General features: G+C 44.5%; 1 protein-coding gene and 1 non-coding gene across 2 annotated transcripts; one reads left to right on the plus strand and one right to left on the minus strand.

Moving 5' to 3' along the window:
* Nucleotides 1-265: 265 nt before the first annotated feature.
* Nucleotides 266-71,535, minus strand: MTMR8 (myotubularin related protein 8). Its single transcript, XM_090265222.1, has 13 exons — nucleotides 71,512-71,535; nucleotides 47,415-47,537; nucleotides 43,977-44,139; nucleotides 39,979-40,136; nucleotides 35,768-35,902; nucleotides 32,651-32,783; nucleotides 30,838-30,947; nucleotides 24,611-24,736; nucleotides 23,692-23,741; nucleotides 20,280-20,480; nucleotides 18,185-18,313; nucleotides 3,554-3,680; nucleotides 266-628 (listed from the first exon to the last, which is right to left on the minus strand). Exons 1-13 carry the CDS (start codon nucleotides 71,533-71,535, stop codon nucleotides 266-268), a joined length of 1,842 nt encoding a protein of 613 aa, XP_090121348.1.
* Nucleotides 71,536-77,342: 5,807 nt separating this feature from the next.
* Nucleotides 77,343-77,449, plus strand: LOC149990435 (U6 spliceosomal RNA). The gene has a single exon (XR_016508844.1). It is a non-coding gene; the product is annotated as a U6 spliceosomal RNA (small nuclear RNA).
* Nucleotides 77,450-144,179: the final 66,730 nt, after the last annotated feature.

Genomic DNA, 144,179 nt, shown 5'->3' on the forward strand with positions numbered 1-144,179 from the left:
GAAAATGGAATAATGGAACCAGTCTAGTATCTTAGCTCAAACACTACATTTCTAAAGTGAATCCTATTAGAACAATAACACATTCTCTCTTGTCTACATTCCAGGCTGCATATACTGGTTGCTCACTTAATAAATGTCCTAAATCTTCTTCAAGATTCTTAAGTGGGAAGAGGGGTGCCCTGGCCCTGCCCATGTAAACCAATTGGAAAAGCAGCATAGCCTTCTTTGGGGCAAGGTGCACCTAGCACGGAAGCAGGTAAGTAGCTTACTGCTGCTCGGAGCAGCCTGCCTTCTGGGTGCTAGCCTCGGAGACGCCTGTAATCCCAGAGCTGCCTGTTGCCCTAGACACATGGATCCACTCAGAGAAGTCTATGACCCCAGAGATGTCCATGGCCCCAGAGGCACCCTCATTCTCAGCAGTGCTGTCTGTGGGCCTAGGGCTGCACATAATCGGAGAACAGCGAAGGTGGTTGTCTCCGCACTGGCTTTGTACTTGATCCATCTGAGCTTCACCACCCATAACATCATCAGGATTGGTCAAATGATTTTCCGGATGCTGAGGTAATATACACCCAAATTCAGAGCAGGCAGAGGCTTCTTTTGGCGGCTCTCTGTGAACGGTAAATTTCTGTAATGGGAGCAAGGAATGGTTGAAAAGAGTTATAAACAGGAAAAAAAACTAGGAAAATACCACATAGACCTATAGGGATTCTACCTACTGTCACTTATATGGTAGCAGATGACCTCCTGTCACACCCCCGCCCAACATTACCCCCAATCATTTTTTCTTCATCATTTTACATAGTGCTTTAAAAGCCCAACCACTAAAGATCCTCAAGGGACTTGTGTCTATAAAAGTCTTTTTATCTAATAAATGCAATTTTATTACTGGGAACAGGAGGGCAAGGAGGAGGCTCACTAACATTCATTGAATACCTCTATGTGCCAGAAACTTTACATATAGTATTTCCTTTTATACTCATATAAGAATCCTACTAATTAGGTATTAGCTATATTTTACAGATGAGGAAACTGAGGCTCATAAAATTTAAGGTAGTCACCCAAATCCACACATTTAGGAAATGATGGAGCTAGGATCTGACCCTGCCTCTTTTTAATGCCAAAGTCTATAACCTGTCAACTACTTCATGCTACCTCCCATGGGTATTTTCACTTTCAGGGCTAACACAATGATTCAATGACATTTAACTTTCTGGTGGTCATAGACACTTTTGAAAATCTGAAGAAAATAATGGACCTACCTTCTTCTCAGAAAACTGCATGTATGCACATATGTGAGCATGAGACAGCATATACACAGTTTTAGGTATAATTTCAGGGGCTTCACAGATGCCCCAAAGGGCATTTGTGGACACCTATGGGTTCGTGGACTCCAGTTAAGAGCTCCTGCCTTAGAGAACAGGCATATCATTTTTATTTTTCCAGATATGACAAAACACAAACTCTCAAACTCTGTGTGTATGTGTGTGTGTGTGTGTGTGTGCATGTGTGTGTGATAACCCCTGGAGGTTATCACTGGGGAAGCTGGGGAAGTCTTTTAAACATTTCTTCATTTCCTATGCTTTTGTATTCTGCACAGTCTACCTTTGCACATGAACTGCCTTTTAAAAATTTGAACAGGGTTTCCCTGACCAGTGTGGCTCAGTTGGTTGGGTGTCATCCTACAAAGTGAAAGGTCGCTGGTTTTATTCCCAAGTCAGAGCACATGCCTGGGTTGCAGGTTCAATCCCCAGTCGGGGCACCTTCAAAAGGCAATTGATTGACATTTCTCTCTCACATTGATGTTTCTCTCCCTCTGTTTCTCCCTCCCTTCCTTTCTATCTACAAATGAGAAAATAAAATCTTAAAAAATAAATAAAATTTCAACAGGGTTACTTGGGTAATAATATTATGGGCCACTTCCATTTTACTTCTGTAAATTAAAAATGGTGTTAAAACTATGTATATATTTTTTAAAGCCTTAATTTTTTATTTATAATCAGAGAATGATCTGATTCTATCTTGAATGAATCTGATTCTCTCTCAGGAGTCAGGCAGGAATAAGTTAAAGGGCTGAATCTAGAATAAGTGAACTGCTCTGGGGGACTTGTTGCTAATAGCTAAAAGAGAAGTCAGGAGACCCTAGGAAAGATTTTCTACTTCTCAGTTCTGCCTAGGGCTTTGCCTTCCTTCCCAGGACTGCTTGCTTCCCTTGTTTCCCATAATTTTAAGTCATGCTTCAGATTTCCAGTTTTCCTTATCTTCAGTTTTATTTTTAATTTATTGATTTTAGAGAATAGGGAGGGAAGGAGGGAGGGAGGAAAGGATAAAGGGAGGGAAGAAGGGAGGGAGGAAGAGAGAGATCAATTGGTTGTTCCACTTAGTTATGCATTCATTGATTGATTCTTGTATGTGCCCTGACCGGGGATTGAACCTACAACCTTGGCATATTGGGACCATGCTCTAATTAACTGAGCTACCTGGCCAGTGCCTCCTCTTCTTTTAAAAAAAATCCTCACCCAACGATATATTTATTGATTTGAGTGTGAAAGAAAGAGAGAGAGAGGGGGGAGAGGGAGGAGAGTGAAACATCAATCAGTTGTCTCCCATATGTGCCCCGACTGGGGATAGAACCTAGAATCTAGATATGTGCCCTGACCGGGGAGCAAATCTGCAACCATTTGGTGTACAGGATGAAACTCTAACCAACTGACCCACCCAGTCAGGGTATCTCTTCTTTAAAAGAAAAAATGGAACAAAGTAACTGACTATTGCTTCCCAAGAGGACATTCAAAAGTTTGAGATCTGATGTAATCACAATACATTTATTTTCACAATAAAAGGTATTTGTTTACTTATAGGGGGAAGGAAAGCTATGCCTTATCTCGCCTAAAGTGGGTTCACACCCAGTTCCTAAATAGCACACCCATTCCAAGGATTCCTTTCTGAAATGTACCTCTCCCTCTCCTTCAAACACACTCTTAAGGACCACTAGATTCTAGAAGCAACTCAGCATTTTTCATATTTTGAAAGAAAACCTTTGTTGACTTATTTAACCTGTAATTAAAACGAAGTGTCTGGTTTGGTTTTGCTGGTATTATAAATCAAAATCAACACACATAGCATGAGCATTCAATGAACAGTTTGCAATCTACATGGAGAGAAAATAAGAACTTTTATGAGTTTCCTTATTTAAAATATAACAATTTCATTGTTCTTATCAGTATACCCAAGATGTTATATTTACTCTCTTGATGGATAACAAATGCCAGTGTGACTTCCCTCTTGTTTCCTCTTGTTTCTCCTAATAATTACATCCAAATCAAAAAGGGAACCAATTCACTTGTTTAACTAGCTAAGTGTGATATTTACTACATTATATGGGAAGTAAGAAAAAGAGTGTGCCTCAGACTCTGTATACAAAGGACATCTGGAAGCCAGAAAGTATAACAAGTCAGCCAGGCAGCTTCTTACAAGTACCAATTCAACACCAAGTGGGCTGGGCCTACACAGAAGGGGGAAGAGGAGCTCATTTTGAGACTTTTCTCAGTACCTTTTCTAGTCTGCGCACATATGCTTCCAACATTGCTTTCTGCTCCTTAATTTCCAGTATGCTCCTCAGCATACTCTCCTTAGGATTTAGCTCTTTGCCAAAGCGACTATACATTCCACGCCAGAACCTTGAATAAACAAACAAACAAAAAAGTGCATTAGTTGAGTTGGAGGAAAAGATTGCTATTTTTTCCTTATGTCAAGAAAATATTACCCTAGTAGGTGGGCAGATCTCAAAAGGAAGGTAATTTTAATGACATTAAAAAGACTCTGGAAAATTTAGATTAAAGATGGTGGAGGACTGAGAGCTATGCTGACCTCCTCCCAGGACCAGTCTGGAATTGCAGCTGAATTAAAAAGGTCATCCAGAATGAACAACTAAGTGGTGGCTGGAGGGAGGCCTTATAACCATGGACAGACAAAAGAAGCCACTTCACCACAGTGAGACCAGTACACAGTGTGAAGGAGATGGGAGAAGTCTGGCTGGACTTCCATGGGTGGCAGCCGAGGCGCCTGAGGGATATTTCAGTGGCTGGGGGTTCCCCTTGAGAAGCGTGGTGTCTAAACCCCGGGCCAGGCTCTGAAACTACAGCAACAGAGCCAGAAAGGCACCCAGATAACATCCAGCTTTGAAAAGGGACAGGGTATCTGTCTGCCAGGTAGAGATGGCTAAAGATATGGAAAGCCTTTTAAAGCTCCAAAACACAAAATTTCATTTGCGGCTACTTACCCTGGGCTCTAGCAAAGAGGGTAAGAGTGGACTAGAGTTGCAGGAGGAGAATTTGAGGACAGAGGCTTTGGGGAGAGAACTGAGGGAGCAGCCAGGATCCCTGTGCTGAGTCATTCCCCATACTGCATGAGCCATCTTGCTCAGGCATTGCACTCCCCTCCAAGTGGCATCAGCCTTCGGGAAAGCAATAGGCCTGCCAGCAGGAATTACTATGCTCCACCCTGTGGTGCTTAAGCCTCACTGCTGATTACAGATTACTAGATTAACGATTGAAGGAGACAGCCACAGACTGTGAATCTCTGGTAATCTTGGACAGGCTGCCTACTGCCAGACTGGGACACCATCTGACATCACCAGGGGTGGATCCAGAAAAAGAAGACAGTGGTAAAACTAGATTATGCTGAGACAAATTCTACAACAGTCTTCTTAAAGATTTGCATTATTGTCTCTCCTGCACAGCTTTTTAACATCCATTTCTCGTCTTTCAAGTCTGTGCCTATTAGGTCACTAGTTGTTATTTTATAGTTTATTTCAAATCTCATATTTTTCTCTTCCCTTCCCTTAATCCATTTTACCTTCTTTCCTCTTCTTATTTTCGATTTAAATTTTTACTATCTTGCTACAACCTGTTTCTACTCCACACTCTTAGCAATTCTCCCCTCTCCAGCCTCTCCAAACCACTTTTCTTGTCATTAGTCATCTCACACTTTTTCCCCATTCTTAAAATATCCTTATTCTCTCCCCACCTTTATCAATCTTTGCTTGTTGCTTATGTATATGGTAATTGTTCTTGCATTTCATTAACTTTATTTCCAGATCTTCACTATTTTTGTATTTCAAATCTCAAATTTTACTGTTCCCCTTTCCTACTCCATTTTGCCTTCCTCCTGCCTTTTCTTTTTCTCGTTTTAAATTTAAATGTTTCCCTGCCTTAGCTTGGTTTTCATTCCTCACTCTTAGCATTCCTTCTCCCTTTATCCTCTCAAAATCACTTCTCTTTCCTCTAGACATTTCTTAAACTGTTCTTTCTCTTTTCCCTCTTATTCCCATCCCACATATATTAATCTTTGATCTGTTGTTGATATTGCTGTGCTCGATCTTTCCCCTCAATTTGGTTACTATTGTTTTTTATATTTTTTCCTTTTTTATCTCTCACTTCATATATATAAACACACACATATATATACATATATGTACATCTATAGAGAAAAATTTATATATATGTATATATAAATTTCTCTTTAAACCTAATACTATGTGCATCCCTCCTCTTACTCCATTCCACCTTCTTCCCACCTTTTTTTATTTATGATGTAAATTTTATTTTCTTTCTCTCTTCGCCTTGCCTCAGTTCCTTACTCTTAGTATTGTTCCTCCCTCTACTCTCTCATATTCATTTTTCTTTCTTATAATAGTCTTAATCCCTTCACACATTTATTAATATTGGCTCATTTGCTGTTGATAGTGTGGTTGTGGGTAGGGGTTATTTTTTTGGGTGTGGGTTTGTTTCCTGGGCTGTTTGGTTTTGTTCTGGCAGCACCTGAACAATAGCATACAAGACGTGGTGGGGGGAGTAACTCTCAGTCATCTCGCCAGAGGGAAGGACTCACCAAAGATGACTGAACAACAACTAAAACCTAGTTACAACCCGAGAGCCCACATAAATGGCATCAAGCTGAGGGGATCAAGGAGACTAAACCACTGAGTATCACAGATCTCCTACCACAGAGGTCACACCACGAAAACAGGGAGTCAAAGCAGATCAATCTAAGATGCAGAAATAAACAAGAACAGTCTCCAAAAATGAGGAGATGAAGAACCCCCAATCCAAAGGAAAGGAGGAATCCCAAGAAAGAGTGCTAAATGTAACAGAGGCATGCACTCTATCAGACACTGAGTTCAAAACAATGGTTATAAGGATCCTCAAGGAGCTCAGTGGGAACTACAAAGAAGTCCAGGGAAACTACAAAGAACTTACTGAGAACTACACCAACATGAAAAAGGACATAGAAACTATCAATAAGAGCCAGGAGGAAATGAAGAATATAATATCTGAAATGAAGAACACAGAAGAAGGAATTAAAAGCAGGCCAGATGAAGCAGAAGATCGAATCAGCCAGCTGGAGGACAAGGTAGAAAAAAAATTCCCAGGCAGAGCAACAAAATGAAAAAATGACTCAAAAAGAACAAAGAGAATTTAAGGGAGCTGCAGGAAAACATGAAATGGAACAATATCTGTATCATATGGATACCAAGAGAAAAACAGAAGCAAGGGATAGAAAAAATGTTTGAAAAAGTAATGACAGAAAAAAAAACACATAAACAAAATGAAAGACAAAAATCACATGATCATATCAATACATGCTGAAAAAGCATTTTATAAAGTACAGCACACATTTAATAAAAATGCTCAGTAAACTGGGAATAGAGGGAGCATACCTTAACATAATAAAGGCTATATACGAGAAACCTACAGCCAACATCATACTCAATGGGCAAAAACTAAAAGCTTTCCCCCAAAGATCAGGAACAAGACAAGGGTGGCCACTTTCACCAGTTTTATTCAACACAGTATTGGAAATTCTAGCCACAGCAATCAGACAAGAAAAAGAAATGAAAGGCATCCAAATTGGAAAGGAGTAAGTAAAACTGTCATTATTTGCAAATGACATGATAGCGTATATAGAAAACCCTATAGACTCCATTAAAAAACTACTTGATCTAATAAATGAATTTGGCAAAATAGTGGAATACAAAGTCAATAATCAGAACTCAAAGGCATTTTTGTACATGAACAATGAAATATCAGGAACAGAACGTAGGTAAAAAGTCCCATTTACTATAGCAATGAGAAAAATAAAGTACCTAGGAATAAACTTAACCAAGGAGGTAAAAGACTGGTCATCAGAAAACTACAGGACAATGAAGAAATAAATTAAGGAAGATACAAATAAATGGAAGCATATACCATGCTCACGGGCTGGAAGATTTAATAAAATTAAAATATCCATACTACCCAAAGCAATCTATAGATTCAATGCAATCCCTATTAAAATAGCAATGACATATTTCACAGACTTAGAATGAATATTTGAAAAATTTATATTCAAACAAAAAACCCTGAATAGTCTCAGCAATCCTGGAAAAGAAAAACAAAGTAGGAGAGATCACAATAGCTGATATCAAACTATATTACAAGGCCACTGTAATCAAAACAGTCTGGTACTGGTATAAGAACAGACACATAGATCCATGGAACAGAATAGAGAGCCCAGAAATAAACCCATGTCTCTATGGTCAATTAATATTTGACAAAGAGGGCAGGAGCATACAATGGAGTAAAAATAGCTTCTTCAACAAATGGTGTTGGGAGAATTGGAATGGTACATGCAACTAGACCATCAGCTTAGACCATATACCAGAATACATGCAAAATGGATAAAAGATTTAAACATAAGCTATGACACCACAGAAGTCCCAGAGGAAAAAACATAGGCAGTAAAATTTCAAATATCCCATGCAGCAATATTTTTGCTGGTACATCCTCTAGGGCAAGGGAAATAAAGGAAAGAATCAACAAATGGGACTACATCAAATTAAAAAGCTTCTGCATAGCTAAAGAAAACATCAGCAAAATGAAAAGGGAACCAACTGTATGGGAAAACATGTTTGCCAATGATACCTCAGACAAGGGTTTGATCTCCAAAATATATAAAGAACTCATATGACTCAACACTAGGAAGACAAACAACCCAATTAAAAAATGGGCAAAGGACCTGAATACACACTTCTCCAAGGTGGACATACGGATGGCCCATAGACATAGGAAAGGATGCTCAACATCACTAGCCATCAGAGAAATGCAAATTAAAACCACAATGAGATATCACCTCATACCAGTTAGAATGGTCATCATTAACATCAACAAACCACAAAGGCTGGTGAGCATGTGGAGAAAGGGAAGCCCTACTGTACTGTTGGTAGGAATGCAGACTGGTACAGCCACTGTGGGAAACAGTATGGAATTTCCTCAAAAACTAAAAATGGAACTGCCTTTTGATCCATTGATTCCACTGCTGAGACTGTACCCTAAGAATCCTGACATACCAATTCAAAAGAACCTATGCACCCCTACGTTTATAGCAGCATTATTTATAATAGGCAAGGGCTGGAAACAGCCTAAGTGTCCATCAGTAAATGAGTGGATAAAAAAACTGTGGTACATTTACATAATGTAAATGTAAGCGGCAGAAAGAAAGAAGGAACTCCTACCTTTCATGACGGCATGGAGGCAACTGGAGACTATTATGCTTAGTGAGATAAGCCAGCAGTGAAAGATAAATATCATATGATCTCACTTATAAGTGGAATCTAATGAACAAAACAAATAAATGAGCAAAACAGAACCAGAGGCATGGAAACAAGGAACAGACTGACAGTGAATAGAGGGGATGGGGGAGGAGGAAAAGATGGAGAAGAAGGGGAGGGGTCTAGTCAAGGAACAGAGAGTATCAATGTCCCATGGACATGGACAATAGGGTGGGAATTGACTGTGGGAGAGGAGGGTGGCAGGGCAGGGAAGAGCAATGGTGGAAAATGGGGACAACTGTATTAGAACAACAATAAAAAAGGCAAATAATGTAAAAATAAATAAAATTGAGAAAAGACCATTAAAAAAAGAAGAAAAAAAGACTGGACATGTTCATAACTGAAGAGTAAAGTTCCAAGCAGAAGAAACTCTGCTGAATGAGACACTCTGGATGTGAGCGAATTTGAGCTTCTTTTAAAAACTTAAATGAAAGTTTTTATTTTGAAAAAATATCAATTCGCATGCTGTTTTAACAAATAAGGAGTGATATCAGCAAGATGACAAATTTTGAAGCTCCAGATCCTGGTCCTCCCATGGAAACAATAAATAAATAAATAATAAAATAGATGGACCGAAGTGACTTAGTGAAAACTCTAGAAACAAGGTAAGAAGCTAGAGCAATCAAGTGAACGTCTCTCCAAAACAGACTGTACCCAAAACTTTAGAAAAATTCATAGTGCTTTTATCCATCCTTGCCCACCATCTCCCCAGTGCAGTACAGTGCAAATGGGAGGACTGTATTCAATTCCCAGTTCCTCCATCAGGACAGAAGGAAAATAGTGAAAGTTACTTGCAATGTTCTGCTTGTCTATGGGCAGCCTGAAGGATTAATTTTTGTCTCACCTGCTGTGAAGCACTAATTGAAATGGTCAAAGCAGTGGCAGGTTAGAGATGCAGGGGGTCTGCAGACATGTGGTGCCTTAGGGCAAGAGATTATGGACAGAGGAATACAAGAGAACTTCCAAGGCTTATGAGAAGCAGCGGTAAAGCTCTTTGGAAAACCAGTACATTTAATAGCACCTGAGTATATGGGGAATGGGAATAAAAGCAGTTGCACAGGCTCAGGAAGATACATATCCAGAAAAGGTTTGAATGGACCCTGAGCCTTTAATGTGGGTTGTTTCCTGAATGGAGACAAATCCTCAAAGACTAGGAAAGTTACCTAATTTTTAAATGCTCCAATTTCAACAACAGACGATGAGTCATAAGAGAAACAAAGACACACAGTCCATTCAAAGGAACAAAATAAATATCTAGAAACCCTAAAAGATCACAGGCATTTGGCTTACTTGACAAAACATTTAAAACTGCTTTAAATATGCTCAATGAGCTCAAAGAGGATGAGGACAAACAAGAAAAGGAAAATGACTTAGAAAACCAGAATATGATTAAAGAAGTAAAAATGTTTAAAAAAGAACCAAACAGGAATTCGGGAGTTAAAAAACACAAACACTAAACTGAAATATTCACTAGACAGGCCCAACACATAGTTAATTAGACAGAAGGAAGAATCAGCAAACTTGAAGACAGGTCATTTGAAATTAATGAGTCTGAGGAACTAAAAGAAAAAAAAAATGAAGAAAAGTAAACAGAGCCTAAGGGACTCATGGGACAACATAAACAATGCCAATACAGGTATAATGGGAGTTTCAGAAGGGGAAGAGACAGAGGAAAGAGTGCAGAGGTTATTTGAAGAAACAATGGCTGAAAACTTCCCAAATTTGAAGACAGAAATGAATATAGAGTATAAGAAGCTCAGCACTTTGTAAGTAAGATTAATCCAAATAGATCCACACCAAAACACATTAAAATAAAACAAAGAGAGTTTCTCAAAGGCAAGGAGAGAACCTTGACAGTGGCAAAAGAAAAGTGACTCCTTAAATACAAGAGAGCCATTACAAGATTAACAGTGAGACTTTCGGTCAAGATGGCAGCATAGGTAAATACAGCTTGCCTCCTCACACAACCACATCAAAATTACAACCAAATTATAAAACAACCATCACTCAGAACTGGCAGACAGCAAAGTGAATGGAAGTCTGACAATTATGGAATTAAAGAAACAACATCTATCCAGACTGGTAAGAGGGGTGCAGACATGGAACAAGTTGGTCCCACACCCACATGTGATAGATAAAAAGTTGAGAGGGATATCTCAGGAGTGAGGAGTCCAAGCCCCACACCAGGCCCCCCAGCCAAGCGTTCCAGTACCAGAATGATAAGTCACCATAACTTCTGGCTGCAAAAACCAGCAGAGATTGAGTCAGTGGAAGAAACTTTTGGAGTCACAAGCAGTTCCTCTTAAAGAAGTCACACACAGATTCACCTACTCAGACTCACTCCCTCTGAGCTCCAGCACCAGGGTCGCAGCTCAGTTTAAAAGGCACTAGTGGCATACGGGGAGAAACTGAAGTGTCTGGCATCAAGGCAAGAGCTGACGGACAGCTTTCTCCCAGACAAAAAGGTAGGCAGAGGCCATTGTTCATTTTCTGAACCCTTCCCCCAACCGAACCACAGAGCTGGTAGGTAGGTACCATATCTGAGACTCCATCAACCTGGATAACACTGTTTACCCCACCCTGAAGATCCCCTGAGGCTCTGCCCCACCCAACTTACAGGCCCACTCAAGCTGTTAACAGTTGCTTTTCCATAGGAATGGCAGGTCTTGGCTCATATTTCACAACTTCCTAAATGCTCTCAAACAAGCAACAGCTAGCCTCAGTGGGCTCCCAGTGCCCATACCTCTTGCTAAGTGGCCTCAGGCTCAGCACTAGCAGCAGCCAGGAATCTCCAAGCCCAGCACAAGTAGCAGCCATCTGCATATTGCCTTATAGCTCAGGCAGGGTGGCCCTGGACAGAACACAGGTGGCCTGTACCCCAGAGCTCGCGCACCCAGTGGACAGCTACAGATCACATTGGAACACCACCACTCTGCTCATGTACAGATGATCCTCCATGGACAATGGAGGTTGGTGGTCAGTGGTCACAGCCAGTTCTTGCAGCTGACTGGCCTGCGTAAATCCCTCCCATTGACCTGCCAACAGTAATCAAGGCTCACCTACAAGAGGAGGGTGTACTCAGCTCACACAAAGGGCGCACATCAAGTACCCAGCTGGGGTGATAGGGGAGGCTGTGCCATTGGACCCTACAGGACACCTACTACATTAGGCCACAATACCAACGCAGGGAGTCATAGCAGCTCTACCTGATACATAGAAACAAACACAGGGAGGCTGCCAAAATGAGGAGACAAAGAAACATGCCCAAATGAAAGAACAAATCAAACTCCAGAAAAAGAACTAAACAAAATGGAGATAAGCAATCTACTAGCTGTAGAGTTCAAAACACTGGTTATAAGGATGCTCAAGGAAATTAGCTAGGATCTGAACAGCATAAAAAAATCCAGTCAGAAATGATGGATATACTAATTGAAATAAAGAACAATTTACAGGGAAACAGCAGTAGAGTGGATGAAGCTGAGAATCAAATCAATTATTTGGAGCATAAAGAAGAAGAAAACCAACCAATCAGAACAAGAAGAAGAAAAAAGAATTAAAAAAAAAAAAAAAAGATAGTATACGCAGACTCTGGGACACCTTCAAAAAGTCCAACATTTGCCTCATAGGGGTGCCAGAAGGAGAAGAGAAAGAGCAAGAAATTGGAAATCTATTTGAAAAAATTATGAAAGAAAACTTCCCTAATTTGGTGAAGGAAATAGACGTACGAGTCCAGGAAGCACAGCGAGTCCCAAACAAGATGGACACAAAGAGGCTCGCTCCAACACACATCATTATTAAAATGCTAAAGGTTAAGAGTAAAGAGAGAATTTTAAAAGCAGCAGAAGAAAATAAGAGAGTTCCCTACCAAGGAGTTCCCATAAGACTGTCAGGTGATGTTTCAGAAGAAACTTTGCAGGCAAGAAGGGACTGGCAAGAAGTATTTAAAGCGATGAAAAGCAAGAACCTACAACCTAGATTACTCTATCCAGCAAAGCTATCATTTAGAATGGAAGGGCTGAGAAAGTGCTTCCCAGACAAGGTAAAGCTAAAGGAGTTCATCATCACCAAACCATTATTATATGAAATGTTAAAGGGACTTATTTAAGAAAAAGGTCAAAACTACGAACAATAAAATGGCAAAAAATACAAATCTATCAACAATTGAATAGAAAAAAACAAACTAAGCAGAAAAGAAAAAGAGAGAGAGGATCATGGATAGAGTGTTTTGATGGTTGCCAGATGGGAGGTGGGTATGGGGGTACAGATGAAGAGGTGAGGGGATTAAGAAGTACAAGTTGGTAGTTACAGAACAGCCATGGGGATGTAAAGTACAGCATAGGAAATGGAGTAGCCGAATGACTTATACACATGACCAATGGACATGAACAAAGGTGTGGAAAATGTCTGAGGGAGTGCAGGGTGCTGGTTGGAGGGGAGCAACAGGGGAAAATCAGGACAACTGTAACAGCATAATCAATAAAATATAAGTTTTTTAAATAAATAAATAAATAAGAGAAATAAAGACTATATACTATATCCTACTGGGATTTATTCTTAGAATGCAAGAATGATTTAACATATGCAAAATCAATCAATGTTATATACCACATTAATATAATGATTGGGAAAAAACACATGATAATCAGAAAAAACATATGACAAAATTCAACACCCTTTCATGATAAAAAATAGTCTACATACTAGAATAGAAGGATAGTATCTCAACATAATAAAGGTCAATATATGAAGATAAAAGACTGAAAGCATTTTTCTTTAAGATCAGGAACAAGACAAGGGTGCTTACTCTTGCCACTTTGTTTTAAATAGGACTGGAGGTCCTATCCAAGGCACTTAGGTAAGAAAAAGAAATAAAAGGCTTCCAAATTGGAAAGGGATAACTAAAAATCATCTTTGTTTGCATACAACATGATCTTATATGTAGAAAACCCTAAAGTCCAACACAAAAAAATTTTAATCCAGCAAAGTCCCAGTATTCAAAACAACACAAAAATCTACTGTGTTTCTCTGCATTAACAAATATTCATTCAAAAATGAATTTAAGAAAATGATTCTATTTATAATACTATCAAAAAGAATAAAATACTTAGGAGTAAACTTAACCAAGGAGGCAAAAGACTTTTACACAGAAAACTATAAAATGTTATTGAAAGCAATTAAAGTAGATACAAATAAATGGAGATATTTACTGTTCATAAATTGAAAGACTTGATATTGTTAAGTTGTCAATACTACCCCAGCGATTTTCAGATATAATGTAATCTCTGTAATAGCCCACTAGGGATTTTTACAGAAACAGAAAAAAACCCATGCTAAAATTCATATGGAATCTTAAGGGACTCCAAATAGCTAAAACAATCTTGAAACACATGAACAAAGTTGGAAGCCTTATACTTCTTGACTTCAAAACTTACTACAAAACCAAAATAATCAAAACAGTATGGACGCTAACATAAAGACAGACAAACTGACCAATGAAACATAACAGAGAGCTGAGAGGTAAATAGTCACATACATGGTCAAATAATTCTTGATAAAGGTACAAAGATTATTCAAAGGGGTAGGGACAGTCTTTTTAATAAATGGTGCTGAAAAATGAGATATACATATACAAAAGAATGAAGTTGAACACTTACCTTACACCATATACAAAAATTAACTCTGAATGTACCAAGACCTAAAAGTAAGAGCTAAAATGGTAATAATCAAAACCTTTTTGAAAGTTCAGAATTTAATTAAAAACTTTTAACAACCAGGGGAATGCCTAATGAAAAATAAAGCTGATACATTTTGATAAGAGTGTGCTACATTTTGACTTACCTGCCTGCCAGCCTTCACTCCCCGTCTCAGCAGTGGCTTTGGTGGTGGCAGTTTACATTAACAATGTGGCTTTCTGGTGCCAGAGGAGATAATACAGCCTTTTTATCAAAATATTGTCATTGTGTATTTTGACTTCTCTAGTATCCCCTGATGGATGGGTTCAGCGGTTTGTTTTGCCCTACTCAGAATTTTATCAGGGTTGTGGTGGCCTTCCAGACAAGGTAAAAAGAATTTAAAGACAAATCTACTAAATACAGCCAGCTGACACAAGGGATAATAGAGGGAGTAAGCAGCAGACATACTGAAAAGTCTAAGAAAGAGATTTGGGAAGACAATACCTGTATGTGAGAAAATAAGGGCACTGAAATACTCCTGTATATAGCAAGGTAGGTAGATAGCCAGGTATATGCCTAGGGCTAAAAATATACTCAGAAAAGGCTGGAAAAGACCCTAAGCTTTCACCAGTCACTGACTTTTAAGCTCTGCACAGCAGGAAATGTAGGCAAAGAAAGAGTTATAAACAGCCTGGCTAAGTATTGAAGGTGTACACCAACACAGAGCCAATCTGCAAAGACTGAAAATTATTTTTATTTCATGGCATTTAAGGAAATCTCTGTCAAATCAGTAGCTGACCACTTAGCTAATGGAAGGAGAATTCAGTCACCACGCATATCAAAGAATACAGTCTTGACAAAAATAATTTTGAAGTCACTAATCAAACAACTATTGCACAACCCACAACAGGTAGCAACAACAAACCTTAATGGGGGGGATCTTAGTTCCAGAATTATCATATTATAATATTCAAACTGTCCAGTTTTCAACAGAAAAAAAAGAGAGAGGCATGGAGAAAAACAAGAAAATACGACCCATTCACAGGAAAAAAATGAATAGAAATTGTTAATGAGTAAGCCCAGACATTAGTCTTATTAAGCAAATACTTTAAACCTATTCTCTTAAATATGATCACAGAACTAAAGAAAACCAGGAAAATAAAATCTCACCAAATGACAAGTATCAATAAAGAGAGAAATTATTAAAAGAAACCAAACAGAAATTGTGGAGATAAGAAGTACAGTAAGTAAAATAAAAAATTAACTAAAGGGATTCAAACTGATTTGAGCAGGCAGAAGAATGAATTAACTGGAAGATAGGTCTATTCAGATTGCCCACTCTAAGGGGTAGAAAGAAAAAGCAATGATGAAAAGTGAACAGTCTGATGGACCTGTGGGAAACTATTAAGTATACCAACACACAAATAATGGTAGTCCCAGAAGTATGGAAGGGATAGAAAGGGACAGAAAGAATATTCAAAGACATAATGGTCTTTGAATATTTGATGAAAGATATGACTCTAAACATCTAAAAAGCTTAAGAAACTCCAAGTAGGATGAATCAAACATTAAAAGACAGAATCTTGAAAGCAACAAGAGAGAATCTACTCACCACATACAAGGGATCCTCAATAAAATTAATAGTTGATTTCTCATTGGAAATGACCATAGCCAGAAGGCAGTGAGATCACATACTTAAAGGGCTAAAAGAACAAAAAACCTGTCAACCAAGAATTACATGTCTGGCAGAACCATCCTTTAAAAATGAAGGAGAAAAGTAAGGTATGCCCAAATAAACCAGGGCCGGAGGAGCTAATCATTAGTCCACATGCTCTACAAGAAAAAAACTAGAAAGTGATCTTTAGGCTGAAATTAAAAGACACTATACAGTAATTCTAAGCTATACAAAGAAAAAAAGAATACCAATAAAGATAGCTCATTAGATAAAGATAAATATACAACCCAGCAATACAGTATTTTTGATTTGTAATTCCTCTTTTCCTCCTTAAAAACTTCAAAACCCATAATTATAGGTCTATGTTAATGAGCACACAATGTATATGATGTAATTTCTGAAAATAATATAAAAAGGAATGGAGCTGTAAGGGAATATAAGATTTTTTATACAATTAAAGCAGAACTGGCATGAATAGAAACGAGATAGTTATGAATTTAAGATGCTACTTGTAATCACCATGGTGACAAATAAGAAAATAAAATAAATATACAGAAAAGGAAAGAGAAGGGAATTAAAATGATACAATTAAAATATTAATTTAATGCAAAAGAAAATAGTAATGGAAAGATTAAGGAACAAAAAGATACAAGATACATGCTCTGGTTCGTGTGGCTCAGATGGTTGGGCATTGTCCCACAAAGTGAAAGGTGTGTGAGAGGCAACCAATCGATGTTTCTCCCTCATATCTATGTTTCTCTCCCTTTCTCCCTTCCTTCCCCTCTCTAAAAATAAATAAATGAACTCATTCAAGGGCAAAGTTTATTAAATGGGTTAACAAAAACATGATCTAACTACATGCTGTCTTTAAGAGACTCACTTTAGATTCAAAGTGAAAAAGGTTAAAGGATATTCCATGTAACAGTAACCAAAAGATAGCTGGTGTGGCTATATTAATGAAGATAAAATAGATTTTAAACCAAAAATTGTTATAAGAGACAAATAAAGACATTATGTATTCATAAAAGGGTCAATGAATTAAGAATATGTAATTATAAACATATATGTACCTAACAATAAATCCCAAAATATATATGAAGCAAAAACTGATGGAATCAAAGGAAGAAATAGACACTTTATGGAACTGAAGGGAAAAATATACAGTTTTACAGTAAGAGCTGGAGACTTCCATATTCTACTTTCTATAATGAATAGAAAAGTGAGGTGGAAGGTCAATAAGAAAATAGAGGACTTGGACATTATGTACCAATTCAAACTAACAGACATAATAAAATATTACACCTAACAACAGCAGAATACACATTCTTCTCAAATAATACACATCATTTTAAAAATAGATATCATTCTCCAGGATACAACTTATGTTAGGTCTTAAAACAAGTCTGAATAAATCAAAAAAAGATTGAAATCATGCAAAGTATATTCTCTGATGACAGTAGAATAAAATTAGAAATCAATTACAATTACAAAAGGAAAGGAAGAAAATTCACAAATATGTGGAAATTAAGCAATACACTCTTAACCAATTCCTCAAATAAGTCATAATAGAAATTTAAAAAAAAACCACTCCAAGAAGTTCTAATGAGGGCAATTTGGCAAGAAAATGAAAAGCATCCATATTAGAAAGGAAGAAGTAAAACAATATCTATTCAGAAATGACATAATCTTATATATACAAAATCCTAATGAATACACAAAATAAACTATTAGAGATAATAAACACATATTCAGAAATGTTTTATACTCCATTCAGTTGTGATCAGTGAGCACAATATCCTGTATTTATACTTTTTTGTAAAAGTATAGAAACAATACCAACACTTTCTATTTCTCTGTTCTTCCTTTTCTATGTTGGGGGAAAGGATGGGAAAGAAGAAGATACAAGGAAACACTAAGAGGATTGAAGCAAGCTACATCCTGACTAGCTGTATTACTACAAATCAACTATTATTTCTTATTTATTTCCTTATGCAAGTAACAGCAAGACCCTGAAAACAAAAAGGAGGGTGATTTTGTTTTCAGAGACAGCAAGGGATGGGTGATGTGGGGAGAGTATCCTATTCCATAGCCAGACTTATGGAATGACAGCAGCTATACAAGGAAAAACAAAGCAGCTGAGGCCCTGGGGCCTGCTGTAAGAAATGAGGGGACAGCTTAGGTACTTACTGAATGTTGTAGGGCACAGTACCGGGGTTGAGCACCTCAACCCCATGGAAGCGTCGATAGAAAGGGTTCTTGAAGTCTGGTTTCTTCTGAAACAAGTAAGGCCACAGGGAATGGGTTTTTTCATAGATTCTGTCAAAAAAAAAAAAAAAAAAAAAAAAAAAAAGCACAAATTAAAAGCAGCAAGCAAGTAATCCCAACAGTCCTGTTGAACATGACAATCAGCCAAATTTTACTAATAAGTAACCCAACTCAAGAGAGAGGGATAGGATATGATAGAAGGAAAATGATAAGGGGCTAATGAGCACTGATTGAATAATGAACTTTCTGGACTTCAATTTATCCATTTTAAAATGAGTAAGAGGTTAGAGAGTTCCACACTGGGGAGCCTCTGCTATGGAGTAGTTACGTGATCTTAGGAACAACCCTAGCTTTCTCTGGGCCTGTCATCTCATTCATGTAATGTGACCTCTAAGGTCTCTTTCAAATCTAGCAGTCTATGAATTGATCATCTTTCCAACTTTAAAAAATATGGAAGTGTTTTTTAAATTCTGGTAAGTTAACAAATAGCCTAGAGGGTGAATTTCTGGTTCTTTTATATTTCATTTTATTTCAAGTGAGCTTCTCTTCCTCTCAAAAGGTATAAAACAGTGGAAGACAATTGGTAATTTATATTAGTAAATATTTGTGAGTTATCCTATGTGAGCACCTAAAGACTGTGATATTTATATTCTAAGACTAACTCTTACACCTCAGTTGAGACCATGGGACCTTGCTCATCAAGCAAGGAAGCCCCTTAGTTAACACCTGAGAAAGCATGGGATCCATTGGTCCCCAATGAGAGATGCTGTGTGACCATGCATGGGAAGGTCATTTGCACACATCATCTCAAGGAAGAGAACGAAGAGGAGTGCTATGGGTGGTAGGACCTAAAACTGTAGTCTTGTAATTTTTCAAGACCATCCCCATGAGGCCAAAGGACCTGTATACCTTTCCTTCTCATTTGTTGTTGGTTAAAAACAGAAAAAAAATCTTGCAGAGGTAAGGTAACTAATATTTATTATTTACCATATGTCAAATACTGTTCCAGACTGTATGGAGAATACCTCATTAATTTTTGTGATATTTTATCCCTGAATTAGTAATGAGAAAATGAGACCAAAAGTTAATTTGTTAAAAGTAACATAGCTAGAGGATAACGGAGCCAAAATTTGAACCCAGGTCTCTCTGATTCTAGAGCCCATGCTCTTTCTTTTATGAATGAATGATACTTCTGTTTTAAGTCATCACTATTTTAATATATGTTAAAATGTTCAACTACTGTAGTTTTACATGGAGATTCAGATTTGTGTGAGGAATGGGTCTAGGATATGTTAGCCTCATTTTAAGAGGGTAGAAAAAAAGAATATGGAATAGATCTTGAGGTTTTTTTAAATAATTTATTTGTTTGTTTGTTTATTTATTTATTTTTAGAGAAGAGGGGAAAGGAGAAAGAGAGGGAGAGAAACATCGCTGTGTGGTTGGTTGCCTCTCACTTGCGCCCCCAACTAGGGACCTGACATGCAACCTAGTCATGTGCCCTGACTGGGAATCGAACCAGTGACACTTGGCTGATCTTGAGTTTTAATGCCTGGACAGAATGAATGTGTCTAAAAGCATTTGGGGAGATGGTAAGAAACGTCTGGTTGCAGAAGAATATCTTGGCACAGTGGCTTTTATATTTAAGACAAAAATCTTAAAATAACTGGATTTTTTATGTGAAATATCCTGATATTTAAATGCTGCCAACTCCTTCATAGTTCAAAAAGTCCTCCACAGACTAAACAAAACATGCCTATTGAGTTAGATTTGGCTCATGAGCTGCCATTTCATGATCTCTGATACAAGTGATTTCTCTGAAAAGTAGGTATTATTATCCCTATTTTACAGAGGAGGCATCTGAGGTTCTCAGGAGTCCCCACGGAAACACTGAGTGCTTTGTTTCAAAAGTTCTTTTTATCACTGCCATCTCCCCTTTCCAAATTCAGGGTGGTGGGCATTTTCCTTTTCTGCTGACCCTGTCTCCCTAGTCAGTATTTTCTCACAAAACTGAATTTACCTCAGATCTACCCGATCCTTCTGGCAGTTTCCGAGGAAGTTCCCAAACTGGCAGGAAAACACATGGTCATGGATCTCCAGCAGGAAGATTTCATTAAACTCAAAGGCAAAAGGAAACTGTTCCATTAACTGCCAAGTACAGTCTAGGAACTGGGTAAAGATAGGGGACACTTCTGCAATGTCATTGTTCAGATGGCCACACCTGAGAGATGCAAAAAGGGTAAAAAAGACAGTGGTTAACATCAGGTATTACTGTTGGAATAAGCTATAACGAGGTCACCTTTTGTCACTGGTGGCATTGGCAATGAAGCATCTGAGGCCAAATGCCACCCAGAACCTCAAAGCTCGTTAAAGCCAATGGGCTTCTTAACTACCAGCATTCCTTCATTGTCATCCATATTGTAGGCCCTTTGGTCATCTATTTCACTTCCCCTTACACTATCTTTAAAACAGGACTTCCTGCAATGATAGAAATGTCCCATATCTGTGCCGTCCAATAAGGTAGTCACTAACTCATTAAGGACTTGAAATGTGGCTGGTGTGATGGAGAAACTGAATTTTTAATTGTAGTATGTACTTTTAATTAACTTAAATTTAAACAGCCACATTTAATTCTATGTGGTTTACTGTACAGTTCTTTTTTTAAAAGATTTTGTTTATTTATTTTTAGAGAGAGGGGAAGGGAGGGAGATAGAGAGGGAGAGAAACATCACTGTGCCTCACACGATCCCAACTGGGGACCTGGCCCGCAACTCAGGCATGTGCCCTGACCAGGAATCGAACCTGTCACCTTTTGGTTCACAGGTTGGAACTCAAGCCACTGGACCACACCAGCCAGGGCTTACTGTACAGTTCTTGACACAAAATAGGTATTTACTAAACACTTATTATATAAATGAACAAACCCCATCCTAGAACTGCTTAACGTTTCCTCTCCCATGGTTCCCTCTTTACCAACTCTACTATCCACTGGAAACAAACATGTCATCCTCATATTGTACACTGTACGTTCTACCTTCTTACTTAACTGAAATATGCCTCACCAAGGACACCATCTCTTCCTGGGGCCCAAATCAAATGGAGAATGCTCATCATTCCACTCTCAGATACCCAATCCTAAAACAGCAGAGGTGGAATCAACTGTCACCTTGCTTCTACCCCTGCTTTCTACACTGTTCTTTTCACTCTCTGAAAAACACTTCCACTATGGGTCATGGTGTTTAGCTTACACTATTTTCCCCTTCCTCACTGTTGTCTTATACCAATCTTTGTGTCACTCCCCATGTTTTCTGAAGAATCTGACTCCTGTCTTAAGTCTTATCTTTGGGGGTCCATGAAGATGACCTACATTGACTGAGCAGGTTCCTTAGCTAACTCACATCCAATTATCTTCACTGAAGTTTTCCTCTACTCCACTCTCAACCTCCCATAACCATGGCCATAGGCTGGTTCTTAAAGTTACCAAGAAGGTTGTATTTCACTTTGAAATTTTCATCTCAGTATCCTGCTCTGACCACCATATAGTGTATTTCCAAAGGCTGGTCCTATTACCTCCTCCAGTCCTCGTCTCTGGACCTCTCAACCTGCCAGATTCCTACTGGCTTCCCTTTCTTCCTTATCCAGCCTATGCTCTATGGTCTGCTCCATCAACTATTCTCTCCCCATTTTCTTCAACCTTCTGGTCTTTCTTGTCATTATTCTCATTCAAAATCACACTATAGATGAGCCTAAAAAGCTGTGTTCTCTGCTTCCAAATCCTGACTGATGAATGTTGCTTGAGAATATTATAAAATGGATGCAAATGGATGCCATTTAAAATAAAGTCTCCATACTTGGCTAAAATTTAATTGCTCCCCAATACTTTTTATGTAGGTTAACACTGTTTTCCCACCAACCTTACAGCTCTTGCAAATGTTAAGCTATCTTATCAAACCTCTAACCTATTTCACACTGGTGTCTACAGTGCCACTGAAAAAAATCAAGCCCATCAAGAAAAAATACCTAACTTGTCTCTGACACTCACAGTTAGCTCCTTCGCTGCCTGTCCTTCCATCCAGTTTCCATAGAGGAGGTGTTCTTTGTTATAGCTTTAACTATTCTTTTGTTTGTTTGTTTTTTATCCTCACCGGAGGACATGCTTATTGATTTTACAGAGAGAGAGGAAGGGAGGGAGAAAAAAAGGGAAACGTCGATGTGAGAAATGTCAATTGGCTGCCTTTCATACATGGCCTGACCAGGGACTAAACCTGCAATCCTGGGATGTGCCCTGACCGGAAATCAAACCTACAACCTTTTAGTTTGCAGGACAATGCCCAACCAACTGGTCAGGGCTCACTAATCTTTGCATTGGAAGGAAAGCTTTCACTCTCTCTTGTGTCCTCGGTAATCTTATTCTACCAAACACCCACTGTCTCTTTCAAATCCTCAAACCTTATATTCTTGAATGTTCTAAAATGCCACCAATTCTAGGCAGCCTTCTTTGCCCCAGAATGGGTTAGGTTCTTTTGTTTATGTTTTTCCCTAGCATTTATCAAACTATACTATCATCACTGATTTTCTTTTCTGTAAAAGAAGAGATAGAGACCATATCTGATCCAACACAGTCTCCTTAAAAAACCTGGCATATTTCCTGGTCCAATGTTTGCTGATGAAGAAGGAAGAGTGGATGGATTCAAATGACTAAGACTGGCAATCAAATGAAATTAAATGAATACACACTAATGGAGGAGAATACAACCTGACTTTTAATTTCCTTGAGGGTAAAAGAATGCATGTGCCTTTGAAACAAGCTCAGTGTTTGATATAGTATACAGCACATTGTTAGGTATTTGGTAAGTATTTGTTGATTGCTCTGATAACATAGGTAGAGCTTCAGTGAGGCTATCTTCCTTATAGCAGACACTACATAAATGCAAGCCCTTGCAACACTCCTTACTAAAGAACAGAAATCTGCACCTTTCTTTGTTCTTATTAAACGTTAAGAGGTGCACTGTCTTATATATTATTCCCTCTGCCTGGATCCCCTCCTCAGTTCACTGTTTTGTCTAGCAAACTCCTATTAATTTCTCCAAATTCATCTTCAAATGCCGCCTATTCCTGGGTGCCTATCCTGCCTTCTTCAAGCAGAGTTAAGCACTTTCTCCTCTGCAGCCTGTGATGCCTTGTTCTTCCGTAATATGTTTAACAATTTGATATAATTACTTGCACACTTTGAAGGCAGAGATAATGTTCTAATCACCTTTGTAGCCCTAGTCCCCTAGCACAGTGCCTGAAATACTTATTTCTTGATGAAAAGAGATTTATGCCGTGTTTCACTTACTACTCCTTCATAGACAAGAACATATTGGGTTTTGATAAACCTTACCCTAATGACCTCTCCTTAGCCTTCTCCTTTAAAATGCAGATCTTTTTACCTTTGGGAGAACTTGTGGCCCATGGATATCCATTCCTTCTCAATCAGGACCTTCATTGTTATACAAAAAGAAAAGTTTGCATTAGGAATATCATAAAATGAATTAACCATAGTTGTAAAAATATCATAACGCTTTGCTGAAATGGACTTTGTACAAGTTTGGATTGAACTGATAATAAATAAAGTTAATGTCCCAAATGATAACTAAGTAACTTGTATTTCCTTTAAAGACCTATACAGGCTTCCTTCAAATTTCAAATGCTCTCAGGAGAAATTATTCTGGATTTGTATCCAGTGTCACATTTTTTTTGGTTTTTACATGATGTGTGACAAGCCATTTGAGACATAACTAAATGCAATCCTGACAAACATAATCTTAAATTCAGCCTATGTAAAAACAGGACTCCAAAGCCAGTACTTGGGTTTGTAACAATAACAAGTCTTGAGACAAACCAATTTTCATACTTCTTTTTAAAAGCATTTCTAGAAAATGAGGATAAACTCCTATGTGAGTTCTGTTTCTTAGGTCAACTAAGAAACCTTAGATTCAGTGCCAGAAAACAATCATACGTGTGATATCCAAACAGCTGGCATGTTGAAGATGATGAAATCATATGATAGCCTATTGCATTGTGATCCACTTCAGCTTTGCAGACTTTTGAGTTTTTCCTACCCCTTACAGCAGTCTATTACATACAACTTACCCTCTGATAGGTAAGAAACTATGCTGAATGTGCAACAGAAAGTATATGTGAACTGTAAATGCTTAATGTAGTAGAAAGAAGCTAACTTGAAAAACAGAAATATTTTTATAGATTTGGAACTCTTTCTTGCACAAAACAAGTTGGTTGAGCGTTCTTTTTGATTTATCTATAATCTTTCACTCATGCAAAGTAAAATAGAATTGTTTTCTCTCTTACCATGAAACCTCTGAATGTCCTATAAAACGGATCGAGGAGGATGCTGGCCAAAGCACAGACTTGTGCTGTGCGGTCCCACCCATCAGAACAGTGGACTAAGACACTGGCATTTTCTGCCTTCACTGCCTGTGAAGATAAGAGATAAAAAGTAACATCAACAACTTTTACATAGCATGCTTGGTTAATAGATAGGCTTGCCAAATACCATCTCTACAGCACAGAAAACCTGGTATTACTGAGTTACATTCATTTCTTCTCATAATATTGGCATACTCTATGGGGAATGAAAAAAAAGAAGGAGAACTCACCTAACAGGAAAGAAGAATTCAAACCAATACATGATTCAGGATTTAAAAACATAAGGGAGTTTTAAAATCACAAAACTTCTGAAAAAGGCAAGAATCAACTATGAGAGAGAGGCATGGGTAAGAAGAATAATTCATGCCCTAAAACACAGATAGAACGGTTCTGCGTTCCAGTCCTAGATCTGACAATAATTTCCTTTGGAGTCTTCAGACATTTAGTCTTACTAACACAAATTCTTCCAACTTAATATGGAGAGGTTTACCTCTCTTAGGTCAGTTTCCATACAACCAGAATGATGTAAACATCTGGGTAGTTACCCAATGTGGGTAATTTTGGCAACGATATTGAGCATTCACTTTTTCATTATAACAGTTATTTATCTCTCTGTGCCTGTTATGTGCTAGATATTAGAGATAACAAAGATGAGACATGGTTCTACCTTCAAGGAGCTCACAAACTAAGGTGACCAAAGATAGAAATACATACCAGGCACAAAATAACTAAAGAAGACGAGACAGTTTAAGTGGGCTTGTCAGATGAGTAGGCATTTGCCAGACTGATGAGAAAAAAAACATTCCAGGCAGGGGGCACAACATGACAGCATGTACAAAGACAAGGAGCTATGACATAGGTGAGGAACTCCAAGTACCTCGATTGAAGGTAGGCTTGGAATGAGAGAACGAAGAGAGAAAGGCCTGCCCAAAAGGGCAAGGGGCAGACCTACAAGTGTGCATTTCATCTGGTGATAACAGAGAGCCACTGAGGGGTTAAAAAGAGGAGTGGAATGATTACATGTGCTCACTGTGGTGACAGGAAAGAGAAAGGATTGGGTGGACACAAGTTTGGATTTAAGACCAGTTCCAGAGCTACTAAAATTGTGAAAGACAAAGAAGGCCTGAACTAAGGTAGTAGTATTGGGACTGAAAAGGAGAAGAGGGGTGGTCAGAATGAAAACGGCTATGGGATGAAGGAGAAGAGTCCAGGATGATTCTGAATGTATGAATATTCATGAACACAGAAGAGACAAGTTTAAGTTGCTGTGGAGAATAAGTAAGAAGATTTCAGTCTGGGCCACGGTGAGTCTGAAGTAGTTAAGGGACATTCAATGGTGAGTCCAGTGAATAACTAGATGTGTGTGTCTGAAGTCCAAGAGGGGGCTGGAAACTGGGCCAGAGTGTGGATCTGACTGCTATATAAATAGAGATGGTAGTGGAAACTGTGGGCATGCCTGCCACTCTCCAGGCAGAGACCAAAGCAAGAAAAGGAAAGAGCTGAAAAAGCAGTGACTTTTAAAGGGAAAGTAAAGGAAAGGGGATATTACAGGAACTACCCTGTGAAAACAGCAGCCTGAAAGGTAGAAACAGAACCATGAAGGAGTAGTTGGATTAAAACCAGGACTATAAAAATGGTTCGAAGAGAAAGGGATTAACAGTGCCAAATGTAGCAAAGATGTCAAAATACAGCAAAGAAAAAAAAAATGACCCTTAGAAATGTCAGGTCAAGGGTCACTGGAGACCTCAGCAAGAGCAGTAGTAATGGTAAGGGAATAGGATAACCCTGAAATGAAGGATGGAGGGAGTCGTGAGGAAGTGCTAAAAGGGAAGGTCAACTACTTTCAAGAAAGCTCTAACCAAGAAGAAAGAGGACAATAGCTAGAAGAGGATAATAAAAATGCTTTTCATTTAGAAATGAAAAAAGCATTTGGGTATATGAACCAGTTGAACTAGGGATGAACCAGTTTAAATAAAGAAGCTGAAATGTAGAAGAAAGTTTCTTTGAAGAAGGAGGGATGGGATTTAGAATACAGGTAGAGGGATTAGTTTTACACAGAAGATGTGGCACCAGAGATAGCAAGGAAGAAGACACCAAAAAGTTGGTAAGGATAGTTGTGGAAGATGAGAGTTCTCCTTGCTATTTCCACGAAGAGGCAGGCTTAAATATGTGCTTAATTGGATGGGGGCCAGGAGGAGTGCAACAGTGGTGTCACCAGCATGAAAGAAAGGTACAAATTAGAAATAGCTGCCTGGTGGACAGCACCCAAACAGGGACACATAACAAGACTGCTAAGTAGCCCTAAGACTACAGAACTAGAGCTGAGATTATGGACTGTAAACCCGTGACAGTACTAACTAACATAGCTATGGGATTTATTTCTTTGTAGCAATGTTTAGACATTAGGGTGTAAGAGCAGCTAATGTAGAAAATGGCTGGGGGTTAGCAGCACAGGTAGAGTAGAAGGATAAGGGGCAAGATGGAATGGATGAGGTTCTATGCCACCAGGTTTGGCTAGATAGGGGACACTGTGGAAAAAGAGAATTTTAAAGTGAGTAGGTCTCCATAGGGCAGAAGAACCAGCTAAAGTAAGAGTGTGAGGACTGGAGTATAAAAGCTCAGAGAACCATCAGTGCAGTGTTCAATAGATTGTATAAGGACATTCAAATCTGCCGGGATGAGAGGAAGAATCAGGATGGAGAGGAAGGTAGTGAGGCCATCCACAAAGTCCTTAATGGAGAAGGGGGAGTCTCTAGGAGAGGTACAGAGTGATGCAGCTAAGTGAAACAGAACTGAAAGAATGGAGCTGTGTAAGGAGCAAGGGCCATGGGCCCTGCAGTTCATGGGATGTGGGAAAATGAATAACTTTTATGGTAGAAGGTACAAAAGAAATGCTATTCCTAGAAGGATAGTTAGGTTGCAGGTAAGACAAGAGTTAGTGAGCTCTGGGAAAAAGTTCCTCAACCATTTTAACTTCCCAGTTAACCAGACACCTCAGGATAATATGAGAGGCCTGAGAATAGCAACTACACTTTCCCCAGGGCTCCAAATGGAGTGACAAGTCAATAGTGTACAGGAAAAGATGCTCAATTTCACGAATGATGGAAAATGTAAATTAAAACATGACTAAAATGCATCACCTGTGTACTGGCAAAGATTGAAAAAACTGATAACCATTACTGGCAATGTGGAGAAATAGGCACCGTTGTTGGGAATAGAAATTGGTGTGACCTATTTGGAGAGCAATTTGACCATGTCTAGTTAAAGTCTGAAGTATTCATACTCTATAAAATCCACTTCTAAGAATGGTCAAAGATATAAAGATATATGTTCGAGGGCATTGGAGCAATGTCTGCATTTGTGAAAAACTGGAAATAACTGAATTGTCCATTAACAGGGGACTAGGGTAAATTCACATAAGGAAATATGGTATAGTCACTGAAAAGAATGAAGTAGCAGTGGCTGAACTGACCTGGAAAACGTCATTATATGTAAAGTATAAAATGTCAGATGCAAAACAATATGCATAGTATAAACCCATTTTTACAAAGTAGTAAACAGCCACATGTGGCTGTTTAAATTCAAATTCATCAAGATTAAATAAAAGTTAAAATTCAGTTTCTCAGTTTCACTAGCCACATTCCAAGCATAAAATTTCTTTCTACACGTGGCTAGTGGCTATTGTATTAGTACAGATTTAGAACATGTCCATCATCACAGAAAGTTCAAATGGTCCTGATCTAGAGGTATACACATTGAACTATTTACAATGATGTATATGTTGTGGGGCAAATTACAATGAACATTCACATTTGATGTTATGTATTTCTGAAATGTTTACTTCTTTGGTAATTTACATGAACAACTTTTGTAATGGGAAAAAAATGAAGATAATGAAAGAGAAAGAGAGAGAGGGAGGAGAACTATATGTTTTTGAGAACCATAAAAGTTCATTATTACCAGGGTCTTATAAGCAATGGAGAACCATAGGAGGATTTGAGGTTAAAGTGACATTATCAGATGTGCTCAAGAAAATGACTTTAGACCAAACTGGGGAGTAACTAAGAAAAATGCAAATCAGGAGACAAAATAGTTATGGGGATGTAAAGCACAGCACAGGAAATATAGTCAGTAATGTTGCAATAATTATGTATGATGCCAGTTGGGTACTGGAAATATGAAGGGGGGAACACTATATAAAGTGAATGATTGTCTAACCACAATGTTATACACCGGAAACTAATGCAAAATAATATTGAATGGAAAGTGGAATTGAAAATAATTTTTTTTTAATTTAAAAAATAATCAAAAAATAAATTGGCAAATAATAAAAAAGTAAACAAGTTAGGTAGTTACTATTGTACTTTAAGCAAGGGATGGTGAATGTCTTACCTAGGAAAATAGCAGTTGAGGCTGGGGAGAATGAATGGGTGTGAGAAACACTTGTGAGGGAGCAGTAATAGGAGTAGGCAATTGCCAGATGGAGGGGAAGAGAGAGACTTCAAGGCTGACTGAGTTTTCAAGCTTGGGATAAGGGACAGGAATTGCTGGTGATGGGGAGCACAATATAACTGTGCACTTCCAAGCCTATCTTTTTCGCCCATTCACTTTAACTCAACCAATATTTATAAGGTCGCACTGTCTATCAAATTGATCCCTCTTTTCCATCCTCACTCTCTTTGGCCTAACGAAGTCTGCTTCATAAAGGGAATACGGATGTATGGGTATAGGGGATGTGAAGAAGGAACGGTATGAAGAATGGCTGGAACAGTGGGCTTGAAACAATCAAGAGGGTCACATAGGAAACATTAATAACATATTATAATAAAAAGTGTAGACAACAGGACTCGGGAAGCAAAAAGCTTTAGCGCTGGATATTTAAGGCAGTTCATTACATATACTCTTCAAACATTTTAAGCCAGAGGCTATATATCTCATTAGCTTCAACTGGGAAAATGACAGCAGAGGGGTGAAAAGTCATTCTCTCCTTTTCCCTACTTCTACAAATAATGGGGGTAGGGGTGCTGTCAAGAGGGAGAGTTCTCACGTAGGAATACAGCAGTCCCTCTCTATATCGCGGTTCACTTGTCGTGGCCTCACTGTATCACAGGATTTTTAAAAATATTATATTTAATTATTTATCACAGATTTTTTGCTCTATCGCGGGATTTTGCGGTACTATATACGTATGTTGTTAAAGTTACGTAAGTTTAAGAGTATAGAATATGTTTAAGAACATTAGTAGTGTATATAAGTGTGGAAAAGTTTAATAAGAGAGTGGGAAAGATTAATAAGGGACTGGGAACAGTTTATAAGTGTTTGGGAAGGGTTTCTAAAGCCTTAAAATATATATAAATACTAAAATAAATGTAAGGTTCCTACTTCGTGGATTTTCACCTATCGCGGGGGCGTCTAGAACATAATACCCATGATAAGTGAGGAAATACTGTACATACAAACAAAACTTCAGAATGAGAAAATGGACACTTCCAATTTCTTATTTTTTTTTTTTTACATCACCTAACTAATGACATAGAGGCCAGGGTTCTGGAGGTCAGAAAATAAGTCAGCATGAATGACAGATGAAGCCTGCCTGGACTGCATTCAGAGGCAGACCGATAGAAAGAGGTCGTACAAGGTCTGCTTTATACAGAACTCTGAATACCCACAGATACACAAGCTCTACCTTTATTTAACATCCGCTCTTACTTCCACTTGATACCTTCAAATCAACACAAAAATACAACAAAGAGTATCTGAACTGGCGGTACCAATAGAAATCATCTAAGAGTTTTTAATGTGAGGTCAGGAGTCTGTGAAGCTACTGAAGTTAAGGCCCATTTTCTGTATGCATAGCCATATGTATATTTTTTTTCCAGAAGGAGAGGATTAATACTATTCCCAGAGGGTTCTGTGGACCTCGCAAACATTATATCATTAGATTCTAGCCCAACCACTTTGTTTCACAGATGAAGAAACTGACACCCAGAAAAGGGATAAGATTTGCCAAGGGCACACAGTGAATTAGTAGCAGAAGTGAATCTAGAAACTAACTTTTTTTTCAATATTCTTTCCACCATGATGCACCGCTACTTCAAGACATTCCATAATTAAAGTGAGTACAAGCTCTTAAAAGTCCTAATTATTACCTGTGCAATGAAAATTCCAGCATCCAAAATAGCTTTAATGTGTGTCAACCATCCTGAGCTCTCCAGGCCGATAAGATATTCACTCATTGTTGCATTTTTCAATTCAGAAACTAAGGTTGAAAATGAAGCAGATATTAAAATTCACAATAACCTCAGTGTACTCACCAAGAAAGGGGAGAAAGTGGATCCTAATTTTGTAAATGAGAATGCTGAGGCACAGAAGGCTTAAATGATTAGTTAGAAACCACACAGTGAGTCAGGGACGGGATTTGGGCTAGAGCCTACCATATCTTCGAGCTCTGGTCTCTGCTTTTTTGAGTTGTAGAACCCACCCCAAGCCCACAGAAGTCTCTTAAGAGAAGAGCTGGAAGAATGAGTCAGTAACCACAGGAAAACACCCACATGTCCTCTGATTACAAAACACATTTGCCCTGGCTGGTGTGGCTCAGTGGATTGAGCACCAGCCTGTGAACTGAAAGGTCACTGATTTGATTCTTGGTCAGGGCACATGCCTGGGTTGCTGGTCAGTTCCCCAGTTAGCGATGTGCGAGAGGGAGTCAACTGATGTTTCTCACATCAAAGTTTCTCTCCCTCTCTTTCTCCCTCCCTTCCTCTCTCTCTTTAAAAGTAAATAAAAACAAAATCTTTAAAATTTTTCTTTAAAAAAAAAAAGAAAACACATTTAATCCTAATTCCACCCCATCATCCTAACTCTTCAGGCCCTTAATATCTGGCTGTACTCCTACAACCTCACCTACTCCCTGCAGTCCTGTGCAGTCTCAATGGATGGGGAAAAAGTTAATTTCCATGTACTTTGCACTGGTTATCCAGCAGAGGGCAATGTTTTGTCTCAAAAGTCTGTAAAAAGTCCTGATTTCCTCTACACTTACAGAATATTCCGGGACAAAAAAGAAAGAAAGAAAAGATCCAAGGAAGAGGAGCACTAATATCCTAACAAGGATGCAGACTGAGGAAACAGGACTTAATAAGGGCCATATAAGCGAGAGGTCTTGCCCCTATACAGCCTAAGGACAAAATTGAAGACAAGAGAGGAAGAACAGGAGGAGTTCACTAAGAGCGCAGGTTTCCACCATCTCTTCCTCTGGTGTCATATCACATCATGGAATCCTGGGTGGTGGCTCTGAGAGAAATGTTCGAGAATCAGGGTCCTTCCTCCTAGGCCCCAATCTCACCTTGCCCCCACTCTGACCCCAATTATTTTGCAGTGATGACAGATAACTGATAATGTCTGACATCAGCTTCATTCCTTTGAAGTCTAAATTCACCCCCTTCATCAGCACAGTTATGAAATCCGATGAACCCCTTACAGTGGATTAAATGAGGTGATTCCTTACCTTGAGGATGATGCAATGAATTCCAAATTCATTTATACTTAAGTTGATCTGTCTACCCCTAAACACCAGCCTCTGTAATTCTACAGAGAGAAAGATTTCCACAGCAACTAAACCCAGATGGACTTAACCAAGTTATGAAACTGAACACCTTAGTTTGTCTGCCAGATCAAGACTGCTATAATTCACTACTATGCAAGCTGGATTCATACTTCAGTTAAAAACCTTATCACCTATTGATCCTGCTCACCTGGTTGCTTTGATGGTCTACTCCAAATCATGCATGCTTTTTGTGTGTGTGTATATATATATATATATATATATATACACACACACACACATATGCATGTTACATATATATATATATATATATATATATACACATATATATACATATATATGTATATATAAATACAAAGCTATGGATGGCCTCTGGCCTATCCAAGGTGAAATCCTTCTACCTTCCAAGAGTCTCCGCAGGCTGCTCCGCATCACATGGATGTTCTCGATGCCCATGAACCTGAAGCGAATGTTGGCATAGTAGTCTTCACTTTCATACCCCTTCCCAGCTAGTCGGTTGGCCATGGCATTCAACTGCAATAGTTGAGGAATAACAGAGCAGATTGGGCAGGTGATAAAATAACAGGACTCACCAATATCAATGCCTTATTCTAAACAGTTTTAAATCTTACCTATTGAAAAAGAAGTTAAATCATGGCATGTTCTGGAATGGAGAGAATTTCAATGGTTTTTGGGTAAGGTTATCTTAAGTAACAGAGTAGTATAGAGGGAGATTTAGTGCTTTCGTTTTATTACTAAAACTCTGCTTAAGAGACTGAAGGATACGGCAACTATGAGGATAGCTGGACTGCAGAACTGAAATAATTTTGAGCTTTATCACAAACAAATGTTTTCTCAGCTGAAATGGCTTTATACTGGGACATGTGAAAATTCAAAATTCTTTATAACTGAGAAATTCTAGAAAGAAGTCTGAGAACTTCAGGGTAAATAGCTATTCTAGAAAAATGTCTAAAACATGCATGAGATAAATGACTTTCACTCTCTTATAAAATGAAATGGAGATATCCAGACCTGTTTTAACACCATGTTCAGCTTGTGGTAATCAGAATATTTTTAGGTCATAAGAAGAATGTTGAGCAGAATATGAGTAAATGAAATGTAATCAGGGGATATTAATACAATAACTAGGAAAAAAGCCAAAATAACTTCTATGATAACCATCTTACTAATCAAATAGTTTTCTGTTATCTGGGCCTGTTTTCTCACCTCCCAGTATTGTGCATTTTAAAAGACAGGAGGGGCACATATGTAGACAGGGTAGTTTTTGTATTAATAGAAAAGAATACCATTAAATCCTCAAAAGCACAAATTACTCATGTTAACACATTCAGGGAAAATAGTCTATGTGTCAACATATTCTGTTTAAAATGCCAGATTTTTTTTTTTTTTTTTGGTTTTTCAATTACAGTTGTCCCATTTTTCCCCCATTGCTCCAGATATTTTTAAAGGGAGAAATGTGATGCTAATTTTGATTACTTATGACACAGACAATGCCACTGAAATTTCATGACATTAATGACAAATGTCAAAGGAACACCAGTGGAGGTACAAGCAATAGCCACCAAGTAGCAAGGAAATTTGCTATGACTGATGAATGTTTCAGCAAACAAAACAATAATTATACCAACCCCTAGCCAGGTCAGGGCAGCACTAGAAAGGCCAGCTACTGAAGATAACTAGCTAGCTACGTGGTATTACTATAAAATCTTGGGGAGTATGTCCAGCAGATTTGAGTAACAGCTACATATTAGCAGCCTAATGTTCAAGGAGGGAAGAAATATAATATTTATTGAGCTTCTAGTATGTAGCAGACACTGTACTATATTATTTCATTTAATCTTTACTACAACCCTTCAAGCTACCATAAAAAAAAAATCTCAGAGAGGTGAACCAATTTCAACCAGAATCATATGGATAAGTGCTGAGGGGAAGGTCTGACCCCAGGTTTGTATGACTCTTAAAAATGTAATTTTTACAACTACCATACAGTTTCTACTAAAAGTATAGATCTAGCCAACCAGAAGAGGGAGGCTGACAGATATTTCTAGGACTTCTGAGAGAGGAAAAAGGGACTTCTTAAAGAGGCTTTTTGGTCTTGGGTTTGGACAAAAGGCACTAATCCTTTAGTTTTTCAAAAGTGTGGTATATTCCCTTTTACCATTTTAAGATTATTTATCTTGAAAGATACAGATTTGATTAAACTCTTTCCAATCTGGAATGGCATATGCAGTTATGGTTGAAGCGAGACAGCAAACTTAGGAGAACTTCAAAGACAGTGCCTGAGCAGAAAGGGAAAATATTTTCTCTCCTAAGCTCAGTCAGCCTTAGGTAGCTCTGGAGGATAGCCAGTGAGCGGGCCCCCAAATGGGGCAGGCAGCTGTTTAAGGCCACTGTCTGATTTTATGCACAGCCAGTTGTTCAACTGTGATGCTACAACCACCTGGCTTGGGCTTTATATCTAAATCACTGACTTAGCAACCACTAGTGAACAGTGAAGCCTCCTAGTCAGCCACACGCCACACATCAAATTACAAGCAAACGTATTTCTTTCTGGGGCTGTCTGTATAAAGGACATCCTTGAAGAAGAGGAAATCTGTCCTTTACTTGCCTCATGGGGCACAATTAATTCTTCAACAATCCCTCACAGAGCTAGACAAAATGTGGAAGGGCAAAGAATTAACGAAGAAGAGTTTAAGCTGATACTTAGGTTGATCTAAGGAGTCTTCTTTCTGTCACATTCACATTTGAAAGGGACAGAGCCTGGGAAAACACACTGTAAGAAACCCCACAGTATCTGGCTCTTGGAAAGATCAAACAATTTCACTGGGCCCATGTCTACTGCCAAAATCCATGGCAAACTTATGTTCCTGCTCTTTTCTTTTTTTCTGGGACCAAGATTTAAACTTCACTTGATAGGATTGCGAAACAATCAGTGAATAGTGCTTGATGCCAAAATAATTACTGCCACATAAGCTAAAGAGTTTCTGTTAATCATATAGTGGTCACATTTGTGAGCCCAGCTCCTTTAGGAGACATCAAAATATCATTAACCCACTGTGGTTTAATACATTACTTACAAAAAGATATGTTGGTATTAAATGTTGCCAATGTTAAGTTGAAGTGCTTTACCTGGTAATAAATTTATCCACAGAAGGAAAATACTAAAAATTCTAATTGATGAATAGATATAGTGAAAAAGATGAGGGAATATCAAAGAGCCTCCAGGCATTCAATTCAGATGTCACAAATTCAGGAGATGGCAAAGCCAGGTTGTTCAAAGTACCTTTGAAAGAATCAAGGACATCTCGCAGTCTTGTTTGAAAGTGAGTGACAGGCCACAAAAACAGGGGCTCCAAATGGCTTGTGGACATGATTTTGCACAATAAGCCCATATATACAAATGTAACTTAACCAATAACACTGCAAAGCTCAACATGTAGGGATGGGGATTACAAAAGGAGAGGGGTAAGAATATCAAAGAGGTCACGGGTAAATACCTTTGGTCTTGTGTCTATAACATACACAAACTGGCTTCCTGGGTTTGTTTTGCCAATAGCCTCTATCAAGAGCTCATCATCTTGGCTGCGAGTGTAAAATCCACCCAGAGGCTGGCTACAGCGGCAAATGGAAGCCTATAAGAAGAAAACGTGTGAGTTGAGGAATTGTATGCCCAGGTGGTCAAAAATCCTCCTTGATCCCAGGTTTGGTGAGCAGAGAAAGAAGGTGAACCAACTCAGAATAGTGAAGAAAAGAGAGATATAGCTTTGAAGTCCAGCTATTGCACTGACATTGGGCTCAGTCTCCTACCTCCCCCAGGCATGTGAGTTGTGTTACCACAAATTGCTGCTCAGAATAGTCCGTTTTCCCCTTCTACATGGTGAGGATTCTTGACCTAGTCTAGGCAAATCCCGACTATAGGAAAATCAAATGTTGAGTGCTTCCTTAATAAATTTCTATTCTCAATATGTCGTCGTCGGCAGCCGTCCGTCTCGAGAGACGATGGTGTAGCTTCTTAAGAGTCTATCTGCACCGCCGAGAATGGCTGTGCAGTCCGACTCGGGAGTGACACGGTATCTGTCTCCTCCCGTGTTGAATCGACATCTTGCGATGACGCTGGAGTGTCCTCTCCAGTGGAGCTGAAGCTACAGAGCCTGGGCAGGGTGATATGGAGGGTCTGCTGTTGCCCATGCAGCAGACCCCCCCTCTCTTCGCAGCTGAAGGGTCCAAGGGAAAGACGGAGTCAATACAGCTTGGCTTCAGGTGCGCCGCAGGAGTTGCCGGTGTTGACTACAACGTCAAACCGCCTTAGGGACTCCGGCTCCGGATTTTCTGTCGGGGTTTACTCCCTTAGCCTTTCCCCTGAAGAGGTATGCCGCAAGGCAGCGGAGGTTTTTTGGAATCAGAGTTTTCCTTCTCTGATTCTCAATATGTATTAGGCTAGTATTTTTCTGAAACTTCCCTGCTTTTTAGAGTCCCAGTAATATCACCCATATAGACCAGGGGCTTGCAGTGGCAACAGATTTCAAGATGGAGCAGAGATTTCGTCTTAGGAGAGCAGAGTTCACTCATTAATGTCAAGTCAGAGGGGCTGGTTTGTTTAAAGCCATTTCAATATAAAAATAACATAGCTATTTAGCGGGTATGTTTGATAACGATTAGTTAATGGACTCCACTGGACTGCAGTGTGGTTTTTAAGGAGCCTGCTCACTTTGATAGTGTGACACAAAACACCCACTTGTGAGCCACTTAAAAATCCTCAGAAGTACTGCCCTGGCTGGTGTGGCTAAGTGGACTGAGAACCAGCCTGCAAACCAAAGGGTCACAGGTTTGATTCCCAGTCAGGGCACGTGCCTGGGTTGCAGGTCAGGTCCCCAGTTAGGGGCTCACAAGAGGCAATCACACATTGATGTTTCTCTCCCCCTCTCTCTCTCCCTTCCCCTCTATCTAAAAAGTAAGTAAATAAAATTAAAGGAAAAACCCTCAGAAGTACTAAAGTTCAGAGGAGTAACTTGTTTGAGGCCACACAGCCAGTAAACGGCAGTGATGGGACAAAAACCCAGTTTTCTAGACCCAAGTTTAATTTTCATGAAAGAAGTTTGCTCAACTCACATTATTCTCTTTGTAGAGGTAGCAGAGTACAGGTAACCGTTCCTTACTTCTGAACTTCGAACTTCCAATCATAGTTTCCATGTCTACAGACTTAGGAACCACTAATTCAGGAGGGTAGGTACTGCATAGCTAAAAGAAAACTCAAAGTTTTAAACTCAATATATTTTTTTACATTTTTCACTTGCTATCAGCAGGCTGGAATAGCAGTCACTCAAATAGTAGCTGTCTTCTATTTATCATCTAGAATCCTCTATTCCTTAGAAATAGGAACATAAATATCCTTGGTATAATAGCTTTAACAAGTATGCCATTATTTTTTAGAAAGGAAGGTATTGAGCCACATAAGAACAAATGTACTAACATTATAGGTAGAAATGCATGTTACAGGTAGAAACACACATATAACCATATCCTGGAATTCCTACACTTGACTATCAAAGCAAACAATGTATATTGTAAATAAGTAAATTAAAACAGATATACTTGAATATAAAGAGACAGGTGTAAAAGGAGAAAACATGATTTACTCTTTCTTAAAATGCATCCTGGGCATCTAGTGTAAACATCTTGAGGGCCTTTAAAACATTAGTCTGGGGGTGGAAGTGTTGACATTTTAAGTGTGACATTTACAAAAAGACTGATACATTTCTCAAATTCATCAGCTTTTAGTGGTTACCAAATATATAGCACAGATCTGACATTGCCAAGTTAATTCTAATCACTCCTCTAAAGTAAAGAACACCCTTAAATATTTGGCAATAGATGAAATAAAAATATAAATAAGCAAAAAAGTCTGAGGTAGATCAGATTGAATGCTCTACATAACTAATTAAAGTCAATGTCCTCAGAATGCAGAATTTTGACAGAGAAAAAGTTCTATACCCATCCTCTTACCTGGACTTAATCTTTGGAGGAGTGAGTTATACACAAAGAAATAAATGAAGCTTCCTTTTCAACTCATCAGGCCGCATGCATCCAACGTGCCAACACAGATATTGCAGAGCTCATTTGGGGGACTTAGACACATAATGGAACTGAAAAGAATTCACCCCACCTCTATTCATTCCTGTCAAGTATGACCTTAATAATCCACCTCACAAATGGCCCTGCTAAGTGACAGCTCATCAGTCTTCCTGTCTAGCAGATATTCCAAACTGTTATCAGAAAGCCATTCCAATTACTGCCTTTTAATGACAGTAAAAAGCTATAAATAAGGATCCAACAATTCAGAGATACCACTTAAACACCAATGACTCCCTGTGCAGAAATCACAGCAAGTCTGACTGCTATCCTTAGAAAGGCCTGCTTGCAAGTCTGGCCCTTGGCTGGTGCCCAGGAACTTGAATTTTGGAAGGCTTCCTGCCATCCCTTAACTGATAAGAGTGACTAATTATGCATAAAATGTTTGTAAAACAATGTGGTTTGTTCCAAGCACTGTTTTTCCTTCTGGGCATCCTAAACTTTGGTATACACTAGGCAGAGAGTGCCTACGTGACCAGCTGCCAAAAAAAAGTAAAGAGAAAAATCCTGGGTGCTGATTATCCAATAAGCTTCCTTATAGACAACATTTTCCACATGTTGTCACAATTGGTTACTAGAGAAATTAAGCATGTCCTATGTGACTCCACTGGAAGAGAACTCTGACACTTGTGCCTGGTTTTCTCTGGATTTTACCCCTTTTCTTTTTGCTAATTTTGTCTATATCTTTTTGCTTTAATAAATCACAGCCACAACTATGACTACATGCCGAGTCCCGTGAGTCCTCCTAGTGAATCACTAAACCTGAGGGATGGTCTTGGGAACCACAAACACATCCCCAGACTTCTTTCTTAAGATCCAGACTTAAGTATATACTTGCTATCTTTTGAGTCACCTTGAACTCAGTCTAAAACTGAAGATACTGCCCTATTCTCATGCTCCTTATCTTAGTTAACATATGCATCACCCACTTGGTCACCTAAGCCAGAAGCCAGGAAATCTGGGATGCATACTAAAACTCTCCCTCCTCCCAGCCCCATTACTCTGTCACCTGGTTCTTTCAATTGTACCACTTGAATATCTCTTAAAATCATCTCCTCCTCTCCATCCATACTCATTGCCTTACTTCAGGTTCTCATACCATTCTTCTGCATTCTTAGCAAATCAACTGTCCACACAACTACCAAAGCTATCTTCCTAAAATACAAATATATTCACATTACTTTCCAGCTTAAAATACTCTAGTGACTTCTAACTGCCTTCAAGATAATGTTCATGATCTCACTTCGCCTTCTGGCCTCTCTCCTTCTCTCCCTGTATAAATTAAGACAGATTTCCTTCTCCATGCTACTCCCCAAAGCATCAAGCTGTTCCTGGCTTCCTGGTCAGAATTCCATATCCTTCCTCTATGCTTCCACAGCACTCTGCTTTAGTCTATGGGAACTCCTATTCAGTGTCTTGAGTGCAATAGGTACTTGATAAATGCTTGTTGCATGACTAAATGTTGAATGTAAAGGAGAGATTATGAGTGATTTTTTTTTCTTTTTTCAAAGCCTTGTTTGCTAACATCCTTCTGTTTTAATTAAATGGACCTAAAGGAAAATGACAATAACAAAATTACCTCATAGTTTCTGTTGGCATCTGTTATGGTCCAGTACCTGTTGGGTATTCCCATGCGCCTAAAATCTGATATTGGGTTAATCAGTTTCCATCCTTTTTCCCTTGTCTCTTTTGAGGGCTTGGGATTATAAACAAAAGCATACAGATCTTCAGGTGATGCTGGATAACGGAGATGAACACAAAAACAAGAAATAATGAGTGAAACTTAACACCAAACAATGCTAAAAAAATAAAAGGGGCCATGTTTGTCAAACAGCCCCAGAAAAGGACAATGATCTGTGTACAAGAACTGGAGTTTCTTCACATAAGGAATAAGAACTAGAACATTGCTTTTAGATCTTCTTCTTTTTAAAAAAATTATAATAGTTTTTTTAAAGATTTTATTTATTTATTTTTAGAGGGAGGAGAAGGGAGGGAAAAAGAGAGGGAGAGAAACATCACTGTGTGGTTGTGTCTCTGGCGCTCCCAGGTGGGGACCCAGCCCACAACCCAGGCATGTGCCCTGACTGGGAATCAAACTGGCGACCTTTCTGTTTGTGGGCTGGCACTCAATCCAATGAGCCACACCAGCCAGGGATGAGTCTTCTCTTAAAAATGATTAATTTTTTTCTGATACCAACACAAAGCAGGAACATTCTGTCTGGCTTTCTGTGAATTGCTGGATAATGGACTGAGAGGAAGCTTGAGGGATTCACATGTTAGGAAAGTGGTCCTTACAAAAGGTTTTTTTTTTGTTGTTGTTTGTTTTTTTTAACTGAGCTCCAATATCCTAAGAGTACTTTTTGTTGTAATGTGTTGCAAAATATTAACACTTTTTCCAATCGACTTATCAAGCCAACACCTACTTCTGGCGGATAAATGGCCATTTCTTGTCTTTTTCCTGTCAATCTCCCTTCTCCCTTCACAATATGCAACATGCAACCAATAACTCATTTATGTGGCAACAACTTTTCCAGAGCTGAATAGAATCTGCCAGAGCCTTATAAAGTGTTGGGCCAGCTGACAGGTAACCTCTATCAAAAAAACAAATACAACAAAAACAAACAAACAACAACAACAAAAAAAAAAAACACCAGCAAATTCTCTTAAACTATTCTGGGTAAAGGGTGAAAGAAAATTGGAGAGAACATTAAGAGCATAAAAGTTCCACAGATTAAAATCAGATGAAACTGATGGATTGGCCAACTAGAGGTAGGGCTGCAGGATGAGAGGGTGAACTGGAGTAAGCAGAGATAAAGGTCCTTGCTTTTCATCACTTTGAATATTTCATGTCAAACTCTTCTGGCCCGAAATGTTTTGTTGAGAAATCAGCTGACAGTCTTATGGGAGCTCCATTGTAGATAAGAGTCTTCCTCTTGCTGCATTTAGGATTCTCTTTTTGTCTTTAACCTTTTCCATTTTAATTATGTGTCTTGGTGTGGGTGTCTTTGCTTTCATCTTGTTTGGGAATCTCTGTGCTTCCTAGACTTGTGTTATTTTTTTCCTTCACCAGGTTAGGAAAGTTTTTGGTCATTATTTCTTCAAATAGTTTCTTGATCTCTTTTTCTCTTTCTTCTCCTTCTGTTACCCCAATCCTGTCAACGTTGTTATGCTTGATGTTGTCCCATAGGTCCCTTAAACTATCCTAATTTTTTTAATTCTTTTTTCTGCTCTGATTGGGTGTTTTTTCTACCTTGTCTTTCAAATCACTGATTCATCCCTCTGCTTCATCCAACCTACTGTTTATTTCTTCCACTGTATTCTTCATTTTAGATATTGTATTCTACATTTTTAACTAGTCCTTTTTATGATTTCCATGTCTGTTTCCATGCTGTAGTGCATTTTTATAACTGTTACAGAGTGGGGGCCACAAAATTCCCCAGAGCCTGTATTTGGGGGGTGGGAGGAAGGGACAGCTTTCAAGATGCCTTTGTATATCTATGGCTGGTATCTAGTGTCTTATTTATGCAAATGGCTTTGGTTCTTCCAAGGCCCCAAGGAGACAGGAGGGGTTTTGACCATAGAACGGTGAGGAAAAAGCAAAAGGGCCTGCACAAGGTTCTGTGGATGGTCAAAACTGGTTATCATGCCCACTGTGTCACAGGCCATGGTCAGGGATTTAAGAATAAGGTGGCAGCCATTTTCAGAGAGAGCATCATGAGGTTTTAGAAGGAAAGAGAGATCCATACAGTCTTGAAAGGGAAAAGGGAGAACCATGTGGTTTTGAAAGAGAAAAAAGAAAGAACCATGCGTGATCCAGTGCAACATGGCACATGTTTTGCGGAACCGCTATACGGAGGCTGGTGACATTGTATCCCAGATCCTGAAGGAGACATCTGACAGATAAAGCATGGGGAACTATTGGGCTTGGTTTTTGTTTGTAGCCTTTTGGGGAGCAAGGGAAGTGCTGGGTCTCATGGGAGAACAGGGCTCTGAGCAGGCGTGCTCACAGCCTTCCCCAGGTTGGAATATTGTAAATAAAGACCTGTTTTCCTCAATACTAGTTGTTGGGTTTTACACCAAAATACCACGTGGAAGAATCCCCTTTATCTCAGTAACATAACCACTACTTTGAATTCAATATCTGATAAATAGCTTGCCTCCATTTCATTTACCTCTTTTTCTGGGGATTTCTCCTGTTCTTTCATTTGGGGCCTGTTTATCTCCCCACTTTGGCTGCTTTTTTGTGTTTGTTTCTATGTCTTGGATATATCTGCTATGACTCCCAGTCTCCCTGGGGCGGTCTTATGTAGTAGGTATCCTGTGGGGTCCAGTGGTGCAGCCTCCTGACCAACTAACCTGGGTGCTCCAGGAATGTCCCTTGTATGAATCTTGATTTCTATTGGCCCATTTCTGCATGGGATCAACCCACTGACTGGCTGGCTGTTAGGCTCAACCCAGACCACGGCATGTGAGCTGCTGTGCAGTTGCTGACCACACAAAGCGGAATTCGCCTCAGCAGGGTTTGGTGCCTGCTGAGATCTCCCTTTGGATATACTGCCTGTGAAGCTTATTAAATACTGCTCTGATGTTGTCTGAAGCTGGCAACTCAGTGTGTTGCTTCTGGGTCTCTTGTGAGGTGCTCTGGTGCAGGCCAATATAAGATGCTGCCTGTGATTGTCCCTCAGCAACCTTTTTGGACTAGTCTCAATACGGCTTCTTCTATAAATCTTTGGTTATAAGACTTCTCTTCAGCTAGTGTTCAGTTGGTTATTCAGGATGATTGTTCTATAATTTAGTTGTAGTTCCAGTTTGGTCCTGGGAGGAGGTGAGTGTAGCATCCACCTACTCCGTCATCATCTTGCATCTCAAGACCCTACAGCTAGGTTTGCTAACTTCTCCTAGGCCCAGACTTCCAAGCTCTAAAATGGGAACCACCTTCCTTCAGAGGATTGCCCAGCTGACTTGTCCACATCAGGACAGCCCTTCCCTCATCAAGTGGCTCTAAGAGAGTAGACCCATGAACAAAAATGTTCACACCTGTCACAAGTTAGAGCACCATAACGGGAACTGGTGACTTATGGGAGGCCTGATGTTGTTGTGGAGCCCACCTACAGGGAACCATGTGAAGCTCTCTCTCTTTAGATAAACCAGAGGGTGCCCACGGGCCAGTTGGTAGGACACCAGGCTGGGGTCAGGGGTGGATACAAGGTGATCCAGGTGGTGGCAGCGAAGCCTGGGGTGATTGAGGCCCACAAGTAAATAATATACTTAAAAGGAGGGAGGGAAAGAGAAGAGGATAACATCTATTACGTATCTACTATATAAAAGAAAGTACAGAGTAAAATGCACAAAAGCATTTAAACCTCAAAACAACCCCAGTGGGGAGCTTATGCTATCACTGCTTTTAAAGGTGAGGAAGCTGTGGTCAGGGGTTATATAACTTGTCCAAACACCATGGAGCAGAACCCAGATCTGAACTCTGCCCTGTTTAACTTCATAGCCTATGATCTTTCCAGTATGCAGTGCTTGGGGAAAAAAATCTAAAATGGTTTTAGATAAAAATACTATCATACCTACCTATCTGAGAAAGCTGGAGCAGTGAATGATAAAGGTCATTGCACACCATTTCAGAATCTAAAACAAAGTGGACCACCCGGAAGTTCTTGCAGCGGAGAATCAGGGAACTGCCATGGCTCCTTGTGACTAACTTCTCCAGAGTGGCAATGTGATGTATTGCAATCTACCAAACAGAAAAAAAAACAAAATAAATTCACAGTCATTAATATGTTCTATCATTATCAGTGGGCCTGACTTTGTAAGGCACAACTGGGTGTCTCTCAGACAGAAGTAAATAGTGGTAAAGCAATGAGAAGAAAATTGCAGTTATAAAACTTCTCCTTTCTTTGGGATATAAGGTTACCAGGTTTGGGGCAATTGTGGTAAACTGGCTCAGTACAGATGGCTTCTAGCATGCTGTGGTGAAGTTTACAATCATGTAGACTAATTGTCACATAGGAAAACAGGACTTTCTTTTGTTTTCCCAAATTACTAATTAAAATTAATAACTGGTATTGCGCTTTATTTCTCACAAAGTTATCCATGACCTGTAATAACCCTTTGAGGTATAATTATCCCATTTCAGGAATGAAGAAACCAAAGCTCTGGGAAGTGAATTCCTCAGCAAAGGTCACACAAACAAGAAGTGCACAAACAGGTCTTGAACCATGGCAGTCTAACTCCAAATCCAGTGCTCTTTCTCTAAAAATTCTAAAAACTCTAGTCCTGGAATTAGGGTTTAACTAGAAATATTAAGGAGAAAATTTCTCCCACATTTTAGATTCTAGTGACAGTGAAGCAAAAATGAAATGGGGTCAAAGCTTACCTATGTAACTTAGGAAATGAGTAGAGACTATAAGACTAATTACTAAAGGAACTATACATAAGCACTGTACTGTAATTAATAAAGTTGTGTCCCATGGGAGTACAGGTTAATGAATCTGATTTTGTAAAGGATGATTAAATCTTTTGTCGCAGCATTCCTGTCCATGCTGATGCCAGCAAAAGAGAAATGTGTGAAAAGTAAATTGGTAAAAAGGAATTGTATCCAAATAATACAATTTTTCTGCATAGAGTCAAATAATGTGGAATCATAGTTTTACATCTTAGTCTTTAATGTTCTCCTCCTATCTGTGTTTTTAATGTTTCTGGCAACTAGAACATGGATGTAATCTTTTCATTCTTTGCATTCACTGCCCCTGTGTCTGGAATGGCCTTCTGATCATCATTTTATTTTATTTTCTTCCATTCTGCACATGCCATGCCCCAGCCCTAATTTATTTGGAAAAGCTATCTCTTCCAGGAACTCTGAATCACACCCACCATCTAAGAATGGGGAAGATGTGCAGACCACTCACATATTCTTAGCAGGGATTTTCCATCTTAATTTCTGTTTAATTCCTTTGTAAAACTCAGTTCCTACCATGGCAATTGTAGAGGGGTCAAAAAAAACCTACTGATAATGTAATAGGGATTAATACATCAAATTTCAGGAAAATCAAAGCCTTGTTGATCAACATGTGAGATGTATGTTTGGGTAGTAAAATACTGATCATCAAGCTTGGACACCAGGCAAAAAAAAAGTGGTGAATTGGGAAGTGGGGAAAGTGAAGCAGATGAAGGTTGAGGACAACTTCTTTAATAGTACTAATTGGGTAAATAAGCTTCCTTTGATATATAGAAATGATTAACGGTAAGTTCTCCCATCCAGATCTAGCTCCATGGGTTTGAAATCATACCCAATAGGAACATATCTAGGGAAATGTGTGCTGTCCATAAATGCAGGTAGACGGGAGAAAGGCTCATGGCACAGTACTAAAAAACTATTTCCTGAACTGTTAGAAATGGAAGAATCCCTACTAATTATACAATCTAACCACCTCATTTTACAGATGAGAAAACTGGAGCCCAGGGAGCAAGAGTCACCTACCTGAGGTCCTAGAGCCAGTTAGAGCATAGCTGAGGCTAGTTAGAACCAGGTCTCCTGATTCCTCTTTTGGCATTCCCTTCATCACACCAAAGGGAGCAAGTACAATATCAAATGGAGAAAGCTCATGTTATTTTTAAAAGGAAGCATTAAAATACAGTTGAGCCTTGAACAATGGGTTTGAACTGTGTAGGGTCCTCCTGCATGTGGATTGTTTTTTTCAATAAACAAACAGTTGGCCCTGTGTTTCCACAGGTTTCGCATCCACAGATTCAACCAACTGCGTATCATGAACACAACAGTATTTTCAATCCATTGCTGGAAACCACAAATGTAGAGAGCCAACTGTATGCTTAAGTTCTTTATATATACTAACATGCATCAATAGATTTTGGTATCTGTAGAGGATTCTGGAACCAATCACCCCCAAATACAAAGGGATGACTGTAGTTAAGTTTTGGGGGAGTCAAAAATTGCATGAATATTTTCAACTGCATAGGGGTTGGTGCACCCTAACATTGTTCAAGTATCAACTGTACAGATTTTATACACACACACACACACACACACACACACACACACATATATATATATATATATATATATATATTCAATTTAATTTATTTTATACTTATTCAATAGTATTTATCATGTGCCAGGCACTGTTTTAAGCAATTGAAACATTAACATTTTTATTCTCATAACAAGGTCATTATCAGTATCCCTATGTTATAGATGAGGGAAGTGAGCCACCGAGGAACTTAAATTTGCCCAAGGTTATGAAGGTAGTAAATGTTAATTGGGGGATTGCACACTGAACAGACTGGCTCTAGAGCCTGTGATCTTAATCACTATGCTATGCTGTATACTAGAAGCATGTTGTACTTCTTATGAAAACTTTTAAGCATAAATCTGGCTACTGATAGTTAAGATTAAATGATGCTACTGTAGGAGGGGGAAGGCATAAAGTAATGTTAGGGGTGCGAAGCTAATTAGAAAACATCGTTTCAAATTGTAACAGAAAAAACACACACAACACACACCCTGTCTTAGGTTAGAGAGATGGTCTAAATTTTTGATACCCAAAGTGTAGTCCATGGGCCATCAGCATTACCTGAGAGCTTTTTAGAAATTTACAATCTTAGGCCTGAGATTCTTCATTTTTACAAGCTCCCAGGTGAAACAGATACTGCTAGTTATTGTACCATATTTGATGGGTAGCAAGGCTTTAAATTACTTCTAGTTGATAAGGATGCTTATCAACCAAACTCAGAAAACAAGCAGAGACTTCTCTATCTAAAAGTATTGAGGAAAAGGCCCAAGCAGTTTAAAATGACTAAGACAACTATAGTTAATAACTTGACGGGTGAAAAGTCATATGATTCAAGCCATTAAAAGACGCCTAGAATAGGTTCTTTGAACAAAAGGTTTTACAGCAATTTAACTATTATTTGAAACTTTAAGAAACTACCATATTAGAAAGCATATACACCCAACTCTTCAAGACCCTTTGAAACTTCTAATGAACATACCCATGTTTCTTTCCGGATTGCATCAACAAATGACACGTAGATCAGGTGAGTTGCAGTAAGATATAGGACCCCATTAGGTGGTGCATCATCCGAAAAATCACCCAATAATATCACGTTTCTTACCTGTTATTTGGGGGAAAAAACTGATTAATCACATGTGTTGAGTTGATGGTTTAAAGTGAAATAATTCAAAGCCAGATAAATACTGTTAATTTGCTATAGAACTTCTTTAAGGCTTTTTAGTTTCTACCAAGGTGTCAAACTAATATGATCTAGGTTTATTTTTTCTAAATCATCCCTCGAGAAACTACAAAACTGAGAAGGGAAGATGGATTCTAGGAAGAAGTAACCTTTTACACGATGTTACCATGATGGGGTAGGTGTGAATGGAAGATAAACAGGACCTAAAGCCTGTTCAGATACTTAACTTGTTGGAGAGAAGTAGCAGTTACTGTATATGTAAAATATCAATGGGGTAAATAGCAGCAGTTTAGATCTTAAGTTAAAGGCAAGAAAATATAATATATAACTTTGTGTAAAGCAGGAGAAAAATTGATCTATCCAATGGAAAGTGGGAAAGGAAAAAAAAAAGAGTGCCATAAATGGAAAGTATAAAATGAAATGCCAGAAATAAGTCCCAATGTAAGATAATTACAACAAATGCACATGAATTAACTAACCCATTAAAAGAAAGACTTACAGAATGGATTAAAAAAGAAGACTCAACAATATTCAGTCTAGAAGACATACATTTAAAATAAGGAGACACAACAAGGTTAAAATAAATGATGGAAAAGATATATTAGGCAAATAGGAACCAAAACAAAGCTGGTGTAGCATTCTTAATATCTGACAAAATGCAATTAAATGACAAAGAAAAACAGAACAAGAACATATATGCATATTACAATATATTTTCAAAATCTATCTTGCTTGATGTGCTTGCTTGTAACAGAACTGCACAGAGAAAATCGCTGATTCCATCCTCTGCTTCATCCAACCTACTGATTATTCCTTCCAGTGTATTCTTCATTTCAGATCTGTTACTCTTCATTCCTGACTGGTTCTTTTTCATGGTTCCTATGTCTTATTTTATGCTTAGTGTTTCTGTTTAAGTTCTCACTGCGTTCATCCATTCTTCCCCTAAGTTCCTTGAGCATCCTTTCAACCACTGTTTTGAACTCTCTATCTGATAGATTGCCTGCCTCCATTTCATTTAGTTCATTTTCTGGGGAATTCTCTTCTTTCCTTTAAGGAATGTTTCTTTGCCTCCCTATTTTGGCTGCCTCTCTGTATTTATTTCTGTATATTAAGTTGATCTACTGTACCTCCCATTCTTGGTAAGTTGGCCTTATGTACCAGGTATCTTGTGGGACTCAGAGGTGCAGTCTCCCTGATTACCTGAGCTTGGTGCTCTAGGAATATCCCTTGTGTGTGTTATGTGAACTCTCCTGTATAGTTGAGTCTTGATTGCTCTGGCCTTTCTGGAGGTGGGATTGTAGTTCTGACTAGATGACTATGAAAATCAGCCCCAACATCAATGTATAAGTTGTTCTATGGAGGTTGGCCCCACAAAGTGGGTTTTGCCCCAGCAAGATCTGGCATCTGCTGATTTCTCCCTTTGATGCCATTTGTGGAGTTAATTGGGTTGTGTTCTGATGTGGTCTGATTCCAGCCACTTGGTATGTTGGTTCTGGGGTCACTGGGGAATAACTCCAGTGCAGATTAATGTCAGGTGCTGTCTGTGAGCAGCCCTTGGTTACCTGTTTGGAGCTACAAAGCAGTCCAGTTTGTGGCTGCCTCTGCTAGGCCTGGGTATGCTTGGGAGGGACAAAAATTGGCACCAAGGCCATTTTTACCAGCACAGAGCCCATGAGTGGGTCATTCAAGGCACCCCAAGATTTGCCTCCCCCTTCAAACTGTTAGGCTCAGTCACTGAAAGTGACTGAGTATGGAGAGCTTCATGAGGTCAATTTCTCAGTTAGCAGATAAGGGTGAGTAGTGTTTACCAGACTGACACAGATTTGAACTTGGCACCAGTTCTGGGTCTGAGGCCACTCAGCAACAGTCTCAGGGGACACCAAGGCAAGCCACCACTTGCCAGTTGCCCACAGAAGACTGTGGTGGGGTGGGGTCTCAGGAAGTCATAAGATGAAGCCAGCAGAGTTCATCAGGCCCAAATTGACCAAGATTTGGTTGTGTGAAAGGAGGTCTCTGCACAGGAATTGTGGTGCCATCAGATGTGGGAGGAAAAAATGGCCCCCACCCAAGAGTCACAGAACTTAGTCTCTCCCAGAGTCTGCCTAAACCTTCTCCAGAGTCTTTGAAAAGATTTTGCATCTGGTGTCCAGGCTGGCCACAGCCAAGTAACAATATTGCAATGCACAAGCTCAGCAGGGCAGGGCCCCTGGGAATTGGGAGCTCAAGCCAATGAATCTCCCTTGGTGGGGCTAGAGGATCTTCCAGGGGGAATCCAGGGGGTTGCCACCACTCTGGTGCATGGGGCACCGCTGCTCTGGTGCAAAGGGCACTGCACATCTGGCACTGGAGGGGCAGGGGGTGGCTGCACGACTGCTCTAGTGCATGGGAGGCAGACATGCTGCTATAGTGCACAAGCGTTGGGAGGGGAGTGGGCAGGGCACCTCTGCTCTTCAAGAGTGTGGGTATATATACATATATATATATATATATATATGTGTGTGTGTGTGCAGAGAAGGAAAACTCTGACTCCAAAAAACCTCCGCTGCCTTGCGGCATACCTCTTCAGGGGAAAGGCTAAGGGAGTAAACCCCGACAGAAAATCCGGAGCCGGAGTCCCTAAGGCGGTTTGACGTTGTAGTCAACACCGGCAACTCCTGCGGCGCACCTGAACCCAAGCTGTATCGACTCCGTCTTTCCCTTGGACCCTTCAGCTGCGAAGAGAGGGGGGGTCTGCTGCATGGGCAACAGCAGACCCTCCATATCACCCTGCCCAGGCTCTGTAGCTTCAGCTTCACTGGAGAGGACACTCCAGCGTCATCGCAAGATGTCGATTCAACACGGGAGGAGACAGATACCGTGTCACTCCCGAGTCGGACTGCACAGCCATTCTCGGTGGTGCAGATAGACTCTTAAGAAGCTACATCATCGTCTCTCGAGACGGACGGCTGCCGACGATTGTTATACTTGTGTGTGTACATAAAGCTTATTTATTTGTTTTTAGAGAGAGGGGAAGGGAGGGAGAAAGAGAGGGAAAGAAACAGCAATGTGGGAGAGATACATCAATCAGTTGCCTCTGGACCAAACATGCAGCCCAGGCATGTGCCCCAACCAGGAATCTCCAACTCCTAACCTTTTGCTTTGCAGGACGATGCCTAACCAACCAAGCCACACCAGTCAGGGCAAGAGTATATTTTAAAAAATACATTTGATCAACTACATTTTATCTCAAGAATGCAATGATAGTTCAACATTCAAAAATTTTAACGTAATGCATCACATGAATACAGAAGTAAATCAAATGCTTTATTTCATTTGATACAGAAGAACACTTAACTGAGTTCAGTTTTATTTACGCTGGTTAACTGTAAGTGAATTAGGAAGAGAAGTAAACATCCATAACTGTTAAATATTATATACTGACCTGGCTGATGTGGCTCAGTGAATTGAGTGGCGGCCTGCAAACCAAAGGGTCACTGGTTCGATTCCCAGTCAGGGCTCATGCCTGGGTTGTGGGCCAGGTGCCCAGCTGGGGGAACGCAAGAAGCAACCACACATTGATGTTTCTTTTCCTCTCTTTCTCCCTCCCTCCCCCTCTCTCTAAAAATAAATAAATAAAATCTTTGAAAAAGGATTATATACTAAAAACCTACAAAGAATGGCATGCATACTGGACAAACTAAATGCACTAATTTGAAACCACAAACAAGGTAGAGGGAGCGGGTCCGTAGCGGCAGTGACTCTTTGCATTGCACGGTGCCCGGGGACACGGTCCCATGAGGCTGACACCACGTGCGCTGTGCAGCACTGCTCAGGCTGCCCGGCGGGAGAGTTTCCCCTTGGGCAGTCGCAATGCGGTGTGCTGGTTCCCGGGCCAAATGGCCAAAGGGCTGAAGAAGATGCAGAGCAGCCTAAAGCTGGTGGGCCTGTATCATCAAGGTCCACGATGCCCAGATAGACTTTGCTGGTTGTGATATTGTGATTTATAATAAGAAATACATATTTGGCCTTTGGGGGAAAAAACACAAACAAGATAAACAGGATGCCAAGTATCACTACTACTGTTTTAGATATCCTAGCCAGTACGATGAGGAAAAAGAGGGAGGGAATTAAGAAAACCAAAGATTGGATGTGAAGTGCTATATCTGGCATCATTTACAAGGAAGACAATCATCTACCAATTTTTCAAAAAGTAAAAGAATCACCAAGCTCTTAGAACTAATTTGAGAGGAATTCAGCAAGTTTGCCAGATAAGGTATCTACCTACAAAAATCAACAGAATTGTTCTGTAACACCAATAAACAGTAAGAAAATACCATTCACAATGGTAACAAACATAATATAGAATCTAGAAATTAGCTTAATCAAGCATATAGAACAACTTCACAGAGACAACTTTAAAACTCTACTAAAGAACATAGAAGATAATTTAAAGAAATGAAGAGACATCCATGCCCTTAGATGGAACAACTTAATATAATAAAGATGGCAATTATATAACAAATAATCTATAAATTCAATGTAATTTCAAAGTGGATTTTCCACAAACTTATTCGTAATTTAAACAGAAAAATATAACTCCACAAATAGCAAAATCTATCTGTATTATAAGAGTATGGTAGTTAATAAAACACTATTTTTTCTTTTGAATAAAAGAGTGAAAAGGGAAGATCTACTCTATTAGATATTAAAACATACTCAAAGCCATGCGAAAAAAAAAACCTGTACACTACTGCAAGAAGAGACATATACACCATCAGAAAAGGACCACAGTTCAAAGGCAGATTCATGTATAAATTGAAGCCTAACATAGCACAAATATGGCACTACAATTTGACAAACTAAAGATAAAGCGTATTTCCTAAATGTGTTGGGAAAGCTGTATTCAGTACATGGAGGAAAATAAAGCTAGATCCCTACCTAATACCATATACAAAAGTGGAATCTAATTATATGTATATATAAAAGGTAAAACTATAAAGTAACAAGAAAAAATGTAAAATACCCTGAATCTTGAGACAAGGCAAAACTTTAAAAGTTAATCAATAACAGAATGGGAAAAACACAGGAGACTTTTGGCCAAGATGGAGGCCTAGACTGTTACGCTCCGTCTCCCTCCACGACTAAGAAGGAATACAACTACCTCAAAACTAGAGATAACCAGAAGTTCCAGAAAATAAATGGAAGTCCAACGTATAAAGTTATAAAGAAGTGGTGCCCGTCTGGATGGGTAGGAGGGGCGAAGCCAGGGAGGAGAGGTCAAGCTGTGCTGGCAGCAGCGGCAGCGACAGAGGTAGGACAGCAGTAAGCACAGACGCCTGTATTTAGGGGGAGGCGAGAAGCGTTTGGGGAGCACCCCTGGCTGCAGACCACACCCATCGGCTCGCGATTACAAAGCTGGGGAAGGCAGACCTCCATTGCCTTGGACTGTGAGGCCCAGAGGGGATGGGGACAGAGGAGGAGTCTCCCAGTCTCTCAGCAGAGAGTGAATGGCAGGAACCCATCTTGGGCCCCACCCCCGCAGAAAACACCACAGCATGGTGAGACGGGTCACCTGGCTGTGACGAGTGCACAGGGCTCTGCCTGCTATAGCGTAGGAGGTGTGACAGCCCTGTCCAGGAAGCAAAGGTAAACACAAAATGGTCAGGATGGCACAGATCATGGTAGAGATCCCAGTGACGCAGCTGACCAGACAGCAAATATCTATCTAACAAAGCAGCAGATAGGAAATCTTTCTGAGGCACAGTTCAGAGCTTTGGTTATAAAAATTCTTACTGACCTAACAGCAGGTCTTAAACAAGACAGGGAAGGAATGAAGGCTAGTCCTGCTGAAATGAACAAAAACACATAGGAAACTAGTGGTGAAGGAAAGAAAACCAGGGATCAAATCAACAAATCGGAACATAGGGAAGGAACAAACAGTCAACCAGTGCAGAAAGAGGAAACGAAAAGTGAAAGTGAGGACAATGAGGAGAGGCTCAGAAACTTGTCGGACAGCTATAAGAGGGCCAACATACAAATCACAGGGCTACCAGAATGTGAAGAAGAACTAGAAATTGAAAAATTATGTGAAAAAATAATGAAGCAGAACTTCCCAGACTTGGGGAAGGAAATAGACTTACAGGTCCAGGAAGTACAGAGAGTTCCAAAAAAAACTGGACCCAGGGAGAACCACACCAAGACACATTATCATCAAAATGTCAAAAATTAAGGATAAAGAGAGAATCTTAAAAGCAGCAAGAGAGAAGAAGAGAATTACATACAAAGGGGTCCCAATTAGACTATCAGCTGACTTCTCAAGGGAGACCCTGCAGGCAAGAAGGGACTGGCAAGAAATATTCAAAGTAATGAAAATCCAAAACCTACAACCACGAATACTCTATCCAGCGAAATTGTCATTCAGAATAGAAGGGCAGAGAAAGTGTTTCCAGGACAAAATAAAACTGAAAGAGTTCATTAGATCCAAACCACTGTTATATGAGATGTTAAAGGGACTGGTTTAGAAAAAGGAGGATCAAAACTATGAAATCTAAAATGAAAACTGCATCACAAGAAACAACAGAAGCTAGGGAATTGAAACAAAGGCGAACTAAACAGGCAATGAGAGTGGAAAAAGAACTATAGGTACGGGGAACATATTGGGGGGAGGTCAACAGGGAGGGGGAACGGGGAGAGGGAGGGAGATGATATAGGCATTAAGGATCATGGTAGGAGGGAATGGAATAGACAGAGAGAGGTTGAGAAGAACTATATGCACAACTAATGGACATGATCTAAAAGGGGGGGACAACTGGAGGGAAGGGGACCACAAGGTGGAGGGGAGCAGAGGGAAGGGAAATTGGGACAAATGTAATATTATAATCAATAAAACACATTAAAAAAAGAAATTAAAATTAAAATGACTGGCAAAAACTGGAAGGCTAGAAAATGCCAAGTGTTGGTAGGGTTGTGGGGATATAGGAACTGGGTAGGGGATGATATAGACAAGTAAGGCCATTCAGGAGAGCAATACATCATTTATCCCCCTTTACTCTCTTCTACCTCCCCCTACCCCCTTCCCCTCTAGCAATCACTGTACTGTTGTCTGTTTCTATGAGGTTTCTTTTTTTTTCTTAATCCCTTCCCCTTCTTCACCCAGCCCCCCCCCCCAGGTGTCAGTCTGTATTCTATCCATGAGTCTGTTTCTGTTTGTTAACTTATTTAACAAATATTTCTTGATCATCTACCGTATGTCAGGCACTGTAACAAATAATAATAAAATTAAAGAGCATGACTAAGCATGCTTTTTACCCTCAGTGTTCAATCTTAATAGGAAAAGCAGACAGGTAAAACCAGAATCATAGAAAATGAGAGGTAAAACAAGAGAAGGCAATGAAAAAAAATAGAAAACAAGAAAGAAGCACAAAGAAAACAATAAATAAAAAACTAATATGATAGATATTAATCCACCTATATCAATAATCACTTTAAATGCAATGATACTGTCTATAAGAACCCACTTTATTCTTCTGTATGGTGTAAGTTGGTGGTCTAGTTTCGTTTCCTTCCTTCCTTCCTCCCTCCCTTCCTTTCTTCCTTCCTTCCTTCCTTCCTTCCTTCCTTCCTTCCTTCCTTTTCTTTCTTTCTTTCTTTCTTTTTTTGCATGTACCTGTTTAATTTCCCAAACACCATTTCTTGAAGAGACTGTTTTTACTCCATTGTATGCTCTTGCCTCCTTTGTCAAATATTAATTGACCATAAAGGTGTGGGTTTATTTCTGGGCTCTCTGTTCTGTTCCATTGATCTATATGCCTGTTCTTATGCCAGTACCAGGCTGTTTTGATTACACCATATACAAGAATGAACTCAAAAGAGATAAAAGACTTAAATGAAAGCTGCAAAACCATCAAAAACCTAGAAGAAAATACAGGCAGTAAAATCTCAGACATCTCTCGTAGCAATATTTTTGCCAATATATTTCCTAGGGCAAGGGAAACAAAGGAAAAAAAAAAACAAATGGGATTACATCAAATTTAAAAACTTCTGCACAGAAAAAGAAACCATCAACAAAATGAAAAGGGAGCCCACTGTATGGGAGCACATATTTGCCAATGATGCATCTGATAAGGAGTTAATAACCAAAATTTATAAAGAACTCAACACCAGCAAGACAAACAATACAACTCGTCAGCAGCCGTCCATCTCGAGAGACGATGGTGTAGCTTCTTAAGAGTCTATCTGCACCGCCGAGAATGGCTGTGCAGTCCGACTCGGGAGTGACACGGTATCTGTCTCCTCCCGTGTTGAATCGACATCTTGCGATGACGCTGGAGTGTCCTCTCCAGTGAAGCTGAAGCTACAGAGCCTGGGCAGGGTAATATGGAGGGTCTGCTGTTGCCCATGCAGCAGACCCCCCCCTCTCTTCGCAGCTGAAGGGTCCAAGGGAAAGACGGAGTCAATACAGCTTGGCTTCAGGTGCGCCACAGGAGTTGCCGGTGTTGACTACAACGTCGAACCGCCTTAGGGACTCCGGCTCCAAACAATACAACTAAAATATGAGTAAAGGACCTGAATAGACACTTCTCCAAAGAGGACATACAGAAGGCCCATAGACATATGCAATGATGCTCAACGTCACTAGCCATCAGCGGGATGCAAATAAAAACCACAATGAGATACCACCTTACACCAGTCAGAATGGCCATCATCAACAAATCAACAAGCAACAAGTGCTGGCGAGGACGTGGAGAAACAGGAACCCTACTGCACTGTTGGTGGGAATGCAGACTGGTACAGCACTGTAGAAAGCAGTATGCAAATCCTCAAAAATTTAAAAATGGAACTGACTTTTGACCCAGTAATCCCACTTCTGGGAACATATCCTAAGAATCCTGAAACACCAACTCAGAAGTATATATGCACCCCTATGTTCATAGCAGCATTATTTACAATAGCCAAGATTTGGAAGCAGCCCAAGTGTCCATCAGTAGATGGTAGATAAAATAACTATGGGACATTTATACAGTGGGATACTTCTCGGGCATAAAAAAGAAGGAAATCTTACCCTTTGCAACAGTGTGGATGGACCTGGAGAACATTATGTGAAGTGAAATAAGCCAGTCAGAGAAAGATAAAAATATATGATTTCACACATATGTGGAATTTAATGAACAAACTGAACTAGCAAGGAAAATGGGGACAGATTCACAGGTGGAGAGCAGGATTACAGCTAGTGGAGTGCTGTAATGTGGTAGAGGGGTTGAGCAAAAAGAAAAAAAAGAAGTCATGAACATGGACAACACTGTGGTGATTGCTTGGAGGAGGGGGGTAGAAGGGGACTAAATAGTAATGGAAAAAATACAATAAAGATTAAATTTAAAAAACACACTACAAAGCAACAGTAATCAAAAGGATGTGGTACTAGCATAAATATTGATATAAAGAAGAATGCAACAGAATGGAAAGTCCAGAGATAAACCCTTGAATACATATATGGCCAAATAATTTTTGACAAGGTTCCCAAGAATACACAATGGGGAAAGGACAGACTCTTCAACAAATAGTGTTGGGGAAACTAGATATTCACATGCAAAAAAAAAAAAAAAAAATGGAGTTGGATCTTTACCTGATATAATGTACACAAATTAACTCAAAATGGATTAAAGACCTAAAAGGAAGACCAAAAGCTATGTAATTCCTGCAATAAAGCTCAGGGAAATAGACTGAAGACATTGGATTTTGTCATTTCTTAGATATGACACAAAAGAATAAGCAATAAAAATAAATGAAACTAAAGCAATGGTGGGAATGAAAAATGGTGCATCCATTATGAAAAATGGTATGGAAATTTCTCAAAAAATTGTTTAAAAAAATTGCCAAATACACCAAGCATTCCACTTATGGATTTATATCCAGACAATTCAAAACAGGATCTTGAAGAGATATTTGCACACCCATGTTCACTGCATCATCATTCACAGCAGCCAAGAGGTGGAAGCAACTGAAATGTCCCTGCACAAATGAATGGATGAAGAAAATGTGGTATTTATACACAATGGAATAGTTTTCAGCCTTTAAAAAGGACATCCTGCCACATGGATGATATTATGCTAAATGAAATAAGCCAGCCATAGAAGGACAAATACTTTATCATTCCACTCATATGAAGTGTCTAAAGTAGTCAAAATTATAGAACAAATGGAAAGATGGTTGTAAGAATCGGGGGGAAGGGTGCTGGAAGAGGAAATTCATGTTAAGTATAGTTTCACTGTTGTAAGATGAAAAAGTTCTAGAGATATGTTGCACAATAATGTGAATATATTTAACACTACTGAACAGTATACTTCAAAATGATTAAGATGGTAAATTTAATGTTATTTTTTTAACCACAATAAAAAACATTGTTTTCCAATGCCCCCCCCCAAAAAAAAAACAAAAAACAAAAAACTACACTTTATTCCTGTACAGGCTAGGAAGACATATATTTCCGGCACAGGGTCACTTTTGCTAGAAGGACAGGTACAGAAGGCTACACGATGACTGGAGAAAAAGGAGGAAGGGAGCAAGAAGTATGCAATTGCAGAAGGGAGGGAGATAAGGTGGTAGGATAAGGCCAGAGTAGGAGTGGAGTTAATGAAAAGCCAGACTCAGTAGGTCCAATATAAGATAAAGGGGGGGAAAAAACTACTAAAACCCAGGAGATGTTTTAAGGTCAAAACTCCAAATGAAGCCCTGGCTGGTGTGGCTCAGTGGACTGAGTGCTGGCCTGTAAACCAAAGAATTGCTGGTTCGATTCCCAGTCAGAGCATATGCCTGGGTTGCAGGCCAGTCCCCAGTTGGGGACATGTGAGAAGCAACACCACATTGATGTTTCTCTCCCTCTCTTTCTCTCTCCCTTCCCCTTTCTCTTAAATAAATAAACCAAAGCTTTTTTAAAAAAAGAAAGAAAATACTTTATTTAAAAAAAAAAAACCCAAATGGAGAAGGAAGATGCTATGGTCTGAATGTTTATGTCCCTCAAAAAGTCATAGGTTAAAATCCTAATGCCGAGTATTACTGTATTTGGAGACATGGCCTTTGGGAGGGGATTACGTTATGAGGGCAGAGCCCTCATATAGAATTAGTAGAATTAGTGCCCTTATAAAACAGGCTCCAGTTTTTTTTGGCGGCCAAGATGGAGGCTTAGACGGACACACTAGGTCTCCCTCTACAACTAGAGAGGAATACAACTACTTCAAAACAAAGGATAACTAGAAATTCCAGAAAATAAAACTACACGGAAGCCCAACATATGAAGTTATAAACCAGCGGTGCCATTTGGGCAGGTAAGAGTTAAAGAGAGCAAAGCTATTTGCGGAGCGTCGGGGCGGGGTGGCGAAAAATCCCGGCGGCAGTCAAGCCCCTGGCAGTGCGCTACCCCAGCGCTGGGGAGAGCGGCCACCGCATCGCCTTGAACATTGAGGCCCAGGGGGGCAGGAGGACGGATCCCGGTCTCCTAGCTGAATAACTGTGTGAATCCATCTTGGACCCCCGCCCCCAAAGAAAGAAAGCACCACAGGGCTGCGAAATAGGTCGCAGACAGGCGCCGGTCGCTGACTTGTGACGCGTACACAGGCACTGCCCCCGACAGCCGGCCCAAGAAAACAAAACGCATCTGTCAAAATGTGGCAGACAACTATAGAAATCCCGGTGACACAACTCACCAGGCAACAGATAGAGAACCTGACAGATGAACAGATAAGAAACCTGTCAGAGGCTCAGTTCTGGGCCATTGTTATCAGGTGGCTTACAGAATTCACAAAAGAGCAGGAAAAAGATAAGAAAGAAGCGAAAAACTTTCATAACGAAAGGAACAAAACCGCATACGAGACAGATGGTGAGGAAAAAAAATCCAGAGTTCATTTCAACAAACTGGAATATGGAGAAGGAACAAGCAGTCAACCAATGCAGCGAGAGGAAATGGGAAGCAACGATGAGAGGATCAGAAACCTCGGGGACAGCTATAAAAGGCCCAACATAAGAATCATTGGTTTGCCAGAGAATGAGGAAGAAGAACTAGAACTTGAAAAATTGAGTGAAAATATAATAAAGGAGAACTTCCCAGACTTGGGGAAGGGAATAGACTTGCAGGTCCAGGAAGCAAGGAGAGTTCCCAAGAGACTGGACCCAGGGAGAACCACTCCAAGACACATTATAATCAAAATGTCAAAAATTAAAGATAAAGAGAGAATCTTAAAAGCAGCAAGAGAGAAGAAAAGAATTATGTACAAAGGGGTCCCAATTAGACTATCAGCTGACTTCTCAAGGGAAACCCTACAGGCAAGAAGGGACTGGCAAGAAATATTCAAAGTAATGAAAATCCAAAACCTACAACCACGAATACTCTATCCAGCGAAATTGTCATTCAGAATAGAAGGACAGAGAAAGTGTTTCCAGGACAAAATAAAACTGAAAGAGTTCATTAGATCCAAACCACTGTTATATGAGATGTTAAAGGGACTGGTTTAAAAAACAGAAGCTAGGGAGATGAAACAAAGGCAAACTAAACAGGGAATGAGAGTGGAAAAGGAACTGTGGGTACGGGAAGCATATTGGGGGGAGGTCAACAGGGAGGGGGAATGGGGAAAGGGAGGGAGAAGATATAGGAATTGGGGATCAAGGTAGGAGGGAATGGAATAGACGGAGAGAGGTTGGGAGGAACTGTATGCACAACTAATGGACATAATCTAAAAGGGGGGGACAACTGGAGGGAGGGGGGCCACCGGGTGGAGGGGAGCAGAGGGAAAGGAAATTGGCACAAATGTAATATTTTAATCAATAAAACACATTAAATCTGAAAAAAATAAATAAATAAATTTTAAGTGGGTAGTCTGCAGGTGTTGAAGGTGGGCAGGAGAAGAAATAGTTCACTTTCTAATTTGTACTCTTCTGCATTATTTAATTTTTTTACAATGAATGTGTATTATTTTTTATTAAAAATAAAATTATTGCAGAAGAATAGTTATTGATTAGGGAAATGTTCATAATATTTACCAGGTACACTGTGATTACATTTTGTTTTTTTAATAAAAGCTTTATTGATATATAAAAAAAAAAAAAAAAAAAAAAAAAAACAGGCTCCAGAGAGATTCCTCGTCTCCTTCCATCATGTGATGGCACAGTGAGAAGTTGACAGTGTGCAACCCGGAAAGGGATTTTACCGGAATCCACCCTAACCTTGGACTTCCAGCCTCTAGAACTGTGAGAAATAAATCTGTTTATAAGCTACCCAGTCTGCAGTATTTTATTAAAGCATGCTAAATGGATTAAGAAAAAGGAAGGGAAAAAACAGTCCTCAGCAATGTTTAGCCAGTGAATAAGTAGAAGAGTAGGAGCTGGGGTGGGGCATAGAAAATGCATGTGGGAAAAGTTACATATAATGCTGCAAGAGAAACAAGAGTGCATACAACTTCCTTTCCTGGTGGGGGACCTGCAGGTAGGCACTTGCTAATGTGGATGCAGAAGACTATAAACTTGATGAGAATAGTGTGATAAAAGTATGTGATCTCATCAGCGAATCAAAAGTTAAAAGAAAGTACTCTTGCTACTGCTAGAGGAACTGTGATTAAGTCACTAGGAGAAGTCAGCGCCGGTTGGAATAGAGGGTCACAAAGAGGGGACTGACTGGGAGAGGAGTGGGGTAGGCGGGGCAGGGGAAAGCAATGGGGTGGGGGGATGAAATAGAAGTGGCTGTGCAAGTCATTTAAATTTTGAGTAGAGACTCATTTGTAATTTGGTAATAATAACAATAAATTCAGGTGACGGGTCTAGTCAAGGAACAAGTATAAAGGACTCATGGACGTGGACAGCAGGGTGGGCCCTGACTGTGGGAGAGGGGGTGGTCATGACAGGGGAGAGCCACAGAGGGGTGAAAACTGGGACAACTATAATTGAGCAACAATAAAATAAAATAATTTTAAAGGAAAAGTCACACTTCAGAAAAAGAATGGGCAAGAGGTGAGAAGGAAAAATGTAAACCATAAAACATCTCTAGCTCTCTCCTGCCTATCTCAAAACAGGCAGCCTTGAATGGCAGGAGATGCTCAACAACAAGGAACATTGGCCACTCGGAGGGAGCTCTTGCTAACAGCCAGGGCACTATGCAACGAAAAGGCTGCAATGTCCATGTATGAAGGGTGCCATGTTGGTCTTGGAGGGTCATACTAGAGCAAGTCTTGGAGGGGGGGGACTGTTGATAGGTACTTCCTTAGTGCTCCACACTGCAGGGAACAGGTGAGGCCTTGCAGGAGACCTGCTTTTAAGTCACAGAAGCCTGAGTCCCATTGAATATGTATGTGTGTGCATGTGTGTAGAGTGGGGGTGGGGGGAGAGGAAGATGAAGAGAGACAGATGAGGGTAGAGACATAAGAGGAATGAGGGGAGGAATGGAGAGGGGAGGGAAGGTGGAAGAGAAAGGGAGAAAAAGAGGACAGAAGAGGAGGGAGGGAAGGGAAGAAGGAAAAAGGAAGAACATGAAGAAAAAAAAGGTAGAGAGGAAAGATGAGGGAGAAAGGGGGGAAGGAAAAGAAAAGGAAAGGATGGGGAAGGGAAGAGAGGGGAGGGGAAGGAAGGAAGGAAGAAAGAAAGAGAGGAGGAAGGAAGGAAGGAAGGGGGGAGAGACTGACCACCACTAGGTACTACATAGAATCTAATTCCCAGGCAGGACACCCAATTGTTTTGTTAGTTTTATACTTCCTGGCTGTAGACAGAGCAATGACATTTATAAGATCCTAGCTCTAGGACAGTGATTTTCAACATTTTTCACCTCATGGCACACAAAAACTAATTACTAAAATTCTGCAGCACATCAAAAAATATATTTTTTGCCAATCTGACAAAAAATATGTATAATTTTTATTCATTCACACCCTACGGCTATTGTTGTGTTGGCTGTTGTCATTTTTTATTTGATAATCTAAGGGAAAAGAGGTCAGTGCCCCTGACTAAACAGTCAGGTTATGCATGTTTTACAACTTCTTGCAGCTCACAGGTGCACCATGGCACACCAGTTGAAAATCACTGCTCTAGGAGAAGTGAGATTTTTTGTTTTTTTTCATTTCCCTTCTAGGAAGGGAGGAAAGGAAGAAACCAGGTGCACTTCAGAACTCTCAGAATCCATTTACTATCCTGATTTTCCAGTTATTGGTAGTAACTTGGATATACTGCAAAAGTAAATAAAAAATGAGACCTCTGGCTTCAGGAAGGCCCACATTGTGATGAGATCCATCAGGAGTATCTATGTCCAACATAAACCCTGTCCTGTGCGGCATCACCTCTGACAGCAGAGAACATTCACCATGAACACAAGTGCTGCCCTGCACATATTAAAAAGGTTGTCACCTACTTTCACAACAAGCATCTCTGATTTAGGTCCCTTCTTTAAAGTAATAACAGAACATTTGTAATGGGGCGGGAGGGAAGGAAGGAAAAGGCAGAGGGCAGATGAAGTCTTTTGTGTCAATATGTACAAGGTAATTTGAAGCAAGTGTTAAAGTGGTAAAAATGCAACCTACACTTACCTTGAAGTTATGCTTCCTCACTCTATTTTTCAGCACCCCTCCAAATAAGGCAAATATGAAACTAGGTTCTATGAATCCTAGTTCCACAAGATGTTAACTGGTGTATACACACACACACACACACACACACACACACACACACACACACACACACACACACAGTGTGGCCAGGTTAGGGAAACACCGGGTTAAACAAATATAAGCAGGATTTTTTATTGCAGGTTTCCTCAGAGATTTTAATGGTGAAAAGTCATTATGGATCTCCACAGTGTTTATGGCATCAACATATTTTACCTTAGAATCCTTTTTATTTTTTTAAACAACTTATATTGTGGGACTAGTAATCATCAGAAGCAAGGTTTAGGAAATTTTAGTATAATTCAATATCTCATTTTATTAAAGCAGTGCAGCCCAGGCTTTTCAGTCACAGACTGCTTCATATTCTGGCTCTCAGCAACCTGCTCAAGGTTTCTGGGTACTAAGCTCTATATATTTAAAATGAGGATAATAATAGTATTGTTGTGAGTATTAAATGAGTATATAAATATGTAATGCTTACATAAAGCACTTAGCATAGTGCCTGGCACATTGTAATTGCTCAATAAAGTGTAGAGATTATTTTTACTCATGAGGAAAATGAAACCTAAGGTCACACAGCATGTCAGTATCAGAGTTGGGACCAGAACCCAGGTCTCCTGACTCCCTCTCCAGCCACAATGGATTTCTCAAATACAGAAAATATCTTTGGGACTTCTGACCAAGATGGAGGCATAGGTAGACATACTGCGTCTCCCTAACAACTAAGAAGGAATTTACAACCACTTCAAAACTTAAAAAACCCAGAAGATCCAGAAAATCAAACTGCATGGAAGTTCAACAAACAAAGAAATAAAGAAGGAATAATGAGCCAGACAGGTAGGAGGGGCAGAGCCAGGACAGAAAGGACGAGGTGCAGTGCTGTGGCAGCAGCTGCAGGGCATGGTGGGCAGTGGTTTGTGGCGACAGTGGTGCCTGGCAGCAGAGTCAGCGGCACAGGGGCTGTAGCTGTGGTGAAAAGCACAGTCATACATTTTAAACCTGGCAAGCAATCCCAGCCCCAAACCAGACCTTGCAGCTTGAGGTTCCAGCACCTGGGAAAATAGAGCCACATTGCTTTTGACTCTAAAAACCAGTGGGGGTTGGGGCGGAGGAAGAAACTGCTGGTCTCTCAATGGAGGCAGCTTGTTTAGTACGGGAAGGGGGAGAAGTGCCTGGAAAAGGGGCAGGTGTGGGGCACTTCCAGACCCCTCCCCTACACACAGTGCCACAACATGGTGAAATGGGTCACCGGCATTGACAAATACCTAAGGCTCTGCCCCTTACAACATAACAGGTGCTACAGTTTTGCCTAAGACACAGAGGCAAGACAAAAACATGTCAAGATGAGGAGACAGAGAAGTATGGCCCAAAGGGGGAGGGGCAGATCAAGGTTCCAGTGGGAGAACTCAGCGACAAGGAGATACCCAACCTAAGAGATGCAGAGTTCAAAACTGGTGATTAAGATGCTCACGGACTTGACAGACAAGATTAAGCATGGCAGGGAATAAATGAAAGCTATACTAAGTGAAATAAAGAAAAATCCACACAAAACTAGTGGTGAAGGAAAGGAAACCAGGGTTCAAATAAATGAATTGGAACATAAGGAAGAAATAAACAGTCACCCAATACAGGAGGAAACAAGAATTGAAAAACATGAGGAGAGTTTTAGAAACCTCTGGGACAACTTTAAATGTGCCAACATCCAAATCATACAGGTGCCACAAGGAGAAGAGGAAGAGCAAGAAATGGAAAAATTATGTGAAAAAAATGAGGGAAAACTTCCCTAATTTGGCAATGGAAATAGACATACAAGTCCAGGAAGCACAGAGAGTCCCAAACAAGCTAGACCCAGGGAGAACCACACCAAGACACATCATAATTAAAATGCCAAAGGTCAAGGGTAAAGAGAGAATCTTAAAAGCAGCAAGAGAAAAGCAGAGAGTTACCTACAAAGGGGTGCCTATAAGATTGTCGGCTGGTTTCGCAAAAGAAACTTTGCAGGCAAGAAGGGACTGGCAAGAAGTATTCAATGTGATGAAAAGCAAGGACCTACAACCAAGACCACTCTATCCAGCAAAGCTATCATTTGGAATGGGAGGGCAGATGAAGTGCTTCCCAGATAAGGTGAAGCTAAAGGAGTTCATCATCACCAAGCCATTATTACATGAAATGTTAAAGGGACTTACTTAAGAAAAAGAGGATCAAAACTATGAACGTTAAAATGACAACAAAATCACAACTATCAACAGCAGAATCTAAAATACAAAAACAAAATCCAACTAACCAGACAACCAGAGTGGAAACAGAATCATAGGTATGGGGAGCATGTGGAGGGGTGTCAGCTGGGAGGGGGAAAGGGGAGAAATGGGGAAATGGTGCAGGGATTACAAAGCATAGTAGGAGGGTGAAGAATAGACAGGAGGAAGTTAAGAATAATATAAGGAAGAGCAAAGTCAAAGAACTTATATGCACAACTCATGGACATGAACTAAGGTGGGGTGGGACTGCTGGAGGGAGGCGGGTACTGGGTGGAGGGGAGCAAAGGGAAAAGAAATTGGGACAATTGTAACAGCATAATCAATAAAACATACAAACAGAAATAAAGAAATAAAAATAAAAAAGGTCGTTAGAGCTCATCAAAAAAACTTTCTAAAGCATTTAAGTATTGTACCACGAAACCACAAAATAATGTCTAAAAACACACAATCCTAAAACAAATCCCGGTGATTTCTAGGAGTAATGGCAACATACAAAGTGAGATTGAAAAAAGTTTTGATTTTGAGAAAAATGATTCCAAAGCGTATAAAATAGTGTCCAAAATGCCAGACCACTGCCACCAGGGCTTCCAGGGTAACCTCTCTCTTTGCACTGTAGTACCAGGAGCCATTCTGGATGATCATGAAAATCTCCCTCTTTGAGACAGACAGATCTTTGAGACTTCCCAGGACCAGTGTATACTAAAGCCTCTACCACTGTTAGGATCAAATGAAAACAGAAAGCGACATACAATTATGGAGCACTTAGTATGTGCCAGCCCCTTATCATACTTTATCTTAATTTTCATCATAGTCCCAAGTGGTAAAAGTTATCCCCATTTCACAAATGAGGAAAATGATATCTGGAGCATTTGAATGATGTGGCCAAGAACTCAGAGCTAAGAAATTATACATTTGGAATTCAAACCCAGCTCTGTCTGTTCATTCCACACCCCTCAGTGTGTTACACTATTTTCTTGACTGAAAGAATCAAAGGGGAGCCAAGTGAATTTGGACTTTTGAGAACTAGAAGGGGACTACTATCCTCACCTCTGGAAATCACATTTCCTTGATAATAGAAAACACTTTACCCAGTTTTACCTTGATTTATTCTGACCCTGCCTCTTTCCTAAATTAATTTGAGGTGGTTTACAATAAAAGACAGATTTACAATTAGGTTATAAGAACGGAAAATCAAAGCCATGAAAAGGAAGAGGAAGCAATTATGCTAAGTACAAGGACTAATGTAGTTAATATAATTGAACGCTAAATTTGTTTCTTAGTTTCCTGGAAGTCAAGCCAAAAATTACCTGCTTTTAGGAAAGCTTCACATAAATAGTAATCTTGAGAGCAGGTAGGGTGGCTTGAAAAGCACTTTGTAAAGTATTATAAAGTGTTATTACTTATTATTACTTTTATCCAGAATAACATTCTATACCCATCTGGCACTTTGAATTATTTTGGCTCTTGTTTCAATAATTCCACACAAGTTATCATAGTGTGAACCAATCATTCATACTATACAACAAAAAGACAATGCTGGCTCTGCCACTTGCTAAATGTCTGGCTTTGAGCAAAAAACTTTAGCCACCTGGGCCTCAGTTTTTACATCAGTTTTCACATCTGGGCTATGACCAAATAATCTGATTTATTTATTTACTCATTCATTCATTCAGTGGCAGATTTACTGAAGTTACAATACCATAAAATTCACTTGTTTTTATTTTAATTTTTTTTATTTTTATTTTTTTTTAACTGTGTGGTTGCCTCTCACTTGCATCCACAACTGGGGACCTGACGTGCAACCTAGTCATGTGCCCTGACTGGGAATCGAACCAGCGACACTTGGCTCACAGGCTGACGCTCAATCCACTGAGCCACAGCAGCAAGGGCTTAAATTCACTTGTTTTGAGTGCCCAGCCCAATGGTTTTTTAAAGCAGATTTACAGAGTTGTACAGCCACCATCACAATATAATTTTAGAACATTTCTATCATGCAAAAGAAACTGCATTCCCAACTTTCATTTAAATAATCTTTTTAAATGTCCTTCCTAACTTGCATACCCCATATTTGTAGACTTACAAAGCTTTAGCAGTTCTGCTACCTATAGAACCAAATTGAAATTCCTTGAGGTAACATTCAAGGTCCTCTGCAACCTACACAAAATGTATTTCTCCAACTTAATTCCTTGAAGCATTCCTCTCACTGCCTTGCTCTAACAGGTTACCTCCCACTGAGCTTATGCTCTTGCAGTTCTCTTAGTAAGGAGTGTCTCTCACCTCCTCAATCGCTGAAGGGTAAAGTCCTATTTATTATTCAGACTCATCTTAAATGCCACTCCTTCCACCAGGCTTTCTTCATTTCATACTCCCGATACTCTCCCAGAAATGGGCTTCATTTGCCTTTAAACTCCAACAGTATTTCATTTGTCCCTCTCACAAAAGTTCTCACTCTCATTCCTGGACCTTATGCTTGGCATCTCATCACTTTACTTGATTAAGAGATCCTAGAGGGCAGTTATATCTAAGAGAGCTATGTATCCTAACAACTACCAATGTGGGGTTTTGTAAATAATAACTAACAATTATGATGATAGTAATTGATAGCTAATTAAGCATCTATGATATGCACCATGCGATGGTCTAAGCATCTTTACAAATATTAAGGCATTTAATTCTTATAACAGCCCTGTGCAATGGGTACTATTATTATCACCACCATTTTACAGATGAAGAAACTCAGGCACAGAGAAAAGTTACAGACTTGCCAATATCAACACATTTAGTAAGTAGAAGAGTTGAGATTTGAATTCAGACAGTCTGGCTCCAAAGCATACACTCTTAATCACTAAAATACATTTCTAAACCAGCTGAAACTCAATTAATGTTAACCAAAAATCCTAATTAATAAGGTTCCATTATGAAACAGAAAGGTGATTAAGAATTCTGGGTGCTAACTGACACACAGAAGTCTTGTTAAGAAAGGATAGTCACTGAATTTCTGGGTAGCTCTGATGTAAGAAAAGAAAAATCATTGTTAAATTCCAAGGTTATAAGTTAAAAAGACAGTTCTCCTCTCACACATAGGTGGTGATAATTAAAAACTGGTAGTATCTACTCTATCTGAATGTATGCATATCTTATCCAGAAATTCTATTTGTATGAATATTCTAACAAAGATGTGTATATATATCCATCAAGAGAATGTTCTACTTACAACAGCCAGAACTGGAAATTCCCCATCAGCAGGAGACTGTATAAATCGGGATAAACACAAGTGGTATGTTAACAAAATGGAATACTATATCGCCGTGAGAATTATCTATAACTTTAAGGAATAATATGGAGGAATCTTTCAAACATAATGTCGAGCAAAATAAGCCAGACATAAAGAAGTATATACAAAGCCATTTATATTAAGTACAAAAAAAGGGCAAACTAATCTATTCTGTTAGAAGTCATAATAGTGGTTACCCCTGAGAGGGGTATTGACTAGAAGAGGAATGAGAAGACTCCTGGTAAGGTTCTATTTCTTGATCTGGGTGCTGGTCATATTGGTATGTGCAGTTTGTGAACATTCACAGAGTATAAACTTTTAATCTATAAATTTTTATATGGATGTTACACTTCAATACAGTTTTATTGAAAGTCTTCTCAAGAATAGAAAAAAAAAACTCAAGCAAAAAACAAAATTAAAAGTCACTTTTGCATTTGACAGACAGAACTAATAACTGACAAGCTCATGACTTTATTTTTGACCTGAGCTGGAGAAAACAGAAGTCTCTCCCTTTTGTGGAAGCAGCAATTTAACAAGAGAGGCTATTTTCATCCTTAGCTATTACTGCAAGTCTAATCCTTCCCAGCAAGTTATACCAATAACAAAAGAAGAAAAAAAACTTGGGACTGTATACCACCTGTAGGCACTCACAACTTTTCGAGGCACCAAAAATAATGCCAATTTTATTTAAAGGACTAAGTTTTCATCTGAAGTTTTAATTTGTATTCCAAGACTGGCAATACCATCCATGCAGTCAAAATGGAGTCTGGCCATGATGCCAATTAAAATTTTCTTGAGCGCTACCTTTGTCTACACACCAGTCTGAAACTAAGCACTTTTATCTTTGCCAGTCAAGTCGCTTCACTTCCATGGGTCTCAGCTTCCTCGTGTGTAACACGGGAATAACAGCAGTACTTCCCTTATAGGTTGTTTTAAGGATTGAGACCTATTTCATGTAAAGCTATTAGCACAGTTCCTACCGCACTACTGAATGATCAATGTGTTAGCTCCTATTATTATTTCGATACGGGCAGAAAAATGGCATCTTCTCCCTTACAATACAGCTAGCCAGTTTATAGCTTTAATCCCCCAAGAGCGACATTTTAATATTTTAAATACTTTAAATAGTTTAATACTATAACATTCAAGCCCAAAGACGCTTTTGCCTCCCCCACTTTTCCAGGTTGAAAGGAAACCAAAGGGAGCATTTCAAATGAGCTTATTTTGAATTGGTTCGCGCGGTCCAGGGTTAGGTGGACGGGGAGGAGTGGACGGATAGGGGAAACCCCTTTTCTTGGATGGCGCCACCTCCCTGCACCGTGCCAGGGAAAGGGGTACAAATGACATGAGCTGGCGAGAAAGGGACGAAGAAAACGTTAAGGATGGGGGCTACAGGGGGTGTGGTTGTCTTCATCAGGGAAGGGGCCTGAAGGTTGGGGTTTCTGCTTTGCCCCATCAAGCAACCTCTTGCTCTGGAGTCAACACGCGGACAGGACGCTTTTCTAGTTACAACCAAAAAAAAAAGTTCACATGCAGGTCATTTTATTTAGTCCTCACAACCGCCGTCTGAAGTGAGCAAAGCGCATTTCACGCGCCGCATTTGGTCGAGGACAAAAGGTTCAAAGAGGTTAAATAATTTGTCCAAAGTCAACACCTAGGAGTTGGGGGGAAGCAGTATCGTAATTCAGGTCGCCTGGCCCCCAAATCCGTGCCCGTGCCGTTACAACATACGGGACTTTCACGCGGACTTCTGTCCGCCTGGGCAACGTTTCTCAAACTCGAGGGAGACGGAAAACTAAGCTAAGCAGAGGCTAGCTGCGACCTCTTCCGCGGTCCTGAGCCTCGGAGGGCAGACAGAAAACGGACAGGAGGGAGGCGGACTGAGAAAGCGGCTGAGGTCGGGCAGGGAAAAAGCAGGGTCCGGGAAAAAAAAGAAAAGCGGCAGAAGCGGCTCTAAGTGGTAGCGGGCCGTAAACAGGTGCCAAGCGGCCTGGCGATGCTGCTTTTGGGGGTTTTCCTCCCGCCTGAGCAGGGCTACGTCCACTCGGGTCGAACCCCCTTCTCACGCAGCCCCGCTTGGCCTGCGGAGATGCTGTCGCCCTCCTTCCCCCGCTAAAACCCACCCAGGGACGCCGGGGAGACACGGTGGGTCCTCCCCCTTCCCCCGCACCGGTGGTCTGGGCAGCCCTTCAGGCAGGTTTTAGGGGCCCGGGGAGCCAAGAGAAGGGTCGGAAAACGCTGGCTAAAGTCACTTTCGGAAGGGGATGCCATGTCTGGTACCCGAGAACGGCGCCTTACGAGTGCGGCAGATGTGTGAAAAGGGGGTATACGAAGGAATGGCTGGAGTGAGCCGGGGGGAGCTAGGGTCTGAGGCGCCGGGCAGTGCCAGTTCGGTCAGGCGCTCATGGGGCACGGGGACAGCGGCGCGTGAGGGCGAAAATCACCTCAGCGCTCCGCCGCCGCCGCCCCATGAGCATCCTGAGGGAAGAACTCAAATTTGGTTAAAAACCGGGTTTGAAGCAAGAAGAGAACGTGGGTCCCAGACCGGGAACGGGGCATCGAAGGGCACCCTGAGAAAACTTAAGGGGGTGTGCCTGCGCTCCCGGCTAAGTACCGACAGGTAACTCCGGGCTCCCCGCGGAGTTCTGACAGATAACTCCCAGCTCCCAGCTCCCGGCACCCGGCTCCCAGCTCCCCGCTGAGCACCCGCAGGGAATTTCGGACTCCCAGGCTCCCCTAACTCTTCTCCTTACCACTGGCGTTGTGAAGCAGTCCATGACCGAGGTCCGGTTGCTCTCGAAGTCTTCCACGCTCTTCACGCTTCCACCTCAAACCGGCTTGAGCTTTGCCTTTGCCGCTTCGCTGGCTCGTCCAATCAGAGCTCGGGAACCGCCCTCCAATTGTGGGGAGGACTCTCGTCTCCGGATCCACACGGAGTTCCCTATCGCGATATTTTGTCTGTAGCCGCTCCCGCCATTTTGGTGTCTGGCAAATGCCCTTTTCTTTGGAGGAGCTGAGTTCTAATTCAACCCCACGTTTGGTCCAGGACTTCTGAAGTCTCAAACCCGAGTGCAGCCACCTTCTCACACCTCTTGATACTGTAAAGATTCTGAGCACCAATATCATCCTACTATTGTCTAATGTTAACAGTGATGACAGCCTTCAGAGATACTAGACTGTACTTTTGTGGCAACAGGCTTTCGGAAGAGTTTTTTAGCTGTGATACGGTGGGAACATCAGCATATAACGGTTTTTGAAATGGTTTATAAGCATATCCTCCTCTTACTCCTTTCCTTTCCAAGTCTACTGCCATTAACCTAGTTAAGACTCAGACAATTGCAGGACAGTCCTAACTTCTGTCATCACATATATGGTAAAAGTGTTACTGGGAAGACCCGAGGCAGGGTGGGGGGCTGTGGGGGGCGGCTTCCTCACCTCCTCAGTTCTTGCCTTCGGTGCAAGAGAAGAATTCAATCGAGAGACCACACATAGAGTGGACATGAAATAGCAAGTTTATTTATACACTTGAGCAAAAAGACCACAGCTAAGCTGAGTGCCCCCACTATTTGCGCTTCAGGGGTTCTATACTTTACCTAGTCTCTAGGTACCCCTCCTTCCCCCTTCTAGACCTTGGGATCAATATACAGTTACGAAGGCTTTCTTTCTCAGCTAATAGAGGCTTTCTGTCTTAGTGAAATTGCTAGAGGCTCCCTTTCCCAGCACAGTCTCAACGACTCCTGCGCTATCCCTGCTTGTGACGTTCTGAATGCCCCACAATCCTATCTGACTGTGTTCAGGACTGCAGAGAATTGAGTGAGACATGTCTCTCTACCCCTTCCTGCCTTAGTTTACTATCTATCCTGCCTAACGAAAGGACCAATGGCCCGCTGGACCACATCTCAGATGAGGTGCAGATAGGTGCAGTCACTCAGTGGTATTCTCTAAATCAGATTTGTAATGGAAAAAGGAACAGTCTAGGCATTGGAAAACCTGAGTTGTACTCCTAGGACAGCTCTTCTCTGTGCTCATTTTCCAATTGTTTTGTGGCATTTAACACTGTTGATCCCCTTTTAACACTTAGGCTTTGTTATAAAGTAGATTCACTGCCTGCATCCTTAACTGCTCCTTTCTGCTTCCCTCCAAGCTCTTTGTCCTTGTTTTAGCCATTTCCCTGACTTCTGTCCTCATTCCTCTTCTGTTTTCTTTCCCTTGGTAATCTTGATGTCTTCTTCAAGTTCAATTCTTACCCTCTGGTAGGGAACTCCCAAATGTATATCTCAAGTTCTGTGACCTTTTTCTGAGTCCAAATTTCAAACTTCCAATTATCCCCTGTGAGTTCCACTTGGGTGTTCCTGCTAAGTATATTAAGGGCATAGTGGCCAAAAACAAACTCGTCTTTCACACCTTTCTCCTGACGCCTGAACTCTCCCACTTCTGCTGCCTACTATTTCTCAGGTTTTCCCTGTCCCTAATTAATGCCATCACCATACACCCAGTTTCTCAGAAAAACAAACCCCCTCGTTTCCATGCTGTTCGGAATAGTAAAAAGGGGTGTAGACTCCAAGTTCAAATTTTGGCTCTGCTATTTATTAATGGTACGTGACCCTGAGCAGGTTACACAGCCTCTCTGCATCTAAGTTTTCTCATCTGTAAACGCATTCTAATAAGGTGCTTCTGAGGATTCAAAGAGGTAACATATACAATATAAGGTGACAGGAACATCATAAGGGTACAGTGAATACCGATGGTTACCATCCCTTCCTCAACTCAATTATTTAAAATGTCCGTTCCTGCCCTTACCGGTATGACTCAGTTGATTGGGCATTGTTCTGCAGAGCTGAAGGTCGTTGGTCCGATTCCTGGTCAGGGCACATGCCTGGGTTGCAGGTTCAATCCCAATGGGGTGCAAGTGAGAGGCAACTGATCGATGTTTCTCTCCCTGTCTTTCTCTCTCACTTCCCCTCTCTCTAAAAATAAGTAAAATAAAAATTTTAATGTCCATTCCTCTCTCTCAGATGATTACCTTGCTTCCTAGTTTGCTGATAAATTAAAAAGAAGCCATCAGAAAGGAACTTTCACACCTTTTCACAACCAAATATGCATGTGGACCCATATAATCTGCCTTCAATGAATCAACTGTTTTTAAGCCTTCCTAAGGCAACTCCTCACTTGTCCACTCAATTTCATCCTCCTTCACCTACTCAGTTGTCCCTTCTTTCCTTTATCACCTAACTTTCCCAGTTACCAGGTCATTTCCATCAGCACAAATCCTGCTATAATATATATTTCCAATTCAAAAGGAAAACCTCTTCTTGACCCACATTACTCTACCTTGCACCCTCCCCCATTCCTCTGTTGCAGTTTATAGCAAAACCCCTCTAAAGATTTTTCTAAATTCACTCCTTCCTCCCATTTCTTTTCCTCTCGTCCATTCTCTCTTGAAACAACTCTAATCACATTTTGCCCCTACCACTCCACCAAACTGCCATTGTCAAGGTTAGAAGGAATTTCCATATTGCAAAGTCTACTAGCCAATTCTCTCCTCTTCTGGTCCTCTCAGTAGTCTCCCATCACTCCCTTCCCCTTGATACATTTCTTTTGCGCTTGACTTCAGGGACAATGCTCTCCTACTTCTCTGAGCTCTGTTTCCCAATCTCCTTTGCTGTTTATCCTTCATCTTACCTATCTCTACATGTTGCGGTGCTGCCAGGGCTCAGACCTTAGTTCTCTTCTCTATTTACTCTTATCCTCTGAGTGCTGTCATCCAGTCCCATGCCTTTAAATACTGTTTATTTCTAGGCAACTTTCAAAATTTTATCCTTAGTCCTGATCTGTCCTCAGCTCTTTCGCTTACATAATATCCAACAGCCTAGTGTACATGTCGATTTGAATGTCTTACAGGCATCTCAAACTTACTACGTATATCCAAAACTGAACTTTTGATGTTTTACCTACCTCCTTAAATCTGCTCTTCTGTAGTATTTATTTCAGGAAATGTTAACTCCATCCTTCTGGTTGCTCAAGCCAAAAGCCTCGGAGGCATCCTCTTTCTCTCACATCCCAAGCCTAACATAGAATCAAATCTTATCAGCTCATCTTTCAAAACATTGCCCACATCCAACTTCTTCTCACCCCTGTACCTTCACCCAAGTCTTTATTTATCTTGCCTGAATTGTTGTTGCAGTTCGGTCTCCGTGTTTTGTCCCTGTCCTCCCTAGAGTTTATTCTCTACATAGCAACTTCCAGACCCTAGAATCTATAGTGATGTCACTTCTTTGCTCAAAAAATTTCAGGACAACAGCCAAACTCTTCATCACAGCCTATGAAGCCTTACATACAATCTAAGGCCAGTACCTTTGTGACTACATCTTCTATCACCCAATTCTTTCTCTGCTTATGTGATATTGATCTCCTTGCTGTTTTTCAAATATGCCAGACATGCTCTTGCCTCAGGGATTTTACACTTGCTGTTCTTTCTGCCTAGAATGCCCTATCTCCAGATATCCACATGTTCACTCCCTCATCTCTGTCAGGTCTCTGATCAAATTTCAGCATATCAGAGAATCCTTTCTTGAGCACCTTATATAATGCAAAACCACCACCACTCCTTCCCCAGCATTCTCTACCCTCTTAACTCTTTCTTCGTGGTTATTAACACCACTTGATATACTAAAAATGTCTTTGCCATTTATTATTTGTCTCCCCCTCTAGGATGTCAGCTCCATGAGGGCAGGGAATTTTGGTTTATTGTTTCATCTCCAAATTCTACAATACATCTGGCACACAGTAAGTTCTGAATACATATTTGTTGAATAAAAAGGTTTTCAAAGCTACCCTAGATTTTCTCCACCATTAACCTCAGCCATGCCTCTTAACAGTCCCTCTTTAAGGCAAGATGGTGTTATTTGAGAGGAAATGAGGCACAGGCAACAATTTTCTAGAGGCTGCAGAAGAGCCAGAAGTCAGGTTGGACCCATGGGAGGAAAGAAAGCCTGGAAAAATCCGGAAGAAGAAAATGTTAGAGGCATAAAATATTTTCAGTGAGAGAGATACTACTGCTTTCTATTTATTATCTATTTACCTCCTTCCATTACGATGTCAGCTCCAAGAGGTTTTTCTTTTCACCGCTGCAACCCAGTGCCTAGAAAAGTCTTCAGCACATAGTGAATGTGTGATAAATACTTGCTGAGGGACTAGATGAGGATGAGTGACTAGATTCACAGCTGGTGTTGGGCCAGAAGATAAACTAGAGGGAAAGGATCTGGAGACAGGGAAGCCACTTAGAGGCTGTTTTGGGCATCCCAAAAGAAGTTGTGAGCCACTGAGCCTGTGGGGTTTTTGGCTTTGTACCTAGAGCTCAGGTCTCAGCAAGATTAGCCAACATTTGAGATATTTGTTGCTGCAGTAAATCTCACTTGTCCTGCTCTGTATCCAAACTTCCAACTCATTTATTGCTCACTCATGTTCTACTTCAAGGGCTTTTTCACTATTGGGGATTGGTATTCTTCCCATGGTATCCTAGGAAAGTAAGTAGGTGTATCCATCAGCCTACCACCACCACCAATCTTATTAGCTAGAGATACAGCCTCAGAAAGCTACTGCCAAAGGTCCCCATGATATGGTGGATGATTACTATTTAAAAAGCCACAGAGAATTTGTGACCTCACTCCTGCTCTAGAGGTAGCTTGATAAATCACAGCAGAGGGCAGCTGAGGCATATCTTTATACAAGTCACCAAGATCTCTCTCCACCAGAACTCTCCAATAACAGAATGTATTTTTAGCTTATATCAGTCCCTGCTTATCAGTCATCTTGAGCCAAATGTCGACAAATATCTTCTGAAGACCAGCTTGCTAGAAGGCACTTTATTCATCGTTATGAGACAGCTTACTTGAATCACGCAGTGCTTAAAGGATATCAGCCAAGAGGTCTGCCAAGACTGTATCGCCCTCTTCCTGGAGGCTGGAATGCGCTGTGTTGCAGCAATCATCACCAATTCTCCACCCTGGTTATTAGCTTCTTATCCTGAAGACAACTTGTTCCGGTTGACGCGGGAAGAAATTCAGATGTTGCTGGCGAGAGAGGGAGAGAGAAGTTGTTTCTTCGGGAAACTACCCTTGTGGGGACTAAATGCTTGTTGATCTGGGACGATCTGGACACTGAAGACAACCACACCATGGACCTCCGCAACAAAGGCCAGAGTTGGGGCAGCCGGTAACTCAGATCGAGTCTGTATAGCTTGTGCTGATGGGACAAAAGGGAACAGAAGGAGGACTTCTCAACCTCAATGCTTTTGAGAGGGCAGGTTACATCAGAGAGGCCATTCATCAACACGTGGCCCATTTCTAACTGAATAAAAAGGTGATGTTTGACCTGAAATTTGAGTTCCGTTTTATCTGTTTCACCTGCTAAGTTAACATGGTATTGAAAAAAGAAAAGGAGGTCTTATCATGCTGAGAGGTATGTGTGTAAGTATATTTGTGTGTGTGTTGGGGGGTGGATAGGGAATTTGGGGTTCTTGGCTTTTTTTATACCTAGAATACCATCTTACCCTTCTCAGCACCTGGAGAAAAGAATTGTGAGAGTGCTAGCTTCGGCAGCACATATACTAAAATTGGAACGATACAGAGAAGATTAGCATGGCCCCTGCACAAGGATGACACGCAAATTCATGAAGCATTCCATATTTTTCAATGTCAGAAAATAGATTAAAATGCAGTTTAATAAATAAAAAAAAAAAAAAGAATTGTGAGAGTAGTGGATAGGGGACTAGAAAATCTTGGTTCTAACACCAACTTTTTCCTGACTTGCTATGAGATCTTTCTTTCTCAGAGTCTCCGTTTCATTTTTTGTTCAATGAGGGGTACACTTTATCCCCAAGGGCTGTTCAAGCTCTGGAAATCTAGAATTTTGTAACCTCGCCATATTCTTCAAGGTCCAACTCAAGTACTACCTCCTCGAGGAATCTTTCTCTGCCTGCCTCAATATTTAGCACTGATTTGAACTCTGAGAGTACTAATTTTCTGGGTCATTTGTTGGGCCCTTAATCAAACTCTGACCAACATTTCTTGGATGAATGTTCTATGTTCTTGTTTAATTTCACACACATTAGTTACTTTTGTTTCCTAACTTGATTATAATCTTCTAAAGCACAGTATAGAGGGTGATAGAGAATGATGAAAGAGACTATTTTAAATAGGTCAGGGCAGCCTCTCTGGAAAGCGGATATCTGTGCAGAGACCTAATGAGGTAAGGGAGTGAGCCATGTCAAGAATTGTGGGATGAGGACTTCCAGCCAAGATGGAGGCCTAGGCAGACATGCTCTGTCTCCTTCCACAACTAAGAAGGAATAAAACTACCTCAAAACTAGAGACAACCAGAAGTTCCAGAAAATTGAGCTGCATGGAAGTCCAAAAGACAAATATGTAAAGAAGAAATACTCATCCAGACAGGTAGGCGGGGTGGAGCCAGGGTGGAGAGGATGTGGTGTGGTGGCGGCAGCAGCAGCAGCGGCGGCAGCAGCGGATTGATGGAAAGCAGGGTCACACGTTTTGAAAACTAGGGAGGGTTACCTGGGGAGCGCTCCAAGCACCAGACCAGACCACACAACTCATGGTCCCAGCGCCGGGGAAAAGAAATCCTCATTGCTTCTGACTGTGCAAACCAGTGGGGGTTGGGGTGGAGGAAGAAACCACTGGTCTCTCAGCAGAGTCTGCTTGTTTAAAGGGCTCCCATAGTCATAGAACGTCCACAGATGCACCCACTCTGGGAATGACGGCCAGGGCAACAGCTGGAGGGGCGCCAGTCCCATACAGAAGTGGGAGAAGTGCCTGGAAAAGGGGAGAGTGCTGAGCAAGCAGCATTGTTCCCTCTCAGACCCCTCCCCCACATATAGGGCCACAATGTGGTGAAACAGGTCCCCCTGTAATGACTAACCCTAAGGCTCCGCCCCTTAAATGTATCAGGTGATACAACTCTATCTAAGACACAGAGGCAAACAAACACAGGTTTCTGTCAAGATGAGGAGACAGAGAGGTATGGCCCAAAGGAGGGAACGAATCAAGGTTCCAGTGGGAGAACTAAGTGATGAGGAGATAGCCAACCTAACAAATGAGATAGCCAAAAGGCTGGTGATAAAGATGCTCACAGGCTTGACGGATATGCTTGAGTATGGCAAACACATAAGGGAAGCAGTGAAGGCTATCCTAAGTGAAACGAAGGAAAATCCACAATAAACAAATGGTGAAGGGAAGGAAACTGGGATTCAAATCAATGATTTGGAACATAAGGAAGAAAAAAACAGACAACCAGTACAGAACGAGGCAATAAGAATTGAAAAAAATGAGGAGAGCCTTAGGAACCTCTGCGACAACTTTAAACGTGCCAACATTCGAACCATAGGGATGCCAGAAGGAGAAGAGGAAGAGCAAGAAATTGAAAACTTATGTGAAAAAAATAATGAAGGAAAACTTCCCAAACTTGTCGAAGGGAAAAAACACACAAGTCCAGGAAGCACAGAAAGTCCCAAACAAGCTAGACCCAAAGAGGGCCACAATAAGACACATCATAATTAAAATGCCAAAGGTACAAGATAAAGAGAGAATCTTAAAAGCAACAAGAGAAAAGCAGAGAGTTACCTACAAAGGGGTACCTACAAGACTATCAGCTGAATTTCGGCCAAGATGGAGGCCTAGACTGACATGCTCCATCTCCCTCCACAACTAAGAAGGAATACAACTACCGCAAAACTAGAGATAACCAGAATTTTCAGAAAATAAAGCTACATGGAAGTCCAGTGTATGACGTTATAAAGAAGTGGTGCTCGTCCAGATGGGTAGGAGGGGTGAAGCCGGGCCAAGAGGTCAAGCTGTGCTGGCAGCAGCAGCTGTGGTGATGGTGGCGAGAAAGCAGTAAGCACAGACACCCATGTTTAAGGGGAGGCAAGAAGCGCCTGGGGAGCACCCCCGGCTGCAGACCAAACTTGTCAGCTCGTGATTCCAACACTGGGGAAGGCAGACTCCCATTGCCTCGGACTGTTAAGGCCAGAGGGGGTGGGGACGGAGGAAGAAGCTCCCGGTCTCTCTGCAGAGAGTAAACAGCAAGAATCCATCTTGGACCCCTGCCCCCACGCAAAATGCCACAGCATAGTGAGTAGGGTCGCTGGTAGTGACGAGTGCACAGGGCTCCACCCCTATAGCATAGGAAGTGTGACAGCCCTGCCCAGGAAGCAAAGGTAAACACAAAATGGTCAGGATGGCACAGATCATGATAGAGATCCAAGTGGCACAGCTGACCAGACAGCAAATATCTGATTTAACAGATTGGCAGATAGGAAATCTTTCTGAGGCATAGTTCAAAGCTTTGGTTCTAAAAATTCTTACAGACCTAACAGTAGATCTTAAACAAGACGGGGAAGGAATGAAGGCTTATCCTGCTGAAATGAATGAAAACACATACGAAACTAGTGGTGAGGGAAAGAAAACCAGGGATCAAATCAGCAAATCGGAACATAGGGAAGGAAAAAACAGTCAACCAGTGCAGAAAGGAGAAACGAAAAGTGAGGACAATGAGGAGAGGCTCAGAAACCTATGAGACAGTTATAAGTGGGCAACATCCGAATCATAGGGTTGCCAGAAGATGAAGAAGAACTAGAAATTGAAAAATTATGTGAAAAAATGAAGCAGAACTTCCCTAACTTGGGGAAGGAAAAAGACTTAAAGGTCCAGGAAACATAGAGAGTTCCAAAAAAACAGGACCCAGGGAGAACCACACCAAGACACATTATCATCAAAATGTCAAAAATTAAGGATAAAGAGAGAATCTCAAAAGCAGCAAGAGAGAAGAGAATTACATACAAAGGAGTCCCAATAAGACTGTCAGCCGATTTCTCAAAAGAAACTCTACAGGCAAGAAAGGACTGGCTAGAAATATTCAAAGTAATGAAAAGCAAAAACCTACAACCACGATTACTATCCAGCGAAACTGTCATTCAGAACAGAAGGGCAGAGAAAGTGCTTCCAGGACAAAGTAAACCAGAAGGAGTTCATCAGATCCAAATCACTGTTATATGAAATGTTAAAGGGACTTGTTTAGGAGAAAGAGGATCAAAACTATGAACATTAAAATGAAAACTATATCACAACAACCAATAACAGAAGCTAGGGAATCGAAACAAAGGCAAACTAAGTAGGCAACGAGAGTGGGAAAAGAATTATAGGTATGGGGAACATTTTAGGGGAAGGTCAGCGGGGGGGGCAGGGCGGAAAATGGTACAGGAATTAATAAGCATAGTAGGAGGAAGTGAAGCTACAGATCATGGAACCCGTGATCGAGGCTAAGAGGAAGGCCCTACTGGCTTACAAGGTCACGCCCACTCCCAGTACACTTCAAGCTCTACGGGCTGCCAGGAACAAAGTCCAGAAGACCGCCCGCCACTGTGCCAACACCTATTGGCTAAACCTGTGCAGAAGCATCCGGGAAGCCGCCGATATAGGCAACGCACGAGGAATGTATGAGGGTATCAAGAAGGCAACAGGCCCAATCCCCTCCAAGATCGCCCCCCTTAAGTCCAAGACAGGTGAGGTCATCACTGACCAGGAACAGCAAATGCGGCGGTGGACCGAGCACTACCTCGAGCTGTACGCAACGAAGAACACCGTAACAGACACTGCTCTTAACGCCATCCCAGACCTACCAGTCATGGAGGAGCTAGACACCCCACCTACTGCGGCAGAGCTCGGCAAAGCCATGGACCGCCTCGCTTGCGGGAAAGCACCAGGAAGCGATGGAATCCCTCCAGAAATCCTAAAGAGCGGGAAACCAGTCCTGCTACAGCCGCTGCACCATCTACTCTGTCGCTGCTGGAAGGAGGGTTACATCCCCCAGGATATGAGAGATGCCAACATTATCACCATGTACAAGAACAAAGGAGACCGCAGCGACTGCAACAACTACCGGGGCATCTCTCTCCTCAGCGTCGTCGGCAAAGTATTCGCCCGGGTCGCTCTTGCCCGCCTGCAGACCCTTGCTTCCCGTGTCTACCCAGAGTCCCAGTGTGGCTTCAGAGCTGGCCGTTCAACAGTGGACATGATCTTCTCCCTACGCCAGCTGCAGGAGAAGTGTCACGAGCAGCATAAACCACTCTACCTCGCCTTTATCGACCTTACGAAGGCGTTTGATCTGGTCAGTCGAAGCGGACTCTTCAGCTTGCTACGGAAGATTGGCTGTCCACCACATCTGCTTGCTGTGGTCATGTCCTTTCACGACAACATGCACAGCACGGTGTCCTACAACGGCGCAACCTCTGAGGCCTTCCCAGTCAGCAGCGGAGTAAAGCAGGGCTGCGTCCTCGCGCCTACGCTGTTCGGAATCTTCTTCTCCATGCTCCTCCAATACGCCTTTAAGGACTGCAGCGAGGGTGTCTTCATTCATACCAGATCCGATGACAAGCTCTACAACCTGGCCCGTCTACGAGCCAAGACCAAAGTCAAAGAGGTGCTCATCCGTGAGATGCTCTTCGCCGACGACGCAGCTTTGACATCACACTCCGAAGAGGGACTCCAGCAGCTAGTCACTTGCCTTTCCCACGCATGCAAGGAGTTCGGACTAGCCATCAGCCTGACGAAGACGAATGTTATGGCTCAAGGCACGGGGACTCCCCCATGCATCACCATTGACGGATACACCCTGGAGGTTGTCAACGACTTCACTTTCCTCGGGTCCACCATCTCGAGCTCTCTGTCAGTCGACTTGGAGGTCAACCGGAGAATCGCCAGGGCAGCCACAGTTATGGCCAGACTGAACCGGCGAGCGTGGAACAATTCCAGCCTCACTGAGAAAACCAGACTGCGCATCTACCAAGCCTGCGTACTCAGCACTCTCCTCTATGGCAGCGAGACGTGGACCACCTACGCAAGGCACGAAAGGAAACTCAACAGCTTCCACATGAGGTGCCTGCGACGCGTCCTGCATGTCGCCTGGCAGGATAAGGTCCCCAACACCGAGGTGCTGAAGCGAGCCAATATGAGCAGTTTGCATGCAGTTCTTAGCGAGAGACGCCTCAGGCGGCTCGGCCATGTCAAAAGAATGGATGCAGGCCGTATCCCCAAAGACCTCCTCTACGGCGAGCTAGCAGAAGGCCAGAGGATGACAGGGCGCCCAAAACTGCGGTTCAAAGACATCTGCAAAAAGGACATGACACAATGCTCCATCAATCTCAACACATGGGAAGTTCAAGCAGACGACCGCCTAGCCTGGAGGCTCGCGGTCAGGCAAGGTACGTCACGTGCAGAGGCTGCGCGCAACGAGGAGGCAGTCCAGAAAAGATCGAGGCGGAAGCAGCGTCAACAGCAGCAACAACGGCCATCTGCCTTCACCTGTAACAAGTGTGGCAGGGATTGTCACTCCCGAGTTGGACTGTACAGCCATTCTCGGCGGTGCAGATAGACTCTCAAGAAGCTACGCCATCGTCTCTCGAGACGGACGGCTGCCGACGACGACGACGAGTGGGAGGAAGTAGAGCAGATAGGAAGATGTTGAGAAGAACTATATGCACAACCAATGGGCATGGACTAAGGGGGGGGACAACTGCAGGGAGGGCAGTCACCAGGAGGAGGGGAACAAAGGGAAATTAAATTGGGACAACTGTAACTGCATAATCAGTAAAGCATATTTAAAAAAAAAGACTATCAGCTGATTTCTCAAAAGAAACTTTGCAGGCAAGAAGGGACTGGCAAGAAGTATTTAATGTGATGAAAAGCAAGGACCCACAACCAAGATTACTCTATCCAGCAAAGCCATTATTTAGAATGAAAGGGCAGATAAAGTGCTTCCCAGACAAGGTAAAGTTAAAGGAGTTCATCATCGCCAAGCCATTATTTTTTTTTAATTTTCATTTTTAAGTATATTTTATTGATTATGTTGTTACAGTAGTTCCAATTTTTTTCCCTTTGCTCCCTTCTTCCAGTGCCCCCATTCCCTCCAGCACCCCCACACCCCTTAGTTCATGTCCATAGATGCTGAATATAAGTTCTTTGGCTTCACCCTTTCCTATATAATTCTTAACTTCCCTCTGTCTATTTTGTACCAACCGATTATGTTTCTTAGTCCCTGCACCATTTCCCCATTTCTTCCCTCCCCGCTCCCAGCTGATAACCCTCCAAATGATCCCCATACCTATGACTCTGCTTCTATTCTGGTTTGCTTAGTTGGATTTTGTTTCTATATTTTAGATTCAGTTGTTGATAGTTGTGAGTTTGTTGTCATGTTAGTGTTCATAGTTTTGATCTTCTTTTTCTTAACTAAGTCCCTTTGACATTTCATATAATAATGGCTTGGTGATGATGAACTCCTTTAGCTTCACCTTGTCTGGGAAGCACTTCAGCTGCCCTTCCATTCCAAATGATAGCCTTGCTAGATAGAGTAACCCTGGTTGTCAGTTGCTTTTCATCACATTGAATACTGCTTGCCAGTCCCTTCCTGCCTGAAAAGTGTCCTCTGAGAAATCAGCTGATAGTCTTATAGGCAGCCCCCTGTAGGCAACTCTCTACCTCTCTCTTGCTGCCCCCAGGGCTCTCTCTTTATCTTTCACCTTTCGCATTTCAATCGTGATGCGTCCTGGTGTGGTCCCCTCTGGGTCCAGCTCACCCGGGACCCTCCGTGCTTCCTGGACCTGTATGTCCATCTCTTTCGCAAAATCTGGGAAGTTTTCCTCATTTTTAAAAATTCTTTCTTCCTCATTCTGCACTGCTTGACTGTTTTTTTTTTTTCCTTATGTTCCAAATCATTTATTTGAACCCCAGTTTCCTTCCCTTCACCATTGGTTCTGTGTGGATTTTCCTTTGTTTCACTTAGCATAGCCTTCACTTCTTCCTTTATGCATTTGCCAACTCAAGCATATCTGTCAAGCCTGTGAGCATCTTTATCACCAGTGTTTTGAATTCTGCATCTGTTACGTTGTCTATCTCCTCACCTGTTAGGTTGGCTATCTCATCGTCCCTTAGTTCTCCCACTGGAACCTTGATCCGTTCCTCTTTTGGGCCATACTTCTCTGTCTCCTCATTCCGACAGGCTCCTGTGTTTGTTTGCCTCCGCATCCCAGGTAGAGCTGTCACACCTGTTACGTTGTAAGAGGCGGAGCCTTCGGAATTCGTCAGTACAGGGCCACCTGTTCCACCACGTTGTGGCGCTGTATGTGGGGAGGGGTCTGAGAGGGAACAATGCTGCCTGCCCTGCACTCACCCCTTTTCCAGGCGTCTCTCCCACTTCCGCACCAGACTGGCGCCCCTCTAGCTGCTGCCCTGGCCGTCATTCCCAGAGTGGGTGGGTCTGCGGACGTTCTAGGACCTTTTGGGCCCTTTAAACAAGCGGACTCTGCTGAGACTGGCAGTTTCTGCCTCCACCCCAACCCCCACTGGTCTGCACAGTCAGAAGCAATGAGGCTTCATTTCCCCTGATGCTGTGACCGTGAGCTGCAAGGTGCGGTGAGGAGCTGGGAACGATCCCCAGGTGTCCCTCCTGACTTTTTAAAAGTGCTTTCCCCTGGCCTGCCACTGTTGCCGCTGCTGCCACCACCACACTGTGTCCTTTCTGTCCCGGCTCTGCCCCTCCTACCTGTCTGGATGAGTATTTCTTCTTTATATCTTTGCTTGCTGGATTTCCATGCACTTTGATTTTCTGGAACTTCTGGTTGTTTCTAGTTTTGAGGTAGTTGTATTCCTTCTTAGTTGTGGAGGTAGACACAGCGTGTCTGTCTATGCTTCCATCTTGGCTGGAAGTCCCACCAAGCCATTATTATACGAAATGTCAAAGGGACTTACTTAAGAAAAAGAAGGTCAAAACTATGAACACTAACATGACAACAAACAACTATCAACAACTGAATCTAAAACATAAAAACAGAATCCAACTAAGCAAATCAGAATAAGAACAGAATCATAGGTATTGGGATCATTTGGAGGGTTATCAGCTGGGAGGGGGGAGGGGGATAAATGGGGCAATTGTGCAGGGATTAAGAAACATAATTGGTTGGTTCAAAATAGACAGGCAGAAGTTAAGAATAATATAGGAAAGGGTGAAGCCAAAGAATTTATATGCAGAACCCATGGACATGAACTAAGGAGGGGTGGAATTGCTGGAGGGAAGGGGGGTACTGGGAAGATGGGAGCAAAGGGAAAAAAATTGGAACTACTGTAACAACATATTCAATAAAACATACTTTAAAAAAGAATTGGGGGATGAGCCCTGGCTAGTGTGATTCAGTGGATTGAGCGCTGGCCTGCGAACCAAAGCATTGCTGGTTCGAGTCTCAGTCGGGGCACATGCCTGGATTGCGGTCCAGGTCCCCAACTGGGGGCATGTGAGAGGCAACCACACATTGATGTTTCTCTCCCTCTCTTTCTCCTTTCCTTCCCTTCTCTCTAAAAATAAATGAATGAAATAAAAATTTAAAAAATCATTGGGGGATGTGTTCCATCCAGGTAGAAGAGCCATTCAAAGGCACTGAGGCAGAATCATCTGATCTGTGGAAGAACTATCAAGAGACCAATGTGGTTGTAGCCTCCAAGGTCAATGCTCCCTTTTCCTCCTCACTTGCAGCATCCTCAGCATGAAGCATCTTCAGGCATGGCAGTGATGCTTCTCCCAGGGTGGAGCAGCAAAGCAGAGCAAGAGTTGTCTCATTGCCCCCCTTCCAGGCCTTCTCTAATGAAATTGCCTTAACTACTTTGTTGGCAGGCACATCATATTTCTAAATCATATTGAGCTCCTGGTTAACTAAACCTCCTAAGGCCTTTTCACTCTGGCTACTGTTAAGAAAAGAGTTTGAGATAGTGGCAGGGCAATAAGCCAGGAAAAAAGTACATGTGGAACGGGCTTCACTAGAGCCTTCATCTTGTACAGAGCCTCAGTGTGGCATGATACATATCCCTAAAGGGAAAGAGAGGGAGGTGAGATGAAGGATGTTGAAGGCAAATCCTTAAGAAAATTGAGCCTTCTACATAATTCTTTCCAGCTTAGATCTCCCAAGCAAAGAGACATGTTCAGAAAACAAGGCTATTGAGGTAAAAATGGCCTTGTCTGTCAGAGGCGCCCAGGCAAATTCTTCATTTGAAGATAAGCTAAAGTACCCATATGCCCCAGTGAACAAAACACTCCACTGGGCCTATGGCTGAATGAGGCCCTTGGCGCTAAACTGGGAATGAGAAGTGAGCTCAGGTTGTAGCCATCCAGCAGAGATTCTTGCCCTTGATCTAGCCGAAGAGAAATGCTGGACCTGGCCGTGGCCCTAGCTGTTACTATGGTGAAGTCTTTCCCTAGAGACTGAACGTGCTTCTCATAAAAAGAAGCTGGAACTGAATGTGGAGAGAAACTCATCTGGGCTCTTTTATTGCCAGAAGGCATTATGGGGTGCTCAGGGAAGCTGACTTGAGCCTTACTAGGAAGTCCCATTTCTTCTCCACCCATCCTGGGCACCAGTGGTGTTTTGGGTGCCCACAGTGGGATTCAGAAGCTAGCCTTATCTTGCCTCTGCAGCCTTGTTGCCCACATTTCCTCTCTTGCACCTTGCAGTTAAGCCACGCTGAAAAACTCGTTTTCCGGGCACGCTTCACAATGTCCCCCCGTGGTATTCCAGAATTCACCACCACCTACCTTCCCCCTCCCATTCCCTAACACTTTGATGAAATGGAGAAGACAGCAGAAGAAAGTTTGTGGTGAGGAGGGTGTGTGGGGTTCGTAGAGGTGGAGCTTATTTTTGATCATGATTTAGGCAGATGCTTGGCAGTCATCTTCAACGCATCCTTCTCCTGTAAGCACACCCTTACACATAGTCAGTCAGCAAGTCATGTTAATTATACGTCCTGAATACTTCTCGCCTGCTCACTTTCTCTCCCTTGCCACTGAAACAGGCTAATTTAAGCTACGTACATCTCTTACCTATAATTTAGCCTCCTAGCTACTTGTCCTTCCTTTAGGCTACCCACCTCACAAGGCAGCTACAATAATGGTTTGAAAACACACATCTGATGGCACTCTCCTGCTTAAAACACTACTGTGCCTTCCAGTCGTGTGTACCCTATTATTAGACTAAAGATGGAAAAGCCCTCCATAGCTTGCCAAGCCTGGCAAGATCAGGCCCTAACTACATCCTGAACTTCACTTTATACTATACTCTTTCACTCTACACTACAGCTATAACCAAATGTTTTAAGCTATTTCTTATCTAAGGAATCTTGCTGTGTTTCCCTCTGCCTGGACCTCTCCTTGTTTCTCTCCTTCATTTCTCTCCCTGAGTGTCTCCTAATAATACCTTCTTAACCTTCAGATCTCACTTGAAAAATTGCTTTCTCTAGTAAGCCCTCCAAGAATACACATAACTGAGTTCGATCCACCGAGTATAAGCTTCTAAGGACCCTGCACTTGCTCTTCAGAAATTCAGAGAACTTTTTCATGGTCTGCCTTCCCTATCAAGCTGTTAGCATCAGAAGAATTAAAATTAGTTTGCTTTGTTTCACTCTTCCTATATCACATAATAGATGATCAATAAATATATTTTAAAAATGTTTTACTTATTTATTTTCAGGGAAAGGGAAAGGGAGGGAGAAAGAAAGGGAGAGAAACATCAATTGGTTGCCTCTCGCACGCTCCCAACTGGGGACCTGGCCTACCACCTAGGCCTGTGCCCTGACTGGAATTGAGCCAGTGACCTTTTGGTTCACAGGCTGGCACTCAATTCACTGAGCCACACCAGCCAGGACTCAATAAATATTTTTAAATGAATCAATGAATTACTATCTTACATGACCCTTAAATTCATTATATCCAAGCTCAAATGATTATCTCTACTTCTGCCATCATACCTGTTTTCTGTTGTAGGACTTCACATATTAATTTACAGCATCACTAGCTTCCATAGGTTCTCTCAAAAACAGAGCCTGAGACAGGTGTTTAAAAACAGTAACTTATTTAGGAGATGATCCTACAAATCATGCGTGAGGGAGCAGACAGAGACATTGAAGGAGGAAGTTTAACATAAAGATGCATTATTGAGGTCATTGCTCTAGACAACAGAAGTGTGAGTGGCACTAGGATCTCTGAGAAGCATACAAAATGCCTCCCAGAATTGTCTACCTTACCGTTTTTCAGAGGCTTGAAGATGTAGCTAATCCCATTTCCCTTTCTCCACTGATCGAAGGTTGCCCGTGGGGAACATTAATTTCCCCTGCACTTCTGGGTTCTTCTGAAAAAGCTGTCCAGAATCAGAAAAAGCACTAGGGCAGAATTCAGAAAGATGTTCAGTGTGCCCTTGAGGTAGGAGACTAGCGGCTAGGGGTGAGTCAGAACTGCCCTTTACAGCTGTAGCTAAAAATCAGAGGCAGTCTATGGGGATGTGGTATGGGAGCCAAAGGGTTCTGCTCCGCCGGTGTATTCTTTTCTGTAGCTGTGTAACAAATTACCGAACCTTGTCAGTTTCAATCAAAACTCGTTTCTTAACTCACAGTTCCTTGTTAGAAGTCTGGCTGGGGGTAGCACGGTTCACCGCTTGCAAGTCATACGAGACAGGAAGTCTTGGGTCTCACAAGGCTGAAACGAAGATGTTGGCCAGTCTGAGGTCTTACCTGTAGGCCTGGTGTTGAAGACAGCAGTTCCACCATTAGCCTGGGTCCTCGATTGTGTTATAGAGCAAGCCCTCATCCAACCACCACCAGCCAGTTTGGAGCTTCTGCACCGAGCTGTTACGTGAAAGAGAAAAAAACTGTTATTCTTAGACAGGCTGAGCCTCTTTTAAGTGGCTAGGTATGCTCTTCAATTATTTTGAAGGCTCTCTTAGATACATTTACAACTTCTCTTCAGGCACTCCCCAGAGAGCTCTGCTCTGTGCATGCACTGGTGATAGCTGCTTGCAGAAGCAATGCACTCCTGCAAAGCAAAGAGCTCTGCTCTGTGCATGCACTGGTGATACCTGCTTGCAGAAGCAATGCACTCCTGCAAAGCAAAGAGCTCTGCTCTGCACCTGGGCCGGTAGAAACCAGCTCAGCTCGGGAACCTGGAAAGCAAAGAAATCTACTTTATGCCTGCTTGAAGAACCAAGCCCTATATAAGCCTGACCAAGGCAGCAGTTCAGGGAGCCATATTCTTCATTAGTGTGTGCTCTCTTCAAGCCTCAAGCTCCCTGCCTTTCTTCTTGCCCTCTACTTTACTTTCAGCAAACCCCTTCTTTTGAATCCGATGTCCATCTTGGGAGGAGGGGTGACAAGACCCCTTTTGCTGGCGACATTCTAATGAGTAAACTTTAGTTCTATTTGTTACAGCTGTTTGCACATATGGCAAGCATGCAAAAAGCTACTGAGGGTGACATCACACCCCCTGAAGATGGGCCTGGAATTGACTTCCACAGCCTCATTTTTCCCGGAGCACACTAATTCCCAGGCTGTTTCGTCTGAAGTCGTTTTTAGCCTCCTCTGAGAGATTCATTTCGATGCCTTCTCAGGCTTAAAGACTGAGGCTCCCCCTTGACCCTCAGTTCAGCTTGCCCATCTTTCAGCTTCACCTGCCACTGTGGATAAGTGACATCCATAACAAACCCCTCGTGTCCCTCAGAAGCCTCAGAGAAAGGGAGGGTGTGGTTCAAATGTTTAAAGCTTTGCAAATGTCATTATCCTGGTAGGACTTCTAATCCTCCTTTTTCCATTCCTCCTCCTCATCTTCTTCCTTTTCTTCAAAATATTATTCAAAACCCTTCTATGGGAATAAAATCCCTATAAATTCATACAACCTCTTAGATTATTCTCTTACTTTTGCATCTTGAACTACCATAACAGCTTGTTTTGGCGGGGGGCGGGGGAGCTTAGATAGTATGGCTACTACCTCTCCTACTTTCTTCCACTGTCCAGTTTGCACTTACTGATATTGGAAGGAGACAGAGGAATTTGTTTTGTGATTGAGAAAAGGAGGGGTAACATGCATCTCAGGAGAGATGGGGAGCCAGATTCATGGGAAAGGGTGTACCTCAGACAGCTTTGAGCCTCAGATGTTTTTGGAGGGTGGGGCACAATCGTTTTGTTAGGATGGGAACTAGCAATGCTCTTTTGGAGTCTGGGTGACAAAGACTGGCATGACATTGGGTTAAGGTCTTTCTATCCTGTTCCATATGGAACCTCACACTACTCTGGCAGCCCAGGGAATGGTGGCTGGTAAGAAGTGAGAAGAAAGTATCAGCGGCACAGACTTGGCTTTCCCATAATGGGCATCATCTCCAAGGGTTAACAGTGAGGCTCCTTGGAGCAGCTTTGCAGGCAGCAGCAGAGGTTGCCAAATGGGAAACAATGCATGAGAGAGAAAACAGGGCAATTGCTATGTAGTGATTATGGAGGAAATCGTGATTGCAAACAGTGTTGCTCCCTTCCCTGCACCTCAGCCCCACACACTTCTGAGACTCCCAGTGAAGTTGAAACAGATATTAGAGGTCCCCTGCTAGCAAGCGGGGGGAGGGGGGGTGGGAATGAGAACTACACGTTCCTGATGTTAATGAATTGTGTAGTATCCACTGGCTAGTGAGGCCTGGAGGCAATTTGGTTAACTACATGCATTCGCACCCCCTTATATGTGCTTTGTTAATGTTCCTAGCTTTTTCCTAAGAGTCCATTTTGAGTATCAATGTAAGTTTCCTGAGAACAGAGACAATATATTTTATCCATGTTTTTGCTCTCTGAGACTTTCAAACTATGTTTGTTCTATGGAAATCCCTTTGCTTCCATTTCGTTCCATCTTCTTTTCTCAGACATCCTTTGATATGCAGAAATTGTTCTCCAGGGACCTTAACTTAACTCCAGCCCTTTTCTATCTAAGTACTTAATGAAGACAATTTTATTCAAAGACAATTGCTTTGTTAGCATCTAAATACTAGCATTTTATTTATAATGCATACATTTAGTGAGTCACAAAGTATGACTGCTTGCTTACTTGCTTTCATATCCAATAATTGGTATGCTCCACAATACACTCTATAATAAATGTATATATCATTTAGTAGATTTCATTAACAACATCCAGAACATTTTCATATTTTAATTGTCAACACTACTTGAACACATATGCCTTAAAATGATCTCATTCGTATTATAATGACAACTTTGTCTTACCAAAACAAGTATACATACAGCACTATCATCACATAATAATTCTGCTTCGAACATGGACAACATTAATATTAACTTCAGGCAAGCCATTACTTAAGAAAAACATCAGGGCAGTGGGGTAATTGGTTGTTTGGGAGTTGGTTTTCTTTTTTCCTTTTCTTTTAAATAATAATAAAAAAAACATACATTACTTACAATTCAGCACATTTACTTATTTTGTTATAGTCAGTACTTGAAATATCAGCTACATGTGCCCAAATTATAGACTTTCTTTTCCTCATCTTCATGACAGATATTACTGGCCAAGAAATGTACTGCTACATTATAAGCCTGGTACTAAGCAATATTCCTGTCTGTGCATTCAGCTGCCTTGCCCTTGGTGAGTAAATGAGCAATACAGAAATTCTATTTACTTACATCTACCACCAAATCAAAAGTTAAGAGCAAATAAAATGTAAATATAAAATATGTGATATCTTTGCTTTTACTTTACAACAAAACAACAAAAAGAAAAACCATCCACCAAGTTGCTTATAACCTGTAATCAAACTGTAGACAGCTTTCAAACAATGAACAGCTTGATTAATAGATCAGCTACAACACAAACCCTTCCTTTCAGAATGCATTGCAGAATGGTCCTTCTTGTCCTCTCCTTTCTCTTCACGTTGGTAGGCAGTATGTCATTTTGTTGCCTGTGGTTTTACTTCATGTTATTTCACTTTTTATTGTTCCATGTCCAATTTCTTTCTTTCTTCTAATTTCATGTTTTTTTTCATTTCTTGTCATATTATGTTTTGTTGCTTGGTCACAGATGGTGCACTTCACATGTCAGTTTACTGCATTTTTAGGAAATAAGATCAGGAAAGCTATGAAATATATTTTTCTCCTGATCTCTTTGATACTCCTCCTGGGCTCTCTGGAGCTTGCGGCCCTTCAGCCTCCACTTGTGGAAACAGTATGTCACAAAGGAGGTCATCACCAATGAGAAGATAATAATCAATACTATTATCAAGGCCACCGTGGAGGAGAGTGGAGCCTCCAGATGGGTGGCTTCCGCCTGTATCGTTGCATTCAGCTTATCAACATTCTCATAGTCCTCAGAAGTCCAGAAGGCAGGCATGAATCCTAAGTTGAAGGGTGATTTCATTGGAAGAAAAAGCAACAATGAAAGTGTTCCCCTCACAGCTTTCTGGCTTGAAGATGACTGAAGAAGAGTGGACTTGGATTCTCTGTTCAAGAAAATGGCAGCAGTCTCTACTAGGTGGCCTCTGGAACTGGTTTTGAAGAGTGTGGAGTCAACTTTCCATTAATATTGGGCTCCTGAAGTTAAAATGAAAAAAAAAAAGTTTAAAACCCCAAGAGTGACTGCAGCATACACAAGACACAGATAGTTCATTGACTGAGTAGGGCAGGGTATATTCATGATATTTTCAGAGAGATATAAGCAGAACCCTGTCTCCTTTCTCTTTGATATTAGTATTCACATCCTTCAGCAACAGACTCGTTCCTTAAAGTCTCTTTAATGAGAAATTAAATATTTTCTCAAGTTGTAGAGAATTGGGAATCTAGAAAAATAACCCAGGCCAAAATGGCAACTACTTGGTTTCGGATAATGAAACCAAGATAAAACAGTCACTTGGGATACACACCAACCCATGTAACCTGTGGCGTAAATAGCACAATACTATTTTCAACCTCCATTCTAGAATAGTTCCCTTGATTGGCTGGTTTCAATGCAAGAATTCTGACAATGTAGTTAACTAGAAAAACAAGTCTTAAGATAATGTATGCTCAGAAAATATATTTTTCAAAAAACATGCTTATATATTGTCATTTTCGTAATTACCATCTATCCTTAACCCCAATACTGCTCTGTGACTCTACCTAAAATTTGGGAATTCTGAACAGTAGCTTCTGTTTGGGGAATAATTATACATACCACAATCATAATTAATTTCTCAATGGGAGTCTGTAGCATAGCCTTCCCTGTAATGGGGAACTGACTGCCTGATGACTAATTAACAATGTTGTTAAGCACTTTCCAATTCTAAGGCACTCCTGTTTACTATAAATTGGCATACTATTATTATTAAAAAGAAGTAAATTACCACTTTTCCCTAATCAAAGCACATATGCTCCCACAATATGTTAATTTCCAGGAGAGTTTACATGCTGCATTTTAGAGAAGCTTCAGGGCAAGAAATATGATGCACCTTGATAAAAAGACAGGAGAGCAGATTTAAGGGTACACAGATGAGAAATAAAATAGTCGTAGAAAATATGGAAATGTAAACAAAATAGTCAAAGGTCAAAGTTCATGTTACAGGCAGTAAGCATCATGTCCTACTGTGCAAAATGCACAACACAGCATAGAAGTGCTGTAGAAAGATCCTCCCATCAGTGACTCCAAGACTTAGCTCAGAATAATCCCCATTTTGAGCAATTTATTCTTTTGGATGAGTGCCATTTGAAAAATGCACCTTCTGATAATCCCTTGATGAGTATGTGGGAGTTATATTTTACTCACATCCAAAGATTTCAATGACCATGCCATTATATAAATCTCTTTGGATAAAATTACAGAAAATTGAACATAAAAATAACAAGGTAAATTCAGCTTTTCAGAGCGGAGCTGAGGTTCCATTTTATTACATTTCAACAGCTCCTACCTTGTAGCTCCTGCTTTTAAGTCACCCATGTATCATAGTAGAGCAAGGTAGGAAAAATGGAAGGCTTACATTTCTCTTCCCTTGGCCTTTTCAGATACTAGAAGGCACAGGTATGTTGAGGCCCTCTGCATGTCCTTCCCCCCAAAGGCCAAATTATTCTTTAAAGAGCAGCACACTCCTCCCTGCCCGCCCCCCACCCCCTCCCTTCCAGATCTGTTTTCTGGCTTCATTAAAGGGACCTGTGTAGTTGGAGACACATCTTGGAGTTTCATCAAGTCGTAGAATCCTAGACTGTTATAGCTGGCAGAGGCTTTAAGTAGTTTTATCTAGTCCCCTGATTCTTTCAGTTTAAAAGGCTTAGAGTCCAACTAGGAAGATGGGAGACAAGTTTGGAACTTTTCAAGTGATATACTGCCTGCAGGAGAGAATGAAATACCAAGTTTCCAATGCCAGTTAAGTCATGGATTAAAGATTCAGCGTGATGTACTCGTCTGGATCAGAGAGCTGCTGCGGAGCTTGCTTTGGCAACCAAAGGAAGTAGTGAGCGTGCTTTGGCAAACTGCTTTTCAAATAAGCTTTAATAACTATCCCCATTCCTTAGAGCAGCCTTGGTTTGATGGAAATAGATCTTATGGACTGTGCAGTGTAGTTTGTGGCCAAAAACCAGTGTCCTCTTTGCTGCTCAACAGACCATGGAGATCACCTCATGGCAAAGGACTGTGGCTCCATTAGGAGACTACAACCCACAAAAGAATTTCTGCCACCAAGTGTCATGGGCTGGGGCCAACCTTATTGGACGGTGGTTTCTACAACAGGGCAATCTCTTCTCCATCTATAATTTCTTCGTGTAAAGTAATAATAAGCTCATTACACATAAAACATATTTTTCTCAGATAAAAAAAAAACCTGTCCCCTTTCAGTTATACTCCCACAGAAGGAAAGTAAACCCAGAGTTCCTTCTCCCTTCACAACTGGCCATACAAGTCATTCACTAAAAGTACAGATTTGGTTTTGAGTAACAGAGGGCACATAACAAAGCTTTAAATGAGACAATTAGTGATTTCATTGTGTTTATGCAATATCCTGTCCCACTTCCTCTGTTCAGCAAAATTCAAGCTCTAAGGAGAAATTCCAAGGGACAGGGAATGAAGGTGGGGATGGGGTAATTGAAGGCGGCAGATGAAATCATTCATATGCCAATTCTAGGTACTTCTTGACTTCAAGTAAATTCAACAAAGGTTCATCAGACTAAAGTGTGTGTGTGTGTGTGTGTGTGTGTGTGTGTGTGTGTGTGTGGTGCATACAGAGGATACAGAGGGGAGGGATTCAGCTACAGATACATGGAAGGCCTCCAGCCTCCTTGCTTCAGTACCCTGCATCAGGTACCATTGTGAAAGTGATCCCTAGCACATGTTCAAGTCCATTAGCTTGGGCTTTTCTCATTCCAGACATTCAGCATCTGAAGTTCAAAGAACGTGGTAAAACCAACTGAAATTGATCACTTACCACTGCCTCTAAGGATATGTTCTAGTCTTCACTCCCTCCTCCCACACCCTTCCTCAGTACCCTCTGACCCCTCCCTAAGGAAAAATATCTCCCATGCTGTTTATGGATTTTACTTCAGTAGATATGCAATTTTAAAAAAGCAGCAGAAATAGAGACTCCATGGCCTAAAACTTTCTCTTTTATATGTGTTGGTTAGAGTAACTGGTGATTGTTGTATGTGTCTATTTTAATTTTTGTTTAGTATAGGTGGTAATAAAAAATGTCTTTCACTGATCTGGGTCTAAAAGGTTTTCAAGTGGAGATAGTGTTAAAACAAAAACATAAAACACGGCTACCCAAACACAGCTACCCTTAAAGCAATGGAGCACTAAAGCTCTTGAGTTCCCCAGTCAAGTTTTCTAGGACTACAGTTCTCTGAAGCATCGCTTCCAGAGAGGGGTGGGCAGGAGCACATTTCTTCCTTCAGTAGGCTGATGCTGAGCTAGTCTCCACTTACAGCCCCTAGAGAGGAAGGAAGATGGGACGGCCAGGGTTGCCTGACAGGTCTGGATATGCTTAGGGACCATCTTTAAAAACCCACATTGAAAATGACTGCCACCTCTTTATTTCCCCACAACAATCTGTAAATCTATTTCCTTGCCTGAGTCTAGATATATTGCTTTAGCAGATTAATTCCCTCCCCCACCCCAAATCAGGGTTGTTGGCTGGTATACATTGGTTTCCACTTTAATCTGAGGTGGGGTAGGGGTTCCATCGTTCCATCACTATAATGGTTACCTATCTGTCCCACCAGACTGTGTCACTGAACTATCATTTCTTCTTCAAAGCCCATCTCAGGTCTGATGGTAAATGGAGGTAGTGGGTGCTCTGAGATGGAAATTATTACCACTCCCAAGTCAGGGCAGTTGAAAATGCATTACTAGTAGGAGTAGAACAAGATATTTGCTTTCAAGTTAAAAGATAGGAGCACTCCTTTGTCATAGTCCAGTGAAGGTAATGGGGGTAGGGCACAGTCTAGGATTCAAAAGGAGCGAAGAGCAAGGTGGGTGCAGGGGGAGGGCAGCTTTTACTCTTCCCTGGCTCCACCCTTCCCCAGGGTACCTGAGCTCCAATGCAGAAGGGCACAGCCTCAGAGCGCTATTCTCCTCTTCAGGCTTCCATCTTCAGGGCCATTCAAATGGTTGATGCAGCTGCTACTGTTGTCAGAGGGAGATGCCAGATAAGGATCTGAAATGAATAGGCTCCCTCCTCAGCATAGGCCAGTAGTGTGCCTGCTCCACCCCACCGCACCAAACCTGGCCTCCTCCTCCCTCCACCACTCCTCCCTCGATGTAGGATGAAGCCTGTGTGTCTCAAAAGCACTCTCAGGTTTGGGCTGGGCGATCACTGCCCCTGGGCTCCCGGAGGGTAAGCTTCCCGCTTGCCCAACCTTTTTCCAGGCGGGGCGTGGTCTCTCAGCTGTTACCTCAAGGGCTGTGTTGGGGTAGGGGGCGCTTGGGAATTGAGATTGGAGGTTTAGCACCGGCGTCCTTGGCACAGGCAGGATGACTGAGAATTCCGGACGGGCAGTATCACCGCCCTACACCACGCATAGACACTCCTTTCCTCCCTCTTGGTTCCCACTCTCTCGTCCCCTCTGCTTCTTGCAGTTAATTCCAGAGCAGATGCATCCTTGCGCGGGGGTGGGGGGTGGGGGGTGGCTGGCCACGGAGGAGCCTAGGCATTCTGGAGACCCTCATCTAGCAAGTTAGCAAGTTAAGGTCCCACCGCCGCAAATAGGGCCCAGGAATCCGACTGGATGCTGACCCAGTTGCAAGGAGCCAGCAGCCCGGGAGTACGGCCCTAGGACCCCAGCTCTGTTCACAGCTACAGCTGGATCCGCACAGGGGTGCGGAAGGAATGAGTGCACCAGGGGTGGACTACCGGTCCCGCCCCCATACTCCTGTCCCATCCGCATTTTCAAAGAGGCCTCTGCCCCACGGAGCAGGCTCTGTCACGGAGCCTCAAGTCCGCAGCCTTCCGCACAGGTGCGCCACGCTTTCCGCCATTGTCTCTTCCGCGCCTTCAGCTGCATTACTAGCTGGGATCGGCGGGAGCCTGAGCCTGGTTCTTGCAAATGGGGAAAATGAGGTTTAGAGAGGTTAAGAAAGCCTCCTCGCTCAAGGTTACGTTGCAAGGTTGAGGCTGGGTTGGGGAGAAATCCCAGGCTTCTGGAATCGCGGTACACTGCACTTTCCTCATCTGGAATACAACGCCGCCTCCCCAAAGCCTCGCACGCTCAGCAGTATCCACACGCACAAACCGCATCCGTCCTTACAAGTGTTTCTTCACGCAGCGAGCTCGCTCTTTACCTCTTGATTCTCCATCCCCACCAGCCCAGCCCTGTTGTCAGTGCCAAAGCCCCGCCACCCACCCACCCACCTTTTTATCTGATGGGTGAGCGGGATTTCCTACCTGTACGGTTCAGTTCGTGTACTGGGCAGCGATCTGGGCTCTGGATGATGCCTCCGATCCGAGGTTGCAGGGTTGTGTGTGTGTGTTGGCGGGGTGGGGGGGGGGCAGCAGAGCTAGAGAAGCTCACTGTCAGCGCTGTCTCCCTCAGCAACTGAGCACAGCCTAGAACTGTTCAACTTTATTTAGGGGAAAGTGGTCACGTGGGCGCGACCAAGAAAGGAGAAATGCTGGCAAATGAAATCAGGTCACTGCGCCCTAGCTGCCTCCTCCCTGCCCCTCCCTCCCCACCGCTGTTAGCCTGGAAGCAGCACTACAGCTTCAAGCGGGGCAGGGGAGACCGCTTTATTCCAGGTTTTTGCTCATTTCGAAGTGGAGAGACAAATTGAGATTAGGGCAATAACCAGTTGACCACCTCTAGGTTCTGGAGAGGCGCACCCCATCTGGGTGGACCTTAACAATGGGAGCCCTGGAGCAAGTCATTGTTTTTTCTCTGTGTCTAAAACGGTGCCTGGCATAGAGGAGGCTCTGGGTAACAGCTGGTTGCATTGGAGAGAATGTACAGCATAGGTGCCCTCTGGCTGGGAGCGCTGGACGACGTCCCTTGTGGTTCTTTGAGTGTACCACCTGCACCTTTGCTAACCTGCACCTCTCTCCTCTGAACTCAACCCAGACCTCACTGGGGAGGTACCCTTCCCCTTCGTCTTCCTCTCAACAGTGTCCCGTTCCCGAGGGAGTCTGTGCTGGGACGCTGAGATGAGCATGATGCGTGGATGAGGCACCAGCTAATCTCTTCGTGTCCTCCTCTTTGTCCATAGGGCTAAGGGCTAAGACAGGGACAAGACCATCAGAATCAGGGCAGACCAAGGGTTCAAGATCTCCAATTTCTTCAGCTTACAGAGGGACAACCCACAGCCAAACCTCATTTCCTCCCCCACCCATCAGGGTTCACTGATGCTCAGGCTGAAAGGAACCTCCTAATTTCATTGGCTCTAGATACTCTCAAACCATTGTTCCTGCAAAGGTGCCAGAACAAGCCCCCAGTTTAAGGAGAGAGAGAGAGAGAGCTTTAGTAGATGAGCCTCCCCGATGCAAAGGGGGAAAGGTCTCCTTGTCAAAGAGTAGGGGAGCCTCCTACTCTTTGATGGAGTGGGAATGAGGAGAAGTTCGGCTCTTCCTCTTTGTGAAATCGAGAAAATGCAGATTTGGGAAGGCAAAGAATTCCAGGCCTAATTGTACTCAGTTGTCTATTATTGCTGCAGCTGAGGGGAATGCAGTTATCCATAGCGTTCCAAAGGTTATTTGACTTCACACCGTGATGGCCTAAAATCCTTTGTCTGAAAGCCACCATGGGTCCATACCACTTGTTATGTTTCCAGCTTAAGTTTTCTGAGACTGCTGGAGGGCCTCAGGTTTGACGAGACACCCATATGAGAGATCCTAAAGTTTCCGGAGACAGTAATGCAATATTTAATGAACTTCACTTCTGGAAAATTAATCCTGCGTCTTTGCTTCTGTGAATCTGGCCAAACTGGCTCACATAGCAGCTGCAATAGCCACTGGTGATGAACAGTGATATTGGGAGAGGCAGCCAGAGGCAGGAGACCTTGGGTTTTATAATTTTAGTGCTGCCAATAAGAGGTATGACTATGACCTTCAGGAATTGACTTCAGAAGAAATTGAACATGAAACGATAAAAAATGAAATAACATGAAGTAAAACCACAGGCAACAAAATGACATACTGCCTACCAACGTGAAGAGAAAGGAGAGGACAAGAAGGACCATTCTGCAATGCATTCTGAAAGCAAGGGTTTGTGTTGTAGCTGATCTATTAATCAAGCTGTTCATTGTTTGAAAGCTGTCTACAGTTTTATTACAGGTTATGAACAACTTGGTAGTAGGTTTCTTTTTGTTTGTTGTTGTTTTTGTAAAGTGGAAGCAAAGTTATCACATATTTTACATCTACATTTTATTTACTCTTTTTAATTGTTTTATTGAATTAATTGGGGTGACATTGGTTAATAAAACCATATAGATTTCAGATGCAAAATTCTGTAATACAGCAATTCCACTTCTGGGAATACATCCGAAGAAATCCAAAACACTGATTGGAAAAAATATATGCAGCCTTATGTTCATTGAAGCATTACTTACAATAGCTAAGGCCTGGAAACAGCCCAAGTGCCCATCAATAAATGAGTAGATAAAAAAGCTATGGAACATATACACAATGGGGTACTACTGGCCATACGAAACAAGAAAATCTTGCCTTTTGCGACAGCATGGATGGACCTGGAGAGTATTATGTTGAGTGAAGTAAGTTATTCAGAGAAAGACAAATACATTATATCTACTGTTAACCTTTGATTTGGTGGTGGGTGTGATTAAATAGAAGTTCTGTACTGCTCATTTACTTACCAGGGGTGGGCAGCTGAATGCACAGACAGGAATATTGCTTAGTACCAGGCTCATAATGTGGTAGTGTATTTCTTGGCCAGTAGTAAAGACTCTATAATCTTGACACATGTAGCTGATATTGTTAAGTACTGACTATAACAAAATAAGTAAATGTGCTGAATTGTAAGCAATGTGTTTGTTTTTTTTTTAATTTAAAAGGTGGGGGGAACCAACTCCCAAACAACCAATTACCCCATTCCCCTGAAGTTTTTCTTAAGTAATGGCTTGCCTGAAGTTAATATTAATTATTAATGTGCTCCACGTTTGAAGAAGAATTATTATGTGGTGATAGTGCTGTATGTATACTTGTTTTGGTAAGACAAAGCTTTCATTATAATATAAATGAGATCATTTTAAGGAGTATGTGTTCTTTAAGTAGAGCTTCATAAACTTTAAGAGGGCTTACAGCTTCTGTCTAGGTCTACACAAGCTCTGAAGAAGATAGCCAGATAAAATAAGGATATCTATTTAAATTTTAATTTCAGTAAAACAGCAAATAAATTTTAGTATACGTATGTTGCAAATCTTGTACAGACATACTGACACTAAAATATTTGTTGTTCCCTGGCTGCTGTGGCTCAATGGATTGAGCATCGGCCTGCGAACCAAGTGTCGCTGGTTCAATTCTCAGTCAGGGTACATTATTAGGTTGCACGTCAGGTCCCCACTTGGGGACGCATGAGAGGCAACCACACAGTGATGTTTCTCTCCCTCTCTCCCTCCTTTCCCCTCTCTCTAAAAATAAATAAATAAGCAAACAAATAATAAATAAATAAATAATTAAAAAATATTTGTTGTTTATGTGAACAACCATTTTTTTTCTGGAGATATCTGGCAGCTCTTGCCCTGAGCCGTCATGTAACAAACCTGAATACCTGCCGGACAGACCAGTGAGCTGGCTCTGAGACTACATGGATAGGGAGAAAGACTCAGCTGATTTCAGCCTTCTAATTGTCTCCTAGAAGGTACCAGGCATATGAGTGAAGCTATCTTGGTCCCTCCAGTGAAACTTAGCTCCCAACAGAACACCACTGACTGACCCCAGTTGGTACCAATGAACAGCCACTAACTTTTGGGGGGTTTTTTATGCAGCAAGAGATATTTCCCATGAAGAACAAGGTCAAAGTTGGAGGATTTGCTCTATTAGATATGAACCTTCAGTTTAAACACATAGTAACAGTGGGGTGTTGGCGCAGGAGTAGACAGAAAGGCTTCTGGAACAGAATAGGGAGCCCAGAAACAAAACAATATGTATTTGGACTATTAATATATGACAGAGTGGTGTTTCAGATCAATGTGGAGGTGATGGAGTCTCCAATAAATGATGCTAAGACTATTTCCATGTGGAAACACACACACACACACACACACCAGGTACAGATCTAAATCTGAAAAGATAAACTTGAAATATTTTAAAAGAAAATATAGGAAACTACCTTTCTGATCTTTAGGAGAAGGAAGGATTACTTTAACAAGACACAATCACAAGGCAAATAGGAGAATAGTGATGAATTTAACAACCTTAAAATTAAAACCTTCTGTGCTGACAGAGAAGGAAAATACAATGACAATCCACAGACTGGGAGAAGATATTTTCAACACATATAGTGCACAAAGGATTAGTACACAGAGTGCTAAATACTCTTGGTAATCAACAAGAAATTGATGTAGTATATAAATAAACAATGACAAGAATAGGCAATTAAAAGAGGAAAAATAGTTGATGTCCAGTAAATACACAAAAAGATACCCAAGCTCATTAGCCATCAGGGAAAGGGCAGTTAAAACTACAGTGCATTAACCTTATACCCCATTGTACAGGCAAGCATTAAAAAGCCCTGGAATATTGAGTATGATGAGGATGTTTGGAAAATGGGTATCCTTGGACACTGCTGGTTGGGGTACATTAGAGTAAGCTACTCTGGAGACAATTCAGGCATCATCTGGTAAAGCTGTTAATGGCTTAGAAAAACTCTTGCACACATACAAGAAGACATGCAAGAACTCTGAAAGCAGATTTGTTTGAAATGGTGAAACAACTGTAAACAGCATACATATTTATCAACAGAGGAGCCAAATTGGAAATATAAGTTGCCGTATAGTGATTTGATGGGTTATAATACAGCAGTAAAAATGAATGAATTAGAGCTACTCTTAAAACCAGAGAGAGATCTTAGAAGGATCATATTGAGTAAGAAAAGCAGGTTCTAATATTGTTTTGAATTATACAACATATAAAAATTTAACTGTGAATCAAAAAAAAAAACAAAAACAAAATAGAGCCATGCACAATATGGATAAATCTTTCAAAGTGTTGAATGAAAGAAGAAATACAGAAGAATATAGATAATAGAACTCCATTTATAGTAAGTATAATAACAGCCATAACTATATTACTTAGGGATTATTTCGGGTGTCAGGAGAGTGGCTACTGCCTCAGCAAAGAAGACGTTGTGATGAAGAAGGGATACACAGAAGGTCTGTGGGAGTGGACGGGAGCAGCTGATAGTGCTCTATTGCATGACCTAGATGGCGGTTACATTCTCTGCATAATTGTTCATTAAACTGTAAACTTATGCTGTGTGCATTTTTCTGTGTGAGTGTTCTATTTCACAATGTAAAATGCTATACAAATTAAATGTTCAGGATAGTGATTCTCTCTGGGGCAGTAAGTAGGGTAATGTCATAAAGAAAGGGTCATGGACTGTATTTGTCATGTAGAAATGGGTACTTGGATGTTTGTAATATTTTTCAGTATTTATTTTGCCCACCTGAAATTTTGCATAAAGTATAAAAATATCAGTGAGAGGGCTCTTACTATAGTAGATATCCAAACTATTATAAAGCCACAGTAATTAAAAGAATGTGGTCTTAGAGTATGAATAGAGAATCAGACAAGTGAAATGAAACAATCTATCAGTGGGACAGAACAGAAAGTCTAGAACCAGGCCCATCTGTGTGTCAGAATTTAATATATGATAACATTTCAATTCGATAGAAAGAAGATGGAGCATTTGATAAAAGGTGGGGGAATAGTTAGCTCTCCCCTTGGGAAGAAAACTGAAATTAAGCTATATATGTTAGCAGCTATCTACTGTTTTTATATATCTAGCATCCCTTCCTTACTTCTTTTGGTGCATGCACCTCTGTTTTCCTTTGGGGCACATACGGGAGACGATTGATGTTTCTCTCTCCCTCCCTCCTCCCCCTCAAATCAATAAACATATCCTCAGGTGCAGATTAAAATAAATAAATAAAATATAATATTTTAGGGGAAGTGGGATGAGATCTCAGAGAATGGATCTGTCATTGTGGGGGGAAGGAGAAAAAAATGGAGAGAATATGGGAAGGGATATGCAGCAAGTCAAGCTTCGGGGGGACGATGGAACTGGGTCTGGTTATGTACATTTCTTCTTCCATTTCTGTTCTCCCCTAACCATGCAATCCCACCTCTTCCTCTGTATCTTAACAACCCTCCCTTCCCTCCGCCCCGCCTCTAGATCTAAGATGACTCCTCCCTGGAACCTCCGAGGTAGAACAAGGCCCAAAATGAACCGGAGTGAAATAAAAATAATTAATAACTATAAGAAAAGATGTCCAGATTCACTAGAATCCTGGGAAATTGGAATACAAAAATAGGAAGCCTTGGAAGTGTTTTAAACAGCAAAATGCTGTGGTCACAATACTCAGACAAGTACAACTTTCTCTAATTCGAAACTTTAATAATACAGAATATAATTTTCTTGATACATCTGAACACGTTATGACTCATATTTTAGATTTCTAAAAGTACCAAAAATAACAGCATTACACTTTAAACAGGTAATTTGGTACTTAAAAATAACACAGTGCACAGAAATTCAAGACCAGATATTCATAGCAAGCACTATGTACCCTGCAGAGTTCTGTATACAATAAAACTCTGGCTATTGTTGAAATGAAAGGGGATAAGAAATGGGGCATCAGGGAATACGGGGCTCAGTCCCAACTTTGCCACTCACTTGCTTTGTAATCTTGAGTGAAACACCTCTTTGGGCCTCAATGTCTTTCATCTATAAAATAAGGTCATGAGGCCCCCCACCACATGTAGCTGAGCAAAGCTGGTGAGAGTGTGCAGGTCAATGTGACTGAGGAAAGTCTCAAACTCAGTACAGATAGAGTTGGAGATTGTGGTCATTATTGTAATGAGCGTCATTGGATTGGTGGTTTTAGTGTAATAGTAAGCAGCACAGATCTGGAGCAAGACGGTTCGGGTTCAAATTTCCTGCTCTGCCATTGACTAACTGTGTGACTTTGGGCAAGTGGCTCAGTTGCTCCAAGTCTCACTTTCCCCATCTTGTCAAGTGAACATAATGTTAGTAATCTCTCTCTCTCAGAGTATTGTAATCCACAGGGCTTGGTGAGTACTTCATTGTTGGGGATGTGGAGGCCAAAGTTGAGTTTGCGCTACGGACAGAATGTTTGTGTCACCCACAAATTCATGGGTTGAAACCTAATCCCCAAAGTAATGGTAGTTGGAGGTGGAGTCCTTGGGAGGTGATAAAGTCATAACGGAGGAGCCTCATGGGTGAGATGAGTGTCCTAATAGAAGAGACCTCACAGAGCTTCCGTGGCCCTTCCGCTTTGTGAGGACATGTTGAGAAGCCAGCTCTCACTAGACACTGAACCTGCTGGCACCTTGATTTGGACTTTGAAGCCTTCAGAACAGTGACAAATAAAGGTCTGTTGTTTATGAGCCACCCTGTCTATGGCATTCTGGTATAGCAGCCTAAATTGACTAAGACAGGGTAGAATCTATGTGTACAAGCACTGAAGGAGACTGGTACAGGTTCAGAAAGAAAGGAGCACATTGTAGAGACCATTCAAACTCAGGATCCAGGATAAACTTTTGAAGGACATGATCTTCGTCTTTGAGCATCTAAAGTCTAATCACTCATGTGAGGCCCCAAGAATAGAAGACTCAGGGAACTGATTTCAGCTTTCTACCGTCAGAGGTGGCAGTGAGACATCATGGAAAATTTTGAGTGTGAATATCGGCCCAGTCAGAGACTGTGTAGCTTTGTACAAATCTCTTTTACCTCTCTAAGCCTCAATTTCCACATCTGTAGAGTAAACATTTTTATGAGTAAATTTATATAATGTGTGCAAAATGCCTAGCCAAGGGTGTGACACACAGGAAGTATGTCATTCATGGATACATTCCTATTTTTTGGCAGGGTGATAGAAGAAATTGAGAAGTAATGAGTGTCTGAGAGGAGTGTAATCACATCTATCTGGAATCTGGCAAGTTGGACTAAGTGACCTTGGGGTTCTTCCTGCCCAGAGCTTCCACGAGTCTAGGATCTGAGGCTTCAAGACTGAGAAAATGGGAAAATCATGTCAGATTTTGAGGTGGGAAAAGAAGTGAAAGCCCAGTTGTTAAATATGTGATGATCATCTCTGAATGCTCTGATCATATATTTTACACTGCCACATGGAAAAATAGATTCTGAGAAACCATCCCGGGCCCTGTGTGCCCCCAACCCTAAGCTATCCAACTGGAGACTTTTAGTATCCCAAAACATAACATGAGCACCAGCCCAGTCACTGGGCTTAGCTGTAGGCTTCGAGGGTGCCAGCAGAAACTCCTTCTGGTCCCAGGAGCTTTGGTTTTTCCAGCAAGCCCAGAGTGCCACATCTTCCTTCTAAGATCTCACATCGGAGATGGCCATAAGGTGACTTCCCAGAGACCCCATGTTTTTTTTTCCCCATGTATTTTCCATTACATGCAGCACTGTCTGGCATAGATGCTAAGGAGACACTTTTTAGTGGGTCTTTCCCTTCACTCTTCACTTTGACTTATCTATCAAGCAAAAAAAAAAAGTACACCAATCAAATACTCATTGAGGGTCCACTTTGTGCCAGGCTCTGTACTAGGCACTAAGGTTATAGACATGAATCTGCTATTATTATTATTATTATTTCCAATTGAAAGACAATCAAATAATATCAGAAGGAACCCCTTCTCTACCTGCACTACCTCTTCTGGTACCACTCAGCTCTGCCCACCTACCCTTTCTCACCATGATGCAGCCACACTGGCCTCCTTTTTGTTTCTCTGACAATTGCCTTCCTAACTAAAGACCTTTGTACTAGCTGTTCCTTCTTCCTGAACTGCTATTCTCCTGCTTCTTTGCATAATCGGCTTCCTTTTATGTTTCAGGTCTTAGCTGAGAAACATTCCCTTACCACCTTATATTAAATAGCCACCTTGCTTTCAGGTCCTCTTGAGTATGTAACCCCATTTATTCCTTCAGGACATTACTTAACACAAGTTTTGGTTTTCTTTCTGTATTTGCTACATATTTGTTGTGTGTCTCCTCCCTTGTCCGCTACTCTTCACTAAAAGGTAGTAAGCTCCTTAGGGGTTGAGTCTTTGTCTTGCTCACTACTCCATACTCAGCAACAAGCTCAGAGCCTGATATGAAGTAGGTACTTGATAATATCCGTTGATTAGGTACTTGATAAAATCCATTGACTGGGCTGAACTGTGGTCAAATTGTGAGGCTGTTTATCGAACTACTCTTAGCTTAACTACAGTGCCTGGTACTCAGTAGGTGCCCGACTAATGATTGTGGAATGAATGACAGAATGAATGAATGAACTTACCCAAAGATGCTCAGCTACTAAGAAGGAGAGCTAGGACTCTCTAGACCCTTAGGAAACTTGTATTCTTTCCATTCTATCCTCCATTTTTCAACTCCTCAATCTCTGGTACCATCCTTGCCTATTGAATTGAGTTAACAGTCCTTCTGCAAGCTGTGGAAGCCCAAACTTAGTTCTCAGTCCTCTTTGCCTACCGGTCAGGATATGATTAATGTCATTAATCAACAGTTACAAGCATCTGTAACTGCTACTCTATAAACAGAGGAAGGTCTATACCGTAGGAAATATTATAACACAATCACCACTACCTTCTTCCCCAACACACACAATTGGGAATGCAGGTTATGATATCAGGTTTCAAATCTACCTTCAGCCTCTCCCACAGGTCTGGGGATTGTTTAAGTTGGGACACTCCTCCTACCCCCATTACGTACCTCTCAATGTTGTATCTTCCCCCACCCAACTGCAACAAATGCTGGGAAAAGAATAAACTCATTCGATAGAGAAGTAATGCCTGTGGTTACCAACATGCTGACAAAAGACGTATTAGCGTGTATTTTGACTCCTTTTAAAATGTAATTGGTATCCAATCTACTTCCATTCCCTGCTTTGACATCATCTTGAATGTGGTGGATACCTTCAGAAAATGATGCATTTTCACCCCTGCCTCCACTCCACTATCCAAATTGCGAAGAACCCCAGCTATTTTGCTCACTGTAAGCATTTCCAGCCTCTGAAGGTTGCCCAGCCCCTCAGACAGGGACCAACTTTTATTCTTCTTCAGTTTTCAAAATCAGTTTTCCCATTCAAAGGCAGTCAAGTGAAACCATAAACCATGATTTAAAAATCAGTGTTACTTGGTTGAAATGAGTGACAGCCATGGGCACTCCCCTCTTAGCTATCACCATGACATTGAGGGGTGTACTTGAAGACACTCAGTGGAACATGTGGGGATTCTCAGAGCCAAACCATTTCCTTAATGAAACACCCCTCATCCTGGATGTCCACCTGCCAACACGACCAATCCACTGGATTCACTGCCACAGAATGTGTAACAGCTCACAGAAACTATCTATTGAGCACCGAGAATGGGCCAGACCCTTTGTTGAGTGCTCTGTATATATTTTTTTCATTCAGTCCTCACAACCATATGAAATAGCTAGCAGTATTATTCCCGCTGTACAGATGAGAAAACTGAGACTTATATCTCCCGCAAGCTCCTACTGGAATGGAATTACTATGAGCACTAGTCGTCGTCGTCGTCGGCAGCCGTCCGTCTCGAGAGACGATGGCGTAGCTTCTTGAGAGTCTATCTGCACCGCCGAGAATGGCTGTGCAGTCCGACTCGGGAGTGACAATCCCTGCCGCACTTGGTACAGGTGAAGGCAGATGGCTGTTGTTGCTGCTGTTGACGCTGCTTCCGCCTCGATCTTTTCTGGACTGCCTCCTCGTTGCGCGCAGCCTCTGCGCGTGACGTACCTTGCCTGACCGCGAGCCTCCAGGCTAGGCGGTCGTCTGCTTGAACTTCCCATGTGTTGAGATTGATGGAGCATTGTGTCATGTCCTTTTTGCAGATGTCTTTGAACCGCAGTTTTGGGCGCCCTGTCATCCTCTGGCCTTCTGCTAGCTCGCCGTAGAGGAGGTCTTTGGGGATACGGCCTGCATCCATTCTTTTGACATGGCCGAGCCGCCTGAGGCGTCTCTCGCTAAGAACTGCATGCAAACTGCTCATATTGGCTTGCTTCAGCACCTCGGTGTTGGGGACCTTATCCTGCCAGGCGACATGCAGGACGCGTCGCACCTCATGTGGAAGCCGTTGAGTTTCCTTTCGTGCCTTGCGTAGGTGGTCCACGTCTCGCTGCCATAGAGGAGAGTGCTGAGTACGCAGGCTTGGTAGATGCGCAGTCTGGTTTTCTCAGTGAGGCTGGAATTGTTCCACGCTCGCCGGTTCAGTCTGGCCATAACTGTGGCTGCCCTGGCGATTCTCTGGTTGACCTCCAAGTCGACTGACAGAGAGCTCGAGATGGTGGACCCGAGGTAAGTGAAGTCGTTGACAACCTCCAGGGTGTATCCGTCGATGGTGATGCATGGGGGAGTCCCCGTGCCTTGAGCCATAACATTCGTCTTCGTCAGGCTGATGGCTAGTCCGAACTCCCTGCATGCGTGGGAAAGGCAAGTGACTAGCTGCTGGAGTCCCTCTTCGGAGTGTGATGTCAAAGCTGCGTCGTCGGCGAAGAGCATCTCACGGATGAGCACCTCTTTGACTTTGGTCTTGGCTCGTAGACGGGCCAGGTTGTAGAGCTTGCCATCGGATCTGGTGTGAATGAAGACACCCTCGCTGCAGTCCTTAAAGGCGTATTGGAGGAGCATGGACAAGAAGATTCCAAACAGCGTAGGCGCGAGGACGCAGCCCTGCTTTACTCCGCTGCTGACTGGGAAGGCCTCAGAGGTTGCGCCGTTGTAGGACACCGTGCTGTGCATGTTGTCGTGAAAGGACATGACCACAGCAAGCAGATGTGGTGGACAGCCAATCTTCCGTAGCAAGCTGAAGAGTCCGCTTCGACTGACCAGATCAAACGCCTTCGTGAGGTCGATAAAGGCGAGGTAGAGTGGTTTATGCTGCTCGTGACACTTCTCCTGCAGCTGGCGTAGGGAGAAGATCATGTCCACTGTTGATCGGCCAGCTCTGAAGCCACACTGGGACTCTGGGTAGACGCGGGAAGCAAGGGTCTGCAGGCGGGCAAGAGCGACCCGGGCGAATACTTTGCCGACGACGCTGAGGAGAGAGATGCCCCGGTAGTTGTTGCAGTCGCTGCGGTCTCCTTTGTTCTTGTACATGGTGATAATGTTGGCGTCTCTCATATCCTGGGGGATGTAACCCTCCTTCCAGCAGCGACAGAGTAGATGGTGGAGCGGCTGTAGCAGGACTGGTTTCCCGCTCTTTAGGATTTCTGGAGGGATTCTGTCACTTCCTGGTGCTTTCCCGCAAGCGAGGCGGTCGATGGCTTTGCCGAGCTCTGCCGCAGTAGGTGGGGTGTCTAGCTCCTCCATGACTGGTAGGTCTGGGATGGCGTTAAGAGCAGTGTCTGTTACGGTGTTCTTCGTTGCGTACAGCTCGAGGTAGTGCTCGGTCCACCGCCGCATTTGCTGTTCCTGGTCAGTGATGACCTCACCTGTCTTGGACTTAAGGGGGGCGATCTTGGAGGGGATTGGGCCTGTTGCCTTCTTGATACCCTCATACATTCCTCGTGCGTTGCCTATATCGGCGGCTTCCTGGATGCTTCTGCACAGGTTTAGCCAATAGGTGTTGGCACAGTGGCGGGCGGTCTTCTGGACTTTGTTCCTGGCAGCCCGTAGAGCTTAAAGTGTACTGGGAGTGGGCGTGGCCTTGTAAGCCAGTAGGAACTTCCTCTTAGCCTCGATCACGGGTTCCATTTCTTCCCAGTGAGCCTCGTACCAGTCAGCGTTCTTCCGCTCTTTCTTCCCGTAAGCAATAATGGCGGAGTTGTATATGGCGTCGCGGAGACGTGGCCAATTGGATTCGATAATGTCATCTGCCGCCATTCCCTCGCCGAGTGCATCTTCCATCCTGTTGATGAATTGCTGGGTCTTAACTGGGTTGCTGGCACAACTGGTGTTGATGCGTGGGCGACCCTTCATCTTGGAGTGGTGCAACCTCTTCGGCGTTATGCGCACCTTGCTTACCACGAGGGCATGGTCCATGTCGCAGTCTGCACTGTGGTAGCTGTGGGTGAGGAGGGTGCTGCCAATATCCGTTCTTCTGGTGATGACGAGGTCAAGCTGGTGCCAGTGGCGGGAGCGGGGGTGCCTCCATGACACCTGGTGGATCTCTTTGCACTTGAAGAATGTGTTTGTCACGCACAGGCCGTGGTGACATGAAAGCTCAAGCAGTCGCTGACCATTCTCATTGATCTTTCCTCTCCCAAAGTTTCCGAGGCAGGTGGGCCAGGCCATGTGGTCGGCTCCTACTCTTGCGTTGAAGTCTCCCAGGAGATAAAGAGCGTTACTTCTGGGGATCTTGGATAACGCTTCGTCCAGTGCATGGTAGAACTGTTCTTTCTCTTCGGTGGTGGCGCAGAGGGTTGGGGCATACGCGCTAAGAATGCTGACTGGGTCGAAAGTTGTTGACAATCGGAGGGTAAGTAATCTCTCTGTGCCTCCTGTGGGTGGCTCTATGGAGTTAACAAGCGTGTTCTTCACAGCAAACCCAACACCGTGCTGTCTTGGTTGGTCCGGAGACTTCCCTTGCCAGTAGAAGGTGTAGTTGGTTTCTCTGATAGTTCCGTTGTCGGCCAACCGGGTCTCCTGTAGAGCCGCAATGTCGATGTTTAGTCGTGCCAGTTCCCTGTCGATGACGGCGGTTTTCCTGGCATCATTGATCCATGGAAGGTCTGCAGTAAGTCCGGGACACATGGCCCTGATGTTCCAGCTAGCAAGGCGAAGAGCTGGAGGCTTCTTTCTTGTTTCTTGCTTGGAATTGCCTGATGCGAGTGTTTTGTGGCCCACTTTTCGAGAGACGCCTCTCTGATCCCCACGCACCCAGTGGGGCAGGCGAGCCATGGCGAGATGGCACCTAATTGGCTGGGGGCTGCCCAGCTTGAGGCGGGCGGTAGCTGTCCAGTGAGGTGCGATGACCTCTCCCACCGTCAGAGGAGACCCCTGGCGCTCGTTTCCTTCGCCAATCGGATGAGCTTATAACTGGTATCTGTCTCCTCCCGTGTTGAGTCGACATCTTGCGATGATGCTGGAGTGTCCTCTCCAGTGAAGCTACAAAGCCTGGGCAGGGTGATATGGAGGGCCAGCTGTTGCCCATGCAGCAGACCCCCCCTCTCTTTGCAGCTGAAGGATCCAAGGGGAAAGACAGAGTCAATACAGCTTGGCTTCAGGTGCGCCGCAGGAGTTGCCGGTGTTGACTACAACGTCAAACCGCCTTAGGGACTCCGGCTCCGGATTTTCTGTCGGGGTTTACTCCCTTAGCCTTTCCCCTGAAGAGGTATGCCGCAAGGCAGCGGAGGTTTTTTGGAATCAGAGTTTTCCTTCTCTGATGTGCCCTGACTGGAAGATCGAACCAGCGACACCTAGCTCGCAGGCCGACACTCAATCCACTGAGCCAAACCAGCCAGGGCATGAGCTTAGTAATCAATGTATGTAAAAAGCTATTTTTAGTATTTAGTATTCTAAGCCTTGCTTTTAACTCACTAACTCCTTACCACTCTATAAGGTACATATTATGATGGTCCTCATGGAGTTGAGAGACAATTTCAAGGTCACAGAGCTGGTGAATAGCAGAGCTGGTATTTGAACCCAGAATTATCTATCAAGAGTATGTTTTTCAACTGTTAAACTATGTATGTCTTTTACAGGTGAATTATTTCTCTCTTGTTCTCCTAGCTAAGGCAATGACATAACCCTCTGACAACTTAAATTTCTTTACTTATTAAAACGAGCTTTAGTAAAAGTCCTAGAGAAAAATATAGGCAGCCAAATTTCAGACACATCATGCAGAAGTATTTTCAGCAATATATCTCCTTCTAGTTCCCCTTGACACACTAATTAGTGTCAAGTAATCGTTATACGGAACTCTAATTCCTAAATATTAAAAGTGGATCTCTGGTAAAATGTGTAGTCTCTACAGGGCACTCATATTCACTCAACTTGGCCAAAAAAGAAACATTTGTAACATATTGTAGCTGGGACAGCGTAGTAATAAGTGGCTTCTGAGGTGGGAACATGTGCATTTGTATAGTTATCTAATAGTAAGGCCCTATACGCTGGTGGCTTTATGTAACTTTTAGTTATGTTATGGCCTTAATAATTTGCATGATGAAAGGCATATTGAGGCAGTCTAATATTTTAGCTCTGACAAGAATTAGCCTGGGTTTATAGATAAATTGTAGGCCAAGAATGCCTAAACCCAAGAAATATAGGTGTTCTCTAGCATTTGTAGGGATTTCATGGTTATTTTTATAACATCTCACATCACATTCTCATTTTGACATTTTCCAATTTTACTATAGAATAATTTGCAGGGCATTCATCTATGACATTGCCTCAGGCTATAACTCAATTTTCAAAGTGCAGACTCGTGAAGCAAGTAAAGTATTGTGCAGTAATTTTCTATATGCACATAAATTGTACATACTTTTGGGATAAGTGCTCATTTGTCTATTCATAGAATGTGTTTCTTAAATTATCTGTGAGTTCGAGATTTATATGTACAAATACATTAAAATGAAAATGTCTAAGTAAAAAAGGTTTTGGTTTATTTGGGGCCATTTCTTGGACAGCGAGGCAATTGGTGCATTTTTTAAGTCAAGTTGCTTCATTATTATTGTCTATTACAGATTTTAATCAAAATTGAGGAGTAATTGAAACCCTTGGGAACAAAGCACACTTCAAATTTCAATTAATTTAAATGTCTAAAGCTGATCCTCTCAACTGCTCTGAAATCAGTTTGGTTCTTCATTGCCAGAAGTGAAATGGGAACTGAGAACGATTTGTTTCATGTGCAATGCTCGAGGTCTGTCCAGAAAGTATCCAGCCGTGTCATATGAAAACCAGACATTTACTGAAGAAAATATAAGATATAAGAAACATTGTACACAGGACAATGACGCCCACAGTATCAACTGCATCTGTCCTTTTCTTCCTGTGTCGAGCAACGTGGAGACCGCTTCGTTATCCGGGGTCTCTGGTTTCCAAATCATGTTTTAACTATTGCAGGAGAAGTCTTGGAGTACGTGGCTGCATTTCAGCTGTCATTTTTCCCAAATGCAATGGACCGAAGCAGGACTCCTAGAAGGGGACCCAGGGGCCGGGCCCTAAACTGTGAGTGCGGGCCCCACGGCCCCTCCAGTGGAGGCACCCGAGCCAGCTCCACGTCCCATGCGGCACCTGTGCACACGTATTGGGGCGGTGGTATCTCGTGGTCACCCAGGACAGCTGTCTAGTTGTCTGCCATTTCATGTGGCACATTTTTGCTGAGATAGTTTAAGTGGCTTCAGCAGCCCCCAGGAGGTTTTTTTTTTTTTTTTAGGTTTTGTGTGGCATAAGGAAGAGTCTTGATGAGGGTCAGGCACATGGAATACAGTACGGGTCGATTTGTGTTTGCTGTAAGTTTTAGAGGAACTAAGGATATTTGAGACTATTAATAAGCATGTCTTGTGGAATACTAACAAACTTGTGCAATGAATTAAATGTATCTCTAGAAGTGATTGAGTTTGTATATAAATATTGATCTAAAGAATACTGGCGTAACAGAATTCACAGGGAAAATAACTGTGTCTAAGAGAAAAACAAGAAAGATGTGTGTGATTGAATAGAGAGGTAAGAGGTTTCGGCATGTATTTTCCAGAGAAAGGGAATTAATTTTGTCCTAAGAGGCTGGTCATTGTAGAGTGAGACAGGAAAACCAGAGCAAAAGCTGAACATAAAAAGTAAAGTGATAGAAAATTTGTGAAGGGAAATGTAGAGAGAGGGAGTTTTCTCTGTGGTGAAGCTGAATAAGATAGAAATAAATTTAATTAAGTAAATATGAAAATAAGCTGATGTGGAAACAGAATCTGGTTCTACTCTACTCTGTAAAAAGGACCAAGTTTTCCTGTGTCATGTAGCACCAGATAAGACAGTATGAGAGTTTTCATTTCTGTTTCACATCATTTTAATCAGGTCTTTGGATTACTAAAGAAGACAATCTTCTGAACCCTAAGAACCAAAGATGTGATGACCACATATTGACCCAGAGCCAACATGACAGGACCCCTGCTCTCTCAGGTGAGACCCCTCCCGACACTCACAGGGCTCAGCTCATGGGACTCAGGGTCCCAGGACCCACTAGTCTCTCAGGTTCGACTCTTCCACAGAGTCTGATGACCCAGAGATGATGTGAAAGGACCCCTGACTTTTTTAGGTGGGTTCACATTTCATGTTCAATGGACCCAGAAGTGATGTAAAAGGACTTCCGAATCTAACATGAGGGAGCCTGTCCCCATATTCCAAGGACTGAGCTGACATGACAGGACCCGATGCTCTCTCAGGTGGGACCCCTTCCCACCACCCCAGGGCCCAGATCCGATATGTCAGGGCTCCATGCTCTCTCTGGTAAGACTTCTCCCAGCACTCAGAGAATCTAGAGAGAATGTGACAGGAACCTCTATGCCAGGAGTCTGTAGTCCCCGGGCCGCAGACTGTACCGGTCCATTGCCTGCTAGGAATGGTGCCGCATAGCAGGAGGTGAGTGTTGGTCAAGCAAGTGCAGCTTCTCTCACATGACTGGCCGAACGCCATGTGCCCCCTGCCTGCCATCCATGGAGAAATTGTCTTCCATGAAACCAGTCCCTGGTTCCAACAGTTTGGGCACCTCCACTCTATGCTGTTAGAGTGGAGGCCCACACACAGTCCGATGCACACAGTGAGGAAATGCTCTTCTCTGCTGCCAAATAGTGCAACACCCTGGTAATAGCATCTATTCATTGGGTTGGTCAGAAAGTCCCTTTTTTCCATAAAATCAAGGACACATTTTTCATTTTTACTAATAACTTGATGGATTTGGATATTTTGAGTATGTCGGCTATCTCCCACTATCAGGTCACAGTGGGTGAGGCCAAGGATGCCGCTAAATATTTCCCAATGCACGCGACAGCCCTACAGCAGAGAATTATTTGCCCAAAGTGTCCATAGATTGCGGGGGGCAATCGGGCCCCTAACTAAACAGCCTGTGGGTTCTGTTTCAATTAGAGCAGCCCAGAGGTTCTGTTACACATTGGTTTCATAGTGGTGGTCTACAAAAATGCTCAGAGCCTGCGGGTTGGGGGTGGGGGAAAGGGAAGAGCTTTCAAGAAGCTTTTTCAGATTCCTTTGCATGACAATGGTTAATAGCTATTTTCTTAGTTATGGCAATTGCTTGTGTTCTCCCAAGGGAGATGGGAGGGGTTCTGACCATGGAATGCTGCAGAAAGAACATAGAGCCTTTGCAAGGTTCTGTGAATGCTCAGACCTCATTACCACACCTGCTGCGTTACAGGACACAGTCAGGCCTAAAAAAATATTCTGCAACCATGTTAGAGAGGAGAGGAGATCCCTGTGGTTTGCAAGGAGGGCAGAGAACTCCATGCTGCCTTGAAAGGGCCAAGCACGTGTTTTTCTGTGATCATTGTATAGAGGCAGATGACACTGTACCCCAGACCCTGACCACCTGACCAATAACGGGTGGGGAACTTTGGGGCTAGGTTTCGGCTTCTAGCTTTGTGGAGGAGCAAGGAAGTGCTGGGTCCCGTGGGAGAGCAGGGCTCTGAGCTGAAGCGCTCACTGCCCCCCCCCCCCGCCCCAGGTGGGAATGCTGTAAGTAAAGGCCTGTTTTCCTCAACAGCAGTTGGGTTTTACAGCCAGGCACCACGTGAAAGCACCCGCTTTTGCTCTAACCGTTTTGGCGAGGCCAGATGGGGCTCATGGAGCCTGTGGTCAGGTTCGCTCTGCAACAGTTTCATTGTAGTGAACTTCTGTAAGATGTTTGCAGGTCATGCTTTGTTTAGGAAATCCACATGTGTTAGCACTATCTCCCCATGGTAAAGGAAGCTCTTTTTGGAGTGGATAAGTCACAGGTGCTTGTTACCTGTAGGACAGAGGAAAGCCTGTGGCTTTGTGTTTGCCAGACAGCGGACAGAGTTCTGCGGTGCTGGGTGTTTGCAGTCATTCTTGTGCAGGTGGGGAAGTGTCGTCTGTGTCGCGGTGCTGCTGAACTGTTCTGTCAGAACTGTGGGGTTTGTTCCCCGCGTCTCTTTCTGTCCTTTCCTTCTTCCGTCACTGCCTCCTTGTCTGCCTGTTTCCCTCTGTGCTTGCAGCCCACGTGGAATTCCTGTTTGATAGTTGTCACCTCATGTTTGAAATGTATGGCCCTGGTCTGTGATGTAGTGTGTGGTGACCGCTGTCGTGCGGTTGTCCAGTTTTTGTTAGCCTTTTTGGTCTGCGTAGTGGCTGAAGGTATGTGCACATTGAGGAACTAAGTCCTGTATTTCTGAGGAGTCGCTGTGTGGGTGGGAGTCTCATCCCCCCAGAAAGTGTGGGGGGGTGGGGTCCTGAGGAGCCTGCTGTGAAATGAGATCGCTGTCTGTTCCTAGGGCGTGTCTCCTGCCGTCAGATTGCAGGACGGGCAAAGGATCCTCTGAAGGCTTGTGGGAACCAGGCTAGTGGCACAGCTCTTCACCCGCTGGGGAGTGGACATCTGGATGCCACCCGAAGGCCTCAGGGCTCCTGGTCACCGCAGGGATCATCTGGCTGCTGCCTGTGTGTCGCACTGAGCGGTGTGGAGCAGGGCAGCTGTGACAGAGAGAGGCCCTACATGTTGCTCCAAGCTCATCCCAAAAAGAGGACTGTGGTTGGGACAGCAGTGTGAGGGGGGCACTTGCAAAGTGACAGAAGCTCTGGCTCTCACACACTCCCTCTGTTGTAATCCTTGGGTTCCTGGAAGGGCATCTGGTGCCCACTGCTGGTGGCCTCAGGTGGGCAGGTCGCTCAGCCCAACCCTGACCCACTCACCCTGTGTGGCAAGCATCCTGGTGACTTGGGGCAAGAGGGCCCTCACCCAAGGGCTCCTGGAGAGGTGGAGTGGGGACCTGGTGTGCTTGCCTCCTCATTGGGGTTCCTTTGAGTCCAGTGGTGGGTCACATGTCTTTTCTGTCCTCCCTGATGGGTCCCTGGGGTCCAGCCTCCATCTCTCCTGCCCCATGGAGCTTCTCGAAGGCCAGGTCTGCCCCGTGGTTGTTTGTGGTCAGGTGAAGGAGTCCTGAGTCGCTCTCTGGAGGCGACTGGAAGTTTTTGCCTCCATTAGAGAAGCACAGTTGGTGGCGGGAGAGGAGAGCGAACTGAATGGGATGCGTTAGAGACCCTGATCCCTACAGGGGCCTGGAGGAGGTCGTGTGACTTCTTGCTGGGGGTCCAGCGTCTCAGACCCGAGGCTGCAGGAGTGGGTATGGATGGAAGAGACCTCTGGCCTGTGGGCCCAGCTGCAGTGCCATTGCTGGTCGCCCAGGAGGAAGCAGAAAGATGGCCTGTTTGGGGAGCTCATGGCCTCCTTGTGGGTCGGGTCAGTCCTTGCCTGCTCTTCAAGACGCCTTCCCCCACCGCCTTGCAGTCGGTCCCTTTATTGGCCCGTGGTTCTCACGGGGTGAGGGTGTTGTGGCTGTGGGGAAGGGGGCCAGGAGCTTGCCTTTGGCTCAGCGTGGGCTGCCCGGGGCTTGGCTGCATCCCTTCTAGTGGCAGAGGGTGGCCGGGAAAGGCAGGAAGACGCCTGAGGGGGCCCGGCCCGGCTACGAGGCCTGCTCAGGCCACAGGGAGGTGGCCTTAGAAAGCAGCGGGCAGAGTTGAACGCCAATGTCCTTTTCCTGGTCCTGCCAAAGGAAGTTGGGTGTGACTGAAGGGGAACGTTGCTGGGGGCCTTGGGTAGTGATGTTTCATTTCCTCCCCTCAGTAAAGTCTGAGCCGGGGCAAGAGGGCACCTGGTACCCAGAGGCGGCTGAAGGGGAGCTGAGCACTGGCCTATGGTGCTGTCCGGGATGGTGCTGGGTTCTCTGGACAGGCTCTGGGTGGAAGTGGGCACCTGGATGGAGGGACGTGCTGGGGCCACCTGGTGATCATGTCTGTGGACCTGGAAGCCTCTGTGTTGCTGTTGATGTACCCCCAGCACCCCTCTGGCACTGCTCCTCTGACAGACTTGGCCAGCGTGGGTCCCGGGGTCCCACTCTGTCTGCCCTGGCTCCTCGGCGCTGCATGACTCAGTGCCAGTAGGGCTCTTTCCTCGTCTGGTGTGGAGGTGGGGGAGGAGAGCTGGGGAGAGGAGCCGTCCCCACTGCTCTTACATCTGAGGGCAGGCCAGCCTCACAGGACAGTCCTGTGAGGTTGGTGTCCACTTCAGCCCCTGTCCAAAGTGGCCCTGTCCCTGATGCCACAATGGTTGGCGGTGCTGCCTGCGGCATCTGCAGCTGTTAGAGGGGGATGTGGATGCTGATGAGGAGGCCGGACTCCACAGTCCTCAGATTCTGCTAGACATTTGAGTATGAGAGGGTCTGCTTGCTCTCCCAGTTGCCACGGGGTGGTGGTGGGGATGAGCTTTGTCATGGGATGGACGTGAGGCACGTATAGTATGCGCCCTCCCTGGTGGGGGCGTCTCTACCCACAGATCTTGTGTGGCTGCCCGTTGCCCTGTGTGGTGCTGCTGGATGTCTGCTAAACGCCTGGCCCTTTTATCCCGAAGTGCGGGCCTTGGCTTTTGCGATGCTTCTCCAAAAATGAGTTTTTTCCTGTTCACTTGTGTTTATGTGTGAGTGAGGTGGTTTCTTCTCGTGGCATTTTCCTTGGTGTAAAGGAATAGCTTTACCTTTCTATGGGGACAGTGAGCCTGATGGCGTGCTGTGGGTTTTTTTCACTGTGCCTATCATGTGGAAGGCGTGTATGTATGTGTGTCCTTTCTGTCCGTCCGTCCGTCCCTCCCTGTGCCTGGCTGGAGATGTGTCCTATCTTGTTGCCGAGTGAGCCGCTGCCCCCCCACCACTGTGGGCACAGCAGTGCCCACCTGGAGGCCGTCACGGCCCTCAGCACCCCGCCCCCATCTCCGGGGCAGAGCAGTCCATATATACAGCACTGACTACACTGTCATCTGGGGTTTCCTCTCCCCTGCGGTGCCCGTCAACGCGGGATCCCTGCAATCCCAATGGCACAGACCACCGCCCCCTCTGGTTCTGTATACTTTTCCACATGCCAGCCACTGTCCCCATGTTTAGCCACCCCTTGTCTCTAATCCCCCCCTCCCCAGAAAAGCAGGAGTGGGATTCTCTGTCCCCTCTATGGGCGGATGTATCTGTAGGCGGTGGGTGTGGGGCCAGTGTAGGGGTTCCTCAGGAGTTTCAGCTGGGTAGTGTGTGAAAGTGTCAAGAGACGGCAGGGGGGGGGACGGGACAGGGGCCTGGTGGATGACGCGAACTTATAGAACTTGGGCGGAGGGGGGGGCCGGAGGCACCGAGAGGGGGAGAAGGAGGGTGCCAGCGGTGAGCGATGCTGCCCTCGTCGAAAAGCCCTTGTCGCCTTTCCTCCCGTCAGTAAGGACTGAGAGCGGGGACGCGGGCTCATCCTCCTCGGGGGCAGGAGCGGCAGGAGGAGGGCGGAGCGCTGGTAGGCGGTGCCCGTGCTCGGGCTCGCGGGGCCTTGTGGAAGAGTCGGGGAGGAAGTGAGCCTGGGGATCTGGGGGGTCCCCGCTCTCCCGATGCAGTGTCCCCACCACCATCAGGGGCTGCTCTGTTCTCAGAGACTCGTCCGTCCTTTTCCGGTCCTGACGCCGGAGACCTGCTACCTCCGCCCCGCCCCGCACCCCGTCGCTCCCTTGATGCCTCCTGACTCGGCGGCAGGGGGGCCCCAGGGTGCAGCCGAGAGGCTGTCTCTTCGCCCTGGGGGGTGGGGGGGAGGAGAGCCCCAGCGGCGAGCCGTCCGTGCGTCCTTTGCCTCTGGCAGCGGAGTCTGAGGGCTGTCGTGTGTGAAGTGGGCACCTGTTTAAGAAGCGCGTGTCCTGGGTGTGCACAGAGCCTTGAGGCTACAACCGTACCCCCACCTGTGGAATAGGCAGCCGTGTGTGGGTTCCCTGTTCTGGGAAAGTCGGGGTGCTGATGAGGGAGTTGGTCGCCGCAGTTGCACCCGGACTCGTGGAGAGGTCAGAGCACAAGAGTGCCGCCCTCCCCACCCCCCGTGACCCTGTTGCGCTTGCTGGCCAGGTTGCGTGACCGCGGGTGTGTGTGTGTGTGTGTGTGTGTGCGCGCGGGTGTGTATGTGTGTGTGTGCGTGCGCGCGCTCTCGGGTGTGTGTACGCGCGCGCGCGGGTGTGTATGTGTGTGTGTGTGCGCGCGCGCGGGTGTGTATGTGTGTGTGTGTGTGTGTGTGTGTGCGCGCGCGTGCGCGCGGGTGTGTGTGGGGGGGACTTCCCACGGCTGCAGGTGTGCCTGCCTGCAGACCTCATGCGACTGCCTGCCGTCCTGGGGCTTCTGCCTGGTCCCTGCTAAGCGCCTGCTGCTTTGCCGAGTGGTGGCCTCAGACAGGTCTCCGTTCCTCACGTCTGTTGTTGTGTGAACGTGCTCTTAATGTTTCCGTATGTGTCTTATCCTACATGAAGTTTCCGGGTGAGCAGTGAGCTCCAGGGGGGGCATGTGTGCTTCTTCCAAGAATGTGTGTGTCGTGTGATGTGGCAGACGTCCGTGGCTGTCCCTGAAGATGCGCCCTGTCCCTGCTCACTGAGCGCCCCCTGTGCTCACTGCGGGTCTCCCACCGCACTTTTGGAAGAAGCCCTGGCGCGTCCAGCACCGCTCTCAGCCTTTCCCCTGGGGACCCGCCCCGCGGAGCCGCTCTTGACTCTGTGGCGCCGCGCCCCTGGGGTCTCCTTGCCGGTGCGCGGGTTCAGTGCCTGCTGCCCTCCGGCGGTCCCGATGCCGCCCCCACCCCCACCCCGTGCGGCCCCAGAGGCCATCTGACCTCCTAGCTGAGACTGCCCATCCTGCTACCCCGCTTCTCTGTTCTTCTCGGCCCCGCCCCCCCGTGACCTCAGAGCTGGGACGTCCGGCGCGGGTGTATGGCTCAGCAGGGGTGTCAGCCGGAAGTGTGTAGGTCCTCAAAGGTCTCAGGGATGACAGGGTCGCCGTTTGTTGTCGAGCTTCGATGCTTTGGAGTGAGGAGGGGCTGCTGTGTGAGCAGTGGGGGAGTGGATGGTCCGGCAAGGCACTACAGGGCGCGGCAGTGTTGAGCGAGGACACCCGGTGGGGGGGGGCGCGCTGCTGGAGGGGGCGCATGGTGCGGATGCAAAGCTGGGGCTGGCACCTGAGGGCACTGTGCCGGGAGGTGGGCGCTGGCAGGGGGGGGGGGGTTGCCGAAATCGTCGCGGGAGGTTTTAGAAGCACGGCTTCCGATGCTTCCGAGGTGGGACGGGGAGGTGGCGCCCCCCGCAGGCTCGGTGGTGTTGGCTAAGGTTTGGGAGGATGTGTGTTCAAAGGAGGCCGAGGTTTACCTGCCCGCGCGCCCACGCCCACCCCGTTCAGGAAGTGGACGACAGTGGGGAGGCTGGCTACCCAGGAGTGTGATGTAGGAGGTAGGGGACTCGGGTTTTCAGCGGAGTTTTATGGTCCTGCCACCTAGGCCCCAAAGTGGGGGGCTCCTGGCGTCTGTGCGATGGGCTTGCCCCGCGCCCTGGGACTGTCTGTGCACCGCAGGGCCTGGGAATGAGCCCAGTCTTCTCCAAAGCTTTCCCATGTTTAGTTGTTGGGGGGGGGGGGCAGGCAGCAATTAGGCATCAGAGCTATCACCTGTGCAGTGATTGTTCCCGAGCCTGCCTGACGTTTCGGCCCAGTTACCGAGTCCCGTGCCCTAAAGTCCCGTGTCGGCAGGGGAGGAGGTGTTTTGCAGGTCTGTGCTCCCGTAGCTAGGTCGTCAGTTATGCCGATGGTGCCCCCCCACCGCACGCCCAGTGCAGGGGGAGCGATGGGGGTGAGATTGTGGGGGCAGTGCCCCATTTCCCACGGGTGGCCAGCATCAGTCCTGCTCTATTTGGAGTGAAAGGTAGCAGTTCCTGCAAGCTGTGTCCTTTGGTTTTCAAAGTCGTGAGGGAGGGCACCCCTTCTAGACCTGAAGCAGCCTGTAGGTAGTGTGTCAGGAGAGAAGCCTGAATGCCCAGTCCAGCAGGGCAAAGACTGTAACGAGGCATGAGATCTGGGGAGCCCAGAGGAAGGAGACTTCATTCCAGCTGGGGCAGGTGGTCACAGAAGAGGCTGGAGCTGGGGCTGGAAAAGTGAATGCATGTGTCAAAGGCAGTGACAGAGGTGCAGAGGGTTTGTGCAGGGCCGGGGAGGAGAGGGGATCAAACCACAGAAGGATCTGGAATCTGGGCCTTTGTTAATTTCTACCTAGAACAGAACAGCCAGTGTGGCAATGTTCTTCAACCCGGCCAGCCAGTTTCCATGGTGCCACTTCAGACTTAAGTCCTGCGCTGGTTGTCATTTCAGATGGAAGAGACGGCTGGTGTGAGGGGCACCCCCAAGGTCATCAAAGTCGATTTGTTATTTGCCTTTGGAACCTGGACCCCTGCGTTGGCTCTCCAGGACTCCCCACTCCTTTGGATTTGCAGACACAAGGTAGTGCCCTTTTGCTATTGAGGAGGAGACTGGACCCCAGGGAAGGACAGGGACTGGGCCAGACTCACCTACATACAGCCATGGGCAGCCACACTCACAGAGGTGAAGTAGAAAATGGTGCTTGCTATAAAGAGACAGGGAGTCAGGAAGGAAAGACACAGAATTCCAGTCATTAGAAGTCAGATTCACACACAGCTTTGGAAGAATGAAGTGAGCATTGGGTGCTTCTTTTGCTTCCTGGGTCTATTCCTCCTTCCACTCATGTACCCGCTGCCTTCTGGAGCATCGCCTCTTCTCCTTTGTGTGCATTCAGGGAGCAGCTGTCAGTCAAAGGGCCCTTCACTCCACTAGACAAGGAGTGGGCACGTGACCCAGGCTCAACCAATCAGATTTTCCCCTGAGATTCTTGAGCAAATCAGACAAGGATGAATGAAAGCTAAGTGGTGTCTGCCGCCTGCATTCCCAGAGCCATCCTGATTCTGTGTGTTCAGTTCAATTTCCTTTCATTTCTGTGAGGGTCCCCATGTGTGGTCTTGGGTGGGCTAGTCTGTCTCGCCTGGCCTCCATTTCCTCATCTGTGTAATGGGACAGTAATCTAGCTTTGCTGTGCTGTTGTGATGAGCAAGGGAGTCAGGGAGGGAATGTATTCTGCAAACTGAGTTATTACTATAATCATTCCTCAGGAGCAGCTGGTGGTCACTGAGAGCGCAGCATGGGAGTGTTTCCAACGGCCCCCGTGCGGCTCTCCAGCAGGGGCTCCGTTTAGCAGAGTTGCGGAGGGAGCCCAGGGGGAATACTGCTGAATCCATAGTTTTGCATGCTGTTCATTAAAAAGAATTTCTAAAAATAGGCCCAGGTCGTAGAAGGTGTCCCAGAGCTTGACCCAAATCCCCTAGCTGCCTGGGGAGACAGACCTGACCCAGCGCAGCCTCTGCGCTGAGTTTCTGCCTCTAGAGAGGCCTGGAGCCCTTTCTCTGCACATTGGGGGCATAAAGTCCCACCCAGAACCACAGCCCTGTAAAGTGCTGGAGCCAGAGTGGCGTCTGGAATCCTGTCCGTCCTTCTTCTGAGCACCTTCCTTCGACAGCAGTGGAGTCACAGGCGTGGGTCTGATGGGCTCACCTGCCTTGCGCCCCAGGATTCTTCGATCTCTGCCTCTAGTTGGGCTCCTGCCCCAAACTTTGAAGCTGTGCAGGCAGCTGCCTGCGGATCATTTCTTCTGGAAGGTTTCAAAACGCACCTGTCTGTGATGAGCTCATTCTGCATCACGCCCCTTTCCCAAACTCTGCCTCCTCACTCCACCTCCTCTGCCCACCCCAGAGGCCGAGCCTGACACTCAGAGTCCCCCTTAGCTCCCCAGCTCTCGCCCTCACACCTAGGACCACAGGAAGCCAAGCTCATGTTCATCCTCCAAATATCTCTAGGCTCTGCCCACTTGCTGCATCTTCCCTTCCAGAAGCTCAGCGTGATAAACCTGAGGGTTTCTTCCCCCTGAAACTCCCTCCCTCCCCCCTCCCTCCCTCCCTCCCTCTTTCCCTCCCTCCCTCCCTCCCTCTCTCCCGTTTGGAATGGGAAGAAGAAGAGTCTATAATTGCAACAATGACAGGCTACTGAAGGTTGCCCCCCGGGCACAGAGGCAGAAACGGAGGCTGCCCTGGCCAGTGTGGCTCAGCTGGTTGGAACGTCGTCCTGTACACCAAAAGGTTGTGGGTTCGATTCCCAGTCAGAGCGCATGCCTCAGATTTGGGGTTCATTCCCTAGTTGGGGTACGTATGGGAGGCAACCAATTGATGTCTCTCTTTCTCACATCCATGTTTCTCCCTCGCCCTCTCACTCTCCCCCTTCCTCTCTCTCAAAAATCAACAAACATATTTAAAAAAAAGAAACTGAGGTTATGGAGAGACAACGGACCCCAGCTGCTGGCCCACCTACTGTCTGTGAGAATTAGGAAAATGTGCCCCCTTCTCTGGGCTGTCACAGCTCTGTTCTGGGTGCACGGCTTAGCAAGCAGCGTGCAGACCAGACTTCAACCTCTGCTCACCGTCCCGGTCCGTAAATGACCTGAACAAGCACACAGGGTGGACTTGAATGGGACTTGTCCGAAATCCCACAACCAGGCGGCGGAGCTGGGACCTAGCGCTTCAGACGGGCTCCAGGCTCTTTCCCGGGTACTCTGAGCTCATAGGGACCCTGTGTGCTCCCACCCTGCACGACATTTCAGTAGAGGGTGGTAGTGCAGCTCCTGCCGATATGGTGCCCCAGCACCTCATGGCCTCACTTAGCGGACTGCGATCTTTGGGATGAAGCATGAGAGGACTTGCCCAGCACAGAGTCGTGACAACTGGTGCAGTGTTGGTGTGAAGCAGGAGGATGCCCTTGGATCTGAGGCCTCTCTTCCCATCCCCAGAGCAGTCCTCCCTCCAGTCCCCCACGGAGGCGCTGAGTGTGAGGTGTGCTGTGATGAACGCCAGCCAGCTGCAGCCAGGGCAGGATGGAGCCCTCCCACGCACAGACAGGGGGCGCGGTGTCTCCGTGATGCAATGTGGGCCTCTGCTGAGACCACGGCGAGCTCCCCAGGATGCGGGTCCATCTCTGATGAGGTGTCCCATGTGATCTTCATTTTGGCCGAGAGGGGGCAAGCTGTGTGCCTGGCAAGGATTAGTAAATCAGAGAATATTTTTAAAGGCATCAGAAGGGCTGCCTTTGTATAGCAGAGAATCGACAGCTGTTGCCCAAGGCTCCCTGCGCTTGTCTGGCTCCAGCAGCCTCCGAAGCCTGCCCCTTCCCCACCTCGCTCAGTGGGCTTTCCGGAATGAACTGTGGGTCACCCACATACCTTGGAGGAGTGGCGATCATTCCAGCGCGCAGTGAGTTCTCGCTGCCTAAGGGATTGTGTCAGGCAGACTCTGAAGGTCTTCTTTGTACGAAGTGTGCAGGCCTATTATCTCCTAAAGTGATCCAGCCACTCCCTCGGCAGCATTACTCCCTCATTCTCCCCACTTTATTCACGGGTCAACCGGGTCAGAGAGGGTCCATGGCAAGTAAGGGCCACCTCTGCCCCTCCTGCTCTGCCACGCTGCCCGGCAGCCAGAAGACCGGAGTTCTCACCCTTGTTGGCCTCTCAGCCTCTGAACTTCACCTAAAAATAACACCTTTCAAGCCAACTTTACTGGTTGTTTCTTTTTAAAGGTTTTATTTATTTAATTTTAGAGAGTGGGGAAGGGAGGGAGAAAGAGAGAGAGAGACATCGATGTGAGGGAGAAACACTGATCGGTTGGTTACCTGTGACCTTTCGCTTTGCAGGACGACGCCCAGCGGACTGAGCCACACCGGGCAGGGCTTTACTGGCTGTGTTGATAACGAAAAGGAAAGAATTAGGGCAGCATTGCAAACGGAGGCCAGCCCAAGGAGCCCCAGAAGCCCAGGGCAGTGGAGCCCTCAGTATCCCGCCCAGAATATCCGTGCCCTTGGACTTCCTGCCACAGCCCAGTGATACGCGGAGGGAGGAGACCCGCTTCCACTGGGTCGTTGCCGCAAGTGCATCCTTACAGCTGACGATAACCTGGGATTTGGAAACGCAGTGAGAGAAGACGGTGGGGTCATGACGTCTGACTCACTTCCTCTGTATTTCCATTTCTTTGGCGTGGTGGGTATGATTCATGATGCAAAGACCCGATCTGCTGAAAAGAGAAAAAAGGCAGTTCTTTCCGATTCTACCCTGGCAGAACATGACACCCCCACCTGCTTCTCTGTCGTGGCCGCAGCGCAGCCGTGAAGTTCACAGCAGCCCCCACTTTCCTTCTCCATCTCTGACGTCACAGGGCAGATGCTGAGCCTGTCCCACTTGAGACTGTTGTCATGCTGGAGACGCTGGGCCGTGGCTTGTGAAGCAAGGGGCCTGCTCAAAGGTGCTTCTCTGCTGCTGGACGGATGTTTGACCCGCAGAAGCGGTTCTCAAACAGGACGGTTTTGCCCCGCAGGGGACAACTGGCAATGTCATGACCTGGAAGATGCTCCTGGCATCATGGGTAGAGGCCAGGGATGTGCACAGGACAGCCCCTGCTCCCCCTTCTCCTCTAGCCAAAGACTTGCTAAGGCCCCCAAAGTCAACAGTGCCAGGTTGAGAGCCCTGGTCTAGAGGAAGCCTCTTCTCTCTGGGCCTCAGTCTCTTCGTCTGTAAAATGGAGGTGGAGAGGCTGTACCAGGTGATGCCTGTGGTCCCTTAAAGCTCCCGTGAACTAATTGTGTCTCTGGCTCGGGGGTGACTCAGAGGTTCTGCATCACTGACTTCCTGCCCGTGTGACACCAGGTTCCCGTTATAGCATCTCGATGCCAGGGGACCCATGTGATGTGGCGCTCCGCTGGACAGTCACCAGCAAATGCCACCCTGGAAGGCAGACAGTCTCAGCCCCCAAACCTTCTTAGTTTATTTGTTTCCTTGTCGCCTCTTTAAATAGGGCACCGTGGCTTTTGCATTTGCAAAAGCTTTAGCTAATGGGACCTTCTCAACAGACCATCCCATGAGACGCAGCCCGAGAACTTGCCCCAACTTTCCAGCATGTTCCAGCTTGGATTATTTATTTATTTATTTATTTGTGGGTCCAAGCAAAGTAACAGTCCTAGCAGTTGAGACTGGTCTCAGAGTCTCTGCCACTCTGGCTTTCCAGTCTGCCCGCTCTCGGATCTTCTCAGGCCCCACCTGGGCTGTCTCCCCACTGTCCCCCAGGTCCTCGTGCTCCCTGTCTTCCCCTTTGTCCTTCCTCATCTGCACTTGAGTCAGATCCTGTGGGCAGAGTTGTTGGCAGATAGCCTCAGGGAGCTGCAGCTTCAGGTCCTCGACAGAGCTCACCCCCAGGGGACACCCTCCCCCACCCATCCCCAACCAATGACTGAGCTTGGTGCATGGTGCAGCTGGACCATTGTGGCCTCACCAACCCGTCGGCCTCTTACAGGCAGTCTGCTCTGGGGCTCCCAGGGCTGGCTGCCCTGTGGTCTGAGGCTCCTCCCCCATCCTCCCCTTCCCTTTCCTTCCCCAGCTTTCAGACTGCCCCACCCCACCCCCACTCCTGTTCCCTCTGCCCTTCATCCTTCCTAACAACACCTGCTTCTTTTTTTAAAAAGTATTTATTTATTTGTTTGTTTGTTAGTTTGTTTACTTATTTATTTATTGTTAGAGAGAGGGGAAAGGAGAAAGAGAGGGAGAGAAACATGACTGTGGTTGCCTCTCACTCGCGCCCCCAACTGGGGACCTGACGTGCAACCTTGTCATGCACCCTGACTGGGAATCGAACCAGCGACACTTGGCTCGCCGGCCAACGCTCAATCCACTGAGCCACAGCAGCCAGACTGACACCTGCTTCTTGAAGGACCTGAAATGACCCATCTGAGCAAGTCAATGAAAACCCCTGAGTTTCCGTTTTCTGGTTGGTAAAACAGATACCAGATCGGCTGTATCTCACCAGGTCACCGTGAGAACTGAATGACAGAACACACGTGTAACTTTCCATACCACGCGGCTATGTGAATATTACACACTGCTGCTTCCATCAGAGCTCGCTGGTCTTATGTCCCGTTTTCTTGGGAACCCTTTCAGGCAGGCAGCTGATAAATGACGTACTCCTGATGTTTTAGTTGGACTGTTCTGTTGGGTAGGACGGCATCGTGTTTGGTACCCAAAGGTCTTCCACTAAATGGCAGCAGTTTCTCCCACGACCCCCACTGCAGCCACCAAAGATGACCTCATGCGATTTCCAAATGCCCGGCGTGGGGACCGCCCGGTCTCTGGCTGAGCACCACTGTGCTAGGCTGAGTCCAGCAGAGCTGTGAGTGGGTCCTCATTCCTGCCCGGCAGTAACACGTCAGCTTGGGCCTTCAAGGATGAGTGCCCTGACACTCTTACTTATTTTTGTCCTTCAACGTTTGCACATCTTTTTGCAAACTGCCTCACTCCTTTATTGAATGAGATGGTGGAAGAAACAAATGAGTGAAATATTCAATACACCTTCTGAGGCTGCCTAGTGTATGAGCCAGAGGGCTTGCCCTGGCCATGGGCAGCGGGTACAGCTGGAGGTGAGGCCCAGCCCCTGGCGGTCCCTTACTGCCCATGTGGCAGGGTTTCCTGCTGTTTGCCTTCTCCAGGAATCTTAGTGCCTTTGCTTTTGATTCGCAGTGTCTCTTAGTAGCCAAGCAACCTTGGGCAAGTCACTTAGCTTCCTACTGTCCCTTAACTGTGAAGTGATGTGGACAATCCCTGCCTGTCCCCCTCAGAGGGTCACTGGGTGATGGCCGAGAAGCTGTGCCTGGGTTGGCATCTTGTTTGCAGGAATGTCCACAGCTTTTTCCCAAGTCATATCCTTGCAGTCTGCCTTTGCCCTCCTTCCACGGCATAGAGTCCCTTTCTCGATCTTATGATCCTGATTTTGCAACTTGCTTCGACTAACAGAATGGAGCTGAAGTGATGAAAAGGATGGAGCAGGAATTTCTGAACCTTGGCCTCAGAAGACTTTGCTGACGGCCACCTTGGTCTCATGGGTCCCTGCTTCTGCCACGTAGGTGCTCCCAGGCTGGCCTGCTGGATGCTGGGAGGAGAGCACAGAGCAGAGATGAGCCATCCCGGGGGTCATCCTGGACCAGCCAGCCCTGGCCCACCTGGAAGCGGAGCACCAAGGCAGGAGGGAGCCATGCCGAGACCAGAAGAAGTGCCCCAGTCTGAAGGACCCACCCGTGGAATCGGAAGCAAAATAAATGGTCCCTGCTTGAAGCCACGCAGTGTTGGGATGAGCCGTTATGCACCAAGAGCTCACTGATACCCTTGGCATAGCGCAGAGGGGAGCCTAGTGGCACCGAGGACCTGATGCTGGGGCGGGGCACTGGGGCACCTCCTGACGGGGAGCAGAGAAGCAGGTGAGCTGGCAGAGCGGGCACCGCCCCTCCGCATCCTCGGGGCAAGGCAGGAAGTGCTGAGCAGTTGGAGATCATATGTCAGGGCCAAAAATTGCATGCAAGCAGAAAAAAAAAAAGCCTGGGCCTAAGGTTGTTATTTATAGCAAAAATTTAAACAGGGAAGCTCTGTCAGTTTTCTGAATTACTGACAGTTGCAGAAATGTTAATACAAATCTTTATAAGACTGGCCAGATGTTCGATATTAGACAAACATCTGCTTTAGTATAAAAGACTTTATGCCCCCTCACCTGCTCTCTTTTCTCTACCTCCTTCTCGCCTCTCTGCCCGCGCCCCAATCACACGACAGATCAGGGCACTAGCTGAGGGCAGCGGCCTCAGCCCTGGTTTTATTTAGTTTCTGAATGCTGGTGTCCATGGTGTCAAAAACACCCCCCCCTAAAATAACCCCGGGAAAGGTTAATGATGGCCTTTCTGGTTTCATATTCTGCACTTCATGCGTTGTGGTAATTATTATCATTAGGGCTGAAAGAATGTCTGCTTCTCTTTCTTAATCACATACTATAAAGAAGTGCTTCTGAACACATATCTATTATTTAATCAAAATTTCACAGTTATCGGCGTTGCGCTCCGCCAGGGCTGTGTTTATTTTCTGTTTGCAAGGGGAAGCGTTGCCTCCCAGGAGCGAGGGGCCCCCGCGTCCATACCCACCTTCATCACTGTCATAGCGTGTGACACTCGGTGCTATTAATATCGAAGACGCCAAACACATGTTATTACTCCCCCTGCCCCCTTTGGGTGGCCTTCTAGGAAAAGCACTTTTATTAACAGATAAAGGGGGAAACTCATGCCATGGATGAACGCTGCTGCCGGGAAGAGGAGACTGGGTTGAGAGCAAAGCAGGGTGGGGGGATCGCTGTGGTGCCCGATGATGGTCCCCTTGCTGGGTGCCCACTTCTCTGGAGGGAACTGACGCACAGGGAGGCATCCTTGTCCCATTTCACCGGTCGGCAAACTGCGGCCCAGAAAGACTCACGCGCTCAGAGATGCCCAGCGCGTGAGCCGGAGCTTGAAGCTAACTGCCTGCTAGACTCTCCTGTCTGTGGCTTCATGGTCACGCCCTGCACCACGCTCCCCAACCTGCTGCGGCCGCAGTGGCCACTGGCCTCGGGTCCCTGCTGAGCACTTGAAATGCGCTAGTCCAGATGGAGCTGTGCTGTGTCAAATACTCACTGCATTTCCCAGACGTGGTGCCAAAAAAGATATGAAATGTTACATTAGTAATGTTTGATATTGATTTCATGTTGCAATGATAATATTTTGGATATATGGGGTTTAATAAAATGAATAATTAAAATTAATTTCACTTGGTCCTTATTTTACTTTTTAAAGTGTCCCTACTAGAGAACTTAAAATCGCACCCGTGGCGTGCCTGCGTTTGCGGCTCACATTATACTTTGGTCAGACAGCACAGTCCCGAACTGTGCGTGTTTGTCTTATGTCACCAACGGTTCATCTCACTGCTTTAAGGCGGTGGTTCGTAACTGGGGCAGCTTTGCCCCAGCTGACGAAACGTCCGAATCAATTTTGGCTGTCACGACTGGTGGGGGGAGGGGACTACGGGCATCTGGTGGGCAGGGGCCAGGGACACTGCTCAGTGTCCTCAGGGCACAGGACAGTCCCTGCCTAAGTTGCTAACGGCGCTGCAGTTGAGAAACCCTGGCTGAGTCATAGCTGCTTTATGAGGTCTGTCCAGAAGGTACCCAGCTGTGTGCTATGGAAAATAGAGACATTTATTGAAGAAGATACAAGAAACACTGTACACAGGATGATGACGCCTCAGTCCCCTTCGAAGGAGGCACCTTGGGACCTCACACAGTTCTCCCAGTCACCATCAGCTGCCCCGTCATATTTTCCTCAATCTCATCAACAGTCTGAAATCTCTTCCCTTTCGAAGGTGATTTTAGTTTTTGGAGAAGCCAGAAGTCGCAGGGTGCCAAATCTGCGCTGCAGTGGGGTGAGTCACCGGGGTGGTTTCATGCTTCTTCAAAAAATCTGCGTGAGACGTGATGCATTAATGGGCACATTGTCGTGATGAAGCTGCCAATCACCAGTTGCCTGCATCGCTGCAACCTTCTGAATCATCCAAGTAGTTTCCACAGACAAATGTTCAAGTTCAGTGCACAACTGGATGGAGCTTCGTTGCTCTGCTTGCTCAGTCATTTTGCATGTGATGGCCACACAGCACACGTGCTCACTCAACAGCATCTACCGCCCCCACTGACTGGTACAGTGAAGTCGTCATTGTTCACGCATGTGCACTCCAGCCCATTCTCCTTGGCCAGGTTACATGGATGTTGCGCAAACCATTCTCATTATATTAACAATGCCTGGATTTTTTCTGGACGGACCTCATATTTCATTCTCCTTTTGAAGGTCCCTGAGGATGCCACCAGTGCTCCAAGAGGAAGAGGGACAGAGCCGTGATAGTGTGTATAACCATCGTTCTTCCTCCATTGCCCTCGTGGACATGCTTCTTCCTGGTCTCCCCCCCACACACACACACAGAATTAGAAACCTATGTCCGACCATAATTTCCACAGATTCCTGCCATGTGGCTGGTGTTTTTTGAAAACACACACGCTGGTGGCCACATTTTCATGATGACATTTTCAGGTAGCAAACCCCTTCTTCCCATGCAGGGATGTGCAACTGCCGTGAGGGATGAAATGCTGTCAGAATTGGGGAGAACTGGCTGGAGGAGGTAAAAGCTTTTTGTTGGGGAGAGGGAGAAAGGGGGAGCTGGCTTTGTTTGAGATGCAGGCAGCCAGCCCTGGGCAGAATCCACGGAGGAGGAAGTGACTGTCCCCGACATGGGCCCCTGCTCAGAGAAAAGGCCGAAGAGAATGAGCTGAACCCAGCTGGAGACACCCATAGCCGTGAAGACGAGACAGGTGTGTCACAGGTAAGGAAGGCCATTCAGCCACAAGAGGCCCAGGGGCTGTGAGTGCTCTGGGCAGCTGAGGTGGCCCGCGCTCTTGGACGAGTGAGGCATGGCGGAGGCAACCCTATGAGGACCTGAAAAGTGGGGCCTGAGCCGGGAATACGGAGAGGCGGGCTATGCCTTCCTTCCCACTCTGAGCAGAGAGCAGGTGCTCGGACGGGGACAGAGGGCTTCTGGGACCTGGCATCCAGGGACGAACAGAACAAGGACTTGGCTCCGGCTTTGGGCCTGACTATGTCCCAGGAAGGTGTGGCCAGGCATATGCATCGCTCATAATGGTGTCACTGGCACAAAGCTGAGGCCACTAGCTCAGGTGTGTAAGTGATGCCACTGTCCTTTTTTTTTTTTTTTTTAATATGTTTTATTGATTCTGCTGTTACAGTTGTCCCAATTTTCCTTCACTCTGCTCCCCTCCACCCAGTGGTCCCCCTCCCTCCAGCTGTCCCCCCTTTTAGTCCATGCCCATTGGTTGTGCATATAGTTCTTCTCAACCTCTTCCTGTCTATTCTATTCCCTCCTACTATGCTTCTTAATTCCTGCACCATCTCCCTCCTTTCTCACAGCCGGCGCGGCCGGCTCCTCACCAGGCCCGCGCTCCTCTGCAGGAAGGTTTGGGGGCTGGGGGGGGGTGCTGTCCAGCCAGGATGACATTTCAGGGTCCCCTGGCACCCAGCTGGTGACCGAAAATGGTTTCCTGTCCTCTGAGCCTGCTTACTCCCCGGGGGCTCTGAGGGCTGAGGAGGGGCAGGCGGACCTCCGGGTTAGCGTCCCCTGCTGAGGACGCCAGCCATGCCGTTCCGAAAGCACCCGCGACGCAGCAGGCTGTGTGTTCTGTCCCTGGCCCAACAGAGGTGGCTGGGATGCAGCTCTGGGCTCGTAGCCAGCGGTCACCTTGATGGAACACGTCCTCTGTGCCAGGCGGAGTGACCCTCAGTGCCACACAGTGACTCAGTCCCCTCCCCCACGAGCGTGCCAAACATTTCAGCTTCAGAGGCACGTTCATTTCAGCTTCAGAGATCGCCAGCAAGGCTGCATCACTTGCCCAAAGGGAGAGAGCTGGGGTCCCAGTCCACACAAACTGGGTCCGGGAGCTCCTCTCGCCACTGCCTGGCAGGGCTGCTTCTTGGTGCAGAGAATGAAAAAGAGACAGCTCCGCCCCACCAGAGAAACCCAGGCTAACCTCGATCTCCCTCCCTGTTCTCTGGCAGAATGGACTACACCCCCGCAACTGTGTACCGTAGGCTTTTGTGAAGACAAAGGTTATACATGCTTATGGATGCTCCCGGGTTGTGGGGAAGAGGAGGGTGTCTTAGGTCTGGTAGCAGCTGTCGTGTGTGTAAAACATCCCCAAATCCCGTGGTCTCCTACACAAGCGCTCCCTTCTCTCTTACGGGCGTGCGGCTCAGCCGAGCTTGGCCAGGTTTCCGTCCAGACGCGCTCGTGGGCCGCTCGTCACAGGGCCGGCTGAGGACACAGTGACCACGGGGAGGGGGCACACTTTTTCGTTGCAGATGGCAGTGCGACGGCTTTCAGACATGTTTGCTCCTTAAAGCTCCCACCGGGGATTGTTGGAAAACTCACATGTTCTTGCCAGTCCACTGGCTGCTTATTCATTCTAAGAACTCATGTAGAGCTGCCATTATACCCTCAGTGCTATTAATAAGGAAAGTAAACTCGATTTCATGATTTTTAGCTTCACTTTGTAAGACACAGTTCCAATTGCTTCTTTTTGGTTTCATTCTGAATGGTCCCTGTTCCCTCCTTGGGTGGTGACAGCTCCCACATCCAGCCTTCGTCACACCGGTTCCCCATTGTGCTGGCTGGGCTGCGAGAGGCTGCGGCACTTTGTCCCTTGGCTCAGCCCTTCGGTGATGCTCTGATTACCACCGAGTTCCACTCCTCAGGGCCAAGGCCATGGGCAGGGCGTGTCCGGGACCCATTGGTGGGAACCAACCTGTCCCGGGTAGAGTTCCATCCTCTATTGTGTGACATTGCAATGCCATGACATGCTCTCTGTCACGCCAAGAAGAACTCTCCTGGATACGAAAGCTCAGGCGTTACAGCTCAATCACGCCCCACCCGGCATTATGGGGGCTATGATTACAGTCTGGGGAAGTCAAAATACAACCCGGGATGGGGGGATTGTTAAAGTGATTGAAACATGGAAATGAATCTGAGCAGCAAGGTCTAAATCTTACCTGGGTTAGCATTATTGTTATAATAAATAATCATAATAATCCCATACATTTTATAGCTTACAAAATCCTTCTTATATATTATTTTATTTGACTAGGTTGTGGAGAATAAATCTTAAGGCTTAATTTCTCTTGGAAATATCCATCTCTAGTCTATACTGCACCTGGCTGCCTTTTTAATGGTCCCAAAGCACAGCTTCCCTATTTATTCCCCAGCTCAAAAACTTTTTAAAAATCTTGTTGTGTCTAGAAAACAAACTCCTACCTCCTTACCCTGGCATTCCAGACAGACCCTGCTGGATCCGGTCCAAACCTCCCTTTCCAGTGTGTCCCTTGAGGCTCTTGACCTGGCCTTCTTACCTGAGCACAGCACCTGCGGCCTCCCGGGTGCGCAGCTCTGATCCCTGTGCTGGTACCTTTGCCCAGGCAGCCCCCAGCCTGTAGATGCCCCTCCCGGACCTTTTCATAGGCACACGGCCACGCCACGTCCGTTTGCGAGGTCCAGCCTTCAGACACCTTCGTGGGTCCTCCTGCGGGCAGGGACCTCATGCCTTGGGGCCTCCTGAGCACTTCCTTTCACCCCCTCTCTGGCCTACCTACCCTGTCATAAAATAATAGTGCCCACAACTTGCTTCCTCTGCGCAACTGTAAGCAACTTGGGGATGGGGGGCTCCCCACCCAGCCAAGAGTCTAGCCCAAGACTTGGCAGAATTGTTTCTGGAAAGACCCAGAGAGTATATGTTGCGGCATGTGAGGCCGTATGATGACCTGTCGCAACCATCAATTCCGCCAGTGGATCCTGAAAGCAGCCACGGCCGGCGTGTACACGAGTGGGCGTGAGTGTGTTCCGTCCCGCAAGGCTTCATTTACAGAAACAGACTTCACGCTGGACTTGGCCCACGGCTGTAATTTGCTGGCCCCCTGGCCCAGCCAAATGTCTAGCAAAGGTGTCGCGTAGATGTTTGTTGACTGGCGGGTGGATGGCTAGGGGACGCACGAGAGAGAAAAACGTGTGCGTGTTGGGGAGTTGGGGTGGCCCGCGCACACAGCGCCGGGGCCCGAGCCCTGGTCCCGTGTGGCCACTGCGCCGGAGGGAAAAGAAGAGGGGCCTGAGCTAGGTGGCGGGGTGTCCACAGGCCAGGAGGGCAGTGGCGGGGCCGCTGGGCTGGGTGGCAAGGGAGGGAGCTGGGGGCACGGCCAGGCCAGCCTCACGGGTCAGTGGCGTGGGCAGTAGCCAGCACAGCCCGCCCTGTCGCCCTTTGGAATATGGAGGCCGATGTCTCGGGGTTGCTGCCCCACTAGAGTTGACTGCTTCGGGCAGTGTGCATTCCAAATAGCACCATAGCACCGGGCGGGTTTGCTTCCTGTCCGTCTGGGGACGGCCCAGAGCCACGAGAATGGCCTTGAAGAGTCCTGAGGACCCGGCAGGAGCTGGGGCCCGAGGCATTTTGCCTGTGAGACCAGCATCCAGCGCCCCTCAGGGTGAGGCCTGACACCCGCCGGACCCTTTGCTGTGCCCACAGGGATTCCCTGCCTCTCCCCTCGCTCTGTCCTCCCGCCAACTTTTCCAGGTAAGCAGTGGTTATAATTACGGTCCCCATTTTCCACGGGAAGAAACACGCTTGGAGGCTGTAGGGAGGGCTGGCTCAGGGCCACACAAGGTAGAACTGTCTTCTCTTCTTCAGTGGGAGCCGAGCACAAGCAGGACCAAGGCAGCCCCGCCCCAGCCTGGGGGCCCCCGAATTCAAGCCTTGCCATCTCAGGGTGGGGCCAACCACCCAAGTCCCTTCACCGTCACCACACAGCCTTGTTCGCTGGCACACCTGCCTTTCCACGGGACGAGCGGAGCCCTGGCCCTTAGGAACCTCCCTGGGTGGGGGGGGGCGCCCTCTTTCAAAGGGCTGAGACCCTGTGACAGGCATAGGTGAGGACTGGAACAGGGACCCACAGGTAAAGGACAGTGAGCTGCTGGGCTGGGCACAGGACAGGTGCGACATGGGACTGATGACCCAGACAGGTAATTGTCAAGGTATCTCTAAGCTGAAAGTGGACTATTTCCAGATCTTTCCCAGGTAACTAGTGATCTGGATGTCACCTGAATTTTCTTCTCCTTCTGCATGAAGATATAGAGAAAAGAAAAATAAGACCCACATTTCTTAAGAAGAAATAGTATCACAGCGATGGAGCGATGGTATATATAACCTCTCATCCATGGTTCTTTCACTAAAAATCCTTCTTTGGACATACATATAATTCTAATAACACCTTATTTGTTTTCCACACACACGAAGAGCTAAAGGATAACTTTAAGAAGTTGAACATGGAGTACAAAGTTTTACGTTTGTATTTTGTCGGATGGGCAAGTTCAAGCCCAGACCACTGGAAAACAGCCTGAAATACAACGATCCATTCAAAACTTAAAACCCAAGTGAAGGCTCCTTCTTGCCATCCTCTTCATCTTCTCCATTTTTTCTTTTTCATGGATAAGGAAAACAATGATCAAGTTAGGACATGAAATAAAGAGGAACCCAAGGTGGGGGTGGGGGGAGATGTCATTTCCTTTCATGATTCTGGGAGAGACAATTCCCAAATCTCCCTCTCTCACCAAGACTTCCATGAATCCCTGGATGACTTCCTTCCTTCACTTCTCAAGCCTCACCTCTCCCCCCGCCCCCAATGTTTAAAGCCCTGCTTCTCAACTCTGACCATTAAAAAAAAACTCTTAATGATGCAACCTGGAGTTGTCATGGCAACGGTTTCCTCGCTGAGGCAGTGCTGTTGGCCTGTGATGGGGCTGCCATTGAAATCGCAAATGATGCTCCTTTTCTTTCAGAATTAAGTAGGCTGTCTAAAGAGCTCCGCTGCGGTTTTCCCTGCCCCCAAAGAGCGCGCGTCCCAGGCCTTGAAGCAGCCAGTTATTGCATTTCCCTGGTATCTTTTATAACTTCCTCTCGGCTGGCAGATAGGCCGTCCCTCTGGACAAACAACGAGAATACCCCCTTGTTATTTTCCCCTTGCCAGGGTGAGAAATGCTTCTCATGAAGTCTAGGGCATTTGATGGGTTTTCCCCACTCTCTTTCTTAATTGCCTTTGGTGTTCCATTCTTAAAAGCAGCCACGTTTTTTCTCCTTGAATCTCGCGATCTGCTTTGGAAACAGCCATCAGAACACAACGAAGCTAGCTGGGCCCGAAGGTCTGCGTTGGTGTCACTCTGTGAACGTTGGGTGGAAGCTGTCCCGCCCTGTCCTGCTGCCCAGCAGCTTCCCGGCGCAGGCCCGGACTGGGCATCTCCTCTGAGCCCTGCCTCTGTTTCCCTAACACCTGGAACGAACGCAGCCCGCCTCCCGTCTCTCGTCTGCGTGCCGCACAGCATGGAGCCTGCACTTTCTGAGATCTGGGTGGCCTTTAGCGCCATGCCAGCGTGGCACGCTTCCTGCCTTGGTTTCCACACAGGGTCAGTGTGACACCTTGTTACCCAAATGAGCTCACAGCAGAAACCAGTCCTGTGGCTCGGAGGCTCCGCAGGAAGGTCAAGACTAGCAACAAAGGAGTCAGGACGTGGGTCGGGGAGGGCTCTTGGCAGAGGCTCTGCCTTGGGATGTTGGGCTGAGTGGAGGAGCAGGTGGGCAGGGGGCAGAAGGGTCCCCATGTTCCTCCTGCCGCTGGGCACCAGCCTGGGTGGCCCCGCTCAGACAGGGAGACGGTCTCTCCTTCAAATTGAGCACCGGGCCTGGTCACTTGTTCTGGACATTCTGAAAACTGAGACTGTCTCTGTGACTTTCAAGTGACCTTAGGACAGGATGTCACCTGGGAACAAGCAGAAACCCTTGGGGAACTGTCACCTCTCTGGCTGTTCCTTCTCCGCGCCTTCCCCGCAGTCTCTAAGATCTCTGGGCCACCCCACCGTGCACTCCCTGCTCATCAGTGACCCCAAACCTACATTCCAGCCAGGGTGCCCTCCCAACAAACCTCATCGCCACACAACTGTGTCCGAATCACCCCGTGGATGTCCTGGAGAGCCTGCAGCCCAGCCGGTTCCAAAAGGAACTCATCCCTTCCACCTCCCACTCTTCCCCAGGTCTGTCAACGGGGGGGTGTATTGTCACCCACGCCGGGTGCAAATCTGGGAGGCCGCTTTGTCTCTCCCCTCCTGCAGGCTCTGTGGGGAGCAGTGAGCAGGGCTGCCTGGCTGCTGCCCGAGGAGCCCCAGGCTTTGCCCGCTGTGCACGGACCCCTGCCCGGGCGGGGCACCTCCTGCCCCCGTCCTGCCCCTCTTGGCCACAAAGGGGCTCTCTCTGAGGCAGACATGACTAAGACAGGCCCCTGCGCCAAGCAAGCGGTCCTTGCCTGGAGGAGACACGCAGTGGGGAGTGTCTAGAATGTCTTTGTCTCACTGCGGTGATGAGACACGTTCTCACGACCATGTGGCATCTGTCTTCATTTCTGGTTTTCAGACCTGCAATTTGGCATCAGAATCACTGTTATTTAGCTCATAGAGTAGTTGTTCTCACCACATAGTAGGCATTCCATCAATGTGTGGTGAACACATTTATGATTTCTATGGGCACGTCCCATTTTGTTCATTGAAGAGCAGAGAAATCCACGTTGGGGGGTTTGCGGTTGTAGCAGAAAGTGGCCTGGCCTTGGGCCCCGCCTGGCGCTGCGGGTACAAGCTGTGCGTGCATTGACCTGTGAACCTTGAGGGCCTCAGTTTCCCTCCGGGCTCTGCTGCCCTCCTCCCTTGCACAGAGGTAAGGATGGAGGCTGCTTTGCCAGCGACAGAGGACCTTTGCTTTGGTCGCTCAGTGGGAAGCTCTGTCCTGGGGAGGGCAGGACAGGATGCATGCCCACGCCGCCATGGGATGTGCCACGCGAGACCACATTCTGGAACCAGAGGCTCTTACCTTCCATTTAGCCAAAACCAGGAGCTACGAGGTATCTTTGTGAGACGTAAGTGCCTCCGGGACGAGAGAAAGTCCATTAAACTCAGGCAACCTTCACACTCACCATCTAATTTCCACATCCCAGACCAACCAGATGCCACACCACCTCACGTCTGCTCAGCCCTGGCTCCCTTCTTTTTGTCTCTCCCCAACAATCTACTGAGATAAATGGAGGTCCCCAGGGAAAATTCTTCTTTTCACAGTTCGCAGACCTCCTCAGCAGAGACGATTTATCCAGCCTCACCGGAGGTTAAGGACTGGCTCAAAGCCTTGAATGGAAACCGAAATGTATCTATTTACTTGGAGAGCTTCCTCTCCCGGTCCTTCACACGAGGCATCAATAACACCGGGGGAAACAATGCCTGCCACGCCAGGCAAGGTACCCCCGAAGCAGAAGACAGTGCCATCCAGAGTCAAGGTCTTCCTGCGATTGTGTGAGAAGACGCGGTACTGATGATAAAGCGCTCGGGAGGTAATGATGCCCTTAAATGTACACATGAAGCACTTTTAATTTTTTTTTTTTAGACAGAAAGAAAACTGAAGTGGGCAGCTTTCATGAGACATACACCTCTGTCCCTAACTTATGCTGAGTGTTTGATCTAGGAATGTGAGCCTCGTCGCCAGAGACGTCACGCCAGCAAAAGAGCCTTTCAGAGGCTGAGGAGCGGACCTTGGACTCTGCTGCTTTCTCCCGCCTGTGAAAACATTTCTGTTCATGTGCTGCTTGAACGGAGAGGAACCCCCGCCCCCAGCCCTCGCCTCAGTCTCTGCGTGGTTCGGATGTTTGGACCCAAACCTGTAGGCTGTGGAAATGGGATACAGTTTGGTGGTGGGGTGAGGGTGGGGGGTGGGGGGTGGAGACACATATTAGAATCCCTTTCAGGAGAGACAGAGTCTTGTTTTGCGTGTGCAAGTTAGCTGATGGGAATCGAGGGAGCCCCACAGGATCCGCCATGTATTGGTTAGCTCTTGCTGCAGACCACTGTGTAACAAATCACCCCAGACTCAGTGGTTTCCAATAACACTTGTTCTCATGAGCCGCGGGTGGGCTGGGCTCAGCTGGGCAGCTTGGCTTCCTGTGGGTCTGGCACTGAGTGCCTGGTGGGTGAGTCTGCTCCATGTGTGTTAATTCTGGGGGCCCCAGGGAGAAGGAGCAGCCACTCCCCAGGGACGAGCTTCTTATGGCAACGGCCAAAGTGCAAGACAAAGTCTCCTAATGCTTAGGTTTGGAGCTGGCCAACTCATCCCTGGCCATAGGCCACTGGCCAAAGAAAGCCACATGGCCACGCAAGTCAGCCGGTGGGGCGATCCCTCGGCCCATGGAGAGGCCTTGGCAAGGGCATGGCTTTGGGGAATGGTGAGAAACCGGGGTTCGTCATTTCTTCGCCACATGAAAGAACATGTGTAGAGCACCTCCCACGTCCCATCTACTTACGCTGGCCCGTTATACGCACGGTCCCATTTTTTTTCTTCTCAGCTATTGCGGAAAAGAGGAGTGATTATCCCTGACTTTCGGATGGACTTTGGCAAGGTAGAGTGACCTGAAGAAGCTCACACGGCAGAGTTGGGATTGGACCCTCCATCAGCCTGACTCCAACACCCAGACTCTTCTGCCTTGCCAACGTCACTCCTCACCTGAAAAACGGGGCTAAGGTCCCCTCTCCTGCCTCCCTTCACAGGCTTGCCTGAGGATCCAAAAAGACAATGAAATGCAAATGGCTTTTGAACCTCAACGCACCACGTAAACATGAGGCTCTACCACCTGGTGTTATGGAGCTCCCCCTGTTATTAGCAGTGGAGCGGAGTGAGGACCCCTCGGCGCCAGCCCCAGTTAGCTTGGACAACTCCCCTTTCTTCTCTGCACCCTATTCTTCTCCCTTCCAAGGGGGGATATGGATTCTCTTGTTATTTATTAAATGGTGGGGTTTTGGGTGCCCGTGGGCACTGCGGGTGGAAGGATTGGGACGTCATAGCTCCAGGGCATAGACGTGGGACAGGGGATGGTGACATAGGGGGCCCAGAGAATGGGCGTGGGGTGGGCCAGGGGAGTTGCCTGAAGCCGGCCATCAAGGCAAAATACAGTGAGGATCGTGCTCATCAGTTCAGAGAAGGTTGCGTGCTGGTCCTGGAGGAGAGAGCAAGGCAGGAAGTCAAGCCAGGCTGAGGCCACGGGGCAGAAAGACACAGGTTCCAAGCAAAAAGGCAGCTCAGGGAGTCAAAGACCAGATAGGGCACAGCGTTTAAAGCAGCCAGCGGAGTAGCTGAGCAGAGAGGTCAGGCTGGAGGCAAGAGGACCGCAGAGCTAAGTGTTAGCAGCCCAGGCGGTGGGGCTCCAGGGAGAAGGAGGGGAACCTGGCCTTAGCCTCGGCAGGGACCTAAACGGCAAGGAGACCCGACATCCATTCATGACCTGGGGCCCTCCTCCCAGGGCATTTCTTAAAAGCTCCCTGCTTTTAAGAAATAAGCCAGTCCCAGGGCGAAGGCTGCCCAGTGACCCCAGGAGAGAAGGGGTCCTGGCGGGAGGAGGGGGGAAGGAGATGGGAAAAAACACAGAGCCTGTCGGGAGAGGAAGAGCAATGTGAACACACTGTGAAAACACTGTCAGAGAAGTCTGAATTATTTCATTATTCCTCCTGGGTGTCCCACCTCCAGGGGGCAGCCCCGAGCACCGGTTCCCATTTGGAAATCCTGTGTTTCATCCATTCATTTGTTCACCCAACCCTCCAACCAATTATTTCCCCATATATCACTCATCCAATGACCCGTGCATCCAATCTCCGTCACCCATCCATCCATCTCTCCATCCATCAGCCAGCCAGCCAGCCAGCCAACACGTCCAGTCATTCTTTCAAGCCGCGTTTCTTGAGCACTGTCCTAAGAAAGGCAATGAGCATGAAGAGAAATGAATGAAATGAAGACATGAAGGGGCGATCATGTTTCAAGGCTCCTACCACGTGCGGAGTACTGGACATCAGAAATCGAGTTTCATTTTCTCAGCAGCTTGAAGATGATGTGTGGTTTGGCAATGGGAAAAATAAGACTCAGAGAGGTCTGTCACTTGCCCAAGGTCACACAGCAGGGAAAGGCAAAGCCAGAATCCAAATCCAGTCCTTCTGACTCCCAAGGCCCTCTCGTTTCTAGGCACCATGTCACCCGCCTTCCTTGGGCTTCTTTCCCTCGCTGGGCACAGGCAGCCATAGCTCTCCAGCACTTCCCGGTGTGAAGATTCCATCCGGTCTCGCCCCAGCCCCCGTGACCCTTGGTAAAAGCCCAGATGCCCACGGAAGGCTGTACCAAGAGTTCCAAGCTGGAGTTTGCCCCATGACACTGCATCTCTGC

The sequence above is a fragment of the Furipterus horrens genome, unplaced genomic scaffold (genome assembly GCF_987537825.1).
Source record: "Furipterus horrens unplaced genomic scaffold, mFurHor1.1.pri manual_scaffold_17, whole genome shotgun sequence".
Taxonomy (NCBI): Eukaryota; Metazoa; Chordata; class Mammalia; order Chiroptera; family Furipteridae; genus Furipterus; species Furipterus horrens.

Bases quoted from the DNA above. Each gene is read 5' to 3' on its own strand.
- MTMR8 (XM_090265222.1), bottom strand. From the start codon at position 71,535: ATGGACTGCTTCACAACGCCAGTG. The intron at 47,538-71,511 runs GTAAGGAGAAGA...CCCAAATAACAG, and splicing joins ACTGCTTCACAACGCCAGTG to GTAAGAAACGTGATATTATT. The intron at 44,140-47,414 runs GTATGTTCATTA...TCTGTTTGGTAG, and splicing joins CAATCCGGAAAGAAACATGG to ATTGCAATACATCACATTGC.